Below are 144179 nucleotides of genomic sequence, written 5' to 3'. Positions count from 1 at the left end.
CCTGTTCGCCCTGTCTTAGGGATGGGCCGTGAATTCCCCGAGATACAGAGTGAGTCACTGAGAGACCGTGGAGCGGAATTTACTCATCCCCCAGGAATGGACCCTTGGAAGGCTCCAGAATGACTAGCCTCAAGTGTTCTGTCTCAGGCACAGGGCATTTTCCCCCCCGAACTATGTCTGCAGTCACTTCCTCTCTGGACACATCCTGTTTCTGGGAGCAGGCGACTTGCCAGGCAGATCACAGCCTCTGCTGCTGGGAGCAGACGGGCGGAGACATCCTTCCTCTAATTTCTAGCACCTAATCCCATCTTCCTTCCCAGTCAGAGATATCAATCAGCATCTCCGCTTTTCCCAGGTCCCTGCACGCCAGGAAGGGAGCATACAGAAGAGCGTGTTTCTATTGGCAACTCCAACTTACAAGAGGTGCTTAGAGACTACTGTTGATTCGCCACCAGCTTCTCAGGCACAGGTAATCGGGAAAGGATCTAGGGCAAGGATCCATCCATCCATTCACTCATTCATGCAATAAATATTTATGGAGCACCTACTGTGTGCCAAGCGCCATTCTAGATGCTGGGCTACGGAGGTAAACAGAACATAAAAATCAATGTCCTCCTAGCAGTTACGTTCCACTGGGAGGGACAGCTGATAAACAAGATAAAAAATTATGGCGTGTAAGATAATGATAAATGCTACGCAGAGAACACAAAGCTGGGAAAGCAAATACGAAACGCGGGGTATGGAGGGAAGTGTGAAAGGTTCAGCAAGGTGGCTGGGGAAGTCCTTGCTGGGAAAGGAAATCCTGAAAATAAGACTTGAAGGAGGCAAGGAAGCCAGCAGTAGGGGCAAAAGCATTGTAGGCAGCGGGGACAGCAAGTGCAAAGACCCTGAGGTAGCAGTGTGCCTGGACTTCTTGGGGAACAAGAGAAAAGCCAGTGTGGCTGGAGCAGAATAAGAAGAGGAGAGGCACAGGAGTGAGAGTCAGGCTAAAAGGAGACATTCCACGCTGTGAGTGGTAGCATGGACTTTGGTATTCACCCTGTGATACAGGAGAGTTTTAATAGCGAATGACCGGATCTCATTTATGTCCCAACAGGATTCCCTTAGGAAGCCGCATGGAGAGTAGCCTAAAGAAGGTAAGGACAGATGTGGAAGGTGGGAGACCACTGAGGAGGGGACCGCAATAGTCTAGGGGAGAGATAATGGTGGCCTAGACAGGTAGTGGCCAGGGGTGCGGTGAGCAGTGATTCCAGAATATTCTGAAGATAGAGCTCACAGGATGTGCTGATACACAGGATATGGGGTGTGAAAAAATACAAGGAAAAAAAAAAGATGACACCAATAGGGTTTTCAGCCCAAGTGAATGGAACAATGGAGCTGCTAGTGATTAAGAAAGGGAAACCTATAGGAGGGGCTGGCCCAGGGCAGATCAGGAGCTGGGTTTTGGCCATAGAGAGTTTGAGATGCCCATTAGACATCCATGTGTTGTCAAGTAGGCTTTGGAGACATGAGTCTGTGGTTCACAGTAGAGGTTCTGGCTAGAGATACAGATTTGGACTCATGCTTTTTCTTGTTTTTCTTCCTCCTCCTCCTCTTCCTCCTCCTCCTCCTCTTCTTCTTCTTCTTCTTCTTCTTCTTCTTCTTCTTCTTCTTCTTCGAGGGAGGGGAGGGGAGGGGCAGAGAGAGAGGGAGAGAGACAATCTTAAGCAGGCTCCATGCTCAGCGTGGAGCCTGACATGGGGCTTGATCCCACAACAGTGAGATCATGACCTGAGCTGAAATCAAGAGTTGGATGCTCAACCAACTGAGCCACACGGGTGCCCCTGGGCTCATGCTTTTAATGCTGGCACTGGTCAGCTTGGGTTTTATTTCATATGGTGAACGTTTAAAAAATGTTATCTTTGGGGTACTTGGGTAGCTCTGTCAGTCTTGGGGAGTGTGGACTCTGCTTAGGATTCTCTCCTCTCTCTCTCTCTCTCTGTCCCCCTCCCTCCCACCCCGCTCTCTCTCTCTCAAAAATCTATATAAACTTAAAAATATATAATCTTTAAAAATTTCTATTATAAATTTCTTTAAAGATATAGGTCAGATTATGTGATTTCTCTACTTTGAACCTTCAAATGATTTCCCTTTTCATTCAGATTAAAAAGCAAAGTTTGAAGACAGTTTGGGTATTCATCAAAGCAAAAGCTATGCCCGGTAATCCCACCCCTCAATATTTACTTAACTGAAATGCATACTCATGTGTTCTGAAAGACACACACACACACACAAAAAATCCTCATAGCAGTATTATTTGAAATAGCCCCCAATTGGAAGCAGTCCAAATGTTGATCAATGGTAGAATAGAAAGACACACTGTGGTATATGTATATGGTCAATACTACTCACTAATGAAGAAAATGAACCATGACCATCCATAGCTACATGGACAAATGCCCAAACATAACATTCAGCAAATAAAGCCAGACATCAAAGGTTAATACTGTATGATTCCATTTGCATGAAGTTTGAAACCAGGCAAAACGAATCCACGATAACAGAAGTTGAAATAATGGTTTTATCCTTGGGGGATAATGACAAAAGAGGCAGGAGAGAGGCTTTAGGGTTGCTGGCAATGTTCTACAGCTCAGGCAGGTTGGTGGTTTAAATGGGTGGGTCCAGGCGGTGAAAATTCACGGAGTTGTACATTTATGACTCGTGTACATTTCTCTACGCGTGTTGTAGTTCCATAAAAATCTTATACAAAGTCCTCAGCGAAAAGGCCTTACGTGATAATGGCACTCCCTCTGCCCCACCCCTATTTCTGGCTGCACCCCAACTTTGCTCACCCCACTCTTGTGACCCTTCTCTCATGGTTCACTGATACACCATTGTTGGTCTTTCCTTCCTTGAGGATTTTGTACTTACAGATCCATCTGTTCCCAGATATCCACGTAGCTTACTCCCTCACCTAATTCAAGTCTCTGCTGGAACTTCCTCTTATCAGAGAAATCTCGCCTGATAAACCTATGTGAAATAACATCCTCCACCACTCTTGTCCCCTTGCTCTTTTTAATCTTGTGCAAATATGTAACCACTGCTCTGCATATTATGTGTTTGTTTGCTCATTGATTTGTTGTCTGTCTCTATTACTAGAATCTAAGCTCCAAGAGAATCGGTACGTGGTTTACCGTCGTATCTTCAGTGCGTGAATTGGGGCCTGGCGCGTAGTAGGTGCTCGGTAAATATTTACTGGAGGGATGAATGCAATAGGCAGCAGTAAATAAGACAGACATTATTCCTGTTCTCATGGAGGAAAGAGTGGCTTAGATCTTTAAAAGGAGCATAAAGAGTCTAGCTAGCTCTGAGGTAGGAGTTGTGTTTCTTTGTACTTTTATAGGGTGTAGGACAGGGACTGACCTATAGCGTAAATTTTCCGCAAGTGGTTATTGCGGTCTTTAAAGCTACATTTCTGAGCTTAGAAATTTACCCTCTCAAAGAAAGAATGAAGACAATTAATTGAATGAATGAATGAATGAATGAATGAATGAATAGTTTTAGCCCCATCAATTTCCAAGCCATAGAAAAGAGACTGGATCCAAACCTACCAGCAAGTTCTTGAAATCAGGTGTGTGTGTGTGTGTGTGTGTGTGTGTGTGTGTGTGTGTGTAACTGCCAACACCATCACTTGATGAGAGCTCACTAAATTGTACCACATTTCCACATCTTGACAAGACCATCGGATTCTGAGCAGTAAGTCTAGGGCATCAGAGCTCCTGGTATGTGGAGACGGGATTTGCTTTGATGAGTAGGAGCAAGGCAGGGCAACAAGGGGCTCTAGATGAGAGCCAAAGGCAAGGCGCCTAAACAGGGGACCAAGGAGGACATGTCATTCGTTCTACAGAAAGTAGCGGCAGTGGGCGCCTGGGTGGCTCAGTCAGTTGAGCTTCGACCCTTGATTTTTTTTTTTATTTTTTTTAATGTTTATTTATTTTTGAGACAGAGACAGAGCATGAACGGGGGAGGGTCAGGGAGAGAGGGAGACACAGAATCCGAAGCAGGCTCCAGGCTCTGAGCTGTCAGCACAGAGCCCGACGTGGGGCTCGAACTCACGGACTGCGAGATCATGACCTGAGCCGAAGTCGGACGCTTAACCGACTGAGCCACCCAGGCACCCCACGACCCTTGATTTTGACTCAGGTCATGATCTCACAATTTTGTGAGTCCAAGTTCCATGTCGGGCTCTGTGCAGACTGTGTGGAGCCTGCTTGGGATTCTCCCTCTCTCTCCGCTCCTCCCCCTCCCCCGCTGTTGCTTTGTCTCTCTCAAAATAAAAAAAATAAACATTAAAAAAAAAAAAAGTAGCTGCGGGGCACCTGGATGGCTCAGTCGGTTGAGCGACTCTTGATTTTGGCTCAGGTCATGATCCCAGAGTCGTGGGATGGAGCCCCACATCGGGCTCTGCACTGAGCTTGCGCCTGCTTAAGATTCTCTCTACCTCTCTCTCTCCCTCTGCCCCCTTCCCCTGCTCATGCTCTCTCTCTCTCTCTTTGAGACAATTAAAAATTATTTTAAAAAATTAAAAAAAATTTTTTTTTAATTGAAAGAGAGAAAGAGAAAAAGAAGGAAAGAAGCCGCCCAAGGCGAGGCCTGGGCTGGTGTCCTAGCTGGGAGTTTCGCACTATTCATCCCTTTACCAGTGGCCATCTCTGCCCTGTTCTTCAAGTGATGTGAGCGTTTGGCCAAAGCCTGCATATTAGGCTGCACCTGTGGCTGCCCAGCTCTGAACCCGGGGTGCTGGTCTCTTGGGTGGACGAGAGAATCACAGGATTTACAGGGCTACAGGACTGGTAATAACCCTCCTTCTGCCTGTCGGGTCTTTTATCCCACCGGTTCACATACCTTTTCAAACAGTAATTAACCTCCCCACAGCCCCAAGTGGAAGCTGGGGATGTTAAACACAGTGTTCCTTGTTTCGTTGGGAGCAGAGGCCAGAGCACTTCTAAGTGTCTTGGCTGGAGGGCACACACGGTGAGTCAGCAGTGTCTCCCAGGAGGGGAGTCTGGAGTCCTGTCCACAAGTGACCTGTTTTACTTTAATCACCACCCCACCCAGAGCCTTCTGGTCGCTTCCTTCACAGCCCTGTGGTGTCTGTTACCACTCCTCAATCCGCAGACTCTCTCCCAAAAACGTGTCGGAATTTTTCAACCGTGAGATCTTTTTCTCCCCACCTCCTTTTTTTTTGTCTTTGTAGGTTCGTAATCTTTGCTATCATTTTAGTGAGGTCTCCTGAGGCACAGGAGAAAAACCCAGAGGGACAATCTGCCATTATTAAAAAGTAAATTGGAACATTATACTGATAGCACCACGTCGCAGAAAATCCGGAGGTAAAAAAGGTGGGGGAACTCTCTCGTCTCTCATGCCAACAAAACCATGTTATGATTCTGGTGTGCTGCTCATGTGATTCCTTGCTATGCATGTTTTCAGACTGTGGTCATGTTCTTGGTTTGCATAAAGTTTATATCCTTCCTTTTTCACTTAACTTTTGCATCAAAAGCATTTCCCCTGCATTTTGACATAATCTTTATAATCATTTCTTTAAAGGTTGTACACATGTCCATCAGGGAGATTTACAAGAATACACTTTAAGCAGAATACTATTGTCGGTCCCTGTTGCCAAATATTTAAGATGTTTCTGGTATTGATTCATACATGTAGTGGGGAGGGGCAATAAAGTGGGGTATCTACACCTAGTAGTTTTTTTTTTAACCAGAAAAAGCTATTATTTGAATGTTGTCAGTGAAATTTATCATAAGAGTGTATAAATTAATGGGAAAATATAGATAGTCTTTCAAAATAGTGTTGGGGATAACTGAGTGGCCATGTGAGGTGGGGAAGGGGAAAACTTGGATCCATTTCTTTAACTAGGATAAATTCCAAATGCACCAAATATTTAGATGTCAAGAAAGAAAGAAAGAAAGAAAGAAAGAAAGAAAGAAAGAAAGAAAGAAAGAAAGAAAGAAAGAAAAGAAAGGGAAAGAGAGAAAAGAAAAGAAAGAAACTATAAAAGTACTTGAAAAATCCATTGGAGAATTTTTTATTATTTCCTAAGTGGAAATTTTGTCCAAGAATGAAATGAAGTCTGGAATCCATAAAATAAAACATGGATAAATATGATTATATAAAACTCGAATTTCTTCAAGGCAGAGACCATTATACATGGAGTCAAAAGACAAATGACGAACTGGGAAATATATTTTTAATTCCACATATAGAAAGGATTAATTTCCCTAATATATTAAGAGTTCCCACAAACTGGTAAGGAAACCAGCCAATAATCTAGTGGAAAAATGGGCAAAGACTATGTGCAGACAATTCACAGAAAGGAAACACAAATCATTCTTAAATATATGAAAAAAAATGTTCACTTTCTTCCATTGGATGACCGATTCATAGAAAAACTACCTGGGTAATAACAGTCTTGATTTTTCAGTTTGGGAGAGACTGAAAGGGCAGTTCAGCTCAGTGACCAAGAGCCTGAATTTGGACTTAGGGAACCTGGGCTTGAGTGTCAGGTGTACTGTTCTTAGATGGGTTATTAAATTTCTACGGAGAGTGGATTGGTGATATCTACTAAAATTTAAAGTATGTTTACCCTTTAATTCATTAATTTATCATGAGCAATGATGCCCCTTTGTGATATTGTGATTTACAGTAAGAAATATACATTTGATCTTAGTTCAGGCACAGAGCTCCCTAAACCCTTGGAATTTCCTAAGTGGTGAGAGAGGGAAAGGTATCTTTTGTTATGTTAACAGGGTGACTTTTTGGACCGCACCTAAGAATGGGGGCTGGCTGCCCAGAGACCCAACTGTGTGATTAGAGGGTTAGAATGCTCAGTCCCACTGCAGGGGACCTCCTGCAGCAGAGCTGGAGACTGAGTTCAAGTACTAACGGCCAATGATTTAATTAGTCGTGCCTTTGTAACGAATCTTCCATAGGAACCCAAAAGGAGAGGGTCTGGAGAGCTTCTGGGTTGGTGAACACTTGGAGATTAGGGAGAGTGGTACACCTGGAGAGGGCATGAAAGCTCTGCCCACTTTCCCTATCCCCCTGCCCCACGCATCTCTGCTATCTGACTGTTCCTGAATTATATTCTTTTAAAATTAACTGGTGATCGGGGCACCTGGGTGGCTCAGTCGGTTGAGCATTCGACTTCGGCTCAGGTCATGATCTCACGGAAACTGGTGATCTAGTGAGTAAAATATTTCTCTGATCTCTGTGAGCCACTCTAGCAAATGAATGGAACCGAAGAAGGATGGGGTCATTGGGACCTCTGATCTATAGCCAGTGGGTCAGAAACACAGGTGTCAATGTGGACTTGGATGGCCTGTGAAAGTGGGAGGTAGTCTCTTGGGACCGAGCCCTGACCCTGTGGGCTCTCATGCTATCTCCAGGTAGATAGTATCAGAATTGAACTGAATTGTAGGGTATTCATTCAGCTGGTATCTAAGCATTGCTTGGTACTGTGGGGGGAAAACTCTCCTCTACACATTGGAATTTGGGTACAGAACCAGTTTACCCTTCTAAGGGTATTTTTGCTGCATGGTTGATTGATTAGCAAAAGATTGAAAACAACCTAATAAGGGATTGGTTAAATCAGTTATGATATATCCAAATTGTGCACTGATACAGATGGTAATCAAAACAAGGTGTGAAAAAAGATTACATATTATCAATTTCCATAATGTAATGCTGGCTTGTCTCTAATATCGTCCCTAAGCGGGGACAGGAATGGAGAATGCCTTTTCATGGTGTACCCCTTTGTATTTGTTGATTTCTTTAATTTAAAAAAATTTTTAATGTTTTTTTTTTTTGAGAGACAGAAACAGAGCGCGAACAGGGGAGGGGCAGAGAGAGAGGGAGACACAGAACGTGAAGCTGGCTCCAGGCTCTGAGCTGTCAGCACAGAGCCCAACGCGGGGCTCAAACCCACGAACCATGTGATCATGACCTGAGCTAATGCCGGAGGCTTAACCAACTAAGCCACCCTGGCGCCCCTGTATTTTTAGATTTTTGCGTGGAATTTATTTCCTCTTCACAGAAAAATAAACACCACTTACTTAAAAAAAATTGTCTTTAACATTTATTCACATTTGAGAGGCAGAGAGACAGAGCGCTAGTGGGGGAGGGGCAGAGAGAGAAAGAGAGAAGGAGATAGAATCCCAAGAAGGCTCCAGGCTGTGAGCTGTCGGCACAGAGTTCGACACAGGGCTCAAACCCACGAACCGTGAGATCATGACCTGAGTCAAAGTTGGACGCTTCACCGACTGAGCCACCCAAGGACCAAAAATACCATGTACTGTTTAAAAATTAAAACAGAAGCTGTCAGCAGCGGGGCTGATCTTTAGGAAGGCCTTTAGGAGTGTCTCCTTGTGGTTAGGTAGATATAAGGCAAAGGGCACCCCATACTCTGGAGGATTCCAGAATGTGGAATGTGAGGCAACTCCACCAAAAATCCTTAGAAGGTACAGCTCATAAGTTGTTGGGGAGGGGTGGGCAAATCTGTCCTTAATGAGGCTTAGTGGGATTAGAATCTCGCTGAGCTGCTCTTCACTGAGTTCATTTGAAGGACACGGGGGGCTGGAGGACGAACTCGCCAGGGTGGGCCACAGAGGTGCGGGGAGGCTGGTACCCAGACCTCTTGTGGAAATGAGCAAGGGTGGCCCGCCTGTACCAAGTGTCCAACAGCCCCCTTCCAACAGTGACCCTGCGGGAGAGCCACCCCAGCAACCGTGGCGGAGATGGGACCCTTTGGCGACCGATCGATTTTCTCTTGGGAAAAGACTCTTGGGAGAAAAGACAGCAACGTGTCTTCGGTCATTTCAATTTTAAAGAAGATAAGTTCTTATTTTTGTACCTGATGCTGGAGAAACACGACAAATTGGCTACGTTTAAATAATATCATGAACAGCAACTTCCTACTTGGGGCTTTCCCACCTTGCATATTATTTATTTATATTAGACATAATTTATTTGCTTAAATCAGATTCTGAGAAGCAGGGTTATGCAGTTAAAAGGTACGGACATTTTACGTATGACTTTGTCAAAGGGTTACATCCAGTTTACAGATTTCCAGCCATGTAAAAGACAATGAGTTATTCCACGTGAAAACTTCCACGTGAACGTTCGTCACCAGGGAAGAGTGGAAGCATTCCAAATGCCCACCAGATGATGAATGGATAGACAAAATGTGTTACGTCCCTAAGGTGGAATACTATTCAACAATGAAAAGGACTGAAGCCCTGACACGTGCTGCAACATGGATGAACTTTGGAAACATCATGTTAAGTGAAAGAAGCCAGTCACGGAAGACCGCATATTGTACATCCATTTATTTGAAATGCGCGCAAAAAGCAAATCTATAGAGGCAGAAAGCAGATTGGTGGCTGTCCCTGGCTGGGGGAGAAAAGGGTAGGACGTGCCTGCCAATGAGTGCAGTGTTTCTTTCTGAGGTGGTGAAAATGTTCTGAAATTAGATAATGATATGGTTGTACAACGCTGAATATGCTAGAACCCGCCGAATTGCCCACTAGAAAAGGATGGATTGTATGTGAATTATACCTCAACAAGGGCTATTATTATTATTTTTTAAAATAAGGACTATTATTTCAAAAAAGGCAATGGGTTCTCTGAAACCCTAATATGAGGTTGTTTCTTTGTTGTTATATTTTTCTGCTTTATATATGAGAAATATTTTAATATTTGAATAATTAAAACTTTTTTGGAAATAATATGTCTTTGTGAGCTGTATGTGCAAATAGTTTGCCCATTAACCTTTCGGGTGATTGGGGTTTTTTCTTGTGAATTTAAGTTATGTGCATAATAAAAAATATTAAAATTTCCTAATCACATTTGGGAACAGAGTACAGTCTGTTTCTTTTGCTCTTATGTTAATTTTTCATGGGAATGCATAACTGAAAAAAATAATTTTATAAGGTCCAATGCATAATTTTTTCCTTTTGTAATTACTTTTATTGTTTTGTTACTGGGAAGTTATTCTCTGAAGGAAATAATAAAAAAAATAATAGAAATAAAGTTGAATTGGCAAAAAATTAAAGGGCTGGGGCGCCTGGGTGGCTCAGTCGGTTAAGGTCAGGTCATGATCTCACGGTTTGTGGGTTTGAGCCCCAAATGGCGCTCCATGATGAGAGTGTGGAGCCTGCTTGGGATTCTCTCTCTCCCTCTCTGTCTGCCCCTCCCCTGTTTGCTTTCTATCCCTGTCTCTCTCAAAATAAAAAAAAAAATTTTTTTAATTTAAGGGCTGATTCTTTGAAACACCAAACTAATCTGGTTGTCTCATTAAGAAAAGCAAACAAACAAACAAACACCAACCCCCCCCCCCATAATAACCAGAGTTAGAAATGAGAACGAGAGTATAATATCAGATGGGAATAAACCCCTTAAAAATTAAAATATATCATGTTCAAGTCGATTCTAGTAAATCTCCAATTCTTGATGAAGTGAACATTTTTTCTAAGAAATATGAATTGCCAAAATTGATCCATGAAAAAATAATGTATCAGGGGCCCCTGGGTGGTTCAGTCAGTTAAATGATTGACTCTTAGCTCAGGTCTTGATCTCAGAGTCGTGAGTTCAAGCCCAACTTTGGGCTGTGTGCAGGTGTGAAGCCTACTTAAGAAAAAAACAAAGGAGTGTATCAGAATAAGCAAACAGGTATGGAAGAAATTGATTGTGTATGTCTTTGGGGAAAAATGTCGCTTCCAAGAAAATTTGAGTCCAGACAATTGCCAGTCTATCCTGTTAGCTTTTAGGAAAAGCAAGACTTGTGGGCATGTGGTGAGATCTTTTCAGGATTCCAAAACAAGATGGTACCCCAAAAGAGTTCATGGCCTTTGACTTCAAGATAATCCCAATTCTGCCTCTCATTCTAATCAGGTAAACAGGGATTTATGAGCAAGAGTACTTTTATAGCTCTAAATAGTGAAAAACTGGAAACAAAAATATTCCTCACTACGAAAATGGGCAATAGGGGTGCCTGGGTGGCTCAGTCGGTTGAGCGTCCGACTTCGGCTCAGGTCATGATCTCACGGCTTGTGAGTTTGAGCCCCACGTCAGGCTCTGTGCTGACGGCTCAGAGCCTGGAGCCTGCTTCTGCTTCTGTGTCTCCCTCTTTCTCTGCCCCAACCCACTCGCATTCTGTCTCTGTCTCTCTCAAAAATAAACATTAAAAAAAAAAAAGAAAGAAAATGGGCAATAAATCAATGATATTTACAGCACAAAATACTTTCTAGTCACCCAGTTTGTGTTCAAACAACATTTAATGATATGGAAACAGTCTCATGATAAGTGAAAAATCTAGATATAAAATTGATTTTACCATATAATCCCAACTTGTTTAAAACAATTTTTTACATTGATGCATAAAAACACAAGTTGGATAGAAATGTCAGTAGTTATTATATCTGAATATTTAAAATTTTCTCTGTTTGGGGCGCCTGGGTGACTCAGTCAGTTAAGCCTCCAACTCTTGATTTCGGCTTTGGTCATGATCTCATGGTTGGTGGAATCGGGCCCCGCATCCGGCTCTGTGCTGACAGTGTGGCGCCTACTTGAGATTCTCTCTCTCCCTCTCTTTCTGTCCCTCCTGTGCTTGTTCGTGCTCTCTCTCTCTCAAAATAAATAAACTTAAAAAAAAAAAAGATTTAAAATTTTCTGTTGGACTTTTCTTATTTTCCAAATTCTCTATATTAAACATGTATTACTTTTATAATCCAAAAAAGTGTTATTTAAAAGGCATAAATTTGTATAGAATAAGGAATAAAAGGAAATATACAAAAATAATAACAATGGTTATCTTTGGGTGGTAGATAATAAATTATTTTAGTTTCTGCTTTGTAATATTGACCATTTTCCATATTGCACAACAAGCAATGATTACTTTTATTATAAGCATTTTAAAAAACAGTCTCCATAGACTTGATAACTTGATAACATTTTTATTATATATTTTAAGTTTTTCATAATTATTTTTAAGTGGATGCTAAATATACACGGTAAATATATGCATATTATATTTTGTAATTTAGCTTCCCCTAGTATATTACGAACATTAAAAATTTTTTTTCTTAATGTTTATTTATTTTTGAGAGAGAGAGAGAGAGTGCAAGTGAGGGAGGGGCAGAGAGAGAAGGAGACACAGAATACAAAGCAGGCTTCAGGCTCTGAGCTGTCAGCACAGAGTTCTATATGGGGCTTGAACCCATGAACCATGAGATCATGACCTGAACTGAAGTCATGATGCTTAACTGACTGAGCCACCCAGGCGCCCCTGGACATTTTTTAAAGTAGACTTCACACCCAGCACAGAGCAGGCTTCAGGCTCTGAGCTGTCAACACAGAGCTCAATATGGGGCTTGAACTCATGACCCTGAGATCAAGACCTGAGCTAAGATCAAGAGTCAGACACTTAACTGACTGAGCCACCCAGGCTCCCTGTATTATGAACATCTTTAACATCCTTAAACATTAATCTAAAATATCATTTTTTAATGGCTCCATAATATGTTTTGTATTTAAGTTTATTTATTTTGAAAGACAGAGCATGTGAGCTGGGAGGGGCAGAGAGAGAGGGAGAGAGAGTGAGAGAGAGAATCCCAAGCAGGCTCCCCACTGCCAGTACAGAGCCTGATGTAGAGTTCAAACCCACCAACCGTGAGATCATGACCCGAGCCCAAGTCAAGAGCCAGACACTTAACCGACTGAGCCACCCAGGTGTCCCAGCATATTTTTTAAAGTTTATTTATTTATTGAGGAGAGAAAATGCGTGCACGCGCGTGCACACACACACACTTGCAAGTTGGGGAGGGGCAGAGAGAGAGAGAATCCTAAGCAGGCTCTGCACTCTCAGCCCAGAGCCCGATGGAGGGCTTGAACCTGCAAACCATGAGATCAGGACCTGAGCTGAGTTGGACCCAGGCACCTTGGCTGCATAATATTTTATTACAGTTTTTTTTTTATTTTTACCAGATTTAGATTAAAAATTTTTTTCCTAATTAAAACTGTACTTCAATAAACACTCTTACTCAACAGTCTTTCTCAGACAATCTCGCAGTTTTTGAGTTCTCTACAGTCTGCTGAATGAGGGCAGCCCAGCCTTGGAATTCTCTCCAGGGGAACAGGGCATTTATTCCCTCTCCAGATGGGCAGTCTGGACCAGTGTGACCTATGACATGAATGTGCATGTGAGTTGCCTGGGCATCTTTTTGAACGTCAGGTTCTGATTTAGTAGGTCTGGGTTGGCCCCGAGATCTTCAATGGGCTCCCTTGAAGTCTGTGCTTTGAGAAGCACTTCCATGGCCAGCATATCATTTGCCAATTCAAGTTTCAAAAAGCTTTCCTCCTGTCTCAAGTTCTGTCTCAATGGAATTCTAGTCCCAGCTACACCCTGCAAAACCACAGAGAACAAGATTAATTTACCTGAATGTGAAGGTTTTTCAGTTATTTTAAGGCAACTGATGAGTTCCTCTGAGTTTTCTTTCTCTGCTCTTCCAAATATTCCACATGGGCTATGACATAAAATCCCTCAGCAACTTGATTTCTGTCTCCCTTGTCCCTTTTACAGTGCAGCTCCCAGAACTGAAAGTATTGCTTATCGTCTAGGCTGATGGGCTGCAGGTAGAAGGGTACCATCATGACCTTCATCTCCAGTAGAATTCTGTTAGGAATTCAGCTAAGAGCCCATGTTACTGGAATGACTCATGCTGAGCCCATTGTCAGCTAAGAGCCTGAAGTCATTTCCACATGGACTGCTGTTGGTTCGCATCTTCATCAACTTTGACTTGAGCAATGGACTCTTTGAACCGAAGTAACCCAAGGGACTCTTGTTAAGCTTGGATTTTCTCGCCTGAATTTGGCATAGAGCTGTCCTCGTCTCAGAGAAAAGATGCTACGACCACAGGAAGGGGGCGGTGTTGAGTCAGGGATCCCACCACCATTTGGACCAATATAAAGGTGTCACTGATATTTGCAAATTACACCTTTTTCAGCTTTATTTTGGAATCTCGTTATTGACAATCAGACATTTCTGAAGAAAGAATCTATACTTTTATTTACTTATATAACAGTTAATGATCATGCAGAATTTTTTTTAATGTTTGTTTATTTTTGAGAGAGAGAGAGAGAGAGATAGCATGAGTGAGGAAGGGGCAGAGAGAGAGGGAGACACAGAACATGAAGCAGGTTCCAGACTCTGAGCTGTCAGCACAGAGCCTGATGCGGGGCTTGAACTCAAGCACCGTGAGATCATGACCTGAGCCGAAGTCAGATGCTCAACTGACTGAGCCACCCAGGCACCCCAGAAATTTTTATTTTTAGTTTATTGAAGTGAACTTTCTCCTGTGTAACCATTTCCTTTCCCCTTTCACATCCAATAGGGAGTGATATAATATGTGCTAGTATGATGCAATACTAATGATATATGTCATGATTTTAATAAATGCTGCTTTTTTTGTGGAAAATTTAGAAAACATTAAAGTTAAAGAAGAATATGAAAGTCCCATTTGATGGCATCATCTACTGGCATCCGTTGTTGACATTTCTTTCGTTCTTTTTTTTTTTTTTTTTTTTTTTTTCTTTTTAAGTAGGCTCCGTGCCTAGCATGGAGCCCAAGGCAGGGCTTAAATTCACATCCCTGAGATCAAGACCTGAGCCGAGGTCAAGAGCAGATGCTTAACCAACTGAGCCACTCAGGAGCCCCTCCTCCATTCTTTTTTATTTGCATATTTTTATCTTGCTAAAATCCAGTATTTTATTTTATTTTTTTAAAGATTTTTAAAAAAATTTTTAAGTAGTCTCTACACCCAACATGGGCTCGAACTTACATCCCCGAGATCAAGAGTTGCATCTCTACTGACTGAGCTAGTCAGGTGCCCCTAAAACCCAATATTTTAACTGTTTTATTACTGAGTAATAGATGTTCATTGTAGAAAAAAAAGTGGAAAATACAAATGTGTAAAAGAAGAAGAAATAGAAATTCCCATTATCTAGAAATAACCTCAAGTTACATTTTGATATGTTTCTTTTAAGATCTTTAAATCTGCATATAAATTACATTTTTTGTTAAGAAATGAAGTTACACATTAATAGTGTATTATAAATTTTTTCCACTTAATATATTAGAAGCATTTTCTATGTCAAAAATATACATATTATCAATACTTGATATTTACATATTACATATGCTATATATCTTATGTATAATGAATATATATCTACAATATAGTTTTAATGGATGTAATTTTATATATATCTTATCTTATATATCTTATGTATGTCTTATATATATATATCTTTTTTTTAAAAATTTTTTTTAACGTTTATTTATTTTTGGGACAGAGAGAGACAGAGCATGAACGGGGGAGGGGCAGAGAGAGAGGGAGACACAGAATCGGAAACAGGCTCCAGGCTCTGAGCCATCAGCCCAGAGCCCGACGCGGGGCTCGAACTCACGGACGGCGAGATCGTGACCTGGCTGAAGTCGGACGCTTAACCGACTGCGCCACCCAGGCACCCTTATATATCTTATGTATATCTTATGTATATCTTATCTTATATATCTTATGTATAATGAATATATATCTACAGTGTAGTTTTTAATGGATGTATAATTTATTTAACTTCTCCTCTATGGTTAGATAGTGAGAGTTAAAATTTTCTTGCTGGAATACAAACTTTTTATTCTAGTTTTTTTTAATGTTTATTTATTTTTGAGAGAGAGAGACACACACACACACAGAGTGCGAGCGGGTTAAGGGCAGAGAGAGAGGGAGACACAGAATCCGAAGCAGGCTCCAGGCCCCGAGCTGTCAGCACAGAGCCGGACACGGGGCTCGAACTCACAGACCGCAAAACCATGACCCGAGCTGAAGTCGGACGCTCAACTGACTGAGCCACCCAGGTGCCCCAAAACTTTTTATTCTAAATAGGATCACTGCATTAGATCAGGTGTTCTTAACCTCTCTGTTAATATGAACTTCTTGATGATGCCTACCTCAAGTTTTTAAACAGTTTTTAAACTTAACTTTATTACAAATACACATTTAAATGCATTAATATAGTTTACCTACTTGGTGTCTTTACCGACCCTTATGGCGTTCTATTAATTGAATATATTATAGATTGCTTAGCTATAATATAATCACAAATGGCACATTAGAAACTGCTGTTTTCAACAAGAAAATTAACAACGAACATTATGCAGTATAGTAGATAGCTTTAGTTTTCATTTTCTATATTTCTATCTGTATATTTTCTGTATTAATATCCATGAGCATTTTCTACCATTTTCTTTTTTTTTTAAGTTTATTTATTTTTGAGAGAGTGAAAGTGCAAGCAGGGGAGGGGCACAGAGAGAGAGAGAGAGAGAGAGAGAGAGAGAGAGAGACCCTAAGCAGTCTCTGGGCTAACAGCAAAGAGCCAGATGCAGGGCTTGAACTCATGAACCTTGAGATCATGACCTGAGCTGAAGTCAGTCACTTAACTGAACTACCCAGGTGCCCCGACCATTTTCTATATCCGTGTTTTTTCTCAAGCTTGTTAAAGTTGAGATCCCTCAAGCCAACAGATCTTCATTCAGTCCACTCAGCCGTGGGTTGGGCACCTCAGTTTACCCCGCGTTCTTTCTTGTGCCTCCCACATTATGAGGCAGAGAAGGAATTCCCTTTAGTCTTGACAGCTAAATCACTTTTCCGGGTTTCAGTTCTATGGCAAACTATTTTAGAGAACGTTCAGTGAACTTACTCTGTATGTTTTCACATTGTGAGGATTTACTCTGTAAGAATATTATTTCACCTGTATTTAGAGAAAGTTGCTTGCTTTGGCAATCTCTCTTTTGCTATGAGAATTCACATGAACCAAATTCCACTTTCAGAAATGCTGTGGGCCAAACTTCATGCTGTGTAAGTTCATATCTAAAGACTGTAAATTTCTGAATGGGTTCATAAGATGAAATAGAACTTACTTGTGCTCACTCCTTTCCTGAGAAATTAATTCCAGAATGTTTTAAATGCCTACAGTTATAGACTGAAGCTGCTAATGACAAAAAAAAAGACATCAGTGATTTCAGATGGGTTAGACCACACGTTTTAATAATTTTGCAAATAAGGAAGTTCTGACCTTGAGGGGAAACCCTCTTGGTCCTTCTAAAGATAACATAAGTCATTCTAAAGGATACACACACACACACACGCACACACACATATTAATTTTTTAATGTTTAATTTATTTTTGAGAGAGAGAGGAGAGCACGGAGGAGGGGCAGAGAGGGAGACACAGAATCTGAAGTGGGCTCCAGGCTCTGAGCTGTCAGCACAGAGCCTGACGCAGGGTTCAAACTCATGAACTGCGAGATCATGACCTAAGCCAAAGTCAGGGCTTAACTGGCTAGCCACCTAGGGGCCCATAAAGGATATTTTTCAAGACAGTAACTTAAAAATTAAGAATTCCACTCATTTCAAGTTTGACAGGATTCGGCATAATAAATATTTGAGACAGGAATGTTTATATTTATATTTAGTTTATATTTACTTTACCAGGATAGTAGAAAATATGGCTCTGGTTTCTTGAATGTTACATGGTATATGTGGTGGGGACACAAGTCGACTGGATATAATTTTGTGTTTGGGTTTAAATATTTGCTTTTCAGGTGCTTGCCTCATGTTGTCTTACCCCAGCCTCAATCCATTGACCATGGTGCTGCTTTTCTAACTTTCTGTACGAAAACTATGTTCCACCCCTAATATCATCTGTCAGCTGTGGTTAAGAGTCCTTATCCTCTGGGAGCCTAAGTCATGTTGGCCACGAACTAGGGCTAACTATTGAACACTCCCTGAACTACAAACATGGGAACGGGGCATAATACTGTTGCATGAGAACGTCATAGCTTCAATCTTTCTGGGGAATATGGAAACAAAATCCTTTTTCAGCTCAGTCCCTAATAAAAAAAGTAACTCGTCCTGAGAGGCTTTACGTATTTCCACTCTCCCTCCTGGGACTCTGAGCAGCTTCCATGTAAACAAGCCCAGGCCGGCCTGCTGGAGAAAAAGGTCAACTATCTTACCTGAGTTCGTTTTGGACTAACGAGACCCTAGCTGATCTGCCAGCTTATTGACAGCTGACCAAAGATGCTTGGGTGAGTCCAGCTGAGACCAGAAGCCCAGTCCAAATGGCCGACCCCTATAATGTTGAGTGAAGTAAGTTACTACGGTTTTACGCACTGACTTACGAGGTTGCTTCTTACACAGCAAAAGGCAAGTGGTACATACTACTAGAGGCCTGGTCACAGGTTGAATAACTGGCTCAATTTTTCTTGATTTTGGAGCAAACTCTGGAGCTATCCTGCTCTTCCCTGACATCCTCAGCTCTGCCACAGCACTTTAGTGTGGTGGCCGAGGTCTTGGGCATGTATTTGCAGACCTGGGTTTGCAATCAGTCTCTCCCACTCATTTGCTGTATGACCTTGGGCAAGTCACTTTCCTCTCTCTGAACTTTATTTTCTCACAGTGTGTAAAGCATGGAAAAGAATATCACCTAATAATATCACATGTGGTTGCTTGTCCAGTATCCATTCCTGCCCCCAGCCCCACCCCCACCCTGTACTTCCTTCCTAGCAGAACCCTGATTGCATGCAGGTATTTATGCATCCTCTGTATTGTTTTCTGCATTCTCTACATGGCTTAAATGAGGAGGTGATTCCTAATTAGTCTTAACTAATCTGGGAACTTCCATTCCTCTTGCCAATGCTTAGTTTAAAAGTGAGCATCTAAGCAAATTCTGACCAATGAGAAATGAGAAGGAAGATACTAGTGTGGAGGGACTTTTGGGAAATAGTTCTTCACTTTTTTCTCTCCTTAAGTTTATTTATTTACTTAAATCCCTACACCCAGCTTGGAGCTTGAACTCACAACCCAGAGATCAAGAGACACATTCTCTTCCGACTGAGCCAGCCAGGTATCCTTATTTCTTCACTTGTAAGAAGCAGGTGGAGGAAGAAATGATCTGTTTCTTCTCCTAAAGATGACTTGGTCTGGATAGGAGGCCTGGGACTGTAGTAGCCATCTTGTGGTCATGGAGGGAGTTACTTAAAAGCAAAGCCGAAACCCTGAGGGAGGCAGAGGCATAAGATAGGAAGAACCTGGGTCCTTGAACATATCACTAAACCACTGGAACTTCAACCATGGAATCACCCCAGTCTCAGAAATACTTGTTATATGAAATACAAATCCTTCGTATCATTTAAGTTTGTTTGAGGAGGGTTTTCTGTTCCTGGCTAACCAAAGCGTCCTAAGTGAGATAACCCTTAGCACACCCTCTTGCCCGTAGTAAGCCCTCCATAAATATTAGCTCTTCTTGTGATTGTACTGGCTTCTTTCCCTCAACTGTTAAATGGTTTCAGATTTTACAGATCTTGGACAAACACTTTACTGAATTCTACTGACCCTCTCGGGCACGGTACTGTTTGTTCTCTTTACTTATGGCTCCAGATCTAGAGCGGGGGTTGGCACCATGGTCAGTGAGCCAAGTCTAGCCCACTGCCCGCTTTTGTACCTTAAGCGGGCCTGTGTTCTGGAGTCAATTCTTCAATGATTATTCACACGGGGGCCTAGTTAATAACGCAGATTGCAGCTTTTACCCCAGAGATGCGGCTTCACTGGATGGATCAGTTAGGACTCTTACGGGCAAGCGACTGAAAACCTGACCCAAGCGACCTGATGGCTTCAGGATACAGGGTTCAAATGGGATCATCAGGATCAGATTCCATTCTCTCCATCTCTTGGCCCCTCTTCCTCTATGTTGACTCCAGTCTCAGTGTCTGCTATTGAGGGCCACAATATGGCCCAGTAGTGCCTATCCTTTCTAGTTCACGTCTAGTGGGAAAGAGGTAAAGTCTGCTTCAACATTTTCAGCAAAACTTTGGAGAATCACAGTGATTGATTTGACCTAAGTATTGAAAATGCTCTCTAGAAAGCAACAGATGATCCCTTTGTACACTTAGCATTTTATATGTCGGTTGTCTTCTCTCACTAGATTACAAGCTCTAAGAACAGTGCTCAGCACCTGGTATGTGCTTAGTCAATATAATTTTGAATGAATGAATATATAAGCGTATTTATTTAAAAGTTGGGATTGGGATCATTTCTCACCCATATTTTTGTTTTCTGCTTTTTAAAAGTACACACACACACACACCATGAGCATTCCTTTATGTTAGTAAAGCTGTTTGGGTTGGAGTCGAGAGGCAACAAGCAGTCATTGAAGGTTTTCAAGCAATGGTTGACATTGACCCATTGGCTTATGAGCCATGTTGATCTCATTCTGGCCCATATTCTCTGCATTACCCATAAAGACTGCATCATACAAATATTTCCACATCTCCTCCTCCTATCCCGCCCTTAGAGGATTGTGTTGTAGCTACTACAGTTCTTATTTTGAAGATGATTGGATCTGACTTTTTTTTTGAGCCTGCTCATGTTGCCCAGTTGTCCAAAGTAGTTGCAGTCAAGTGATGCGCCCGCTCCCTTTCCCCCGGGGTTGGGGCTGCTACCTCATCCCCAAAAGATGTATTGCTTCATGAGATCAGCTTACAGCAAACCATGCACAGATAACTTTTCAAACATTTAATTGTAATACTTCCATGCTTAAATCACCAAATTGGCTTTGGAAAATATGCAATCTCTTCAAATGACATTCTCTCTTAACTCAGAATTTACAATATAACAGGGCAGTCTGTATACTTAAGGCATTTGAAAATGGGTGCATAAAAATGGCCTTGATTTACAGGATTTTCTATTTTTTGAAAGCACTGTATTGTGAATGCAATAAATAATGAAAATCAGCTGTGCAATCTGCCTTTTTACCTGTATGGCACTTAATGTAATTGGGTGTACAGGGAACTTAGAAGTCATATTTATTTTCTACGGCTCCTATAATTAAGTAGCACAAGCTTAGCAGCTGAAAACAACAGAAATTCATTCTCTCACAGTTCCAGAATTAAGGTGTTAGCAAAGCTATGCTCTCTCTGAGACTCTGGGTAGAGTCCTTGCTTGCCTTTTCCTAGCTTCTAAAAAATGTTTTTCCTAATGTTTATTTATTTTTGAGAGAGAGAGAGAGAGAGAGAGAGAGAGAGAGAGATGGAGTGTGAGCAGGGGAGGGGCAGAGGGAGGGAGACACAGAATCTGAATCAGGCTCCAGGCCCTGAGCTGTCAGAGCCCAATGTGGGGCTCAAACTCATGGGTGGGAGATCATGACCTGAGCCAAAGTGGGATGCTTAACCAACTGAGCCACCCAGGTGTCCCACCTTTCCTAGCTTCTGGTGGTGACCAGCAATCCTTGGTATTCGTTCACTTGCAGCTACACACTCCAATCTCTGCCTTCGTTGTCACATGACCTTCTTTCCGTGTGTCTCTGGCTTCACATGGCATTTGCCTTGTCTTGTAAGGATAATAGTCGTATTGAATTAGGACCCGCCTGCATGGCCTCATCTTGATTACATCTTCAAATACCCTATTTCCAAATAATGTTATATTCACCGATACAGGGGATGGAGTTTAGGGCTTTGACCTATCTTTTGGGGAGAATAATCCAATCAATAACATGGATCATCTAGTCTACTTCTCTACTGAACATAGGAAGCTGCCATACAAGATCTGTCCCATCTTAAGACTTAGGTACACTGCATGATAGTCGATTGAAATCAAAACCAGATAGGCGGGGTAAGGGCAGGGAGAGGATCCTGGTACCAGATCTTCCCATTCTCACTAGGGTGAGGTAGTTGCTATTGAACTGACCTAGCTATAGAAATTGATTGGAGACTTGGGTGGGTAAGATAAACTCTAAAAAGCATAGCAGGGAAAGTCAGATGCCGGGCAGGGTGGTGGGGAGTCCAGATGGTGGTGAATATTCTGGAGGTAGATGAGTGGGATCGTCATCACCCTCTAGATTCACCACTGGTCAGTAGAAGTACAGAAAGAGTCACATTGGTGGTTTCAGATTTTCCACTAGTCATGGTTTAAAAAGTAAAAAGACTGGGTGCCTGGGTGGCTCAGTCGGTTGAGTGTCTGACTCTTGACTTCGGCTCAGGTCATGATCTCGTGGTTCATGAGTTTGAGCCCAGTTCCAGGCTCTGCAATGACAGCACGGAGCCTGCTTGGGATTCTCTCTCTGCCTCTTCCCTGCTGGTGCTGTTTCTCTCTGTCTCTGTCTCTCTCTCTCTCAAAATAAATAAATAAATCTTAAAAAATAAATAAAAAGTAAGAAGACATAGGCAAATTAATACTATATTTTGTTTTGCCCAATATATCCAAAATATTATTTTCAATGCCATGGATATAAAAATATTAAGACATCTTGCCTTCTTTTTTCCCCAGACTAAGTCTTCCAAACCCAGTGGGCATTTTATGTCTGCAGCACATCACTAGCCGTATTTCAGGAGCCTGATAGCCATATGTATCGGAGTGCTGTAGATTCTAAAAGCACTACCACTGAGTGGTAGGATCCTAAGCCACAGGCTGGGTTGTAGGTGAGACTCATTTCTGGGGAAGAACATTGGCAGGAGCAAGGCAGACAATCAAGGGTGTTTGGAGAAATGCACAGGACAGGCCTGAAGAGGAATAAGTGTTCCAAGTGAAGACAGAGTGAATGCAAGGGACAGAGACCCATTTAAACCTGCTTAAGTAGGGGTGGGATGGTTGTTCTGCATGGTGAGATTCCTTGGAAATGAATTGTAAGAAGTCACTCGTGGACCAGGAGTCCAGAGGGAATTCTGGTCAAATAATCACTCTCTTTGTCTCCCTCTTTGGGGTTATGAAACCTCATCCCCATTTTGGTTTGTCTGCTTTGTTAGTCTCTTTCTACTCACTGATTTCCTCATGTATTCATCTACTTGAACCTTAAAATGTCTTTCTCAGGTGCCAGCCCTACAACCTGTCAACCGAGCACCACACCACTAAGTCTCCCACTGTCCCCATTTCAAGTTCCAAGGTGATAAAATCGGACTGGCCTCTTGATCAGTCATCTCATAGCCAGGAAGCCAAGCTCACCTAGTATAAAGAGGGCCACCCAGGCTCATTCATGATATCAGGCAGTGGTTCTCAAAGTGGGTTCTCCCCACCAGCAGCATTAGAAATGCAAATTCATGGGCCCCACCCTAATTCGTTGAATTAGCATCTCTGGGGATGAGCGTAGAACACTATGTTAGAACAGTAGGTGAGGGCAGATTCCTTCAGGAAGGGATGTGGGTAGGGACTACCATCAAAGGCAAGAGCAAAGTCAGTGGCCTGGGGGGAATCCAGACCTGGAGAAACACAGGTCCCAGGTGTGACCTCAGTTTCCATCACTGGGAACGAGGTCTACTGGGAGGGGATCAGGGAAGGGGTCATAAAGAACAGCTTGGAACGTAACCTAATTCTAAACCATGTCAAGACAGGACTGCCCACAAGGGTTTTTAGTAAACCTAATTCTCAGTACCCAGGACAGGCAAAGGCAGAGAGGAAAAGAGTGGGGATGGGAGAGGGAGAGTCAGGTTAACAGCTATAAGTACATGGGAGTTCTGCTTAGCTGCTTTGTTAGTTAAAGCGAGAACTAGATACTACATTAGATTAAATTAAATGCATGATATTTTAACCATTAAAAAAAGTTGAATTTTAAGCAGTGGTAGAAACTGCTGAGTGCTTGACGTTTGCTTTTTCCATGGTGCATAAACTGTATTAAATTAAAAATTTACGCTACAAAAATAGCTTCAAAAAATGGCTTCACAGGGGTACCATTATTAACATAACCTTACCTCAGACAGATTTTTTATTACTGGAGACAACTCTTCTATGTAAAAAATATATTAATGGCGGGAGCAGAAGAAAAATACCAACTACAGATGGTAAGCATTTTCTTGCAAAGTCACATCAAATTTAACATTAGCCTTGGAAAACAGAAACATGTTTCAAACAAAAGGTTTTAAATATTCTTATGGCCATGTGTAGATTTTCACCTCCGGTCTAGGATTCCATCATAAAGAGTGCAACTTTAAGTGATTAAAATATGTAAATAAAAGAGCTTAAAATTTTTGCGCCAAAATGCTATCTAATGAGTTGCTGTTATAGTATTTTCACTGCAAGTTTCTAGTAAGTGGCATTTATGGAAAAAAGACTTATTTTATTAGTAGGAAATAGGTGGAGTTAGTAAACTTGAGACAGATGCCTAGAAGAATGATTTGATAAAAGGTACACAATTCTACCAAGAGCAAATTAGAAGTCATAAGGGAGTCAGATCGCTCTGAAAAGATTTTCTGCAATCCTCATTCCCATTACAGACATGTCTAGGTACAACTTATGTCGGAAGTGGATTTCTATTTTAGGAAGAAAGAAAAGGGTGAATTCCCTAAGAATTATTTTTCCTCCCTTTTTTCTCAAACTTATTATCTAAAAGTGTTGCCATGAGGAAGCAAAGCATGCTCCTAATGCTGAATGCTGAAATTTAATCTAATGAAAGTTTAGCTAAACAGTACGGTTTTATAGTGTTATTCTCATCTGACTCTTTTGTTTTACACGATGAGATTTAAACTTATACACCGGCAAGCCTAAACAGAGTCCTCCTCTGCGTATTAGGCATGTGTACACTTTTCTGCACTGTCACTTACATATCTGAACATACTGCTTTAAACTTCACAAAAGGTAGCTTCCCCAGCTCCCCCATCATTTTCTGAAATCCTAACTATTGCTTAATAATACAAAGCTACAAGCGATGTTAGTGGGTGGTTGGGAACGTAGCGTGTGCCATAAGAGTAAGGCAAATGTGTATTTATCTGTCAGTTTGCTAATTTTATTGCCATTGTCCATCCAGTCTTTCAAATTGTGATAGCAGCCATTGTTCAAATTCATTAGTGTAACTTCAGAGCTTCTGTAGTGCGAAGAAGCATTTCTCGAACTTGTTCACTGCTTTGCACATAGTAGGCACTTAGTATTTGAATTTGAATGAATTTCTAGTACCCTCCTTTGAATTTATTTTATTTTTTAATCATTTATTTATTTTTTAATTTACATCCAAGTTACTTGGCATATAGTGCAACAATATTTTCAGGAGTAGATTCCTTAATGCCCCTTACCCATTTAGTCCATCCCCCCTCCCAAAACTCCTCCAGCGACCCTCTGTTTGTTCTCTATATTTAAGAGTCTCTTAATGTTCATCTGTTTTGTATCTTAAAGTCCTCATATGAGTGAACTCATATGATATTTGTGTTTCTCTAATTTTGCTTAGCATAATGCCCTCTAGTTCCATCCACATAGTTGCAAATGGCAAGATTTCTTTCTTTTTGATTGCCGGGTAATGCTCCATTTTATATATATCACACATCTTCTTTATCCATCCATCTGTCGATGGACATTGTGTTCTTTCCATACTTTGGCTATTGTTGATAGTGCTGCTATAAACATAAGGGTGCATGTGTCCCTTCGAAACAGCATACCTCTATCCCTTGGGTAAATACCTAGTAGTGTAATTTCTGGGTCGTAGGGTGGTTCTGTTTTTAGTTTTTTGAGGAACCTCCCTCCTGTTTTCCAGAGTGGCTGCACCAGTTCGCATTCCCACCAACAGTGCAAAAGAGATCCTCTTTCTCCACATCCTCGCCAGCATCTGTTGTTGCCTGAGTTGTTCATGTTAGCCATTCTGACAGGTATGAAGTGGTATCTCACCTCCTTTGAATTTCTAGTCTAACTTGTAGAACTTTATATAATTTTTTGGATACTTTAATTGTAGGGCTGTAGCCAGACTGATGTGATGCTCTTGGAGGTACTTCATCTGGAGAATGGAGACATTACTAATAAATTAAAAGTAACAACCTGGGGCGCCTGGGTGGCTCCGTCGGTTGAGCGTCTGACTTCGGCTCAGGTCGTGATCTCACAGTTCCTGAGTTCGAGCCCCACGTCGGGCTCTGTGCTGACAGGTCAGAGCCTGGAGCCTGCTTCAGATTCTGTGTCTCTCTCTCTCTGCCCCATCCCCACTCATGCTCGGTCTCTGTCTTAAAAATAAATAAAACATTAAAAAAAAAGTAATGCCCCATCCCCACTCATGCTCTGTCTCTCTCTGTCTTAAAAATAAATAAAACATTAAAAAAGAAGTAATGACCTGACACTGAGTTAGCATTAAAATATATTAGACTTTACTAAATTTTAAAATTGCATTAATAACAACCTTAAGCAAAACTAACAAAGCGCATATAAAAATCTCCCATCTCCCCCAGTTATTCTTCGTTTTCATTGTCCTAGATACTTTTGCATGCATACAACCTTTTGTTCTGCTTTTAAACTTTATTTGTAAACTGTTCATTTCAAGCTATTATATGATTTTCATAATTACCATTTAAATGGCTGCTTAAAAATCGATGCGGATGATGTAATATCATTCATCAGGAGGCTGCTCATTCATTCCCCTTTTGTTATTAACTGAACTTTGCAAAGAACATCTTCTGTATTATTATATATCAAGACTAAATTCCCAAGAGTGCAATTACAGGGTCAAAGGGTAAGGTACACTCATTTCATTTTCTATTTTTCCTCCTGAGATAACGAAATACAGTACTGTATGAAAAGCTTTTCATACATTGCTCTCCAAGGTTTATCATGTTGATACTCCTTTCAAGCATTATTATCAATCTCCTATCCTTGCACTACAGCTGGAAAAAGAGCCAGAGCAAGCAGGTAACCTGATCCCGTTCACCAGGTGAGTCCTGGATGGAGGTGGCAACTACCGTACCAGGAGCAAAACATCCCAGGAGATTTGCATTAGCCCTCGGTACGAGAACAGTGTCTTTTTCCTCACCCCAGCGACGCTAAATTCCCGAGGGCAGCGGACTCGGTTCCAACCTTGCTCGCCTCAGTCTCTCTGAGCGTCCTGCACGCAGTAGGCGTCTAATAAATGCAATCTGCGGTGCACGGACAAAAGCTCTGCCTTAAGTAGGCAGGACACTAAGCCCCTCCCGGTGCCACAGAGCTCCGCGCCGCCACTTTGTTCTTTTGCCCTCTCTCCCCCCCAAGTTCTGTGTGGGACCCTCGGCTGCAGCGAGCACCGCCCCCCACCGCCAGAGAGCCCAGGCCCGCCCCGGCTCCGCGCCCCCGCGCCCCCGCGCCCCGGGCACCCTGCGCGCGCCCGCCCAGGCCCCGCCCCTCCGGCCCCGCCTCCCGTCTCCTCCCCGCCCCTCGGAGCCGACGAGTGGCGGCGGCGGCCCCAGGACCCGGCTCCCTCAGACAAGAGGGCGGGTGAAGGAGGAAGCGGCCGAGCCCCGAGTCTTGCTCCGGCGCCGCCGAGCACCGCCCGCCTCGGCCGAGCAGCGCCGTCGGCTCCTGGGCCTCGCCGAGCCGAGGGAAAGGCGGAGGCGGCTGCGTGCGGGCGGCGGGGGCGCGGGAGGAGGCGGCGCGGCCGGCCGCGGCTGCCGCTTTGTTGTGCGGCCCGGGCCGAGGAAGGAGAAGTGGGAGGAGGGGGGAGCTCGGCGTCCCGCTCCCTCCGCGGCTCATGGCGACGACGCTCGGCACATCCGGGACCCTCCGGCCGTGGCGGCCGCGGCGCCGGCTGCTCGGGCCCCAGCCCCGGCCGCTGTGGTGACTCCGCCGCGCCTCGCCGTCGCCCCCGCCCCGCCCGCCGGCCCCGGGCCCCGCGCCGCGGCCGCAGCCCCGCCGCCGCCGCCGCCGCCGCCCCCGCCGCCGGGGACATGTCTAACCCTGGGGGCCGGAGGAACGGGCCCGTCAAGCTGCGCCTGACAGGTGAGGGGGGTGGCGGGAGCCGGGCCGGGGCGGCCGTGGGGTGGGCGAACCGGCGGGGGGTGCCTGTGGCCTTGGGAAGGGCCAGGGTCGTGATCAGTGGTGAGTTGGGGGTCGGGGACGTGGGAAGGCCTAGTTCAGGGGGAGTAATGGCAAAACCACTCGCCCTTGTGGGGAAATTCTTGAAAAAACCGACGGTGTCTCGGGGGTCTTTTGTTGAGGGAGGGCTGCTCCGGTTGGAATCGCAGGCGGAGTGGAGGTCGGAAAGCCTTGGCCGAGGAGCACGACTCTCTCCCGGGCCTCGGGGAGCAACCCCTGGGTTGCTGCCCAGGTGGGGTCGTCGGGGGGATGAGGAGCTCCTGTGGCGGGGCTTATTGAATCCGGTCGCTGACTGCGCGCCGTAAACACTCCTTAAAGATGGAGCGCTTAACGGGAGGGTGTGTGTGTGTGTGTGTGTGTTCCCTGCTTGTTAACTTGTTCGCCCACTTATGCCCGCGTGCAAAACCTTCATTCTCTGCCGCCAGCCACAGCAGCTGGTGCCACACACCTGAAACGCACGACTCTGGGAAGGGTGGAGACCGAGGTGGATGATTTTCCGGTGCGTCCGCCTGATCGGACGACTCCGGCTCATTGTACACTCTGTGTTTTGGAAGTGTTTGATTGTAGGGTAGCATGTTTTGGGTTGTTCCTTGTAGGCCGCAGAACTTGTGTCTCACTTCTGACTCCAGACCTTCTTTGAAAACACACTTTTTTTTTTTTTTTTTTGGTGGACATTTCTAAGTATGTGCTCATACAGACTTGCAAGCGAAGTTTTCTCCCTCCCCACCTCCTCCCCTTCCCTTTTCTAAATGGAAAAGAATGTCTGGAGGGGTTGCTAGGTAGGAGGCTTCTCTCTTACAAAGTGTTTATGATTCCAAGTGCATTAAATCTTTGACATTACAGGTACACTTTGCTTACACAGTGCCGTTTTTGGTATTCTTACATGGTCGTGTCCCCCCATTTTAAGGACAAAATTATTTTTGATCTGAAAAGTGGAATTGAAATCAGTGTAATTATCCTGGTTTTACCATTCACTAAATTATCCACGTCGATGTTCGAATGTGTGGTGAGAAAGATGGTTTCTCTTAAAGGTCTGAGTGTGTGTGTGTGTCTTTGTGTAAGAATAAACTGTAATTATGTTTGCCTACAGTGGACGTAGAGATTTATATGGACTAATTTTGTAATTGAATGCTTGTGTGTCACATCCCAGTCCACTGGCTGAACTTTACAGATAAAAACTTGCAGTGAACTTGGTTTTTGAGAATTTAGCCTGACTGTAAATTGGCTGCAACTTAAAAAATATATTACTTTTATGACAGTGTTACTTTTCCTAGGGAAAATTGCAAAGAATCATTAACTGAGTTGCTCTTTAAAAAAAATTTTTTTTTAATGTTTACATTTGAGAGACAGAGACGGAGGGTGGGCAGAGAGAGGGAGACACCGAATCCGAAGCAGGCTCCAGGCTCTGAGCTGTCAGTACAGACCCCGACGCGGGGCTCGAACTCACAAACGGTGAGATCATGACCTGAGCCGAAGTCAGACACTTAACCAACTGTGCCACCCAGGCGCCCCTTCAGTGAGTGGTTCTTAATGGAAAACCTGGATTGGGGATTCCCGCCCCCCTCCATTTCCCCCATTCAGTTTCCTTGTTTTCTTATGAAACCTTTATTAGGGATCTTTGTTGCTTTAGAGTTTATCTACAGCTGTTCCTCTGTAGACTCAGTGCTGTGTCAGTGATCATGGGAAGAACCTGTGATTCCAGGTTTGCAGAAAGCATCGGAAATAGGCTGTTGGCCATTTACTTCCTTGCAGGCTATATGCATAATGAGAAAATGAGGGAGAAAACAGGTATTTTAATTTTTTAAAATGAGTTTGAGGTTTTACTGTGACTCAATAGATCTTAAAGTGTTTATCTGTGGTTTCCTTACAGCCTATGCTACATTATAAGAATTCGTGAGTTCACTTAGAAAAGATGACACTTCTTTTTTGCGGGGGAGAGGACACATTGGACTAAATTTGTAGAGTGATTTTGTATTTTTAGATTTTTCTGAGGAATATTAAATACACTGTGTCCCCTTGATTGTAAAAACAGTTGGAGGTACTCTCAATTTTTTAAAACCATTGGGAATTTGTCTCTGTCATATTTCAAGAAAAAACTGTTCAAATAATAAAAACATTGCCCTCTCCTTTTTGGTTACATTTGGTGGATTCTCTTCTGTTTTGCCAGGAAAGTTAACTTCTATTTTTTTTTCATTTTAGTCCATTTACAAATTAGATGGTATAGATTTTAACAAATAGATTTCAAGAGCTGGATTCAATTAGCAGCTTTTTAGGACATAAACATTAAAGGGTTAGATGGAAAAGATTGTTTTGACTGACTGGATAAATGACAGAGCTGTGTTTGATGTGCGTCCAGGAATTGGTCTGGAGCTGGTGCCCAACTTTTCAGTCCATCTTGAGAAGCCAAATAAAATATTTAACCTAGGCCTCGTTTTGTTTAAAAAAAAAAAAAAGTTGATTCTTTGTTAAGACCTTAAGAAATGTTTGGCATACCTTTAGACTAAGTGTTTAATAGTTTGTTTAGATCCGGGTTCCCTAATAGAGGAAGATCACTAAAAAAAATAAAAAAGGCACATCCCAGAGTGGATTTTTATTTGGTTTATAATACACTTGGGCTGTAAGATGCTTTAAAATTATTGTTCTTTGCTTTAAGTCAGTACCACACCAGTATTTTAAATTTATAGAGTGCCTTTGATTCCAAGGTGCTTTATGAACTGTACTTACTCAATTATATCTTTAACATAGAGCTGTCTCTTTCCTGAAAGGTGTAAACAATTTTTGCCTGATGACGTGCATGCGCACGCACGCGTACACATTCTCTCTCTCTCTCTCTCTCTCTCACACACACACACACACACACACACTGAAGAAGAAGAAATATTTGAATCACGAGATCTCTGCCCATGACAGATATTATACTTTCCCCATGTATTAGTCCTTAGCCCACAATCACCTAGTGAACTGTTTGGTATTTTTGGTGCTAAGAAGGTAGGGTTAATTGAATCCCACATTTGAGATTCCTCAGGCCATTGGTGGTTAAAATCTGATTTGGTTCATCAAGTTACTTCAGTTCTTATGACACATTAACACTTAATCATTAAAATGGGCTGTATGGTAAAGCTACCAATTTCAACTATTTCTATAGAAAATTGGTTAGAAACTGTAAAATTTGTATACATGATACTTATGAATATCTGATACAGGCTTTTCTTACAATGCTTTGGATAGAAAATATTATTTGTATTTAGTTACTATAAAAAATTTGGGGCAATTTTTTAGTATCATTGATGTTTTTGAGAACCAAAGACTCAAAAAAGCAGTTTAGTATAATTTCTAATATTTAAGTGTCTTAGATATGGAGAAATAACTGACTGACTTCTCCAGAACATATATTGCAAACCTTTCTGTAATTTAAATGTTTTTATATGCAGTTCCTCATGTTATTAATTTATAAAACCCTTGGAAGTAATAAGGTTAACCCTGTGTGTGTGTAGCTTGAGGAAAATCAACATTAAAAGTCTCAGTTTAGATATGCTGGTATCTTAGTATTGTTTTATTGTATATTTTATTGATTCAAGGCCTTAAAAATTACAACTTGAATTGTGTCTCACAGGTTTCTAATTAAGGGTGCTTGTAATTTGAATGTCCCCATTTTATTTTCTTGGTTTCTAAGGTAGCTTAAGCTCCTGACTTTTCTCTTAAGTTACCACTTCTAGTCTAACACTCAGACATGCAGTTGAACCTGTGTAGATGCCTCATGTAGTTTGGTTTGCATTGGTGAGTAAAGGGTGTGTATGTGTTTTAATCATGGATTCTGCTTTTTTTCTGTTGGTGGAACTGTAACTATCATAATATATACTAGCATGTCTTTTATTTAGCTTATTTATCATTTAGCATGTAACTCAATTTTCAAGGTAAATGAAGGGCCACACTTTAGGCACACAAGATTTCTACTGTGGCCATTTTTGATGTCTTTTAAAGATTTTGAAGATTTTCAAAAGTTGTAATATGTCCTACTTTTTTCATGTAGACCATATTTAACAGAACTTAATGTATTATTTATGATTTGGTATCATTATGAATATAAATTATGGTATTATAATGTGTAGTATGAGGATATCATCATGGTGTATACAGAGAACTGTTTGACCCTGGCTACATGGCATATGTTGTTTAACCCCATTCTTACTACTTTTTCTCTTTTTGCTCTCGTTTTTTTGTTTACTGTTACTTTCTCTGTTCTAAGAAGGCTAGACCCTTGAAATACACTGTTGTAATCAGCATTGTGTGTTTCTGTATGACTGACATATATTAAATGCTTATTAAGTGCCAGACATTGTATCAAGTTTATATCTTTTATCACTTTTAATTCTCCAAGAGGTAGCTCCAAGAGGTAGGAAAAAACTTGGAGAGGTTAAGTACATGTCAGAATCCCAAGTTGTCTCTCTAGAGAGCCTGTTACAAACGTCTAAGATTTTGTGTGGAAAAATAAAATATACATTCCATTTACTTGGAATTACCCTTGCCCTTGAGATTCTGGCTCATCTTTTAAGGTTCAACTCAAAGCTTACCCTTATCCCTAGAACTTTCCTTGACCTGAATTGGCCTTTCCTCTGTGACTAAGAGGCTCTTCCTCTAGTGTCAGACCCAGCTCACTGAAGGGCATTTGTTGTTTCTATGCTGTCAGCTCTGGGAAGCCAGAGTCTTTGTTTCGGCTTGGATTAAGGGTTTTTGGCATTTTATTGAATGAACACTGGAGGCGTAGAAATATTTCTCTGTCGTTCTATATGTGTTCTTTTTTTTTTTTAAATTTTTTTTTTTAACGTTTATTTATTTTTGAGACAGAGAGAGGCAGAGCATGAACGGGGGAGGGTCAGAGAGAGAGGGAGACACAGAATCGGAAGCAGGCTCCAGGCTCTGGGCCATCATCAGCCCAGAGCCTGACGCGGGGCTTGAACTCACGGACCGTGAGATCGTGACCTGAGCTGAAGTCAGACGCTTAACCGACTGAGCCACCCAAGGCGCCCCCCTATATGTGTTCTTTGTGGCTAATGCACTAGGTATGAGTGGCAAGAGTTGAGGCTATAGACAGGGACCAACCCATTTAGGAACTTGTTATATTTTGCCAAGAAGTTTTTTTTTTTGTTTTTTTTTTTTTTAAGGAGGAAGGATTGTAAGCTTTCATATCTTTGATGTTTAGAAACATTATTCTTGGGTGGTGCTTGGGTGGCTCAGGTCATGATCTCATGGTTTGTGAGTTCGAGCCCTGCATTGGGCTCGTGCTGACAGTGCAGAGCCTGCTTGGGATGCTCTCTGTCCTTCTCTCTCTGCCCCTCCCCCACTTGCACTATCTCTCTCTATCTCAAAATAATAAACTTTAGAAACATCAATCTTGAGGCAATGGGATGATGGGCTGGGATGGGAACTCTGAAGACTGCTTTTGGGATAACCAGTTAAGAGGATGCTACAAAACTGGTTCTTATTTTTTTCTTGTTCTAATTTTTGTTTCTGATTTTTTTTTTAAATTTTTTTTTAACGTTTATTTATTTTTTTGAGACAGAGACAGACAGAGCATGAACGGGGGAGGGTCAGAGAGAGGGAGACACAGAATCTGAAACAGGCTCCAGGCTCTGAGCTGTCAGCACAGAGCCCGACGCGGGGCTCGAACTCACAGACCGCAAGATCATGACCTAAGCCGAAGTCGGCCGCTTAACCAACTGAGCCACCCAGGCGCCCCTGTTTCTAAATTTTTATTACAGATTATTGCCCTAAACATCTTGGTGTAGATAACTTTTTTTTTAAGGATTATTTTTCTAGGATATTTCCATAGAAAGAGTGCTTTGCGTTAAAGAGTGTGAGTCTTTTGTAAGTTCTTGATAAATTTTTCCTCATGCTGCTTCCTGTAAGAATTGTGCCTGTTTAGGGAAGCAATGAATAAATAAACATACATTTTTATAATACTGTTGCAAGCATTGGCTCTTGTTTTTAAAATTTTTTGCTAATTTCATGGAATACAGTATTTAAACATTAACTTGTGAAGTTGAATATTTTCCTGTTTATTATATTTATTTTTGTTGACTTGTTTGGCCTTGTCCTACTTGTCTGTTAGGGCCTTCGAGTGTTTCTTAACGATCTGCCTGAGAATTAAAAAGATGTTAATTTGTTGTTATATTTGCTACAAACATTTTCCCCAGTCTGTTATTTGACTTTTAATTCTGGCCATTTTTGGACATGCACAAATTTGTTGTTTTACTTAGTAGTCAAATCTGTTCAACTTTTCTTTTGTTTTTCTTATTCTATTATTTGGAAGGCCTTTTCCGTTAAGAAGTTTAGTAAGTATTTAAGTACATTTTATTTTAGTGTTTCTAAAAAATGGTTTAGGAAGATATTCCTTCCCCCCACCCCCGCCCCCAGTTTCTGTTTAGTCATCTCATCATTATTTATTAACTAATTCTTCCTCTTCACAGTGATGTGCTTTTTAGTTATGTTAAATTAGTTATAATAGAGTCAGGTTATCTCTTGTTCACTGCCATACTCTTTTCATTATTATAGCTTTATAATTTAGTTTAATACACTCATTGTGATGGAATTTTTTTTTTTTTTTTGCTATTTTTACTTATTTGCTCTTCCACCTGAATATTAAACTTGTCAGGTTTAAGAAGAAATTTCCTTGGTGTTGTAATTAGAATTGCCTTGCTTTGGAGGGAAAAAGAGGCATTTAAGTGTACTTAATTTCCTTCCTAGGAGGACGCTATTATTTTACGTTTATTTAAGGTTTTGTCTGTATTGCTCAGGACAGTTCAGGTATTTTCTATGTTTGAATGTAATTCCAGCTAATTTATATTTGTGACATTTTCATTGTATTTTCTAATTTTAGTTATTATATTTAGGAACACAGCAATAGGTATTTTGCTTGATTGGAGCAATTTTGTTGCAAGCTAATCCTGTTAGTATTTCACTGAATGCTAGTTATCTGGGTATGAGTACTTGGCATTTTTTACAGCAAAATCTTTACATTTAAAACATTTCTTTTGAACTTTTCCACTAATGTATAATTAATTGAACAAAAAGAGGAATTTTATGTTTGTTTTAGAATAGCTTCTGAAGGCTTGAACTACTTTTTTTAAAGTAGGTTCCAGGCTGGGTGCAGGGCTGGAACTCACAACTCTGAGACCAAGACTTCAGTTGATAGCAAAAGTTGGATGTTTAACCGACTGAGCCACCCAGGCAGTCCTGGCCTACTTTTTTAAAAACCACATTTGATACACTAAGAAGTATTGATGTGTATCTTAAGTTTAACAGTTTGATTTCTTACTAAAAATTGACAGCAGACATAAAACTCAAGTTTTAAAATAAATCTTGGGGCTCCTGGTTGGCTCATTTGGACTCAACTCAAGGGTTGGTTGGTTGGTTGGACTCTTGATTTGGCTCAGGACGTGATCTCCCAGTTGGTGGGATTGAGCCCCCAGTCAGGCTCAGTACTGACAGTGTGAAGCCTGCTTGGGATTCTCTCTCCCTTTCTCTCTGCCCCTCCCTTGCTTGCACTCTCTCTTTCTCAAAATAAATAAACATTAAAACAAGACAAAAAATAAGTCTTGATGATAATGAATCTAATAGTACCTAAAATGTTAGGTAGGATTTAACTACATAGATTGCACAAAGGTTATTTTTCCCAGAAAGTTTCCTTATGCCCCTTCACAGCCAGTCTCCTCCTATCCCCAGTCCTTGACAACAACCACTTTACTTTCAGTCACTAGGGTTTTGCCTTTTCTAGAATTTTATGTCAGTGGAATCCTACAGTGTGTAGTCTTCTGGCCCAGACCACTTTCACTTACCATGGTGCTTTTGAGATCCATCCATCTTGTGTATCAGTTGTTTGTTTCTTCTTATTCCTGAGGAATGTTGCATTGTGCACGTATGGCTGATTTTGTTTGTCCATTCACAAATATCCACAGATATTTGTTCTTTCCAGTTTTTGGCCATTACAAATAAAGCTGCTGTGACCATTCTCTTTGCGTGAACATGTTTTAATTTCTCTCCAGTAAATGATTAGGGTCATTGGGTCATATGGTAAATATGTGTTTAACTTTTAAAAAAATCTGCTAAAGTGATTTTCAAAGTTGTGCCATTTCCAGCAGCAATGCGTTAGAGTTCCAGTCGCTCCCAATCCTAGCTAACACTTGAACACGTACTATTGTCATCTTTGGTTTTAGCCATTCTAATTGATGTGTAGAGAGATTTCACTGTAGCTATAATTTTAATTCCCTTATTGACCTGCAGGGTCCAGCATCTTTTCATGGACTTACTTGCCATCTGTTTATCTTTGGTGAATATCTCTTCAGATATTTTGCTCATAATTAAAAATTTTTTTTCATTAAGTTGTGAGATTTCTTTTTGTATTCTGGATACAAGTCCTTTATCAGATATGTGTTTTGTGAATATTTTCTTCTAATTTGGGGCTTTCCCCCAATAGTGTTTCAAAAAGCAGAAGTTTTGAATTTTGATTGAGCCCAGTTCATCAAGTTCTCATTTATGATTCATGCTTTTTATGTCCTAAGAAATTAAAAAAAATTTTTTTAATGTTTATTTTTGAGAGAGAGACAGAGACACAGAGCATGAGTGGCAGAGGGGCAGAGAGAGAGGGAGACACAGAATCCGAAGCAGGCTCCAGGCTCTGAGCCGTCAGCACAGGGCCTGACGCAGATCTCGAACCCATGAACTGCCAGATCATGACCTGAGCTGAAATCAAAGAGTCGGACGCTTAACTGACTGAGCCACCCAGGCACCTCATAAGAAATCTTTTCTTAATCCACAGTCCTAAAAGTTTTCTCCTATGTTTTCTTTATTATAATTTTAGCTTTTACATTTACCTCTGTGGCTTTTCTAAAGTTAATTTTTTAATATGATGTGAAAGGTAATGGTCAAGGTTTTTTTTCCCCCATATGGGTATCTGATTTTCCTGGTGGCACTATATGTTCACATACCTTTGTTTCTTCCATTGCGTTGTCCTGGCACCTTGGCTGAAAATCAGTTGACGATATATATGTAGATCTATTTCTGGACTCTGTTCTGTTTCTTTTAGCTGTAATTCTTTTGTTTTTTGTTTTTGTTTTTAATTTGAGAGGGGGAGGTGAGGGAGGGGAAGAGGGAAAGAGAGAATTCCAAGCAGGCTCCACGCTCAGCACAGAGCCCAGTGTGGGGCTTGATCCCACAACCCTGGGATGATGATCTGAGTCGAAATCAAGAGTGCAGCGCTCAACCGACTGAGCCACCCAAGCGTCCCACTTTTTGCTGTAATTTTATCCTTTCTAAGTTTATCATTTATGAGCCACACTTTCTTGATAACTATAGCTTTAAAATAAGTCTTCTGGTTTCAAACAATGATTAAAAAGTTTTTCATAGACATTTTGATAACAGGTTAATAAGCATAATTGAGTCCTTAATTTAGAATTTTATGATGCTTTGGAGCCATTATGTCATTTACTCAACCAACAAGTATTTATCAATTTCTTGACATTTGTAGGCATTGATTATTTTTATTACATAGTACCATGAATGGAGATGTAAGAAATCAGAATAAACTTAGATTAGGGTCTGTATTTTTCTCCTGAAAATTTCTGTTATGGACCTTTAAAAAATTTATTATTTTAGAGCTTGAGTGGCAAAGAGGAACAGAGGGAGAGAGAGAATCTTAAGCAGGCTCCATGTTCAGTGCAGAGCTTGACACAGGGCTCAATCCCATGACCCTGGCATCATGACCTCAGCCGAAATCAAGAGTTGGATGTTCAACTGACTGAGCCACCAAGGTGCCCCTAATTTATAACTGTTTTATTTCTTACTGATTGAAGTGAATTGCAACAAGTGTGAATTAACAAGGGATGCCTATTTATGAGTTGTCAGCCCCTTCAGATCATTTTTGGGGAAAAGTGGGATAAAAAGAATAAACATAAAGAATGGAGCAATAGAAAGGAAATGACATATTGTTACAAGTGTGTTGGGTTCTGGGTATTTTTCGGGTCGCATTGTATTATGAGCAAGTATTTTCTGCAAGACCAAGAAAGTTAATTTTATTAAAATCTAAGCCGACTTTTTTGTTTGACCATAATACATTCTTAGGAACTGTCACAAAACAGACATCCATAATGTAGATCTTATTTACTCTGTAAGATACACTTAGTAATTTTTGGGAGGCAGTTGGAATGTTATAGAAAGACTATGGAACTTGCAGGCAGAAAATTTAGGTTTAGATCCTAGTTAGGCCACTGATAAGCTTTATGCCTTTTATCACCTACTTTCTTGGTGCCTGTGCTTTTAGTTTTAAGGGCATGCTTAAAATGATAATATTACTTATTTTAAGATTCTCCTGGATGAGAAGTATGTGAAAAATACTGTTCAAGTTGTAAAGTATTAATGAATTTTGTCATTTTTGACCAAAGACTTTTAAAAATAAGTTAATCATCGGGTTCCTGGGTGGCTCAGTTGATTGGGTGTCCGACTTCGGCTTAGGTCATGATCTCACGGTTCCTGAGTTTGGGCCCCGCTGTTGTGCTCTGTGCTGATAGCTCAGAGTCTGGAGCCTGCTTCGGATTCTGTGTCTCCCTGTCACTCTGACCCTCCTCTGCTCATGCTCTGTTTCCCTCTCTCTTAAAAAGTAGATAAACATTAAAGTTAAAAATAAAAATGAATTAGTCATAACCAATTATACGCTGTTATCTGTAGGAGCAAGTACAACATTAATAAGGATTAATATAGGTTTCTATTCAATTGATATCATGTCTTATGGGCACAGATGTCTTGTATACCTTGGGGGTGCCCAGTATATCAAAGAAGTCATGTAGTTAGATTAGCCACTGTGTTATAACTTTTATCATTAACTCATATTGTGAACATTTAGGCAATTAACTGTGTTCTCTTCCCTCCCCTGTACCTATGGTGAAAAGTAGAAGAGCTTTGGAGAATAGTTTAAATAGTTCAGGGTTTTTGGAGGTGGCGGAACTGTGTGGATCCAAATCCAGCCTTTAATGACTTAATACATTTCCCTGTAGTTTGCTGGTACTTTCAAGAATGGCTTGTAGTTTCACCTCTTGTCAGTAGGTGGGGATATTTCGGCACAGGTAGATGTCAGGCTGAGTTAAGACCTATAAAACTGAAACCTAAAGTCCAAATGAATGTACTTGAAATAAATGGAGATGGAGAATTAGAATCTATCATAAGTGACACTGGCATATTTTAGGATAAACTTTATTTTATTTTTTAAAGTATTCTGAGAGAGAGCATGCACACAAAGGGGGTGGGAGGATGGGGCAGAGAGAAGAGAGAGAGAATCCCACGCTCCATGCTGTCAGTCAAGCTGTACTGGGGGCTCGATGTCACTAACCCTGAGATTGTCACCTGAGTGGAAATCAAGAGTTGGACACTTAACTGACTGAGCCACCCAGGTACCCCTAGGGTAAACTTTCTTATATAAACTGTATGCTACATGTGTTGTAGGAACAGATACAAAAATTCTTTTTGTTATATTAGAATTGCAAACAGTAGTTAATTCGGTTTTCATTTTTTGTGTGTGATCTTATGTCATCAGGCTTTAAATAAAACTATTTCCCTAGTGAACAAAGAAAACTTATTGATTGGTCCGATTATTCAGAGTCATATGAATTTAATACTATAAGGTTAAATTTTTTAAAAATTGAATTTTGGGAATTTTGTAAAGGAAGAAGTATGAGATTTTTTTTTTTAAAATTTAAGAAAAGTAAAATGGCATTTAATACATGTGATACATTCAAAATACCATGCCTAAAGTAGTACTTGATACATAGTATATCTTTAGTAAATATATGTGAATTAACGAATGATTGAGGAAATTGAAAAAAGCTTACATGGTCTGTAGGACCTCATTTGAAACAAATAATAGGATCTCTCTTTGTGATGTCATTGAATTAACTGACATTTATACCTTAGTAATTTTGACAAAAGTTACGAAGGACAAGAGGACTGAAGTATTCCTGCAAGTTAATATTTGACTTCATGAATAGAACTCTTTCATCATACTCTGCAAAATTTACTTTTTTTTTTTTTTTTTTTTTAAGATTTTAGGTAATCTCTACACCCAGTGTGGGGGTGGAACTTAATAACCCCGAGATCAGGAGTCACATGCTCTGCCAACTGAGCCAGCCAGGCGCCCCAAAATTTACTTCTTAACAAATATCAGTCTGATATTCACTGCAAAGAGATCTGTTTTTGTAGCATCACCTAAGAAAATTCATGTATATAACACGTCTGTCAATGTTAGGGAGATGATATTTTTTCAGAGCTCTATAGTTTTAAAGTGTTCTCATTTATGATCTAAGTACTATTCACATCCCAACTTTATAAGTATTCTGAAACAATGAAAGTGAAATGAGAACCTTTATCTGACGAAATTTTTTATTTTGAAAATTTTTTCTTAAATCTCATGAATAGTAATAGATTTTTGAGGAAACAATTGGTACAACTATTCCAGTTCTGTATAAATGAAGTTAGTTGAACCAAAAGTCCTTTGGAATGAAATATAAATCCTTTTAGAGGTGCCTGGCTGGCTCAGGCAGTGGAGCATGTGACTCTTGATCGTTAGGGTCATGAGTTTGAGCCCCAGATTGGGTGTAGAGCTTACTTAAAAAAGAAAGAAAAAAAGAAATACATTTTAGTTTTGTTACTTTCTATATTTTAGTTTTCTATTTTCTAGTTTTGAATTTTTCTTTTTTTATTTGAGGTAGATAAAAAAGCTTAGGTAGGAAACTAACCTTTTTAGTACTTTAAAATGGGATTGGTGATGATATTTCAAATTTTTTTCTGATTTCCAGTTTGGTTAACTCTTAAGTGTGTTTTCTCTAACTAGAAAGAGGATGTGGAATGTTGACAAAAATATTTACATATTCATTCAGGGAACATCTGTTGAGAGTTTTACATGTACCTAACATTGAGGTGTAGGTACTGGGATTTCAAGAAGAGATTTGGACCTTGATCTTGCTCTTGGGGAACTTGCATTATAAACAGAGACAAGCCTTGATGGATGAAGTAACCAGTTAGTGCTAGAGTTAGTGGTACACACAGTGAGGGTGAAATACAAGAATGAAGGCCTATGGATAATTTTAAGGGAGCTCAATTTTCAGATTCTAAAGTTGATCAGTCTTTAAAATTTTCTTCTACTTTACAGAAGAAAGGTACATCTTTTGGCCACCCCAAATAGTACATTGTCCTGTGGTGAGAAGCATTCCAGGGCATCAAAGAGACAAATCAGAGTACTGGTTGGGTTGTTGAGAAGGCAGTGACTCCAATGACTGATTAACATCTTTTCCCAAGTCAGGTACTCTAGTCCTTAATTTTAAACAAAATCAGAGGACTTGATCAAGTTATTAGCTAATCATTAAAAATAGTTTTCATAAAATATAGAAATGTCAAGTAAATGCCATTATTTTCCAGAAAGTTAAAAAAGTCATTATTGTGATTTTTTTTTGTCCTGTAACTCAAAGAATTAAAATAATTTGACAACATGGCTCTAATAAAACTCCTTTCATTCTCATCTGCTTATTTATGTGAATAAGTTTTCTTAGCACTGATAGTTATAAAAATGAAAAAATAGGAATAGAATATTTACAATAAATATTCACTCATAGGTATGTGAACTAATTGAAAATAAGAAAACCCCATCCATCTCATGAAGAGATGTATTTCTGCCTCTTTTCCTCCTCCTTTCCTCCCTTTTTTTTTTTTTTTTTTTTTTTGGACTAATTGGTTCTAATCAGGATGCAGGAGAGGTCTATGTATTGTTCGGTTGGTATGTCTCAAGTCTCTTTTACACTGTAACCCCCTCAGCCCCTCCCCCCACCCTGAACTCCTCACCCTTTCTTATGCTTTTCACATTTTCTCCTGTCTCCCAAATTTTTGACAGTGTTGTTTCCTTACTTTCCTTTCTTACTAGTCTTCCTGTCTAATCTACTCACCTGTTAAGACACAGCTGAAGCATTATCTCCTCTGAGAAGTCTTCCCAGACTTCCTCAGGTAGAGTTAGGTGCCCCTCTATCAGTTAGAGTCCTGATAGAAAATAGGTAACATTCTCACTATAGGTGAAAGTGAACATCATGAAGGGACCACTGACAAGAAATGGACAGGGTTACAGGAATACGACAAGGTGTAGTGCAGCACCTAGGGACTAGCACCATCTTTGGGCTAGCAAGGGCAAAGGAAGAGAGTAGTTACAGGAACCCAGAGAGACCCTCACTCTTGCTTCTTATTCACTGAACCCAGTTTGAAGCCAGGGGGCAAGGGAGCCTAGTTTGTGTAGTCCATAAAAGTCAGCCTCTTGGGACACTAAGTCCTAGGTGAAGGGTGGAGAACGATCTGGAGGAACAAATAGAGAACATCCAGTACACCCTTATTTATACTCCTACAACACTTTAGCACACTTCATTGTGCCATGTATCATACTGACTTAAAATTCCTTGGTTGTATTTATGTTTTCCTCATAGCACTGTGAGCTGCTTTGTAGCTATGAACTATTTCTTATTCTCATTTGCATACCTACAGTGCTCATTAGATATTTGTTAATTAAATGAGTAAAAGTTTAAAAAGAGCTGGATGAGATACATAAATTAAAAGGTCTGTCTCTCTTAGTGGTAATGTGTGACGATTCTTTAAAAGAGAGTAAGCCTAATAATTTTTGCATCATTTGGCAGTTTTGATGCTTCTGCAGTAATTGGCTCACTCATTTTAGTTGAAGAGAGGCCAGGGATTGATTTGGTCTGTTAATAAGTAGCTAAATTTAGAAGGATTACAATGCAAGACCCTGAGTTGGCTGCTTGGTGGCGTGGTAAGTATATTTATGCACTTTTCTTTTGCTATAGGAGAATCACGATGCAGGGCGAGAATCTGTAGAGGCTGTAAGGCTAATTATGTTGACTTTAGGAAGAATGTGCCTTACTAGACTTTCTATGGGTTATGACATAGCTTTTGCAAATAGAGCCGGGCTCTATCAGGAAAATCCTCCCTCATTGCTCACCAAACAAATTTTTCCCTCCCCCTAATTAGTTGAAGTAATTATCATATTTGCTATAAAGGCTTGTTAGAATTGCTGCATAAAAAATTACTGCAAGGGTACCTGGGTGGCTCAGTCGGCTAAGCATCCGACTTTGGCTCAGGTCATGATCTCACAGTTCTTGAGTTTGAGCCCCCATCGGGCTCTGTGCTGACAGCTCAGAGCATGGAGCCTGCTTCAGATTCTGTGTCTCCCTCCTCCAATCTCTCTTTTCTCTCTCTCTCTCAAGGATAAATAAACATTTAAAAAAATTGCTACAAAACTTAGAGGCCTAAAACACAAATAATACTTTTATTATCTCATGGTTTCTGGAGGTCAGGGGTTTGGGAAGGGTGGTTTTGGCTCAGAGTCTGTCATGTGTTTTATTCAGATGGTGTCTGAAGCTGGAATAGCTGGGGGTAGGCTGGGCATTTGTCTCTCTTCAGGTCATCGGAGAGCCTTTCCATTAGGCCTCTCTGCATAGGCTAGTTTATGGCAGCTCTAGGGCAATCACACTGCTGGCATGACAGGCTTAGGGCACCAGCAGTAGTCCTGAAAATAAGGTAAAGCTGCATCTTCTTTTCTGAAGTAGTCTAGGAAGTCCTTGCTGCATTTTATTGGTTACAAGCAAGTTGGTTCATTACAAGCTCCTCTAGATTCAAGGGGAAAGAACATAGACCTCATCTCTTGATGGAAAAAGGGTCCAAGAATTTGCAGCCATAAAAAATTGTCATAGGAGGCAGCTGTTCGCTATTTCTTTTTGTTTTGTGGGTTGGACTGCATACTCTTTGGTATCCTAATTTGCTAGATAGCATTTTTCAGCTTTTATAATTTATTTTATGTTCTGCCTTTGAAGTTTCCAGGAATTTTATTAGAGAACACTTAACAAGTGGCATACTCAACAGCTTCTAGAAGAGTTATGATAGTTTGTTATTAAAGTATATTGGGGTGCCTGACTGGCTCACTTGGTAGAGCATATGACTCATAATCTCAGGGTCCCATGTTGGGGGTAGAGATTACCAAAAAAAAAAATATGTGTGTATGTATGTGTGTGTGTATGTATCTATATACATACACATATATGTGTATGTATGTGTATATATATGTATATATGTATGTATATATGTACATATATATGTATGTGTATCTATATGTGTATCTATATGTATGTGTATCTATATGTATGTATCTATATGTATGTATATGTATCTATATGTGTGTATATATATGTGTGTGTGTATATATATGTGTGTATATATGTATGTATATCCATAAATTTTGGTAAAGCATAAAAAAGATAATGGAAACAAAAGCAGACTGGTAAAAAGAAAGAAGGCAGATACTGTTTGAAAAAAATTATGCAAATATACCAATTCTTTAATTCTCTGGAATGATTTTTATATTGAAAAAATTTTATAGTTCAGGGCTAAAAGTTAAATAATTTTAGTATTCTCCCATCAGATCCATGTTATTTTACTTTAACCTTTTTTAATCCATTCTCCACAGAGTAGCTTCATATGTTTAAAAAAAAAAAGTGAATTGGATAATTTTCCTCCCTTCAAATCCTCCAGTGGCTTTCCATTATGCTTTAAATGAAGTAGATAATTATTTGCATAAGATCCTGTACAATCCGGCCTCTGTTGACTGGTCTTTCCTTTGCTCATTATGTTATAATCACATTGATTTTGTTTTAATTTCTTGAAAAGGTCAGTCTCTTTCCCACCTCAAGGACTTTATATGTATTTTCTTTTGTGGGGGGAAGGAGGGATCTTTTTTTTTTTTTTAATGTTTATTTATTTTTGACAGAGCATGAGCGGGGGAGGGGCAGAGAGAGAGGGAGACACAGAATCTGAAACAGGCTCCAGGCTCTGAGCTGTCAGCACAGAGCCCGACGCGGGGCTTGAACTCAGGCTGTGAGATCATGACCTGAGCCGAAGTCGGATGCTCAACCGACTGAGCCACCCAGGCACACCTCTTTATCTTGTTGCTTATTATTATTTTTCTGTGTCATCCTAAAGAATTCCTAAGTATTCTGTCTAAAGTAGCTTCTACCCTCATTGTCTATTGCTATATCCTATTAACTTCAGAGGATTTAATAAATTCACTTTTATATTAATTTCTTTACATGATTATTGTCTTTTAAAGGTAAAAATACCTTTAATTTTAGACTAGTTTTAAAACTACAAAGATATGACAGTGTTCCTGTATATTCCATACCCAGTTTCCCCCGTTATTAACTAATCTTACATTAGTATGGTTCATTTATCACAATTAACCAATAATGATACATTATTATTTACTAAAATCCATACTTAAATTTTCTTATTTTTTCCTAATGTTGGTCACTGTCCTTTGTCTTTACTAGATTGGGAGCTCCTGCAGGCAGGGACTGTGTGTGTTTCATTCACCTAGTGTAATACTAAATAAACACTTGGGAGGTACTCTGTAAATATTTCTTGAAAGAATGACCGCTAGAAAGATGTCTTAGAGTTATAGTCTAATCTCTTTCCCATAGGTGAGTAACTTGCTTAGGGACATCATGTGTGTCTTCTCCAAGTTCCATGGCTAGTTGGCAGGGTGGCTTGTGATATCTAATCTGCTATATATAGAGGTGAGTTTACTATGAATCTCATGAAACTAGCGAAATTTGTGAGACTAATGAAGCTTAACTTTCAAGATTCTATCAGAGGGCCTGGGAGGGACCCTAGCAATGAGTTCACATGGTCACTTTAAAAAATCTTTAATTGCTGGGGTGCCCGGGTGGCTTAGTCGGTTAAGCGTCCAATTCTTGATTTTGGCTTAGGTTGTGATCTCACAGTTAGTGAGATCAATCCCTGTGTCAGACTCTGCGCTGTCAGTGTAGAGCCTGCTTGGGATTCTCTCTCTCCCTCTCTCTCTGTCCCTCCCCTGCTTGTTCTTTCCTTCTCTCAAAATAAATAAACACTAAAAAAATCTTTTTTTGGGATATATTATATACATGGACAAATGTAAAGATCATAAGTGCAGCTTAAGACTTCCTACAAACTTAACACACCTATATTACCAGCTCCCAGATCAAGAAACAGAACTTCTGTACATTATCACATAGTTATGAAGAATTTGCAAATGTAAGCTATCCTGAGCACAATCAATTAAGATTGCTGTCTCTTTTTTCACCGACTTCCCCTCTATCATACTTGTCCTCATGTTGGTGGCATTGGAATGGCTGTAGGCATTTAGGACATCTGGTGTGGGGGAAACTGACATTGGGGATACATTTAATTGGGTATCAGCAGGATTTATTTATTTGGTTCATAGTCTGTTCATGTATTGTCAAGGTATTGTTAGCCATCCCAGTATAGGGATAGTTTCTAGGAGTACTCTATGTTATGTTAACTCACCTGGCATTGTGACATAAATGTGCAGACTTAGGAATGGTACAGTAACATGAATGTGTCCCATGGTATCTGGCACCTGAAGTATGTGGGTTAGTGGAGGAAGAGCAAGGTTTGGTGCCAAAAGCCAATTGGTGAATATTCTTCCAAATCTTAAAGCTTTGTATGGAAAAGACTTAAGAGTTTTCCCAAGTTTGACCACCATCCTAAAAGTTTACATAACATTACCAATAATGGCCCTGTGCTAGAAGAAATTTTTCTAAGCTGTAAACAACAAGAAAAATAGGTCCAAGTACGCTAGAGGAAGGACTGAATTACTTTTTTGTTATCTCTGTAGAAGTGGCAGTATAAAACTCTTGAGGAAGTGTGATACTGGCACAAACATTGACAGGTCAATGCAATAGAATCGGGAGTCCAGAAGTAAACTCGTATACTTGTGGTCAGTTGATTTTTGACAAGGTTGCCGAGACCATTCAGTGGGGAAAGGTTAGTCTTTTCAACAAATGATGTTGGAAACAACTGGATGTGCACATGGAAAAGAATGAAGTTGAACTGCCACCTCACGCCAGGTGTAAAAATTAACTCAAAATGGGTTAATGTCCTAGTGTAACAGCTAAAACCATGAAAACTCTTAGATGGAAATATAATACCTTGGGTAGGAAATGATTTCTTAAATGACACCATAAAGCACAGGTAACCAAACTAGACAAAAACCCAACAAATTGGATCTCATTAAAGTTAAAACATTTGTGTCCTATTGGCAAGGATTCTCATACATTGTTGGTGGCAATTGAAAATGGTTCAGCCACTGTGGCCAAAAGTTTGGCCGTTCCTCCAAAAGTTAAACATAGAATTAACATTTGACACAGCAGTTCCATTCCTAGGTATATAACTAAGATAATTGAAAACCTAGGTTCACACAAAAATTTCATACCAACATTATTCATAATAGCCAAAATAGTTCAGTGGAAGCAACCCAAATGTCCATTAACTGATGAATACACAAAATGTAGTGTATCTATATGATGGAATATTATTCATCCATAAAAGGGAATGAAGTAGTAATGCATGCTACAGCATCAGTGAATCTCAAAAACATCCTGTGTGAAAGAAGCCAGACACAAAGGGTCACCTCTTCTATGATTCCAGTTGGCAAATCTGTAGAGACATGAGGTGGATTATTAGTGGGGTTGCTAGGTATGTAGTTTCTTTTTGTGGTGATGGGAATGTTCTGGAGTTAGATAATGGTGGTGGTTGTACAGCATTGGAAATATACTAAAACAAATTGAACTGCACAATTTAAAATGGCATATTTCATGTGATGTTTTATCTTAATAAAACAAAATGCAAACAATCTGTCATGGGAAGAAATAAAGAGTGCTGGAAAACTAGGAAAAGTATTATAGGGCTGTGTAATTAACAAAAATACTGTTGTTTTCTGTTTTTATGATGTGGTATTTGTCAGGTTGTTAAAATTATGATTTTCCCATTTTGAATTGACTGTTAGGTGTGAAAGCAAATTCTATATTCTTATTCTTCAAGTTGGGCCCCTCAAACTATAAACTCCAGGCTTCACAAAACCTGGATGCACCCTAGTATATATATTAGCATCAAATAAAAATCATTCAAGAGCTTTTGTCTTTTTACGCATGGGGGATTGAACAAACGTTGATTTCTGTTCTCTCCCAAAACCCCATTCCATGAGAGTAAGGGGATGAAAACAACGTACACTTAGAAGAGCAAAAAGAACAGAAGAGAAAAAAGCAAATACATGATGTGAAAAAAATTCAGGAAAATGGAAGGTGGTTGGAGTAGGTAATCTAGCTGAGAAAGTAGAATATATATAAAGTATCTGTAGTTGGATATACCAAATTTCTTGCAGTATTCCAACTAGTTCATATCTAGATCTGTAGAAGAGGCTCAGGAATTAGAGGCACTCTATCTCTGAGGCTGCAGGTGAGATGTAAGGCTGAAAATGGGAAATGGTTTAGTTTGTAGAAGGTTCTCAATGTACTTCATCCCAGGCAGCCAGGTGACTGTTCTTCCTCAGCCCTCATAAAAAGTTAGTCTTACTTTGTGGAGAAAGTTAACCAAACTGGCTGTTTTAGAAAATATTGGACAGCTCCAGAGAAAACACAAATACTGTACTAAGCCTCTTATTGAAATAGTTAGGTCACCCTGCCAGGCACCCTACAGTGAAAGTTCTCAGTTGCCAGTGGTGGGGGCGGGGTGGGGGGAGCCTCACCACTGAGTCCTTAAACTTTCAGTTTCACGTAAAGAATTAAAAATGGCACTGACTTCTCATGGGGAGCCTGGGTGGTTCAGTTGGTTGTGTCTGACTCTTTATTTTTAAGTTTATTTATTTTGAGAGAGGGAGGGAGAATAAGTAGGGGAGGAGCAGAAAGGGAGAGAGACAGAATCCCAAGCAGGGTCAGCGTGGAGCCCCATGTGGGGCTCAAACTCACAAACCACGAGATCGTGACCTGAGCTGAAATCAAAGTCGAACCCTGAACCGACTGAGCCACGCAGGCACCCCAAGTGTCTGACTCTTGATTTTGGCTCAGGTCCTGATGTCACCGTAGTGAAATTGAGCCCTGTGTCCAGCTCAGCTCTGGGCATGGAGCCTGCTTAAGATTCTGTCTCTCCCTCTCCTCCTCCCACTGCCCCCTTTCCTTCTTGCTTCCTCTCTCAAAAAAAAAAAAAAAAAAAAAAAAAAAAAAGCACTGACTTCTCAACAGCAGCATCAGAACTGAGAAAAGAGTTGAGCACTGCCTTCGGTATTCTGAGGGAAGCTGATTTGTAGCCTAGAACCCAACCATTTGTTCCATCAAGTATGAAGGCAGAGTAAAGGTATTTTGCATGCCAGATCTCAAAAAAATCGTGTCCACTTATCCCTTCTTAGCAAAGTACTGAAAGATATGTCTACCAAAATGAGGAAGCATACTATGAAAGAGGAATACATGGGTGATTGTATCCTTGTACACAAAGGGAAAGACAGAAGGAGGCAAAGTCCTAGGACAATAAACCTTAACGGTCCAGGGTAGGAGACTCTACCTTGAAATTTCATGCAACATCTTGTGTATTTTTTCTTGAGAGAGGGTATATATTGGGACTCTTGTTTATAAATGACCGAAAACCAAACTTGTGAAAATATTTTGGCCAACTATGAACATTATCACTTAAAAAATTTTTTTAATGTTTTATTTATTTTTGAGAGGGAGAGAGACAGCACAAGCAGGGAAGGGCAGAGAGAGAGAGGGAGGGAGGGAGGGAGGGAGGGAGGGAGGGAGACAGGGAGATAGAGACACAGAATCTAAAGCAGGTTCCAGGCTCTGAGCTGTTAGCACAGAGCCCGACGCGGGGCTGGTAGCTGTGAGATCATGACCTGAGCCGAAGTCAGACACTAACCAACTGATCTACTCAGGCGTTCCCAACATTATCATTTTTTTAGGATTTAGCAATTCTGTAGGTGAGAGAGATGGTATGCCTAAAAATTTTTGAGTTTGAAAGTCTTTTTTTATTAGGCAGGTTAATCACTTTTACTGTCAGAACTTTTTCCTTTTTCTCTGCTTTGGTCAATTACCTTATGGCTTTATTGCTAAAATACTTGCTAGTAGAAACACTCAAGTTTTAAAGCTGGCCGACAACCAAGTAATTACATTAACCTGGTATGTAGGTATTTAAGAAGTCTGTGGATTGGTTCCAGGTTAGTACTGTGAATCCGTTGAGTTGTATGTAAAATTGTATATGCGAACACTTTTTTTTTTTCTTCCTGGTATCAGGTCCAGTTTCATATTACTGAAAAAGTAGTTCAGGGAGGTTAAGTGACTTACAAAGCTATGGTCTCCTCACTCCTGTTCTGGTGTGCATTCCTGTTACATCATGCTGTCTGCAGAGTCCTGAGTTAGTGTAGTTTTTATTATATGATTGATTTTAAATTTCTTCAACAGTGTGTTTAACGATTAAGATGAACCTAAGAACTGATGTGGGTTTCTCTTCAGTGATACATTATGTTAAAACATCTGAAAGATTAAAAAAAAAATGTGACAACCTAAAATAGACATTTCAAATAGTCCTGAGCATTATGGAAAATAAAAATTTTTACACTTCTGTTTTGCAGAAAAATTCTGGAAACAGTCTTATAGGGTTAAAGTCTGCGTCTCACACACATTTTATAAATACGTATATTTTGGAATTGCTGAAGAATGAGTATTTAGGGACAACCTGGGTTCTTTGTCTACTGTATTGGAACTTTTTAGTAAAAAGGTAAATCTCCTTTTTTGCCCTAGTTAGTAATATCTTAATGACTGTTTCAGGATCTTGCATTCTTTAGTTTGCATAATCAGTCTGAATGCATTTTAGCATTGAAGCCTTAAGTAATCTAGGAAATTGGGTTGGACACACATTACATATTCCCAAGCTTTTGGTTAATTTTGGAGATCGAGTTTAAGGGCTAGTGTACCTTTCTGTACACCCCTTGAGCAACTACTGAGTTTAGTGTTGTATCTAGGCAGAAACATACTTGGTAAGGAACTTACTTTAAGTAATTTGTATCAAACATGTAAGGAGAGTTCAAAGCTTGTTTATTAAATAATAAAACCTGAGTTTAAGTCCATTAGGATGTATTTTAAAGGCTGAAATTGTCCGTTTTATAATATCATTTAAGAAAAATTGATTAAAAAATAATAGATATATTTTAGAAGTTTTGAAAATTACTGTAAAGTACTTGAAAAAGAAGACATTACCCAGGGATTACCTTATATTTTGGAATTATATTGAAACATTTTCTTTTGTTAATCATCTGTGGCCCATAAGTGTGCTTTAACAGGGAAATTACTTTAAAAATAGATTTATATTGATAGGCCAAGACATTCTTTGCCTTTTTCTCTATTTAACAGTTTTTACTTTCGCTATATAGTGAGATGGGAAAAGATCAGTTCCCTTGGGGTAGTAATTTAGCTTGAACTATGAAGTCTTGCTGCTTGTTCTGCTCTTGTGATTGATTTGAGGTGAGTTGTTACCTGGATTTTGTATATTTTGTACGTAATTATAAAAAATTTAAAAAATGAATGAGCTAAATGTATATGCATGGCAAATTTAGCTTGTACGAAGATTACACGGTGAAATTGTTAATTTCCTTCTGCTGCCTAGTTTCTTAATGTGTCTCCTCCAGATGTAATCAGTTACCAGTTTTATTGACTACTGCTGAAGTAGAGGATGCTTGTGGGTTTTGTCCCCTTTTCTTGTTAACCTGTTCTATTTCTTTTAATAGCCTCTTCTGTCCCATTCTCAATCCAAGTCATTCCAGTGTTTTAAGCCTGCTACTAGACTCAAGCTGTTCTAATCTTCAGGTAGAGAAGCATGAGCTAAAGCAAAGGATATAAAATGCCAAGTTATATGTATGGAGTAGGGTAGGGAGGGGGAGAAAAGAAACACCCGGGGTCAGATTGTACAGTGACTTAAATGATAGGCTAAGGAGTCTGGATTTTTTATCCAGTAGGTAGTCAGAAGTTAATAAACATTTCCAAACAAGGGAGAAATTTTGGATTTATAATTAATTCCCCATTCCTCCCAACCCTAACTGTCAAGCCCTGCCTTTTCTGGCAAGCCCTGCCTTTTCTGCTTTGAAATTTCTCTTGACCCATCCCTTCCTTTTCCATTCTTGCTCATTCCACTACCATAAGTCAGTCTTTATTACATCAGACTGAGATTGTTGCTGTAGTTAACAAATGGTTTTTCTGCTTTGAATCCTTGCAGTCCATTCTGGACATCACTCTCAGATTAATCTTACCGAGAGCTTCACTTTGATCATGTCTTTCTCCTCAGAAAGAAACTTTTAATATCTCCCTGTTGTTGACAGGGTAAGATCCAGACTTCGTCTGCCATTCAGGCCATTCCAAAAAATAACCCGGTCTACCCTTTTTAAAGCCTTCTCTTTTTCCCTTCATTTAACCTAGGTTTTAGAGAACTTGCAATGTTTCTTTTTACCCTCTCATATATCTTGCCCCCTCCATTTGAAATTTTTGTCTTTGTTTCTTTCCCCTGGCTTATCTCTTCTCTAGTCTCATCTTTGCTTATTAAAAATCATACCCATCCTTAGAGTTAAAATTATACCTCTTTTGCACAGCTTCTTCAGATAACTTAGAAGCTAGTTTGAGTTCTTTTCTCTGAAATCTCAGAATTCTTTGCTTGTGCTTAAGGCACTTGTTTAATGCTTTCTATTGTGCTTGTTTGTCTTAACTGTGCTTGTTTGCCTTGCTGGATGCTAGAACTTTATGGTGTTTATTTTCCACACACGGTGCCTTCATATACTTGGGTGCTTGATAAATACTTGTTTTGTTAATTGGATTTTCCTATTTTGGACTGACTTTTGTGCTGATGTGTTTTGGTAGTTCAGTTTAACACTAATTGTTTAGCACTAAACACAATTAGCACCTCTATCTAGTTTGATAGATGTTTAGTCATGGCTTCCCAACTAGAATATAAAATTCTTAAGGGCAGGAAATATGTCTAATCTGTACTTCCAGAATCCTTTCGTAGCATATGCATAATGTTCTTTGTCTTTTAAAAATAGGGCTGAGATGCTTCTGCCTGGCATGAAATATTTGGCAACTGATTATGGGACTTAGAGTTTTTTTAATTGAAAAAATTTTAAGACTGGTTTCTCAAAACACATTTTAAAAATATATTTGTATGACAAGTAAACACAAATATGGAATGTCTGTGGCATTAGGTTAGGTTATATTTTAAGGAAACAGGTTCATGTAGCCTTTTGTGGCTACACATACATACACAGTGTGGTGCCCTTTTCTATGTATATTTTGTAAATATAATCTATAATTTTCTATAATTTATGTTTGTGCAAATAATCAAAAACTTATGTACTTGTATAGGAGTTAATCTGTGACAAGAGTATCTTTTTTTTCTGTGTTTTGAATTTGAATTTGATGGGATGGTTGGTTTTATGACTACTTTTATTTTTTTTGTTGTTGACAGTTTGTCGTAATGTATCCTGTATTGCTACTTAGTAAATATATTATCTTTTTTTTTTTTTTTATCTTTGAGGAGGTATGTGTATATGAGAATTTATATACTAATGAGTTGAATAATGTGTATTCTTAGGTCTTTGTTTTTGCCTAGTGATTCTTTTTCTTAAAACCACAGAAAAATCAGTACCTTTCATGTAGGTACTGATTCATGACTATTAGGCCAGTCATCTTGGAGTTAGAACATAAATAAATTAAAAAACAACATAAATACATATGTACGTTTGACAAGGTTCTTGGATTGTGTGGCCGGCTGTCTGGTTTTGTAACAGACAAGTGTTAGTATGAAATAAAATTGCAAACATAGTCTGCTTTTGAAGTGGAATTGAGAAGTTTGTGTTCAATTTTCAAAAGCTTTAAAACTATTCAGAGAACAAAAAGAGAAACAATTTGGTACATATATAATTATTTAGAAAACTAATATTATATGTCAACTACACCCTAATAAAAAAAAAGTTTAGATAGGGGCGCCTGGGTGGCTCAGTCAGTTAAGCATGCGACTTTGGTTCAGGTCATCATCTCGCAGTTTGTAAGTTAGAGCCCCACATCAGCCTCTGTGCTGACAGCTTGGAGCCTGGAACCTGCTTCGGATCCTGTGTCTCCCTCTCTCTGCCAATCCCCCCTCTCATGCTCTGTCTCTTTCTCTTTCTCTTTCTTTCTCTCTCTCTCTGTCTCTCAAAAGTAAATAAACACTAAAAAAAAAAAAAATTAAAAAGTTTAGATTAAAAAATAATCTTGACCCATTGTTTTAAAAACCGCAAATATAGTCTCTATAATGCAAAATTTTGAAATCTAAATTATTAAAAAACCCAGAAAGTAGGAAATGTTCAATATTTTAATTTTCATTGTTTAATTATACATGTATACATGGTCACTAAAAATTTCAAACAATATAAAGGTGTATAGAGGTCTTAGAATCTTTCTTCCCTAGAGGTAACCACTGTTCATAGCTCATTGTATTTTTCTAGATTTGTTCTATGCATTTGACTTGCACACACTCACACGGTTTTTTTCTTAATAAAACATGGAAATGGAATCATACTGTACAGGTGTTCTATGACTTTTTCATTTACTTTGTCTTGAAGTTATTTTAACCATACTACAAATAGTGTAAAATACAATTCAGTGATTAAAAATAGAGGACTCTTGTCTTCTTTGCTGAATATTTAGGTTGTCTCTCTTCAGCTGTAATAAATAGTGGCCCAGTGAACATTTTTGTGTGTGCATCTTTTGGTTCATGTTTCAGTATGTTTACAGAATATATTTATAGAATTCCTGAGAAGGGTAACTGAATTTTGAATATTGTGAGATAGTGCAAAATTTCCCTCCAAATATTAATTTACATCCATGGCTATGCATATTTAAAAATAATCTGTTTCTTTATAACCCTGAAAAACATTGAGTTTTAACAGATCTTTATAATTGTTGCCAATTTGATGGGTTAAAATGTTACTATGATATTTAAGTTTAATTTCTTTGATTCTTAATGTGGTAATCATATTTTCATTTTTTTCCCATGTTTATTCATGTTTGAGAGAGAGCATGAGTCGTGGAGGGGCAGAAAGAGTGGGAGACACCAAATCCAAAGCAGGCTCCAGGCTCTGAGCTGTCAGCACAGAGCCCCATGTGGGGCTCAACCCATGAACTGAGAGATCATGACCTGAGCTGAAGTTGTTTAAAAAAATTTTTTTTAATGTTTATTTATTTTTGAGACAGAGAGGGACAGAGCATGAACAGGGGAGGGTCAGAGAGAGAGGGAGATACAGAATCTGAAACAGGCTCCGGGCTCCCAGCTGTCAGCACAGAGCCCGATGCGGGGCTCGAACTCACGGACTGTGAGATCATGACCTGGGCTGAAGTCGGACGCCCAACCGACTGAGCCACCCAGGCGCCCCTACCTGAGCTGAAGTTGGACGCTTATCCGAGTGAGCCACGCAGGCGCCCCCATATTTTCATATTTTTATCTGCCTTTTCCACTTCTGCAAATTCTGTTTATGTTGTTTTAACAATTTTTCTATTCTGAATTTTTTTTTTTTTTTTTAATTTTAGAGAGCGAGAGAGAGCATGAGCAGGGGAGAGGGATAAAAGGAGAGAGAATCTAAGAGAATCCGTGCTGAGCATGGAACCCAGTGTGGGGCTTGATTCCAGGTTCCTGGGATCATGAACCAAAATCAAGAGTCGTACACTCAACCAACTGAGCCACCCAGGCACCTGCCCCTATTCTGAATTTCCCTCCCTCCCTCCCTCCCTCCCTCCCTCCCTCCCTCCTTTATTTTATTTATTTATTTATTTATTTATTTATTTATTTATTTATTTAGAATACACGAGGGGCAGAGAGAGAGAATCCCAAGCAGGCTCCACACTGCCAGTGCAGAGCCTGATGCAGGGCTTGAACCCACAAAATATGAGATCATGACCTGAGCCAAAACCAAGAGTTAGATGCTTAACCAACTGAACTACCCAGGTGCCCCTGATTGATTGATAGAAGCTCTTTGTAGGTTTTGGATATTAATCCTTTGTTATACTCTATTTTGTTTTTGTTATACTCTATTTTTTTTCTGTCATTTCTTTTAAAATTTTATTGTAGGGGCGCCTGGGTGGCTCGGTCGGTTGGGCGTCCGACTTCGGCTCAGGCCATGATCTCACGGTCCGTGAGTTCAAGCCCCACGTCGGGCTCTGTGTTGACTGCTCAGAGCCTGGAGCCTGTTTCAGATTCTGTGTCTCCCTCTCTCTCTGCCCCTCCCCTGTTCACGCTCTGTCTCTCTCTGTCTCAAAAATAAATAAACGTTAAAAAAATAAAAAAATAATAAAAAAATTTTATTGTAACTTTTGCCGTGCAGAACCATAAATTAACCGTTTAAAAACAATTGTTGTGATGAGATTCACATTTAATATTGCATAAAGATCTAGTCTGGCATTATAAAATTGACATAATTACTATGCCAGATTAAGAAAAGGTTAATAAAAACTGATCATTGCTTCATTTTATTTTCTTGCGTTATATAACACGGACACTTAAAAATCATACTTCTAAGTATAAAGTTGCATTCAGGTCTCCTTTTGTTCCTAATTTTAAATAATGAGGATAACAATTTAAATGGTTGGATTATGTCCAGTGATACTAAAATGACTTTTAAAGGCAGTAGTTTCTGGATAGCTTTTTTTTAAACTTCTTTTTTTCCCACACGGGTGATTTCATTTAGAATTGATACATTTTTCTGAGAGGTAAAGAGTAGAAAATTTGTTTCCTGTGGAAAAAATGTGGAATTTTTGATCTCTTTGGACTGAAGCCTCTTTTTTCATGTTGTAATAAGCATGTAAATATGCTACTTGAACAAGAGATTGATTCTAAGCATATATAAAGAGAATTTGTGGTCTGTTCAACAAATTTGAGCATATTTTTTTGTGTGGGTACTCTGAAGGAAATTCTGTCCTAAATGATTAGTAAACTGATTCTAGTAATGTTTAACTCCTTTCAAAAATATGAAATAATCAAAGCTAGAAAATGACAAAAGATTTATCTTGACCAAGTAGGTTTTTTCCAAAAATGGAGGGTTAATTTAACTACAGCAGACATGTTAAGTGATCATTCCATTAACAGAATAAAATAGGAAAAGCATATTTTCATCATAATTGATCCAGGAACAGATTTTAACACCCACTTATGTTAAAAAATGCTTAGAAAACTAAGCCTAGATGAAATTTTCTTAACTTGATAATGGATTATTGTCTACCAAAATCTTAAAGGAAAAATCACACTGAATGATCAAATGGTAGAATTAGGATAAGGAGTGAGTTCAGAAAGTCCAGTATTACTGCTTTTATTCATCATTGTACTGGAAGTAATCGACAGTACTTACAAGGCAAGAACAAATACAGGAATTAGAAAGGAAGACCTAAAATCACAAATGGCATAAAAACCTAAGGCTGAAGACAATACTGTGGGATAATGACCACCGTATTTGAGGGTAGAATAAAGGACCCAACAAGAGTTGCACTGAACTGATTTGTAAATTTAAATGTGATAAACATATTTCTGCTACTGTATTTGATAGTTTGAAGTTTTTCATTTACTTTTAATCTTCAACGTTTGCCTCATTTTGGGAGTAAAGCACCAAGAAGTCTTTTTGTGTCTAGGATGTCGTTTTTAAGTGTTAAACAGAGCAAGCCGCAAATGATTTCTGAGATTACTTCAGGATGTCATTACACTTCTTGGCAAAAAAGCTTTACCTAGTGGTATTCACAGTAATTGGTGAATTTGCAGTTCTCAGTTGATTCTGAGGTAAATTATCCTCATTGCCTGTTACCATTCATTCATTCATTCATTCTGTTGCCTGCTTTGTCAAAATAAGGCCCTGAATGTGGTATTGCTGCTATATGGATGTATGGAAAGATGAACAAGGCAATCTCTCCCTTCTGGAGATCAGTTATAGCTTTAGTGACAAAAATTATGTCAACAGATGTTTCATTTGTTCATGTCCCAAATGATTCATTTGGTATATGTGCTATTTTTATATGAGGGATATATATCAAATATATTATGGGAAAACAGTGAAGTGATTGGGTCTGTTTTTGGACTTTTTATTCTGTTCCATCAGTCTGTCAATGCACCAATACTGATGTCTGTTTATCTGTTAGTGGTTTTAATTATAGAGGCTTTGTAGTTTGTTTCAGTATCTGGTAGGACTACTCTCCTTTCCTCCTATAGCTTTTCCTTTTCTGTGTTTTCCTAGCTGTTTTGTGGTATTTTTCTTTAAAAAAAAATTTTTTTTTAATGTTTTTGTTTTTGAGACAGAGACAGAGCATGAGCAGGGGAGGGGCAGAGAGAGAGGGAGACACAATCTGAAGCAGGCTCCAGGCTCTGAGCTGTCAGCACAGAGCCCGACATGGGGCTCGAACTCACGGACTGTGAGATCACGGCCCAAGCTGAAGTCGGATGCCCAATCGACTGAGCCACCCAGGTGCTCCTGTGGTATTTTTCACGTGTACTTAGGTATCCATTTTTCCAGTTCCAGAAAAAAATTGCCAGTATTTTTATTGGGATTTCATTAAATTCATAAATTAACTAGGGGCAGTATTTTAATGATGATGAGTGAAACATTCTAATCAATAATAAGGGATTTCATTTCATTGATTACATTTAATTGTTTTTCAGAGATGTTTGTAATGTTTCTACTTTATAAATGTCCGATTTTTTGCGGGAGGGTGGTCCTAATATATGATTAGTTTCTGTGATGGTTTTGTGTGTATGTGTGCTTAATATTACCTGTTTTCAGAGTATTATATGTAAAGTCTGTCAGAACATACAGTATTTGTATACTGTGCTTTTACCTATGTTCCTGCCTTTGTCTTCTTTGGAATTCTTTAAATACAATAAAATGCTCAGCACTTTTTTTTTTTTTTTTTTTTTTTAAGTTGCCTTAGTTACTTATTTCTTGCATGAAGCTCATCCTGTAGTTAGACTCCTCAGGAAGGGTCCATGGATAGAATATTTCTTGAGTTCTTGTACATTTGGAAAGAACTCTTTTTTAAGTCTTGATACTTGAAAGATTGTTTTGCTTGATGTGAAACCCTTGGCTTGCACTTTCTTTCCTGGATTTCTTGAAAATGCTTCTCCATAGTTGCCTTGCTATGGGTTGTTCTTGAGAAGTTGGATATCAACCTGTTTTCTTAGGAGTACTAATTTGATCTTGCCTGGAATCTCTGGGGATTTCTTTGTCTTTAAAGTCTATTTTACTAGGATAATGTGTCAGAGTTTATTGTTTGAGTCAGTTTTCCCAGATATACCATGGGCTGTTTTCAATATGTAGAAAACATATGTAGATTTGCTTTCTCTCATTTCTAGAAAGTTGTTTTGTACTGTGACTTTAAATACTAGCTCTAAAAATCTTTTATTTTGTTTTCCCTCTTTAGATTCCTAATTATATGTGTAGGTATTGACCTTCTTTGTCTCCTTTCCATTTCAGTCTCTTTATTTCTGCCTGCCTCCTTTTATCTCATTTTTGTTCTCTTGACTGTCTTCCTTTCTTCAGTGACCCTTACTAGCTTTTCATTTGATTTTGTTCTCCCATGGACGCTGTGTTATCCCCGCCCCCCTCCATTTCTGCAGTGGTCTTCTCATTTTTCAGTTTCTTTCCTGAGTTTGGTCAATTACTGTTGCCCTTCGCCTCTTCCTCCTCTTTCTTACTGTTTTCATCCTCTCCTTTTCTTTCTTTTTCTGTTCTTTGTTTTTGTACATCTCCAAACTCTTGTTTGAACATATTTAATTCAACTTGAAGTGTTATAGTTTTTTTTTTTTTTTCATTGTGTTTGGTTTTTTTTTGGGGGGGGCACAGTTTTCTGAAGTGTTTTATTTGCATTTTCTGTTTTTATAGTATGTATGGAGAATATAAAATTCTTCATAGCTTTTTTTGGGCTAATTTCTTGGTAGTTGTGTATGTTCTTAAGTTACCTCTAAATAAAGTATAGTATTGAGAGTTGTGTGCAGTGAGTGTTTTAAGCATACTATTAAAGCCTCAGAATTGTAGAGATGAGAATTTTACTGACACCCCTGATGCCACTAAATAATTGAAGTTTGAAATCATTCATGGCATGTGAACAGCAAATCAATGAAGGTGGTTGAGTCCTGGAATTTAGGCTTGCAGTACAGTGACTGTGACACATTTAATGGTTATTCTTCTGTTGCCTGGTAAATGTATGCTAAGGGGTTTATGTAAATGAATGTACTTACTATTTTTACCCAGCTAATGCAGACATTTCACTGGGATCAAATGATACTGTGTGTTGGGGGGGGGGGGTCAATGAAAAGATGTTTCTTGCCTCTGCTTCTGTTTTCATACTGCACTTACTCTTTAAAGTTGTTCTCTCTGATTTTAAGGGATTCTGATGAACTCCCAACACTGGTTATAGAGGAGTGAGGAGTCTCTTGTTAGGGATTCTACCTTTTATTGTAATAATAAATACCATGTATCTCTGTGGCCAAGTACAGGTTTCCCCTTCTTATCCAAAAGTAGAGCATTTTTGTATGAAACCTTTTATAAGCTGAAATATTGGATTAAAACAAAGAAACAGTTACCATTTTGTAAAATCGAAAATCCTCAGATTTCTCTTGGTTAGTGAAAACAGATAGTGATATAGTTCTGTTCTAAAAGTTTAGTGGGTAAAGCAAACTTTCAGATAGTGGAGGAAACTTGTATTAAATTCTTTACCTAAATTCTCTCATCTAATTCTCAAAGTAATCCTATGAAGTAGGTAGATACAAATATTATCAGTATATCATCATCAGAAAACACTGATGATGATTAAGTCATTTGTATAAGGGCTCAAAGCTAGTAAATGTGGGGGAGATAGAATTTGAATGCAGATGTGTTTTGCTCTCTTTAAGGTTTGTTTTATATAGTCTTCCTAAATCGTTTAGATCTCTTGGCAGGTCTGGAGGCCTTTGAGTAGTTTTTTTTCCCCTTCCCTAGGCAGTTTTTTGTCTCACTTGTCCCTCCAGCCAAAAAAAAAGGGGGTGGGGGTGGACACAGCCATGTTTGTAAGTTCATTTAGAACCAGGTTTTAGGTCAAATAGACTGAGCATTTTGAATTAAGAGAAGTTTTTCGTTTTTTTGTTTTGTTTTTTCCCTGCCCATGTCTCTTTCTACAGCTGGCGTAATCAGTTGGAGATTCATTTTGTTTAATTGGTGAACTATTCCCTGGGAGGGTTGATGTTACGAGTGTGTTGGGACACAGTGAGTTGTTAACCATGTGGTGTGGCTTACACAGGACACTTTGGCCATTTTACCTTTAGACTTATGAACTAATGGAGGGAATTTGTGATTAATATGTCAAAAGTTAATCAAGTCAAAACTTCTGGAGATTGAAATTTCCCTTTTTCCCCTTTTTAAAAAGAAAGTCTTAAAAGAACAGTGGAGTGATGGGTGGCTAATAGATGATCTGAGAGGCAGTATCTGATAGTGAAGCACAGGGTGACCATATGTTGATCTTCTCTAAACTTTCATTTTCTTCTGTAGAATGGGAATAGTGTTATTAATCCAGAGAATTTTTGAGCTAGTTCCTATGAAGTGCTTAGCACAGTGCCTGAGAAGATAGTAAGCACTCAGTGATTATTAGTTATTACGTGAGTACTTTCTATATTTGATAGAGTATATGAAAATGAATTCCAAAGTAGAATTTAGGATCTTGTCATATTTCACTGTTTATTTTGTTTTTATTTTTTTTATTTGGGGGTGGGGGTGGGCATTGGTTAAATGCCTTTTGTCTCATGAAAGAGTAGGTCAAGGAGCTGGTGTTTGAAGGAGAGCCATCAAGAAGTTTGTTGCTCATTTGTCAAGGCTGGTTAATTTTCCTTTTGGATTCTGAAACTTGGCCCTATCAAGTACCCTCTTACAATTATTTTAGAGTTTAAATATCCACATATGCCTGTCATATTAAAAATGCCTTTCTTGATGGGTATTGAGGAGGGCACCTTTTGGGATGAGCACTGGGTGTTGTATGGAAACCAATTTGACAATAAACTTCATATATTGAAAAAAAATGCCTTTCTTTAGCCCATTTCTTTTAATTTCTGTTTCTTCTTTTCAAGTTTGACTTTAGAGAAGAGCAGTCTACTCTTTCTATCCACGTATCACCTTTCATTACGTGCTAGTCCAGTCTTTGCTCAGCACTCTTCCAAAGCTGCTCTTGGTGAGGATACTGGTGACCTCATTGACAAAAACAAAAACAAATGGACTTCTGTTTTAGCTTTCTTGACCTCACAAATTAATTTAGGAATACCCTAGAGCTGGTGAAAATAGAGCCTCGGGGATGTTGAAGTTCTCTTTTGTCATGTACAAGGAAAGCTCTTAGCTGGAGCTTTCAAGAAGTTTGTAAAAGCAGTTTGTTCTTCATCGGTTCAGCTACTGAGAGGCAAACTCTGGGCAAATCCTCTGGTTTTCTGAGGACAGTTTAAAAAACCTATTTGGGGGGGCGCCTGGGTGGCGCAGTCGGTTAAGCGTCCGACTTCAGCCAGGTCACGATCTCGCGGTCCGTGAGTTCGAGCCCTGCGTCGGGCTCTGGGCTGATGGCTCAGAGCCTGGAGCCTGTTTCCGATTCTGTGTCTCCCTCTCTCTCTGCCCCTCGCCCGTTCATGCTCTGTCTCTCTCTGTCCCAAAAATAAATAAACCTTGAAAAAAAAATTAAAAAAAAAAAACACACCTATTTGGGGTACATTTGTTTGTGTTCTATTCTGGTTGGGCTGTCATTTGTTTTCTCTCCCATTGTGGTTGTCCTAGAGCCTTTAAATAGAAATTTTTAGGTCTGATAGTATTAGCACACAGTTCTCCTGCCTTACTGCTTACACCAACCTGTTGTACCAGTTTGGGTGTGGTGGTGGGAACTAACTCTTGTGTTTTGGCAGGTTAGCTCTCCGTGCTTGCGGACCTGCAGGTTCCCTTTCTTTTGTGGCATCTAATTTGAGTAGGATCATATAATTTTAGAAATTCCCAATTGACTGATAATCTCGCAAGTGAAGTGGTTTTCTGCTTGATGCAGGCATGACTTTGGAAGCCTCTTGTAAAAAAAACAAAATCTTCTAGGATCTTGGGTAACCACTTAATCTACATTAGCTTTATATTTCACAACCTAGGGGCAGAAAAAGCAGATGATTATTTCCTCCAGTCACCTCAAGTGGTTAGTCTTTCCTGTCATTCTTTGTCTCCTTTCGTAAAACCACCCTGTTCACTGAGTTCAGATTTATAGCTAATCTTCATACATATGAGAGCATTTCTGGGTTCAAACTACATATAGTTGAAATGCAACTAGTTTCATGTCTCTCACCTTGAAGCTTGTTTAAAATATTAAATAGCTCCTTCCAGGAATCTTTTGTGATTTCTCAGGTCATTCTTCTAAACCGAACTAACACTTAGGGTTATTGTCTTTATAGGTTTTATCGACGTCTTCTGGGTCTAAGCCTTTACTTTCTCCACCAGGAGCCTATGTTTTTGGATAAGTATTTTTCTTGCAGTCAGGTCACCAGATTAATTTCCTGTAGACTGTAGGTCAAAACTGTCGTCTCAAGGCAGCCTTGTTTGGTGGGTGTTCTAGGCTCTTCCTGTATGAGGTTTCTGACTAGGCTTTCTTTGGTTCTGAATAGTTTACCTGTTTATTATCATGATTGTTTTTCCTGGCCTCTGTTCTCTTACTTCTGTTTTTCTGTTTGCTTTCTGTCTCCTATTGCTATGTTGTTTTTAAAATTCTGTTAATGTTGCTGTTCTTCTTAGCCTCATATTCTTAAAATTTGTCGTTCTCTCTAGCCTTTCTTCTGCTGTATTACTAAAAAGTCTTCTTTAAGATTCTGACTTAGGACATCAGTCCCAGTCTCCCAAGATTCTTTCTCAGGACATCACTTGGTTCCTCTGGAAATTTTGTCTTTTTAGAAACTTGTGGCTTAACACTGATCTGGTTGTCTCTTTAATTCTGGTGCAATGAAATTGCTCTAACTTGTCTTAAGGATTCTTAAATACTCTTTACAGTTTATAATCATGTTTTGCGGAAGGATAAAGTTGCCACAGTAGAGGAGGGGAGCTATTTTCTCTTTAGATTTTATCCATAAGTAAACAGCAAAATGTGGTAGAAAGGGTATGGATCTTGAAGTAACAAAATTTTGGATTTTAAGTCTTCCTTTTCCGGTTGGTATTTTTGAAGCTGTAAGTCTTTTTTTCCTCACCAATAGAATTATATCCACCTCCTAAGATTGTTGTAGAACTAAAAAGGACAGCTCTTATAAAAGATGATACCTAGAAGATAGTATCTATATAAAAAGTTTTTTTTTTCCCCTTAAGGAGTGGACTTCAGTTGTCTAACCTTATTGTGGTAATCATTTTGCAATATGTATATGTACCAAATCATCAGTTGTGTACCTCAAACTTACACAATGTTATGGGTCAACTGTATATTAATAAAGCTGGGGCAGGGGAAGAAATGGACCTCTTAGACCATTAAAGTAGTGAAATCCAACATCCTGAGAACACCATTCATTCAGTAAAAAAATATTTATTGGGTGTTTGATCTGTGTCAGACACTGTGGTAGGAGAAGAGGTTTAACATCTTTGTTTCTAAGGTAGCTTACTGTGTGTATTTCAGTATATTTTGGTAAATGCTATGATAGAGATAAACACAGTACCATGAGGAGACTGAGAAAGGAAAATCAAACTGGGCCAGAAACTCAGTAGGTGTGAAGGATCACTTTCTGCTGGGAAATGATGATTGTGCTCAATTTTTAAGGATTATTAGGATTTAGCTAGGTATATAAGCTGGGTAGTAGTGAAGGAGTATAGTGAGATTAGGCTTGAGAAGATGGTGTTCAGGAGTCAAATTATAAAGTACCATGTGTGCTAAGGTGTTTTGGCAAGTCATTGAAGGATTTTAAGCAAGTGAATGTTACAGTCTGAGTTATTTTAGACATTTTGCTATGGAAGGTGTATGGATGATGGGTAAAGGCTAATTTCCAAGCTTCCTTGATGACTGTGTGGATTGGTTGATGCTGTTAAACTTGAGGAGGAGAGGGAAAGATAAAATTTGATAGTTGGGGAGAACCCTAGACATCATTACTAAAGACAAAAATAAAGACTATTAGAGATCAAAAATTGAGCATTGAATTAAGAACTTTTATTGCTAAACAGGGAACCTGATCTAGCACAGAGTCTAGGGGGGCTCTGGAAGACAGCATTTGAGGAGCGAGAAATGGAGATCTTTTAAAGTGAAAGACTATGAGGTATCTCTGTTTCATACTAGGAAAGCAAAATGCTGTTGATAGGCTGGTGACATAGCTTTGCTGGTCAGAGAAGCCATAGACTGGCCAGAAGGGGTCTGTGTATGTGTCTTGAGTATTTATGGATGTGCCCATCTTGAGATTATGGTGTATAGCCAGCGGCCAATGCATAGGCTAACCTGCAAACATATGTTTTGACCATACAAGGAACTAAATCTAGTTAAACTCAGTCTCACTATGCTAAGAGAACACAACGACCACTTGGTATTTGATGTAAATCACCAGAAAAATATTGGAACAATCATTTTTTAAAAAGAACCAATCATTCTATGTTTTGTTCCAGTATCTTGTTTAGAAGTTGTTGTATGTGCAGCCATCAGCTTGATCTGTGGTTCTGGGGCAAGTTGTGTGTTGCTTGGAGTCGTCTGCTTCTGAAATTATTTTAGTAAATCCACTGGTTTGGACTGGTAGCTTGTTTTCACTATGACACATAAACATACACATCAGCACCTTGAAGCTTGACTGTAGTTGCTGTTGACAGGAGGACTTGAAATGGACCTTTTAGGTGAGGTCCTTTACAGAGGAAAGGGAACTTCTATTTCTTGGGGATAAGACTGAGTAACTCAGGTTACCCTCCTCAAAACTCTCAGTATAGTTTCACACAGTTTTTAGCTATATTTGCGTATAAGGGTATAGAATAAGTTTTTAGTGGATTTGGGGCCCAGTGGTGTTGGGCATATTGTAATGATTTCATAGGGGAGAAAGTCTATGTGGGTAATTAGTGCTAGTGGCAAAACTTTAGGAAGAATGAAGCGTTTCTGAAACTTGCGGGATCATATGAACAGTGGAGTTTCTAAGTTAAGAGAAATATATTAGAGTTTCTGTTTAACTCCTTTAGTGAAATGAATTCCTTGATCATTTGATAGGAAGGTAGGGATTCCCTGCATTTCATTAAACAGTGAACCTGCTTCAGTGCCTACATGTTCAGTGGTAACAGAGTATCTTGCATGGGGAATGCCTTTGTCATTTTTAAGGTAAGTTGTTCCACAAACAGTATTAAATCAGAATTGACAAAAGGGGTATCTGTAGGTTCAGAGGTGGGCATAATTAATTTTAAAGTTAATGCTAAGCAATCATGTAGTTCCCCTTTATTTGAGGAGGAATTGATACTGTAAGAGTAGGTTTTGAACAGAGTTGAAAAGTGTTACACAAAGTGAACAAGAAAGGATTTCATAAGAGGTAAGGTGGTTGATGGAAATGTTGACTCTTGCTCAGAAGTAACAAGAGGGGTGCCTGGGTGGCTCAGTCAGTTAAGTGTCTGACTCCTGATTTACCTCAGGTCATGATCTCACGGTTTGTGGGATCGAGCCCCATGTCAGGTTCTGTGCTGACAGTATGGAGCCTGCTTGGGATTTTCCCTCTGCCTCTCTGTCTGCCCCTCCCTCACACGTGTGAACTCACTTTCTCAAAACAAATAAGCTTAACAACAACAAAAAGTTTTAAGTAGCTCTTGGGACCCATCGAATGAGTAGAGAAAGTGCTACCAAATGCAAACAGGGATGGTATGTCTTAGCAAGATAAGCAATAGGCTTCTGGCGTGAACAGTGCTGTTAGGTTACTTATGGAAGGAATTGAGGAAAGTGAGGTGTTTTGTTAAGAGTTACTGGGGATTCTAAGGATCACGGTTCCATTGATGCCCTGAAATCTTGAACAAATCTTTAGTCTTTTCCATTAGTTTTTTGAAGGAGCAATAGGGGAGTATTATGAAAGGCAATACATCTTTGCTCTAATAAAGGCTCAATATGAGATTTATTCTTGATAATCACTTCAGGTTTAAATATTGGGAGTAACTGAGGGACGGACCCCTGGGTGGCTCAGTCGGTTAAGCATGTGACATTGGCTTAAGTTATGATCTGTTCACGAGTTTGAGCCCCACATCGGGCTCTGTGCTGACAGCTCGGAGCCTGGAGCCTGCTTCTGAGTCTTTGTCTCCCTCTCTCTCTGCCCCTTCCCCACTCACTCTGTGTCTGTCTGTGCTCTCTCAAAAATAAATAAACTTTAAAAAAAAAAAATTTGGAGTAACTGGGGCAGAGTTTTGTAAAGATCAGTTTGCACTCTTACTGGAGTCAGCACCATGTATTCTACCTGTGTCAGTAAAAATTTTTAGCCCAAAGAGTACAGGTATCTAACAATGGGTTAGGAGAGGCCACTAGGCACAAGACAACAAGGGTGTCTGGGGCTGCTATGATTTGGTTTTGTGCACTTGTCATCTGGGATCTCTAAACATATGCCTTCTGTAGAGCATTTAATTTGATAAGAACATGCCTCACCCTAGCAAATTATACAGAGTAGAGGTCACACTAATGGAGACTCAGAAGATAAGACAGTTATTGGTGATAACTATTATTATTATTATTACTATTATTCTTTTAGTACAGTGAGGAAGAGTAGAAATGAATTTAAGGTAGAAACAGAAGACCCTATACCTACTAGGAATTTGTAGGTCTGTTCTTGGACAGAAAATGGTTTTCATCTTGTCTGGTAACAGCAGAGAATGTAATAGAGTATTATTGAGATTCTCAGAGGCATGTTTGTACTGTATGTCTAACTTGGATTGTTGGACTCCTTTCTTGGCTTTTAAGGGACACTCAGTTGTCTAGTACCTGAACTCTTTATAGATTCAGCATCTCCCTTGGGACAGTTCTTAATCTGCCATAGGAGGGAGTATTGGACTTTAAGTAAGTTGTTTACACTGAAGGGACGTGTTGGCTTCCCCTACCCTTTTCATTATTTTGTAGTTCTTTGATAATAATTTGTTGTAATTATTTACAGATTATTAAATCTGTTTGCCAATCTGGTTATTTTTAGTTTTAATCTGTTAAAGAGCTGAAAAGACCTTGTGGTGGTCTGGTGGTCTATATCAAAATATTTCCTAAAATTCCTAAAACCTTCTGTTTATGATGATTTTGCTTGCAATTTTAGATTTTGGTCCAATCTACTTTGGTAAAAAAGGCTTCTGGGATGGCCAGAAGTACTTTTCTGTGTCTTTAACTTTCTTTAAATGTTCTTCTGACTTGGGATATCTGATCTGCATTAGGATCCTACCTTGTTTTTTCGAATTATCTCTGACATTCTGTTGGGGGAAATTAGTAGTCTGTATAAGCTTGTGAAGTTCTGGAAGGCTAGGGAACATAAGTGTCTAAAAGTATTCTAAATTCCTGAGAAAACCTTTGGTTCTCAGTGGGTTTGGGGATTCCCTCAGGGACTACAGTTCAGAAATAACAGCATGACCTTCTTTTGAAGAGTGATAAGTCCTTAGTGGAAATTGCACATTGTCTATGCCTCACTATATGAGTGCTCAGCAACAAGGGAGGAGGCAGGACCATCATGTTTAAGGGAGGAAGATATTAGGGAAACCCATGGTGATAAATGGAGAAAAGTATGAGGTTTTCATCTGAAGAATCAGAACATTAACGTTTTAGAAGATGGAATAAAGGCCGAGCTTTACAGGCAGGAAGTTAGGCACAGAGAATAAGCTGCTTTTTCCTTTGCTTTTTCCAGGCAATCCTTCAGGGAAGTTAGTTATGAGCTATTGAAACAGTAAGATGTCTTGGTGTACCAGTTTAAAAAGGTAGACCTATTGTCTTGGGGGTTTTACCTCCTTTGGTTCTAAGGCATTTGCAGAAGTGTAAGTCTTTATTGAAATCATAAGTTCCCCAAAGTGGCTGCTGCCATTATAAACTATCCATGGTGTAATTATGCCATATTATTAGAAACGCACATGAACTTAGACTATAGTGAGTGTACATGTACTTGATTCTTTGAGCTGACAGTCCCTACAACAAATACGAAAAAGGAGATTCCTTTACCATTTGGTAGACAAAAGTATATACAGAGTGTTTAGGCAGTTGGGAGGGAGCCAGTATTCTAGTACCTGTAGTCCTTGAACCTGGCCCAAACCATGAGTTTTCTGAAGAATCTTAGACGAGACACAGGTGGACTGACAATAGAACATATACAGGACACATCCCCTCTCTTTGTGTCACTCAAGAAAGAGACCATATTTCCTCTCCATCTGTATCCATGAGAAACCAGATGGCTCTGAGCCAGAATAAACAGAAACTTGTGGGACAGAATAGAACAAACTCAGAACTGAAATCAGCTGAATCACTCTCAGAAGGTGTCAGAAACTTGCTAATTCCAGGGCTCAATAGGTTCTTAAGTGTCAGTAGTCTGTCAGCTTCACTCGGTAGCTCAATCATATCTCTGTGGGACCTTCAAACTGTTAAAGCATAGCGACTCTTAGAGACCAAAGACCGAGCACTATATGAAAAAGCTTTATTGCCAAGCGTGGAACCTAATCCAGCCCAGGGTTAAAGCAGGCTTTCAAGGATGAGGTTCAAGGCAGGAGAAATGGGGTAGCCAAATTTAAATCCAAAAGATCATGAGTTATCTTTCGTACTCGAAAAGTCAAATCTGTGGGGCACCTGGGTGGCTCAGTTGGTTAAGCATCTGACTCTTGATCTCAGCTCAGGTCTTGATCTCAGAGCTGTGAGTTCAAGTCCTGAGTTGGGCTCCACGCTGGGTGTGAAGCCTACTTAAAAAGAAATAAAATAAAAAGAGCCAAATCTTTTTTTTTTTTCAATATATGAAATTTATTGTCAAATTGGTTTCCATACAACACCCAGTGCTCATCCCAAAAGGTGCCCTCCTCAATGCCCATCACCCACCCTCCCCTCCCTCCCACCCCCCATCAACCCTCAGTTTGTTCTCAGTTTTTAAGAGTCTCTTATGCTTTGGCTCTCTCCCACTCTAACCTCTTTTTTTTTTTCCTTCCCCTCCTCCATGGGTTTCTGTTAAGTTTCTCAGGATCCACATAAGAGTGAACACATATGGTATCTGTCTTTCTCTGTATGGCTTATTTCACTTAGCATCACACTTTCCAGTTCCATCCACGTTGCTACAAAGGGCCATATTTCGTTCTTTCTCATTGCCATGTAGTACTCCATTGTGTATATAAACCACAATTTCTTTATCCATTCATCAGTTGATGGACATTTAGGCTAAAAAGAGCCAAATCTTTGTTGTTGATTGCAGGTGACATCTGGGTTTATTGGTTGGTAAACGCTGACTGGCTGGAGATTGTCTGTAGCATATGTGTGGTACAGAATTTTGTCTAGCTGCCTCTGTTTTGTACTTCATATGTGTGAGTTAGGAATATGTCACCCATCTGCATCACTGGTATCAGGCTAGGTGGCTAGGACAGGGTTTATCAAGACTTTAGTAGTTTTTTGGACATGAGAGGGTAGGTATTAGGAGAGAGGTCTGGGTGTGGTTCTATAGCTGTATACTTTGCAGTGTGGTCTAGTACAGAAAAATACCAGCTTTCATGGGTCTTAATCTGTTCTTAACTCCTCTAGTAGTGTTCTTATTATCTGTTGATGTTCAGTAAACCACTCCAAAACTTAGTGGCTTAAAACAGTGACATTTATTTTACTTGAGAAACTGCAGTTTGTACAAGGGGTGGCAGGCTCAGTTTGTCTGTCTCCCACTCAGCATCAGCTGGGTGGCTTAAAGGCTGGGACCTAATGTTATCTTAAGATTCACTAATATTCACTGGCAGTTCAGCGGGCTGTCAGCTGGGGCCTTAGCTGGGATTCTCAGCTGAAGTTCCTACAAGTGGCCTCTTTATGTGGCCTTGGTCAGTTCCACGGTGAGTACTCAGAGAACCAAATGACTTCCAAATATGATACGTTGGGGAATAGGTTTCAACATACCCAATTTTGGAAGGAGACAAACTTTCAGTCTATAGCATACTTATTTTTCAACTATATCAAAATTATGTACTCTGATTTCCATAAAAGAAAACTTTACTAAAAATAAAACAACATTATTTGAGATTTTCTAAATGTGGAAATAGAGGTTTATGAACTACAAATAATGAAACAGTATAGCTCTTCATTTTTTACAGATTTTATTATAGGGCCTGTCACATTTTAGTTGCTATGATAGATACTCTTGAGGATACAAAGACCTAATAACCTTTTGAAACAAAAAGCCTAAATATTCTGCCCTTGCAGGATTTATCCTGTCTATCCATAATGATATTTAGATCATTATGTAAAAGTGATATGCATCTGAATTTTTCCAGTGGCCCAGAGAGCTTTCAGAGAATGAGTTTTCTCGGGGTGCCTCAGTGGCTCAGTCGTTGACTTTCCAAGTCTTGATTTGGGCTCAGGTTGTGCTCTTGGGGTTCGTGGGATCAAGCTCCACATTGGGCTTTGTGCTGACAGCACCGAGCCTGCTTGGGATTGTCTCTCTCTCTCTCTCTCCTCCTCTCTCTGCCCCTCCCCTGTCCCACCTCTCTCTCTCTTTTCCTCTCAAAATAAACTTAAACAAGCCATCACAAATTAGTGCATATTGTAGTTATGTAATAGATATAAAGTTGCTTTGTAGAATCATCATCCCATTGTAATCTTGGCTTATTTTTGCATGTGTTTGAATAGGCTATGAGAACATGTCTTCACCTTATAATCAAACCATGTAAACATGAGACAGTATATGCTTATGCTTTTTCGTTTCTACATACTACATTTGTTTATAAATCTATAAAAATTTGTATATTACTTAAAAAGATTTATAGGGCTGCCTGGGTGGCTCAGTCGGTTAAGCATCTGACTTCAGCTCAAGTCATGATTTTGTGGTTTGTGGGTTTGAGCCCTGCATTGGGCTCTGTGCTGACAGCTCAAAGTCTGGAGCCTGATTCAGATTCTGTTTCTCCCTCTCTCTCTGCCCCACCCCCACCTCCCCATGCTCTGTCTCTCTTTCTCTCTCTCTCTCAAAAATAAACATTAAAAAAATTTAAAAAATTTTACAAAAAGATATTGGTAGGTTTCAGATGCTTTATTTTATATACATACTGAGTGTTTGAGGGGGCATTGTATATAAACAAGTAACAGTAGATTTTTGGCACTTTCACTGTCAGTAATTTTTCTTCTGCCAGTGTTGGTAAGGATTTAGCATTATGCCTTTCATTTAAACTCTACTTAGTCAAAAATGATCATTTGAATAGAACTTGGAGAGGGTGATGTAAATGGCAGTATGCCATTATAGAAAGAATCTAGGAAATGTGATGGATTAGTCATTTGCGCTGAAAATTTTACTGGGAAATACTTAAACTTTTGGCTTGCAGTGCAGTGAGAGGGAGAAGTGGAAAAAGGAAGCCTTTTGTTTATTGTAAAACAATGCAGTGAATTAGCCATAGTGATGTTAGAATAAGAGTCTAAACATGACGCATCTAGGCAAATTTCATCAGATGGCAACTTATGTTGTGACTCGATCCTGAGCCCCCTGTAGGGCTTCAGAATTTGTAAGACCTCAGTATTTGTAGAGGTTATTGAAGGCATACTCTGCACAATTTTCTAGGCTCTGGGGATGCAGTGGAGATCAAACCTCATGGAGTTTAATGTTCTAGTGGGGAAAGACTTTAGGAACTGAAGGGTTAATCGAACTGTTCACGTTTGGAAAATGTGAATCTTTATGGATATTTAAAATTGGTAATTCCCAGGGGATCCTGGAGAAGTGACTGATTCTAGGGCAGGGGCGGAGAACACACAAGATGAACCTGGAGCATTTTCTAGTGTCAGAAAGTATGCAAGTGTGCGCGCTCTTCCCACAGTGATGCACGTTTGTCAAAGGAACACAGGAACCAACTGCAAGAACTCCCAGTGGCCAAAGCTGGGACAGTTTGAGCAACAAACTGAAGTAATACTGGATTATAACCCAGAGTATAAAATAAATATTTATGAGTCCGTACTGGTATAAATAAATGGTTGAATAAATAGATAAATGGAGAAGGATGGACAAATCTCCCATGCAGAATTCCAAATAATTTATGTGGACAGTCCACTGTTAAGGAGTGGGAAAATAACTCCCTGGCTCTTTAGAAAAAAAAAATTTTTTTTAATGTTTATTCATTTTAGAGAGACCAAAACAATGCGTGAGCTGGGGGGAGGGGGGGCAGAGAGAGAGAGAGATACAGGATCCAAAGCAGGCTCCAGGCTCCAGGCTCCAAGCTGTCAGCACAGAGCCCGATGTGGGGCTCGAACCCATGAACTGCAAGATCATGACCTGAGCTGAAGTTGGAAGCTTAACCGACTGAGCCACCCAGGTGCCCCAATAACTGCCTGGTTCTTAAATCAGGGGGATAGCACATAGTGACTTCCTTCCAAAGAGCACAGTATGGAAAGGAGGTTAAAAGAGTACCTTTAGAGTAGAGAAACGCTACAAACACTGCTTCAGTCAGGTCAAGGTTAGTATCAACAGTGTTAAGTCACATTGATACTATATGCCCTTGATGTGATATTATGAGAATGCACCTTTACCATTGTGGTCTTCTTCCCAATGACCCATAACCCAGAATAATCATGAGAAATCAGACAGATTCTTTCTACAAAATACCTGATGAATAGTCCTCTAAACTGTCAAGGTCATGAATAATAAGCCTGAGAAATAATAACAAAGTCTGAGAAACTGCTGTAGCCACAGGAGCCTAAGGAGACATGATGACTAAATGTAATATGACTTCCTCAATGGGATCTTGGCACAGATAAGACAGTATGTGAAAACTAAGGAAATCTGAATAAAGTATGAACTGTAGTTAATAATAATGTATATTGATTCATTAAATTGTGATCCATGTACCATACTAATGTAAGATGTTATGAGTAATGGGATAATGGGTGTGAGGTATATGGGAACACTGTACTATCTTTGTAACTTTTCTGTAAGTCTAAAATTATCTTAAAATAAGTTTATTAAAATTAGTAATTACCTATCAACCCAGGAAATAAGCTCATTTACTAGATGACAGGTAGGGCAAGCCGTAGCTCTTAGTTGTAGTTTACTTTTCTGTGGATATTAGAACATAACTCACAAACTTGCAAGGATCAAGCAAGAGACTCTGTGGAAGTTTTGGGGAGCACATTATAACATATTCTAGAAAGGGGCACCTGGGGAGGCTTGGTTGGTTGAGCGTCTGACTTTGGCTCAGGTCATGGTCTCGCAATCCGGGGGTTTGAGCCCTGCATCCAGCTCCGTGCTGACAGTTCAGAGCCAGGGGCCTGCTTCAGATTCTGTGTCTCCCTCACTCTCTGCCCCTCCCCTGCTCGCTTGGTCTCTCTCTATTCTCTCTTTCTCTTTCTCTCTCTCAAAAATAAATGAATGTTAAAAAACAATTAAAAAAAGAATTAAAAAATACTCTAGATGTATTACTTAAATGTGAACATTGAAAATGGAAATAGGCAGAGTGATCTGTATATGATACCAGATATAATCTGGCAACTACTTTAGATGTGCAGTGGTCAGGGACAGGGAGAGATAAAAGAGACATTTGCTTTCTGGATTATTGGAAGCATGTGGTACAATTCACAGAACTAGGAAGGTCAAAAAGAAGAAGAGCTGGTTCAGTAGGAAAGCTGTTTGATTCAATTTTGAATAAATACAATTTTCAGTGCTGGTGAGATATTCAAGTGGGTATGTGGGGTAGGCAATTGAAATGTGGGTTTGGAGCTTGGGAGAAGAGTGAGGCTAGACATATACCTTGAGACTCACTTATCGATACATACTGAAAGCTTAAGTACAGAAACTTAGTTATAGACTGAATGTATCCTCCCAAATTTTATATGTTGAAGGCCTAATTCCCAATTTGATGGTATTTGAAAGTGGGGTCTTTAGGAGGTAATTAAGTCATGAGAGTAGAGCCCTCATGATTGGGATTAGTGCCCTTATAAGAAGAGACTCAACAGAGAAGATACCTCTCTTGGCCATCTGATGATAAAGCAAGAAGGTGTCTTCCTGTCTGTAGAATAGGAAGATGGCTCTCACCAGACATCACATCTGTTGGCACCTTGATTTTGGACTTCCTGGCCTGTGGAATTGTACAAAATAGATGTTATTTTAAGCCACCCAGTGTATGGGATTTGTTATAGCAACCTGAACTAAGAAAAAATTTTTTAATGTTTATTTATTTTTGAGAGAGACAGAGACAGAATGCGAGTGGTTAGGGGCAGAGAGAGAGGGAGACACAGAATCGGAAGCAGGCTCTAGGCTCTGAGCTCTTAGCACAGAGCCCGACGCGGGGCTTGAACTCACGAGCTGTGAGATCATGACCTGAGCCGAAGTCCGATGCTCAACCGACTGAGCCACCCAGGCACCCCACTTGCACTTAAATTTTAAAAAGTTTATTTGTACACCCTAATCTTGTTTCAGTTTTATTCGGTTAAAATACACTTCTTTGGAAAATTCTTTTGACCAAAATCTTCATATGTTTGAAATTACAAGAAAAACTGTTTTAGTTGTTTGAGCCGCCTTGGTGGCTCAGTCAGCTAAGTGCCCAACCCTTGGTTTCGACTCAGGCCATAATCTCATGGTTTGTGAGTTCGAGCCCCACGTCCAGCTCTGGGCTGACGGTGTGAAGCCTGCCTGGGATTCTCTCTCTGCCCTTCCCCCATCTCAAAAATAAAGAAAATAAATAAAGTTGTTTGGTATGAGTGAGCTGGAAAGGTTGCCTTTAATTGGTTAACTTGAGAACCCATTTTGCCTTTGGTGAAATATTTAAATGCTGACAGTTTGGTTTTTTTAAGCAAGAATACTTACCTTGTTATAGTAGAACCTTTATCTTTTAATAAATCTAATACACTAGTTTAATGAACTACCTGCCAGGTACTAAGTATATTACGGTAAACTTAGTGGCCCAGTTTGTTTTGTAACATGCATAAAACAAACTGCCTAAAATTCCTGGATTAAATGGCAGTGTGGCAAGATATTTAGTTAAAAGCAGGTCTAATATGACTGTATAGGTAAACTGTTACATATCTGTTGAAAGAAGGAAATTGCTCATTTTTTTGGAGAAGGCCCTTTTGCATCCTAAGTTTCTGTTGACCATTTTGTGAACTTGGATCACACCAGTAATTGCTTTAACCAGCGTTAAGTTCCCTTATAAAGGAAGAAGTAACCTGGGAGACTGTTTCATTTTATATATGATGGTTAAGAGACTGGATTCTGTAATTAGTCTGTTTGAGTTGGAATCTCAACTCTAGTACTTACACTGTAATCTCTGGCAAGTCTTTATGCCTGAATCTCCATTTCTTCATTTCTAAAATGTAGGTAATAATACCACTTTCTTCACAGAATAGTTGGCATATACTCGCACAGTAAATATTCAGTAATAAATATTCAGTAAGTGTCAGCTAATCTTTTTATATTCCTTGCTAAAATTATATTTTATTAAATGTATTTGTAAATTGACTTTTAGTGTTTTCAAGAAATATTTTCTTGTCAATAAATATATTTACATAATTTTAATGGATGTGTAATAATATTTCAGCATGCTGTTTGTCATCTTTAACTGTTTCATTTTTGTTATGTGCATAGGGTTGTAGCTGACATTTTTGCTCATTGCAGCATTTTGTAATAATGCTCTTGAATGTGAATCTTTGTTAGTGCTCCTGTTTAAAGCAATAAGTAGAATACGTACATGGAAAAATTTGTTTATGAGTTTTCTAAAGAGCTTAAATTGCCTTTTCATTCCATGTGTAGGAGTTGGGGTAGAGGTTGTTTCTTGGAGCAGGAAAATCTAAATTGCTGTCATGTGCTAGCCATCAGGAAGGGTGCGTATTAGTAGATATTTTTACAGTACTAGGCCGTCTTGTTGGTATATGTATAGGATTGTTATCCTGAACTTCAGTTTTAATTTACAATGATAATATAAGTTCAAGGAAAAAAACCAGAGAAATCTACTCTGTTCAAAAATAGTACAACTTTTGAGTTGCAGGAACAGTATTATAAAATCTGTTTTCGTGGGGCGACAGAAGACGGGATGTCTGAGTGGTTTTTTCTTTCTCTCAAGCAGTTTCATTCCAGTCGGCAGTGTAATTGGAATGCAACTCTAATCTGGAGGAGGAAGGGGAATTTTTGGCAAGAAGATACTGAACAGTTGGGAGTTTTACTCAGATTAAGCATAGACAGCCATTCATTATGAGTACAACTCAGTAAGAACAGCAATAGCATTCTGTTTCTACAGCTGGGATTTACTCTGATATTACTACATGGTGTGTTGCATATAGATAACTCCTATCCAACCGTAAAAAAAAATATTGATTTAAACAGTAATATTTACTGCATCTGCACTTCTGCAAATGGTTTTCTCCAGTCACTGCCTCAAATCAAATATACTAAAGGAGATTTTTCAAAATTTAAAGTCATTTCTTGAGAAAACAACAAAAAAAAGGGCATTGATGGGGAACTTTGGGTGGCTTAGTCGGTTAAGTGTCCGACTTCAGCTCAGGTCATGATTTCACAGTCTGAGTTTGAGCCCCGTGTCGGGCTCTGTGCTGACAGTTCAGGGCCTGGAGCCTGCTTCGGGTTCTGTGTCCCCCTCTCTCTCTGCTCCTCCCCCGCTCAGGCTCTGTCTTTCAAAAATGAGTAAATGAGGGGTGTCTGGGTGGCTCAGTCGGTTGAGCGTCCGACTTCGGCTCAGGTCATGATCTCGCGATCTGTGAGTTCGAGCCCCGCGTCGGGCTCTGTGCTGACAATTCAGAGCCTGGAGCCTGCTTCGGATTCTGTGTCTCCCTCTCTCTCTGCCCCTCCTATGCTCATGCTCTGTCTCTCTCTCTCTGTCAAAAATAAACATTAAAAATAAGTAAATGTTAAAATTAAAGGAGGGGGGCGGGCATTGGTGGCATGATATTGGAATTATATCTGACCTGCAAGCTCTGAGAGCAGAGTACTGGGTCTTATTTATCTTTGTATCTGCAGAATCTATCATAACACTTGGCACAAAGTAGGTGCTTAGGAAATATTGAAAGAGTGAATGATATAGGAAGTGCTACCTTCTTATTAAGCATCTCAAGATGATCACATCTGCTTCCCTGTGAAATAGGACCAGGACACCAACAAGGCTCATCTTAGTTTATTTTGAACACCTCCTCTACCGATTTAAAACCATTTATCTGCAGAAGAGGTGAGCAGAATAGAACAGGCTAGGTTTTAGGTGTGTAGTCTTAAGAATGAGAAATGCTGTGAAGGAATTTGAGAAGGGTAATAACGTGATCAAAGTAGTCTAGTGAAATTAATCTAGTGCAAATCTACAGGTTGAGTGAGACATGGTCCCCAGTGGATTCTGGAGTAACGGTACTATGCTTATATAATGCCACATTTGTAGTTAGCATTAATCAAAATTAATACATGACTGCTAAATATCTGGAGTCCCGTATAATGTTTTTAGTACAGAAATCAGCGAAAATTCATTGAACTACGTAGTTAAGATTTCTTCACTTTCCTATATGTATTACTTCAATGGAAAGCTTACTAAACATTGAGAGATACTGAAATATTGATAACTGTCTAGGAGAAAGTCTGTACTCCTTAGCCTTTGTTCCAGGCCTTCCCAGCTTATAAGTTGTCTCTCTTGCCAGTCCCTTCCTGTAACTTAGTCTAGCATTTCTCAACATTATTTTTATCTCTCTTCCTGTAATGATTGTTTAGAAAACAAAAATAAGATTTCCTTCATAGTGGTACCCCTCCCTCCCTAGCTGCAGGATTCCCAGTCTTGGCTCAACTTTCTATAGTTTATGCTTCACAATAGGATAGGTTTACAAATACAAATTCATATCAATATAATTATGAAATTATGTTACAAACATAAAATTACATTATAATATTGTATGTACATTTCCCAGGAGATTCTGATACATACCTCCTTGGTTGAGATTTTGTTATGGTGACAGAGAGGAGTCTGTCTTGTTGAAATTCACCAAGTCATTGAGCATTTACTGAGCTCTCATAATTGGTACTGAAGATGGAAAGAGCAATAGGCTGTGGTTCTAGTACCCAGAATACATTCCCAAGAAAAAGAACAGTACAGAAAAGGCTTCTAGCTGTGAAACTTATTTATTTATGCAAATAGCTAAAATTACCAAATCTCAAATCATGTTTAACAGTCTCTCTTTTAAAACTTGCAAATGAGAGTTTTTGCTTTTAGAGTATAAAAACAGTTGAAGCAAAAACTGGCTGATGCTTTTGAGGTCTAGTGTTAAAGTTAGCAATCTGACCAATCTTGATATTTATGTTTTAAGTTAATCTTGTTTCTTCTGGAACCCTGGTACTTGCTTCCTAGTCTCTGGATTACTAAAATTCAATTTATCTTTATAAACTTTGAATCTGATTTTAAAGTTATTCTTTCGTGGGGTGCCTGGGTGGCTTAGTCGGTTAAGCATCCGACTCTTGGTTTCCTCTCAGGTCATGATCTCACTGGTTGTGAAATCGAGCCCCGTGTCTGACTCTGTGCTGACAGCGGGAGACCTGCTTGGGATTCTCTCTCTCCCTTTGCTTCTCTCCCTCGTGCACTCTCACTCTTTCTCAAATAAGTAAACTTAAAAAAATAAATAAATAAAGGTTTTTTTTTTTTATTTTTTGAATGTTTATTAAAAAAAATTTTTTTTTAACATTTATTTATCATTGAGAGACAGACACAGAGCATGAGCAGGGAAGGGGTAGAGAGAGGGGGAGACACAGAATCTGAAGTAGGCTCCAGGCTCTGAGCTATCAGCACGGAGCCCGATGCTGGGCTTGAACTCAAAATCTGTGAGATCATGACCTGAGCTGAAGTCAGTCGCCTAACCAGCTGAGCCACCCAGGTGCCCCTAATGTTTATTTATTTTTGAAGGAGAGACAGAGCGTGAGCGGGGGAAGGGCAGAGAGAGAGAGGGAGACACAGAATCCAAAGCAGGTTCCAGGCTCTGAGCTGTCAGCACAGAGCCTGATGCGGAGCTTGAACTCATGAACTGTGAGATCATGACCTCAGCCAAAGTTGGTTGCTGAACCGACTGAGCCACCCAGGTGCGCCCTGTGCCAAAAAAAAAAAAAAAAAAAGTTAAAAAAAAATTATATTTTTTATTTTTCAGTTGACCTTTGAAACTTATATTAACATTATCTTGATGATTTTTAAAAGAAAATTTGTCAAATATGATCTGACTACTTTGTTTTAAATAAAAGGAAACGATAAAAATAAAATTTCATAAGTTAAAATTATTACTTGAGGATTAATTTATCTGTCACATAAAAAGTCCTCCTTTCAATGAAATTTTAGATTATTTTGGAGTCTGTTTCATTCATCCAGTAAATTTATTGAGCACCCATCAAATAACTGGTGCAATGTGTGCTTGTGCACCATTGAGGCAGACCTGATTTATGCTGTATGGTGTTTACCACCCCCATAGTTACAAGTGGTATTCTAAACTTAAGCATTTATAATGAAGTGTGATGAGTGCATGTTATAAGTGGGGGATTCTGCGAAAATACACATGGGTGGAGGGTTGAGAGAAATATGTTCTAAAAGGTTTCCTTTCCCTTTTGAGATGATTAGGTGAAGAAGCCTGGGAAAAATGTTTCAGGCAGAGGGAATGGCATATGACTCTCTGGGTGAGGGATGGAGTTTGTTTGAGAAAGTGAAAGTTTAGTGTGGTTGGATCTTGGACTTAGGTTAGAGAGGAGGGGTGGTAATGAAAGATAAGATCAGAGAGGTAAGCAGGAGCCAGGGCCTGAAGGGCATTGTAAACCAATATAAAGTGTGGGCCCAAGAACCTTGGGACTGTTTTGAAGATGGAGGTCAACTACCTCCAGAGTGGTAGGTTGGGTGTGATATCCAGAGCACAGATGGAAGGATAGTTTTGAGGAATTTTTGAAGGGTATTTTGGAGTGTTATTAGGAGGATGGGACATGTATGAAAGGCCTTAATTGTATTTTTAAAATTTGGGTCCATTGCAAAGAACTGGTGGAGGCTTGAGGCAGGGGACTGATAGGGAGGCTGGTTTTAGTGGCCTAGACTAGTTCATGGTGGCCTGGACAAGGGTGGTGGCACTGGTAATAGAAGTGGACAGATGAAGGATATTTCAGAGGCGGAATTGATTAGAATTGGTATCTGCCAGGAGATGGGGAGAGGGAGGAGTAGTGAAGGTTGCTATGGAGGTTTCTGACTGGAGCAGTGGAGTTAAAAGCAAGGATGTTTATTGAAAGAAAGTAAACTGGAAGAGCAGTTTTTGGGGAGGGAGAGATGGTGATTTTATTTTGGGGGCATATTTAATTTGTGTGGACCTGAAGTTCAGGAGAGAGTTAAGTTTGGGTCTTAATATTTAGGTGTCACTAAAATGGTAAAGGTCAGGGAGAATGCCTGAAATGTGGCTCTTCAAATTTATTTATTTTTATTTTTTATTAAAATTTTTTTAATGTTTATTTTTGAGAGCATGAGTGGGGGAGGGGCAGGCAGGGAGGGAGACAGAATCCAAAGCAGGCTCCAGGCTCAGAGCCCGACACAGGGCTCGAATTCATGGACCATGAGATCGTGACCTGAGCTGAAGTTGGACATCCAACCGACTGAACCGCACAGATGCCCCTTCAAATTTATTTTTTAGAGAGGTGAAAGAGCTTTGTTAGCCTGTTAAGCTACGAATTTTCTACTAGGAAAAATGTGGGTTCTTCCCCCAGAAAAATACACATACATATAACAGTTTACATATATTCCAAGGTTTGCAGAGATGGGCATCTGTGCTTCTCAGGTTATAGAGTAGAAGAGGATCCAGGGCAAAAATCCTGAAGAACCTCAACTTCCGTGGGTGGAATATAGGAAAACGATATGGCAAAGAGGATTTAGAATGTATTCTATGCCTGGTATAAAACCAGGTGAAATGTGGTATTAAACAGAAACCAAAAGAAAAGCGGGGTTCCAGAAGAGGGAGTGATGGCAAATCTCCTCAGGTGTCAAGTGTGATAAAGAATGAAAGATGTCCATTGGATGGATTTAGTAATTAATGTCCCCTGGGCTTTGGAGAAGCCACGTAGTGGAAATGGTGACAGAGGAAGCCAGATTGTTAATGAATTGAGGCATTAGTGGGAAGTGAAGAAGTTGAGTTAGTCTAAATTTACTTTGTAGAGAGTTTTTATCATGAATGGGTGTTGCACTTTGTCAAATGCTTTTTCTGCATCTATTGAGATGATCGTATGGTTTTAATCCTTTCTCTTGTTAATGTGATTGATCCCATTGACTGATTTGTGAATATTGAACTGCCCCTTGCATCCCTGGAATAAATCCCACCTGATTATGGTGAATGATTTTTTTTTTCAATGTATTGTTGGGTTGGGTTTGAATATTTTGTTGAGGAGTTTTGCATCTATATTCATCAGAGATCCTGCCCTATAGTGTTGTTCTTCCTTTTTTTTTTTAATTTTTATAGTGTCTTTATCTGGTTTTGGTTTTAAGATAATGCCAGCCTAATAGAATGAATTTGGGAGCTTTTCTTCTTCTGTTTTTTAGAGTAGTTTGAAAAGAATAGGTATTAACTCTTCTTTAAATGTCTGGAATTCACAGTGAAACCTGGACTTCTGTTTGTTGGGAACTTTTTGATTATTGATTCAATTTTGTTAGTACTTCATCTGTTGAGATATCTATTTCTTCCTGAGTCATATTTGGAGTTTCTTTGTTTCTAGGAATTTATTTATTTCTTCTAGATTGTCCAATTTGTTGGCATAAAATTTTTCCATAATATTCTCTTAGAATCCTTTGTATTTCTGTGGCATTCATTGCTATTTCTCCTCCATCATTTCTGATTCTATTTATTTGAGTCCTCTCTCTTTCTTTTTTTTTTTAATGTTTATATATTTTTGAGACAGAGAAACAGAGCATGAACGGGGGAGGGGCAGAGAGCGAGGGAGACACAGAATCTGAAGCAGGCTCCAGGCTCCGAGCTGTCAGCACAGAGTCCGACGCGGGGCTCGAACCCATGGACCGTTAAGATCATGACCTGAGCCGAAGTCGGACACTTAACCGACTGAGCCACCCAGGTGCCCCGAGTCCTCTCTCTTTCTTGATGAATCTGGTTAAAGTTTTATCCAGATAAAATAAAATACTGTTTGTTTTTTGTTTTTCAAAGAACCAGCTACTGGTTTCATTGATCTTTTCTATTGTTTTTTTCAGTCTCTTTTTCATTGATTTCTGCTTTAAACTTTATTATTTCCTTTTTACAGACTTTGGGCTTTGTTCTTCTTTTTGTAGCTCCTTTACATATAAAGTTAGGTTGTTTACTTTTCTTGTTTCTTGAGGTAAGCCTGTTTTGCTATAAACTTCCCTGTTAGAACAGCTTTTGCTGCATCTCAAAGATTTTGGACCATTGTGTTTTCACTTTTATTTGTCTCCATATATTTTTTTATTTCCTCTTTGATTTCTGGATTGACCCATTCATCGTTTAGTAGCATGTTACTTAGCCTCCCTATGTTTGTGTTCTTTCCAGATTATTTCTTGTGATTGATGTCTATTGCTGTGGTAGGAAAAATGCGTATGATTTCAGTCATTTTGAATTTATTGAGACTTGTTTTGTGGCCTAACCTCTGGTCTATCCTGGAGAAAGTTCCATGTGCACTTGAAAAGAATGTGTATTTTGTTGTTTTTGGATGGAATGTTCTGTGTGTATTTGTTAGGTCTGTCTGGTCCTGAGGCGGGGGTGGGAGAAGTTAAGAGCTTTTCCTCTAAGATCAGAAATAAGACAAGGGTGTCCACTTTTGCCACTTCTACTCAAAATAGTACTGGAAGTCCTAGTTGCTGCAATCAGACAAGAAAAAGAAATAAAAGGAATCCAAACTGGTAAGGAAAAAGTAAAACCTTGACTTTGACTATTTGTAGATACCATGATAGCTATATATATAAAACCCTAGAGACTCACCAAAAAACTAGTAGAACTAATAAATGAATGCAGTGAAGTTGTAGGATACAAAATCAATATACAGAAATCTGTTGCGTTTTTATAATTTTGTTTTACTGTTTATTTACTTTTGAGGAGGTGGGGAATGCGTGTGAGCAGGGGAGGGGCAGAGAAAGAGGGAGACAGAAGATCCAAAGTAGGCTCTGTGCTGACAGCAGAGAGCCTGATTCTGGGCTTGAACTCATGAACCTGCGAAATCATGACCTGAGTGAAAGTTGGATGCTTAATTGACTGAGCCACCTGGGCGCCCCTTAAGTAGTTACATTGAAGGAGAAGGAGGATGGTGTCTGGAGAGTATGTTTAAATGTTGATGAGGCCATAAGTAGAGGAGATGGGAGAACAGGTCCCTGAGAAAATGGTGATTTGGATATAAGATCTAGAACACAGGGGGAAGGACAGTGTGAGACAGGAGGGTGGATATTATAAGCAGAAGGAAGACAAAACGAATGAGTATCAAAACATAACTTTGTAGGGTTAGCAATAAGAAGTTGGAGAATTCGCATATATTTTTGGTTTCTCTAAAGTAGGATGTGAAATCAGTTCACTTCTGGAATCATAGGACGGTGGTTTTAAAAAAAGTCATTACCTCAGCAGTACTGAAGATTAGAATTTGGATTCATATATGTGTTGTAAATGTATTGATCCTGAGTATTCTGTACGGTTTATGTGGTGATAATGAAGGTTAGAGAGAAGTTCTTCTAAATCCATTTAGTGATTTGGTACTCTCAGTTACGGCTCTTAGTTTTCATATTTGAGTTTCTATGTTTTTAAAAATAAAACTGTTTCTAAGACAGGGCCTAAATGACTCTGACTACTAAATCACTATCTTGTACTTACTTAATAATTTTACTCATTTACCAATGGCATCTCTCTCTTTTTTTTTTTTTTAAGTTACTTATTTTGAGAGAGAGAGAGAGAGAGACAATTGGGAGGGGCAGAGAGAGAGAGTCTCAAGCAGGCTCTGCTTGACAGTGCAGAGCCAGACGCAGAGCTTGAACTCATGAACCATGAGATGATGACCTGAGCTGGAATCAAAAGTCGGATGCTTAAACCAACCACTAAACCACCCAGGTCCCCGGCATCTGTCTTTAAAATAATTTTTATTTAACTTTTTTAAAAAGTTTATTTATTTTGAGAGAGAGAGAGAACGAGAGCACATGCAAGCAGGGGAGGGGCAGAGAGCGAGGGAGAAAGAATCCCGAGCTGACTCCGTGCTGTCAGCACAGAGCCCATGAACCATGAGATCATAACCTGAGCCGAGATCAAGAGTTGGAGTCTTAACGAACTGAGCCACCCAGGCTTCCCTTTATTTGAACTTTTAGAGTGATTAGTTATATATAGACTTATTCCCAAGGTTTGTTATGTTAAATAACACTAAACTTCCAGACCATTTCAACCGAGTAGAAGTGGGTAGAAATTAACCAAATATTACATGTATAGATATTTTATAAGTTATAAACCATACAGAAATTGATGTTTTCCCTTCACTTTTAACAAGTTTGAATTAAACAAGTTAAGCTTATAACTCTATATAAGCAATAATTTTTTAAAGTGACATGTAACCACAAACTATAAAATTCACCCCTTTAGAATGTGCAGTTCAATGGTTTAAAAAAAATTTTTTTTTAATGTTTATTATCTTGAGAGAGAGAAACACAGAGTGCGAGCAGGGGAGGGGCAGAGAGAGAGAGAGAGACAGAGAATCCGAAGCAGGCTCCAGGCTCTGAGCTGTCAGCACAGGGCCAGACGCAGGGCTCGAACCCATGGACCACGAGATCACCTGAACCGGAGCCACCCAGGCACCTCCAATTCAGTGGTTTTAATATATTCGTAACGTTGTGCATGCATCCATCACCTTACGAGTAATAATTTCATGCAGGGTAATCCAGAGAATGTGGCTTTGGGATATCTACTCAGTGTATTAACTTTTAATTTTTGGTAGATACAGTAATCTGTCTTGTCATTGAGTGATGATTTAGAAGAAGGTAATTTATCTCTCCTATAAAATTTCTGTGGAGTTAGGTGGAGACTAAATAACAATGTTATTTTTTTAAAAATCTCATCTAAATCAAGAAAGCTTTATTTTATTTATGATCTTCAGTATAAAATTATTTCATTAAAAAATGTATATGTCAACCTGAGTTTGCTTATTTTTTTCTTGGAACTATTTTCCCCTTTTCACTGAGCTGCTCTGAGATAAATCTTGATGGAAGATTGATTGGAAGTTGGTCCTTATTAGAATACCAGATTTATAAATTTTCTGGCTGTCAGCTGTTATGAGTGATCATTGCTAAAGTTGGAACCACTGGTTCAGCTGTCTTTTGCTAGTCTTTAATAAAAGCTTGTGATCATATTTCAAACCTTGCTATAATGTTTATCATTCACTGGTACTTTCAGTGTTTTAAAATGAACGTTTTGACAGTGCAGTCTTACTATTTTAATTCTTTCCATGTATTTTTTGTTTCCTTTACAGTACTCTGTGCAAAAAACTTGGTGAAAAAGGATTTTTTCCGTAAGTAAATTAACTTTAAATCTTGTATGTTGTGTGTAGACTTTTTGGATAACTTTTTCAGAATTGTCTGGCTTTAGTGATTTCTCTATTCAGAAATATACTTCATACTATTTTACGAATGCTTTGGTTTGGACCCTTTTGGCAATACTTTTTTTTTTAAGAGGACTTTGTGCCTTTTTAGCCTTTGTTCCTTTCCTTTTATCCACCCCTCTCACATAGTTGTGTGAAATGTATATGTGTATATGTGTGTATATGAGACGTGTAAAGAATATCGAGGGTGTGCATACTACTAGGTTTCTAGAAAGGGTGGAGATTATTTTGTAAACACTTTTTCTTTTCTAACATTTTATAGGAAATTTTATTCAGGCATTCACCATACCTTGGAAAGTAGAGAAGTTATTCAGCCTGCTTAGAATTTCCAGAGTGTAGGAAAGAAATCTCTGCCACATTCAATCATAGATGCTCTTATGTCTCGGCCTCTAAAGCAGACATTTGGTTCCCCTATTTGCAGTCTCTTTGCCAATAAGTTGTCAAATTTTTTTGTGGCTTTATTTAGGATTACGTTTTGTGAAGGAGGATTGGGAAGAACCCCTCACGTGTGTTTAAAATCTTTACCCTGTAATATCATACTTCACAATAGCTTTAAGGTATTGAGTAAAAAAAATAAAATAAATATATATAAATAAGTAATTGAGTCAAAATGATGTAATTTTTAGTAAAGAACTCGAAGCCAACAAAGTTTTATATGTAATATATTTGAAGTTATAAATTGAGAAGATTCATTAGATTTTCATTTTTTATTTTATTAAAAATTTTTATTTTAGAGCATGTGCACACTCACAAGCAGGAGAGAGGGGCAGAAAGAGAGAGAGAGAGAATCTTAAGCAGGCTCCACACTCAGTGTGGAGTGATCCCATGACCCTGAGATCATGACCTGAGCCAAAATCAAGTGTCGGACACTTAACCGAATGAGCCACCCAGGTGCCCCAAGAAGATTCATTAGATTTTAAAATTCAAGTTCTACCAGCCCCCAGAAACTAGGTATGAGTGCTAATTTAATATGATATTACTTAATTTTCAGGGGTTTCATTAAAAGAAATAGTAAGCTCTTGATGCATTTTAAAATCATGCTTCATTCATCTCACTTGAAATTTTCTTCTAAGATATCTAGAGTAGAACCAGAATTAAAGCTTATAAAATAACATAAAACTGTATAATTAGAAATTTTTCTGGTTTCTGTGCTTATATGGGAAAGCAGTTAAATAGGATGCTGTGGGACATAGTTAAGAAAGTTTTAAGCAGTCTCCAATATATGTACCAGGTGCTGTCTACCGTACTGCGTATCACAGCAGGAGAGGCCAGTGGCCTCTCTCCGCTGCCACCAAATTCTGTCTTCACAGGCTTTTTCTGAACGACCTACTTCATCCCTGTCACTAATAACCAGTGTATACTCTTTTTTTTTTTTTTTTTTTAACCATTCTTAAGGTTGATTTGAGGTAGGATTAGTAGGACTGTGAAGTGGCAAATAGGATTGGATAGGTAGGTGACAAGGAGAAAAGGGAGACAAGTGAGGCATGCACTCTTTTATAGCTCCTTCTGCGTCCTCCAAGATGTCTGCTTTGGTTTTACGGATAAAATCTAACATTTTGTCTCCCAGCCTTCCTTCCCAAGTTCTTTTCTTTCCTCCAGAGTCCTAAGACACAGTTTCTCCAGTATAATATCCAGATCTACTTGTGTGAGTTTTCCTAGGAAATCTAGAAGAATCTTACTTTGATTTTTGGTAAACCTTGGAGAGCCAGTTAATATCAGTTATACGATCTTTATCTGCCCTTAAGTTGTAGGTGGGAAAAAAAGAAAGAAAGGACTCTTTCTCTCTTTCGTTAGCGTAGGAGTAAAAATTGATAAAAGTTTTCTTAAGAGTTGTGAGTTTGCTTCTAGGGATAAGGAAATTAGGGGAAACTATATGATTATCTTGAAAACCTAGAATGGAAGAAACATTTGATGGCTCTGGAAAGGGAAATTGGAAAGCCAATCTTGAGGCCTTCAGAAGGCACTCAGCCAGGGATGGGCTATCACCTGGGTTCACAGTGGGAATGGCCTCTGCTGACAAACTTAAGTTTGTCATTGATCTGTTTGTAAGTTGAGGTGGCCCACATTAATTCCAGAGAAAAAATGGTAGTACTTCCTAAATCTCTTCATGAAATTTGAGAGTGTGTTTATTGTCAGAATGCAGTTATCATTGATATCAAAATGTAGTGTTTGCTTGTAATGCAGTTTAAATCATGTTGAATGAGAAAAGTAAACTTTAATATCAAGCATGACTATAGGCTGATGAAACATATGTGTGTGTATATATTTAATTATAGGAAAAAATACACTGCCAAGTGCTGTCTTGTAATTTGTGTATTAGAGATAATACTCTTTATTCTGGGTATCTACCCTTGCTGAGAAAAAATTTGCTAACTCACTTTTTGGAATTGTTTTCAAGCTTATTTGCTTTAAAAAATAAATTATTTCCCCCTCTCCCCAAAATTTTAGAAGGAAAACTTTCTAAACGTATAAGAACATGGAAAAGTTTTATAGTGAATATCCACCATCTAGATTCTACCATTAACATGATCCTGTATCTGTCTTTATCCATTATCTGTTTCTTAAAGAATGTTTTCATTAGTATAATTTTTTTCTCTTTTATGCAACATTTGTTTATTTAAGTTTATTTATTTTGAAAAAGAGTGAGAAAGAGAACAAGTTGGGAGGGGCAAAAAAGGGGTGGGGGACAGAGGATCCGAAGCGGGTGGCACAGAGTCTGAGGTGGGGCTCAGACTCACGAACTGTGCAATCATGACCTGAGCCGAAGTCACATGCTTAACTGACTGAGCCGCCCAGGTGCCCCTCTTTTATGTAACATTTAAATAAAAGATTTATGTGTAAGATACTGTGTTGAGTCACTATATTTAGGGGCCAAATTGAAGTTACTCAGAACCACGGTGATTGGTGAATGTTCTTTTTCTTCCCCCAATCAAAACTAAAGCTTTATTTTCTCCAGAAAGTAACACACTTTTAAGTTGAAATTTTTGTTTCATTGTTATTTGCAGCTCAAGTGCATTTGTATAGCGAGGAAGTCTTCAGCTTTAGCTATTTTTGTATGACTCAGAAATGATGGGGATGATTGAGAAATTTTTAAAAATACAGAAAATACCTTAGCCACTTGATATTTACCACTAGAAGCCTCACTAACTTCAGAAAACTTGATAGCTTTTGATCACATCACAGTAACTTGGCTCTCAAGGTAAATTTTTGTGGACTAATAGAAACAGGTAAGTTGAAATATAGGTACTTTTTTTTGTTAGGGCATAGAGCTTGTGTTTTGTATTATTTAACAGAAAAGAAACATAGGAGGTTGGGACTCAGAATTTCATAGTTAATTAAGGACTTGGAAACCATGCCTAGTGTGTTTGTGTGGAAAAGTTGTTCCCCTTAGTCCTTAATTCTTTAAACAACATCCTAAAAGGAAAGCTTGAAATGTGATTTTTGTTTTTGCTTACAAACATACATTTGTATGTTTGCTGAGATAGTAGAATCAAAAGAAAAAGAATAGATTCTTGAAAATACTTAATGTTATTGAAGGTAGTGGGAAAAATATTCTTCCATTAAACACATTTAAAAATGGTGGGTATTACTGAAATAATATGAATAGCAGTAAACTTCAAGAATATAGTTAAATACATCAATACCCTAACTTCCAAGTATCTTCTTAAATGCTTAACACTCTTAAAATTTGGTCCTCTCTTATTTGAAGTTGACAGATCACAGAATCATAGGATTGGGGAACTGACGATGTGATTTATGCCTGACCTCGAATCTTGGCACATTGGTATCTTGACTTAAAAAAAAAAAAATTAGCATAGATATCAAGGTGCAGAATTTCTCCAATTATCAGCCCATACCAACATTTTGTTCTAGTATTTTCTTTGTTTTAAAAAAAATTTTTTTTAACGTTTATTTATTATTGAGAGACAGAGAAACAGAGCATGAGCATAGGAGGGGTGGAGAGAAGGAGAGACACAGAATCTTAAGCAGGCTCCAGGCTCTGAGCTGTCAGCACAGAGCCCGACACGGGGCTCGAACTCACAAACCGCGAGATCGTGACCTGAACTGAAGTTGGGCGCTTAACCGATTGAGCCACCCAGGCGCCCCGTTCTAGTATTTTCAACTGTCCATAGGAGATCTATGCTATCCCAAAATGTCATTTTTGTCTCATTAAAACTTTATTTAGTTCTACCTTCTAACTTTTTTTTTTTCTCCAAAAGAACCACTGTTTTCATTGTTACTTAGGCCTGAAAACTATAGTATCATCTTTGACCCTAGTTTCTTATAAACTTGTATTAGATCTTTCAGAGTAGTTTATTACTTCACTGTCCTTTCCCTTTTCCTGTGACTTGCCTAGTTCAGAGTCTGCTCATCTTACTGTTCGTTTATCCTACTGTGTGAAACTTATGACCGCTTCCTAGATAGTCTCTGTACCAGTCTTCCCTTCTCCCAGTCCACCCTGAATACCGCTAATAGAAAAATATGACACCCTATTATCTACCTCAGTCACTTTCTGATTTCTAAGCCTCTCTTACCCACAGCATTTACTTTTAACATTGTAGCACAAATGATTTGGTTAGATTCCTCACAACCCTTCAGATGCGGTCATACCTTTCTTGGTGATCTTCCTGTTTGTCCTTTAAAGCCCAATGAGTCCCATCCCCTCAAAAAAAAAAAAAAGCGCCTTGATTTACTGTTCAAACTCCCCAACAGTTCTGTTTTTCTGAACTCTTACTTGTACTCACTGTTGAACTGCATGGTACGTGAGAGGTATACTATAGTATAGTAGTTGAGAGCATGAAATTGAGAACCAGATTTTATGTGCATGGGTTTAAAATCTAAACGTTAGACCCTGGCTCTCTCACGTACTATTGTTTGTCCTTGGATTAGTTAATTAACCCCTTTGTGCCTCAGTTTCCTCATTAGTAGGGTAGAGACTATAGTAACATTTACCCCATTGGATTATTGTGAGGAATAAGAGATTTAATATATGTAAAGCATTTAGAATAGTGCCTGACATAGTGTTAAAAGTATTTTCTTTAGAATCTATACGAACATTTGTTTATTCTCTGGTTTCCCTCTCCCCCAAGGCATTCTTAACATTTTAAGGCAGGGTATTTAATTTTTTGATTCAGTTTTTCATCACTCATGGTAGTTATTCAGGAAAACTTTTTGGCTAATTTGATTTCTCTGTAGCCCATATTCTTGTGTGAAAGCCTGTAAGAAGCTCTTTCTTTAAAAATGCTACTAAGGAGGACCTTGGGAAGGCCCTAAGAGAACCAGAACTGTTTTAAGCTTCCTGGGGTCAAAGGGCTGGTAAAGATGTATAAACACTTCCCTATTATGAGGTAACCTCTAGGCTTTGGTAGTTTAAGCTGAGAATGTTTTGAGATAGCAACAAGAAAAACGTAGCTTTTGGTATTTAATGTAGAATTAACTTTAATCTTCGTTCAAAATGGACCACTTTTCATTTATAGCTAAATGTTACACTTTTTATAAAGAATGGGATAATCTTTTGTAGCAAATAGTAAGTTTTATACAATTAATCTTCTATTTTCCACGTCACATTATTCTTTAATTAAAAAAAAATTCTTCCCCTTTTTCCACAGGACTTCCTGATCCATTTGCTAAGGTGGTGGTTGATGGATCTGGGCAATGCCATTCTACAGATACTGTGAAGAATACACTTGATCCAAAGTGGAATCAGCATTATGACCTGTAGGTTTAAATGATTCATTTGAAATGAAACATAGAATCAATATTATTTGATATAGTATTTGAAAAGAATCACTGAAAATGATCAGAGTTTGATCTGTGGTATAATTTGGTCTTCACAGAGGGGCACAGAACCTAGTGGGAAGGTACTGTGACTTATTGATAGCTGGTTTTGGAAGATGAAATGCTCTTAGTAAGCCTATGGAGAATAAAACGTATATGCAGTATAGAGCAACCCCATCCCATCTTCTTTCGGTTAAATAAAGGTATTAATTTACTTTAGGTCAATTATGAGTATAAAACCAGAAATCGTAATTGGAGTGCACTCATAGACATTCTTTGTGCTTTTATAGGGATGGTTTCTTTTTTTCAAATTTTAATCACAGTGCTATATGCACCATTCTAAAAAGTGCATAATACTGTAAGGCTTTTTTTTTTTTTAATATTTATTTTTATTTTTGAGAGAGACAGAGAGAGGGTGAAAACAGGGGAGGGGTAGAGAGAGAGGGAGACCCAGAATCCGAAGCAGGCTCCAGGCTCTGAGCTGTCAGTGCACAGCACAACGTGGGGCTCGAACCCACAAACAGTGGGATCATGAGGTGAGCCCAAGTCAGACGCTTAACCGACTAAGCCACTGGGGTGCCCCAATGTTGTAAGGCTTGTAATGGGAAACTGCAGTTTGCCGCCCCATCCTTATTCCTGATTCCCATTCTCAAGGTAACTAGAGTTACTTTGATTGTTTAGTCCGGTATTTTCTTCTCTTTCTAGATCTCATGCTTACTTTATACATCTGTCTGTATATGGGGTGGGGGGGGGGGAGATGCAGAGATTTAGTGTATGCATAGTTTTAGGTGCTATTTTTACATTTCTTACCATAGAAGAAGATTTAGCTTTTACAACTGATCTCTCTCATCCCTGTTCCTACAGCACCCACGTGGCCCTTCCTTTCTCCGAGCCCTCCATTTGAACCTTTTTGGTTAAATCATTGTTCTGTATTTACATTATGATCATGTAACTATTCATAACTGAGTCGCATGGTGTGCAGTGATTACATTTCCTCTCTTGATAAATTTTGTTTTTCTGGAATTAACTATCTTATTTTGCCATTTGTTTAGTTTTCTATCTGTCTCATTAATTCCTAGACTCTCCTACAGGACTGGACATTTCTGCATATATTCAACCGCATGAGCTATTCTGTTGGCTTTGTTTCCTTGTTGGAGATTTCCCTCCTGAAACCTTTGGCCTCTTCCTCCACGCTGGTCTGGTGGTCTAAGCTGGTCTAGGACCTGCTGCACAACTGTCCAGGAACCTCCTTTATCATTATGTTGGGAATTTCCTTTGTCTTTTCTGGGATCAGTGATTTCCCATTTGTTGTTATTCCCTGTTTCGATGAAGTCTGTCTTTCATGGTCATCTTGAGAAAGAGTACAAAGATAGGGAAAATTTCTTTGAGATCTTGTCTGAAAATGTACTTTGTCTTTCTCAATGGATAGTTTGATTAAAACCTTCTAGGTAAGACACATTTCTCTCCAAATTGTGAATATATGCTCCATTGTTGTCTAGGTCTAGATCAGCACTTGAACAGAAATATAATGTGAGCCACAAATGGAAGCTTGTCTGTAATTTTAAATTTTGTAATAGCCACATTTAAAAAAGTTAATAGAGACACCTGGGTGGCCCAGTTGGTTAAGTGTTCAACTCTTGATTTTGGCTCAGGTCATGGTCTCACAGTTCACAAGTTCGAGCCCCACATCAGGCTCTGTGCTGACAGTGCAGAGCCTGCTTGGGATTCTCTCTCTCTCTCCCTCTCTCTGCCCCTCCCCCACTGTCTCTGTCTCTCTCAAAATAAATAAAAGTTAATAAAAAAGATTAAGCCTAATAAACATGTTTAATTTAGTATATCTGAAATATTCTCATTTCAACATGTAATCAAGATAAAATAATTATGGTCTTTTTTTCTTATAAATAAATGCATAGGTTAAAAAAATAAACATTTCTCAGCTAAGTCTGAGATCTTAGGGGTTTGTTTGCACTTACAGAGTGCCTCAATTTGGACTAGACTTAAGTACTCAATAGCTCCATGTGACTGGTGACTGCCCTTTTGAATAGTGCAGTTTCAGAGTATCATTAATGGCATCCTGATTTTGGTCTTTCTTGATTATTGTTTTCCATTGGAAGATTTCAGGGTATTCTCTTTATGCCGCATAATAAATTTTTTGATGATGGACTTGGTATATATGTTACATAGTGCTTGGTACTTATTGGGACCTTTTAATCTGGATAAACTCTTTTTAAAAAAATTAAAAAGTTTTTAATTCCAGGATAGTTTTTTTATTTTTAAATTAAAAAAATATTTTTAATGTTTATTTATTTTTAAGAGAGAGAACAAGTGGGGGAGGGGCAGAGAGAGAGGGAGACACAGAATCTGAAGCAGCCTTCAGAATCTGAGCTGTCAGCACAGGGCCCTACGTGGGGCTCGAACCCACGAACCGTGAGATCATGACCTGGGCTGAAGTTGGATGCTTAACGAACTGAGCTACCCAGGCGCCCCTAATTCCAGTATAGTTAACATACAGTGTTCTATTAGTTTCAGGTATACAGTACAGTGATTCAGCTTCCATTTATTACTCAGTGTTCATCAAGATAAATGTACTCTTGGGGCTCCTTGGTGGCTAAGTTGGTTGAGCAGCTGACTTGATTTCAGCTTGGGTAATGATCCCCAGGGTCATGGAATTGAGCCCTGCGTTGGGCTCCACACTGAGCGTGGAGCCTGCTTGGGATTCTCCCTTGCTGTCTCCCCTGTGCCCCTCTTCCTGCTCATGCTCTCTCTAAAAAAATAATAATAAATAAAAAATAAATATACTTTTAATCCCCTTCACTTTTTTCACCTGTCCCCCCATCCACTTCCCCTCTGGTAATCATTTGTGTGTTCTCTATAGTTAAGAGTTTGTTTTTTGGTTTGTCTCTCTCTCTCTCTCTCTCTCTCTCTCCTTTTTTTTTTTCCTTTGTTCGTTTGTTTTATTTCTTAAATTCCACATATGAGTAAAATCATTTGGTATTTGTCTTTCTCTGTCTTATTTTGTAACATTATACTCTCTAGAGCCATCCATGTTGTTGCAAATGGCAAGATTTCATTCTTTCTTATGGCTGAATAATATTCCATTCTTTATCCATTCATATCTTTATGGACACGGGCTGTTTCCATAATTTGGCTTTTGCAAATACTGCTGCAATAGACATGGGGGTGCATACATCCCTTGGATGTTTTCATATTCTTTGGGTAAATACCCAGTAGTGTGACTACTGGATTGTAGGGTAGTTCTATTTGTAAGAACCTTCATATTGTCTTCCACAGTGGCTGCACCACTTTGCACTCCCACCAACAGTGCATGAGGGTTCTTTTTTCTCCATATCCTCGCCAACACTTACTATTTCTTGAATTTTTGATTTTAGACATTCTGATAGGTGTTAGGTAATATCTCATTGTGGTTTTGATACACATTTACTTGACGATGAGTGAGTTTTCATGTGTCTCTTGGCCATTTATATATCTTTGGAGAAATGTCTGTTCATATCTTCTGCGCATTTTTATTTTTTAATTATTTTTAAAAAATATTTATTTATTTTTGAGAGCGTGAGAGAGAGCAAGCATTTGCGAGTGAGGGAAGGGCAGAAATAGAGGGGGACAGAGGATCCAAAGTGGGCTTCGTGCTGACAGCAGAACTCAAAAACCATGAGATCATAATCTGAGCTGAAGTCGAACGCTTAACCGACTGAACCACCCAGGCATACCTCTTCTGTGCATTTTTAAATTGGATTGTTTGTGGTTTTTTTGATGTTGAGTTGTGTAAGTTCTTTATATTTTAGATACTAACCCTTTACTGGGTATGTCATGTGCAAGTATCTTCTCCCATTCAGTAGGTTGTCTTTTATTTTTGTCTGTTGTTTCCTTTTCTGTGCAGAAGCTTTTTATTTTGATGTAGTCCCAGTAGTTTATTTTTCTTTTGTTTCCCTTGTCACAGGAGACATGTCTAGAAAGATGTTGTTATGGCTGATGTCAGAGAAATAACTGCCTGTGCCTCTTCTAGATACTGAAACTCTTTAGTTATGAGGAAATTTTGCCTTTTTTATTTGTTTTTTTAAAGATTTTATTTTTAATCTCTGCACCCATTGTGGGGCTCAAATTTACAACCCCAAGATCAAGAGTCGCATGCTGCACTGACTGAGCTAGCCAGGTGCCCCTGTCTTTATTTATTATAGGTGATTTCTTCTCCATTTTCTATTTTCTTTCCTGGAACTCCTGTTACTTGGATGTTACCCCTTCTGAATTGATTATCATTTAGTTGTCCTGTCTCTTTTCTCTCATATTGTATCTCCAGTAGAATATTTTTGTTTCAGTAAAAAATTAAAAACTATGATGAACTATCTGGGCTGTTTCCCCTACTTAGTTTTCCAACATTCTTTTTATTGTGATTTCTGCTCTCATATTTTTAGCTTGCAAGATCACTTTGCTTACTGACTATCTGTTTTTCGTAATTTCGTCTTATTTCTTGGATGCAAGAGAAGTGAGTTTTGTTGCTTGTATTGCCTCTCTTTTGTCAAGGTTCCTTTTTTTTTTTCTGTTAGTTTGATTTGGGTTTCTGTTTTTTTATATTTAAGGGGAGGCACTTCCATGTTGATTAGAAATTCTGTGCCCATGGGTAGAGGTAGTCCGCTTGCTAGGGTAATCAGGTGTGGCTGTGACATATTCATTGCACAGAATTCTGCTGTTTCCTGCCCAGGGCTATATATTCTTGGATGCTAGTGTTCTTGGAGCTGAAGAGCGTAAGAATGCTAGGAGGTCCCTCTATTGACTGTAGTAACCTCTTCTTAGTATCCATGCTTTTATAATGGACTTTTACCTTCTCCCTCAGCTGTGCCTGGTGTCCCTGAGTAGAGAACTTTTCAGAGAGTAAAGCGTACATCTCCTGCTGGGGTTGAGGATGACCTGGGTCAAGGAGGGGATTCAGGAGGGTTTTCCATTCCTTTTCAGTAATTTCACCAGTCCTTCTGTTTTAGCCCCACCGTCGCTGTTAGAGTATCTTGGGCTAATAAGTCGGAAATATTTCAGGGATGGGGTGGCAGTAATAGTCTCGTTTCTTATCTGTTGCTCCCTGCAGGTGTAGGTGTCCGTTTTCTCCAGGTTGCTAATTCTGTTACTATATGTTTTCTATACCTCTACCATTTTGTCAGCATATCTCATGTTATAAACATGTTAACTGCCCTGATATCCTGACCTTTAAGTCTTTGGTCTTTTAAGCTTTTTGAGCTTTCTACTTCACTCTTCATCAATTTCAGTTTTTCTTCAAAATGTTCCACTTGCCTTACCTACAAAAATGAATTTTACATCTCCCATCAAACGTTTATGCCTGACACCTCACTTACTTACTTCTAGACAATTAGTTCTAACCCACCCCCCTAGCAGAGTACCCAGCTCAGCCTAGACTCTGGACAGTTATTTAAATTTGACCTTCTAAACCACATGTGAACAAACATGTTTCTCCTAAAACATTGAGATACTGAGAGGCAGTTCAGAATAAGGCTTTTTTGTGTGCCCCTCAGTGCTATGGCTCAGTGACTCCAAGTTATTAGGCAAATAAATAGGAACTAAAAAAGTAGGCAATAGAGAGAAGTGAGACTACCTGGCTTCCCACCCCCCAGCCCCCCACTTATTTGTGTGATCATTAGCTCAGTGTTTAACCCCTCGTGTGTCAGTTTCCATTGGTGACAGCAACAATAATGCCTACTTTAGACGACTGATAGGAAGATGCAGTGAGATAACCCCTGCAAAGTGCTTAGACTAGTACCTCACAGGTAATCCTCAAATGTCAGACGCTTTTAGTAAATATGTTAGGTCGCACCTTTTTTATTACTTGATTTGACCTGTGGTGATTTTGAAATCCCAACTGTAATAAGCTACTGTCTGTGTAACTGACTCAGCTTTTGAGTTCTTAATCAGATTGTTTTAAGCCGTCTCTTTAAGCTTCAGTCACATTTAAATTCAGCCAGAGACCCAGGTATAACAGTGCATAAGACGTAGTCTCACAAGCTTTCAGCTAAGTGGTGTATAGACACAAGTGAATAGGAAATTATAAACAGTATGATAAGAATATGGGGAAGTATAGGTGCCCTGGAAATATACAGAACTTTTTTATATGATTTTAGGAGTTAAGGACAGCTTCCTAGAAAAGTGGCATTTAGGCTTAGACCTTATATGGGAGTTAATTTGAAAAAGGAAACGGGGGATGGCTCTAAGCAAAAGTAGTCTGTGTGAAGACCCAGAGGTGAAAGAGAACATGACTCTGAAAACAGTTGGAGGGGCAGCATTAGGGAGTTCATGTCAGGTAAGGGGAGTTCGGCATAGGACAAGCAAAGAGAGGCAAGTAGGAACCAGCTCATGAAGGTCCTTGAAAGCCTACTAATAAGTTTGAATGCTCTCCTTAAAGCAGTGGAGAGCAATGAAAAAAGGTCTTAAGTGGGGAAATGCTATCATCAGGTTTATATCCAAGAGCAGACACTTAGGCGGTAACTGTGGAGAAGGGCTTTGAGGGAGACAAAGATGGCAAGGAGACTAGTTCCTACACTGTGGAGTGTGGGGCGACCTGATCGGGTGGGGAAAGCATGGATATAGGCAGAACAAAGGAGGTAGTGAATCCACTGGATACGCTGCAGGGGAGCAGGGGGCAGGATAGCAAAGGAAATACTGTCTGCCAGGAGGCAGCGGTGGGGGGCTCTAATTACGGGGAGGGAGTGTGGGAGTATAGGAACATACGGAATTTTCCTTTTTTGGTACCTGTGCCTGACCCTAGCCCATTGGTCGGCTGGGGTCTGTGGATATTTTGAGGTGGGTCTCTTCATGAGCCTTTGCATGCAGCTGGGTGGTCACTGTGGCCGGCCCCTCTTACCTTAGGTTCCCATTGCTCAAGCTTGTTGCCTAAAAGGGGCCCCTGTTTTCCCCCCTGACAGGTCGACAATCACAAATCTTTGGCATTTGGGCGGAGGGCTCATCTTCAGTATCTGCTTCATGCTAGACCTAGGGGAGGGGTGTCCCTACCTAAACCTGTCAGTCTGTCAGGGGTTCTGTGCAGTTATAGACCAGAGCATGGTATTATATTAACGTGCTGATCAGCGAGATTCCCTGGTGGCCAGGTCCATGGGATTTAGGGGGAGGGGACTCTCTGATGGTATGGGCTGGAATTCTTGTTGGACCATCATTAGTATGTGGAATTGTTGGGTCCAGCAAATAGAAATGATGACCTCATGTTAGAAAAGTGGTAATGTGAATGTAGACATTCTAAATATTTGATTATGGCCTTAAAACTAAAAAAAAAAAATTGTGTCACACTATATACACTGAAATCACACTATTTTTTGTGCTCTGCTGGGTTTGGGTCACAGGCTGTGTTTGCTGACCCCTGCCTTACACGCCTTGCTTCTACAGTCCTCAACACAGCAGCTAGAGTGATGTTGTTAAAACATATGTCAAATCTTGTTACTCCTTTGCTGCACGTCTCCCATTGGCTTCCTGCGTTACTTGGAGAGAAGGCCAGAGTTCACACCATGGCTGACAAGGCCCTTTATGATTTGTGCCTGATTGGTTAGAGCAGGCTAACTGATGGAATAGGCAAACCCAAATTGTCAGTGGCTTCATACAAGAGCAATGTATTTTGTATAAAAGTTCATTTGGCAGGGAGGTGATTTCACTGTCTCACAGTCATTCCAGGACACAATTGACAGACGTTCCTCTGTTTTCAGTGTACGTTCTCAAGGTCTCTCTGGGCCTTGACAGCATAAGGGTGCTTATGCCAGTGGTGGGCTATTCTAAGGCATGGGGATCAATACTTTATCATGCTGGGGAATCAGGCTTGGGGAACCGATTTAATGTGATTTTGTTTTAATGCTTGATCTGGGGTGCTGTAGCTGTTTAACAATTGATTCTGGTTGTAGAATTTTGATATACCATGCAGTAGGTACTTGCCAGGTTAGGCCTGTTAGGTCTCTTTGAAAATTGGTGCATGCATGTTGGATGTTTTCAACCAGTTTTCCCATTTGTAAGCAACAGAAATGAAATTCAAATTGGCTTAATTTTTAAAGAGGGAATGGATTAGCTTGCATAATTAAAAGTCCAGTAGGGATAGGCATGCTTTATGCACAGCTGGATCTAAGTGTGGTTTCCCTGTTTCACATTGAAAAGTTTTAGTTCTCACTTCAGTGGTTTTGGCTTTTTTACGTACTAGGTGAATTTTTCTGATATTACTGCTTTACTGAATGACACTTGAAGATCAAGGTTGCTGGACCAAAAATTTGACCACTTAGAGGCAATGAAATATAGTTAGGATTCTACTGATATAATTATGTTATTTTATTATATTTTTGCATGGGATGGCACCATGTGAACAATTGGCTGTGGTAGAGCTCTTAACGTACTTGCAGGTATACGCACAGACAAGTGTAGTAACGCTTTCCCCTGCTCTGCTTGTCTGCAGGCAGTGAAGTGAAATCTGCAAGAGTCCTGCTCGCTCAAGGCCTGCATACAGGAAAGAAGCAGGGGAAAAGCGTTACAATCAGCTTTTGTTCTACAGCATTTTAAAACCCACCAGGTATGTCAGATTTTTGGTCTGTCAGCCTTGACAATGCCCCTTGAAAACTGAGTACTCGAAATGATAGGCCATGTCATTGAAATGTTTTTTAAATGTGACTGTGATAAAAGCTCTTGTAAGATTTTTGTTCTTGGAAAGAAGTATCAGAAACCTGTAGTGTTATTTGACACTAGCTGCTAAAGTAGTTTTTTTACTACCACATTGTTAGCCAGTCTGAGAGTGGCAGATGTGATGAAGGATATATTAAAAATTCTTTATAGATTTTTACTTACAAGATTTAAAAAAAATTTAAAGTCAATCTTGTGGGATTGATTGAACTCAAAACATATTTTGCATTATCTAACCATACTCTGAAACATTTGTGACTTTAGACTACAAAAGCAAAAGAAAAAATTTTACATTCACTACTTGTAGGTGCCAAGTTACTCATTCAGTTATGTTGTTTTTTAGGTATATTGGAAAGTCTGATTCAGTTACGATCAGTGTATGGAATCACAAGAAGATCCATAAAAAACAAGGTGCTGGATTTCTTGGTTGTGTTCGACTTCTTTCCAATGCCATCAACCGCCTCAAAGACACTGGTTGTGAGTAGATACGAGTGTTTTTTAAAATATAAAAATATAGGGCACACACATTAGGCTCTGTGCTGACAGCTCAGAGCCTGGAGCCTGCTTCAGATTCTGTGTCTCCCTCTCTCTCTGCCCCTCCCCTGCTCGTGCTCTGTCTCACTCAAAAATAAATAAACATTAAAAAAAAATTTTTTTTTAAATATAGGACACTTACATGGCTCAGGTCATGATCTCCTTGTTCGTGAGTTCAATTTCCATATCAGGTAGCTTGAACCCCACTTGGTGTGAGCATGAGCCCTGCTTCAGGTAAAAAAACATGAGCCCTGCTTTCGGTGAGCCCCACCTCTCTCTCTCTCCCTCTCTCCCTCCCTCCCTCCCTCTCTCTGCCCCTTGTGAGATTCTCTCTCTCTGCCCCTCGCTCACTTGTGTCCCCCCTCAAAAAAAAATATGTATGTGTATGTTTGTTTTTGCACGGGGTGGACAGGGATCCAAAAATTTAACTTCCTATGTATGTTTGAAACATTGGTAAAAATTCTTGTTTAAATTTATTTTATGGACTTTATAAAAAGAATGAAACATTTAAAGTAGTGAGACTTGAACTGAATCAGAGCTGATACTTAGTGTACAGTGAGTTTATAAGTGTTAGGAAATGTTTGATATCCAAGAGTAAAAAGAAGGGTGTCAAAGTGTTGTATATGCCTTTTTAACATTTCTTAGCACCCTTCTCTGGTTTTGGTGGATTAATGAGGTAAAATGAGTTTTATTTAGGTGACTGGAGTGTTTAAGGTGGCAATTAAAGGAGAATTATTAGTGAATAAGAATGATATATAAAACTAAAAAAAGTTAAAAGTTCTAGAAAGGTAAGACGTTGATTGTAAGACAGCTGTGTTAACTGCTTAATTATAGCTTAGTTTTATACTAGCCTGGGCATTTAGAAGATCAGACCAAGGTTAAGACATTAGAAATGATTTTAGTATTGGATTGGCAGTAACCAGGTGACAAAACATCTTTTTGGAAGGTCTTTCTTTTGGGACATAGCTGAAGATAACTTTTTTGACAAAATTTTTTGTTGTTTTTACAGAATTCTTTTTCATATAATGTAAAAAATATTGCTAGTCATTCATTGTCATGGGATTTTAGTCCAGATACCTCTGCTAAACAGAAATTCACATGGAATCTAGCTAAAGAAATTAATAAATAAAGAGTAAATTTTTCTTGGAGTATTAGATACATTAAGAGACAATCCCTTTTACTGTAGTATGATACCACAGTCCAGATATATAAGTATTGATCTGTTAAGAAGAAAAAGGGAGAAAATTGGGCCAGAAGCTCTGAGTCAGGGGAATTTAAAGGCACTTGAGAATTTCTTGTATTTCTGAGTTGACAAGGTGGCTGACCCAAAAGGAAATAGAGGACACTGGGATGGGAAGAGGTCTAGTATATAAAAATGAACTGTTTTATTACCCAACCCAGCAGGCAAACTGAAGACTTACAGGCCACATGGATGACCTTATCTTTGGTTCAGTTTAGCCAGCATTTATCAAACCTTTAATGTGCCAGGTACTGTTCAAATCCATGGTGGATGTAAAGGTGAAAAGGGGCATGGATCCTGTCCTCTGAGAAACCAGGGCAAAAGCCTGCTGGCCTGTGCTGGCAGAGGGAGCAGGACACACTGGAAGGACTGAACAAGAGAAGAGGAATTGCCTTGCAGAAGTCTACTGTACAGTTGATTTGGTAGTGTCCATTTATTTTGCAAGGGGAAAAAGTTTCTCTTTTTGGCTGGATAAATCTGGTGGGACACAGATTTTTCTTTGTGCTGCCTGTGGATGTTTCATTGCATTTATTGCCTTGACCTTTTTGATGTGCAATAATACTTAATTTATCAAATGTTTATTGAGCACACTGTACAGCATTCTGCCAGTTAGGAGCAGAGAATTCAAAGACTAATTAATGTATGGTCTCTTCCTTTTTATCAATTCATGACTTCTTTGAATAGATGGCATGCATATATATATATATATATATATATATATATATATATATATATATATATATAGTTGTAAAAGAACTCAGTTTTAAGTGCTATAATCAAAGTAAAAGCAGCGTGCTGTGGGTGACACTCTTCCTTCCTGTAACTGGCCAGGTCAGTGTTATGTCTGCTCTATTGATGAGGCATGAAAGAATAAATGAGTTGCTCCTAAATGAGTTAGTAGAACTGACTCAAACCCTTATCTTACAGTTTATACTTGGCTTCTTATTAATATTTACTTTATGTGTATGGAGGTCATTTGAAATGGTTAGATAAAAAATAACAGTGATAATAACTCACATTTATTGAACACTTATATATGCCAGGTACCTAAGAGTTTTACATAATTACCTGATTTGATCCTTCAAAAATACGAGGTGTAGGTACTACGTGAGAAAATCAAGACTCAGGGATAAATTGCTTAAGGACAATAGCTATTAAGTGACAAGCCAAGACTCAAGACAAGTGTCTGAAATCTTTGGAGAAAAAGTAATTGCATGTTGGCAATGTATATACACCAGTGACTTAGAGTTTTTGAAATCCAAATTTATCAAAACTGTTGTTAAGACATTTGTACCAATTATATATACAGTTAGAGATTTTAAATGTTTGTTTCATCTTTAAAATGTTATTTAAATTACAGGCCTGGTTGCCATTGGATTATGGAAATTTACCATCACTCTATAGATGTTAGAAGCTCTGATACCAGCTTATTTTTTAATTGCTTTTTTTGTTGATTTCAAATAGATCAGAGGTTGGATCTATGCAAACTTGGGCCAAATGACAACGATACGGTTAGAGGACAGATAGTAGGTAAGTGTGGAAATTTAAAGTTATGGGAAATTTTGGCATCATTCAGACTGACCTAAACTCTGTGTATCTTTTAAATCCAAGTACACTAACTATAGCTTCATTGTATTGGCTTAAATTAAATGAGTCACATAAAATATTTCAAATAGTGGATCCAGGTTCCTGGCTACCTTAATTTAAAAAATTATTTAAAAAAAACCCTTCAAACTATGAATAATATAAAAAAAAATAGAGGCTCCTAATGTAAAGAACTATTGATCCCTTAGGCATTCATTTAAAGTATGCGAATATATGGTAGCACACTAAGATAAACTTTTACAGATGATCTGAAAGTTTTCTAAAAATAATCCTTAAACTGGTTTTTGATAAGAATATTCGATTGAACTTTGTTTAATGCTTTACAGTTTTATAATAATTGTGCTAATTGGAAAAAAAAATGAAGGATAGTATAGCACTGATTGAAAAAGGGGAGAAGCTATTACTTTACTCATAAGGTCTGTCTTGAATTGATTCAGAGGAAGGGCTTAAAGGTAAAATTTTCTGAGACCTAAGAATTGATGGATTGAGCTTTGATCAAGATACGTAGTGTGATAGGGGTGCCTGAGTAGCTCAGTCAGTTAAGCGTCCAACTTTGGCTCAGGTCAGATCTCACAGCTCTTGGGTTCGAGCCCTGCGTCAGGCTCTCAGAGCTTGGAGCCGGCTCAGGATTCTGTCTCCCTCTCCCCCCCACCCCGACCCCCGCTTGTGTTCTTTCTCTTTCAAAAATAAACATTAAAAAAAAAAAAAAAGATACATCATGTGGTAGGACAGTGAGATGGACTCCTTTGAGGCTTCTTAAAAACAATAAAATGCAAGTGGGATCCCACCACTTCACTACAGAGCAGAATTTAGGATAAGTTGATCGCATTATGAACCTGTCAGAGGTTTCAGTTACTGAAGTTACTTTTGAAGGGCATTTTCCCAGGAAATGAATTGGGTTCATAGTTCGTGAATTGCCAGAGTAGCGACCTAACAAAGCCCTGTTGTAGTTACCACAGGGAAGTATCTACACTGCAGCCTTATTGAGAATTCCTGTCATTCTTAGATTGAGAAGGGAGTAAAAAAAACCTCAAAAATAAATGCTGGCATATAAAACTTTAAGAACAATCACATTTAATTTGATTTCGCATGTCATATAATATTTGCCAACTAATGTCCAGTAGTAACAAAATAGTTTGACTAGGTGTAAATTGGCATTTATAAAAACAATCAGCTTTCCTTTGTCAGACATTAGAAATATATCTATGGAGTATACTGTATAAAAAAGGAATGTTTTACTTTAAAATGTGTGCATGTGTAGTTAAATTTGAAGCTTTTGTATGAATTTAGTTTTCATAGTAGAGATGAGTTGGACTCACACATTATGCTTCATGATCCTGCCATTTAAAAACAGAATGAGTTCCAGTTCTTGCTGAATTAGACCTTTGCAAATAATTATAGGGGTACCTGGGTGGCTCGTCTGTTAAGTATCCAACTCTTGATTTTGGCTCAGGTCATGATCTCATGGTTTGTGAGTTTAAGCCCTGTGTTGGGCTCTGTGCTGACAGTACAGTCTGCTTGGGATTCTCTCTCTCCCTCTCTCTCAGCCCCTCCCCTGCTCATGCTCTCTCTCTCCCCCTCTCAAAATAAACATTAAAAAAATAATTATACATATTCATAACACTTTTTGAGAAATGAAGAAAAGTATGCTAGAATACTAATTTTAAAAAATATATATCCCTTTCTAGTAATTTTATATACTTTTATGTGTGTATATTTTTTATGGTTTTGGTTCATGGTTTGGTTTATGGTTTTGGTTTTGGTTCAGTGAATGTAAAATTTTTGTTTTCCTTCACTTACTGTAACCATTATTAGTGTTCAAGGGGTGAATTATATCAATATATCAAAACTTGATTATTGGACGATTAAGTCATTTTTTTGCTATTATAACATTGAAAGTTGTAAGCATTTTTGGACACTTAGCTTTATCCTTTTCTTGGACTATTACCTTAGGAAAAGATATCCCAGAGGTGCCTGGGTGGCTCACTCTGTTGAGCGTCCGACTTTGGCTCAGGTCATGATCTCACAGCCAGTGAGTTCAGGTCCCGCATCGGGCTCTGTGCTGACAGCTGAGAGCCTGGAGCCTGCTTTGGAGTCTGTGTTTCCCTCTCTGCCCCTCTCCTGTTCATTATCTGTGTTTCAAAAAATAAAATGTTAAAAAAAAAATCTACCAAATTGAGATGACTGATTCAAGTTTATAAATCTTTTCCCTGTTACGTTTAAAACTGTTACTCTGTTCTACCCATGTCTTGTGAAGTTTTTCTTTTTTTGTTATAATATAAAAATAGAGAAGATAAGGAACACCCATAATATGCCATCATTGTTATTAGCTTGATGTATATACCTTTTCTGTTTTTTTTAAATGAGATTATACTGTGCAGAATTTTAAATAACCTGTTTTAATCTGTCCTAAACATCTTTCGTTGTTGCTGTTGTTGTTCATAGATTTATTTCTAAAGCATTTTTGAAAGAGTGGGTTTTTTTTAATGTTTTTAAAATTTATATATTTTTTTATTTTGAGAGAGAGTGCAAGCTGGAGGGTGGGGGGCAGAGAGAAGAGAGAGAATTCCAAGCAGGCTCTGCACTGTCAGCTTAGAGCCTGATGCGGGGCTTGATTCCGTGAACAATGAGATCATGACCTGAGCAAAAATCAAGAGCCTGAGACACTTAACTGACTGAGCCACCTAGGTCCCCCATTTCTATAGCATTTTTAATGTTGTATAGTAGTCCATGGTGGGCAAATAATTAATGTAGCCAGTCGATGATTGCTGTTTATTTAGATTGTTTCTGATGTTTTAGTGCTAATGAACAGCGCTCTTATAAACATAGTACTTCTATGACTCCTTATATCGCTAAAATTAGACCATTTAAAAACACAAACCTAGAAATTGCTTAGGTGTCTTGTAATATAGCATTCTGGAGCTGAAACTCATGAAATCCTTAATTTTGAGCCTTAATATTATTCTAAACAATGCTAATGAGAAAATACATCGTTTTTACAGTGATTATATATTGGTAAGCATTTCAGTTAGCTTTTCTGTATAAAAACTGGTTAATGTTTTCTAGTACAACTTTCATATAACATTTTGCTTATATTCACTGAAGAGAGGTGTATTACCATGTTGTCATCTATAAATGATACTCATATAAAGGAGTGATGTGTTGAACTTTCTGATTTTTCAAAAGTTTTACAGAACTGGATGATTTTAGAATTTTGAGATCCTTCCTAGAATGAAGGGTCTTAAAATATCATACTTTATGTAGTAACTATTTAGGAAGTTAGGTTATAGTTGGGGTACCGGGTGGCTCAGTCAGTTAAGCATCTGACTTCGGCTCAGGTCATGATCTCACAGTTCATGAGTTCGAGCCCCACATTGGGCTCTGCGCTGATGGTGCAGAGCCTGCTTGGGATTCCCTCCCCTCGCCCTTCCCCCCGCCCCTCTTTCTCTCTCTCTCTCTGCCCCTCCCACCCCCTTGTATGAGTGCTCTTTCTTTTTCTCTCTCTCAGAAGAAATAGACGTTAAAAAAAAAAAAAAAGTTTGGTTATAGTCAAATTTGCCTGTTCCTTTCTATCTTTGAGGAGAATTACCAAAAATAGAATTAAAGAATATTAAAGCAGCAAGGAAGGACTTCAGGCTTATCAGTTAGCCTAGCTTCCTCATTATTTAGATTGGGATTATGTAAACTTTTAGGATTTTAAGTGTTTTGTTCAAGGTCACAGTGCTAAACTAGGTATTAGAGCCTGGTCTAGAGTTTACGTCTCTTGCTTCCAAATTTATAGTGGTAGTTTTACACCACACTAGATCCTGATGTAGGGTTTTGACTTATGGAATCTAAGTGTTGCCCTGTTGCCAGAATCTGGTGTGTTTTGTTAAGTATTTTAAAGATGGGTCAAGAATTAAACCCAAATTGATACGAACTTTTCCAGTTCTTTTGTATGTGAATATACCTTTAATGCCTCTCTTAAGTATAGTAGGAGGCTTGCATTGCCCCATTACAATGGGCAGAAAGGATTTAGACTCCCCTCCATGAACATGATAAAGCATAGAAGATCATAAAATTCTAATATCACTCCTAAAGGGAAACATCTCATGGAAAAAGAAAATATAGAATTTATTAGAAGCTAAAGAATCCATTCTAAAGTATTAAGATAAGCCAGATGTCTTTAAAGATACATATTTTAAATTGTAGAAAATCTTTCTAGTAATTATTCTTAGTAATTTTTTTGTTGTGTTATAGTAAGCCTTCAGTCCAGAGACCGGATAGGCACAGGAGGACAAGTTGTGGACTGCAGTCGTTTATTTGATAATGATTTACCAGATGGGTAAGCTGAAATCATTAGAGAAATGTGTTGATAATGTCCTTCAAATAATGACAAATAAGTTGACATTTATTGTATACTTTAGAAATTTGCTGATCAGTTCCAGAATCTAGATTTTCCTTGTACTTGGAAAATTAGCAAGGGACTTTGTCAAGTCAAATTTATAAAATAAACCATGAATTAAATGTGTTACATTTATTTTTTAAGAGTTTTGACTAGGAGACCATCAAATTTCTTGACAGATATCTCTGTCTTGTAAATACTATGTATTTAAAAGAACAACTTTTTTGCATGATTAAATTATTCAAAACAGGGCATATAAATGCTGAATCTGAGACATAACTCCATTTAGAGGGATGGAATAGAGATTTGTGGAGTAAAAATGACAAAAACATAGGAACATTTGTTGAGTATGTGTGTGTCAGATACTGTTGTAAGCATTTTATGTCAGACATTAGATCGTTTAACTCACAGGCTTGTGATTCTGGAATTAGACCATCCGGATTCCAGTCCTTCCTCTTCTGTTTACAAGCTTTATGGATTTAATCAGTTCATTTAACTTCTGTGAGCATTGGTTTATATTTACTTCTAGAAGAGGATGGTGATAATAGTGTATATGCCATAAATTGTGAGGATTAAATGAGATCATTCGTGTAAAGCACTTAGCACAATGTTTGCATATAGTAAGTGCTTAATATATAGTAATATATTTTATATTATAAATATATATAATATTAAGATAATATATATAAATGATCAGCTACTGTTATTACTTCTGCCACTACCCTCATGTTACCTCATTCATTCCACAGATTAAATGTTACCCTCATTCATTCCACAGATTAAAAACACTGGGTCAGAGAAGTTAAGTAAACTTGCCTTAAAGGCCACATAGTGGATGGTAGACTGGAACACAGACTTATTTAAGCCTTGATTCCACATCTCATGCTTTTGATCACTGCTTTCTCTGTTTGATACTAGTGCTGACACTTTCTGACTTCATTTTTAACTTGAATGAGGTGTAGTTTACGTACAATGAATTATTTCAAGTATATAATTGGTTGAGTTTTGACTTCAATTATTTTTGATACGGAATTTTACATCCAAGTCAGGGTATTTGCTCACTTTGTTTAAATTCTTAAAAATTGCCATAATTTAATTCTATTTATACCTCACTTTAGCTCCTTGATCTATATGTTAACTTTTGTGGATGTGATGCAGATTTTGGTAATTTTGAAGGGGAAGTTTGGGACAAAATAACTAAACAGTGTTAAGAGATTACAACAATGCAAGGCTTATTTTTCTAAGCTTTTGGTTCTTTATCGTACTTTTTTCCCATTTGTTTTTATGATGTATCCTTTAAAAACTTGGTGTACATTTTATAATACAGTCGTACATATGTATAATTTATAAATTAATTGATAAATAATACTCCAGTACTGTATTCTGATTGTAATCACAGGAAAAGACCTCTTAGCATTTCTTTATTTCCTGGTTTTTATGGCCTCTAAACCTCTGCTTGGGTTTTGGTGGAAGTATTAATATTATTACATTTCTGTGGTCATTTGCCCTTTTTTTTATTGTTGTTACATACATTAAAAAGTTATTGAGGAGGAAGTACCAATCTTTTTAAAAAACTAATTTGGGTAGGCTAAATGTTACAAAAAGCTTTTATATGCTTTAATGTTAGATTTAATTTTAAAAATTAGATGTGATTTTTATTTTTAGTATGGCATTTTTTTTTTTTTTTTTTTTGGCCACTAAATTCTGAAGAAATAGTGTAATTTAGTTGAGCCTTAATGACATTATTGAAAAATTCTGAGTTTGGCTGATGGAGAATGTTAGGCACACCTCAGTGTAAATATTGTAGAAGTTTCAGAATTCCAGAAGGTACAGTGTACATTTTAAAAATAAGTTGAAAAACATTCCTGTATTCTGTGTAATGATTTTCAGTTTGTCATTCCTGATTTATAACAGCAGATGTCTTCCTGGCTCAGTTATTGCCTTAAAAACATTCTGTATCCACCTTCTTATTAATGCCTTATCAATTTTTATTTAAGCTGGGAAGAAAGGCGAACTGCCTCTGGAAGAATCCAGTATCTAAACCACATAACAAGAACTACACAGTGGGAACGCCCAACACGGTAAGAACATACAAATATCTTTCCCTGGTTGTGCTGTTTGCCTTCCTGAAGTTGTCACTTTCTGTTTATCTGTCAGTCTTACCAGATTTCCTTTCTTGGTTTATACTGCTCAAGATCAGTAGATCTTACAGCGAGTGCCATTATTATTTTTTTTTTTAATTTTTTAACGTTTATTTATTTTTGAGAGAGAGACAGAGTGTGAGCAGGGGAGGGGCAGAGAGAGAGGGAGACGTAGAATCTGAAGCACGCTCCAGGCTCTGAGCTGTCAGCACAGAGCCTGACGTGGGGCTTGAACCCACAAACTGTGAGATCATGACCTGAGCTGAAGTCAGACGCTTCACCGACTGAGCCCCCTGGGCACCCCTAGCAAGTGCCATTATTATTTTCAAAAAGTAATTTTCGATGAAGGTTGTTTAGCAAGTCATCCTGTTATTGCAGCTCTAGGGCCTGTGAAGGTAATTAGTAAGTATTGATTAAATAAGTTAACTGAATAAATTGAGAAGCCATCTCATTTCTGGGACTGTTAAAATTTTTTTTGAGTCTGTTATTGAATGGCTGTAAGAGAATATATATACCGGATCTTCATTTGTTCAGTCAGGTAGGGGTACGATTATATCATTATATTACATCTAGTAAGGTCTGTGATCAAGATAAGAATGCAGATGCTCTGAGACCATATGGAGGGCCCCTTAACTTAGAGCGGGGAGCAAGGGGATGGTAGAAATTGCAAAGGAAAACTCTGAAGGAGGGGAATTTCTGAACTAAATCCTGAAGAATGTTCGAATTTTACCAGGTGAGGGGAAGGCGGTGAAGAGTGTTCAGAATGGTGGTAACCGTGATCATTCAGTTCACCAAATGGTTATGTGCCAGGCACTGTGCTCATCATTTGCTCTGTTAACAGGGAACGAGGCCGAACAGCCTTCATGGAGCTTAATGTGTAGAGACATGAGGGAGTAAGAGAATTTTTGGAAATTCCAAGAAAGTACTTTTTAAAGTAACTGATAATGAATAGGATAAGTGGCTGAATTTCCTTTTTTGCTTTAAAAGTCAGAACAGAGTTTATTTGCCACTTCTAGTGAGTGTTTGCTTAGCCCTCCACCCCCTTTTCCTAAGCAGGTCTGGCACCAGACATAGATCATCAAATGGTTCTCTAAGTTATACCCACTTTTATTTATTGGGGATTAATTGCCGAACTCATTAAATCACAGTTTTCCCTATTAAAATATGATTCTCAGGTAAAAGCTTAGCTCACGTTGGCATTTTAAAAGATACTTGAGAGTTGTATTTCTAGTATTAAACTGCCAAGGATTTTACTGAAGTCCAAGAACCTTTTTATTGTATCTGAGTGTAAATGAATGTGTACCTGTGTCAGTGCTTTAGTGAAGTCCATTTCCTTTTAACTTCTTTAACTGATGAAATTCACTTTAATTTCCACCAGTATAAAGTTGATTGTGGTTGTAAATGTTAGTTTAAAAATTAACTCTTGGGGCACCTGGCTGGCTTAGTTGGTTAAGTGTCTGCCTTTGGCTCAGGTCATGATCTCACGGTTTGTGGGTTCGAGCCCTGTGTCAGGGTCTGTGCTGACAGCTCAGAGCCTGGAGCCTGTTTCAGGTTCTGTGTCTCCCTCCCTCTCTGCCCCTCTCCTGCTCGTGCTGTCTATCAAAAATAAATAAACATTAAAAAAAATTAACTCTTGATTATCCTCTTACATTTTGGACTACCTACCAGTATACTGGAAGTTCTTTGAAGAGTCACATCATCATCTTTATTCATTGTGTGTGTGTGTGTGTGTGTGTGTGTGTGTGTGTGTGTGTATGCCAAGCACTGTTCCAGGTACAGAGGATATATATAGTGGGAAATGAACCAGGCAGACTTTCTTCTCTCAGTAAATATTCTAGTAAGGGAAAACAAGGGTACAGATTAAAAAAAAAAGTGTCAAATAATTGCTATGCTGAGAAACTAGGGTGATGTCCTTACCAAATGCCTGGGTGACTACTTTAGGATTGAAGGTCAGGAAAGACCTCTCAGACATTTAAGCTTAAGCTATGATTTGAATGACAAGGAGGAGCCTGTCTGGCCTAGGGAGAATAAGAGAAAAAAGTTTTTGAGGTGGGAGGAAGAGCTCCTTTCCAGTACTAAAGGTAAACTGGTCTTGGCAAGTTCAGGGAACAGGAAGAATGTCCAGAAGTGGAGTGAGAGAAAGGTGGGAAGTCAGATCTGAGAGGCAGGCCGAGGCTAAGTCAGGTAATGCTTTGTAAACTAGTACTCACATCTGTAAATATATGTGGATTTTGTATACAGTGTAATTAAAATCAGTATAAAATGATTTCAATAAATAACTGACCGTCTGCTTTATCATATGAGTTTGTACTTAGAGGTGTCAGGTTTACTTTGATTCAGAGTTCTTGAAATCATTCTATTTGCATTGATCACTCCATTTCCTTGTGATTGTCCCTGCAGTACATACGTCGTCTAGAGAACTCTACTTTCGATATCGCACTTGAGTAACTTTTTTTTCCTCTGTTACTTTTCAATAGACCAGCATCTGAATATTCTAGTCCCGGCAGACCTCTTAGCTGCTTTGTTGATGAGAACACTCCAATTAGTGGAACAAATGGTGCAACGTGTGGACAGTCTTCGGATCCCAGACTGGCCGAGAGGAGAGTCCGGTCACAACGACATAGAAATTACATGAGCAGGACACATTTACATACTCCTCCAGACCTACCAGAAGGCTATGGTATGACTAGCAGAGGAAAAAATAAAGTGTGATTTACTGATTTCAGCTTGCTAAGAAAGCCAGAAAATCAGCCGTAAAGAAGTTATTAATCTGGGTTTAGGGATTCGGCATGAAAATAAATGTGTAAACCCTCCCAATCTGAAAAGTCTTTGAAGTGGTAGCGGTCGGCCCGCCTAGCAGTTTGACTTGGGCTAGTCATTTAACCTCAACCCTTTGGCACTTATTTTATAAAGACATGAGGTGAGTGACACCTCTCCTGGTCACAAAGCTATTGCTAAGAGTACACGGAACCATGTGAGATTACTTTGCCAATAGGCACGATGTAAAGGTAAAATGGTAGAGTTATCGATGATGATAATCTGAAGGCAGACCCACAGTGTAATTTTCTAGACCTGCATATTTAGAAGTGACTTCAAAAGCATATTTCTGACAGTATCTGTATATTTGTGTTGTCTATAATTTTGGATCATCTGAATGATTTGGTTTCGTGTTGTAAATGACTTAGTCACTTCTATGTTTGTATAAAATTATTATAATCTTATAATTTCCCAAATTGTAGAATTTCACATGGAAGATGACTTGAATCTTCTAGTTGAATACAGAACTTTCTAAATTAGTTACAACTTGTGAATGCTCTTGTAGATACTATGAACTTGTCTTTTCCTTTCTTGCTCAAAGTTAACCAAAGGAATTACATCCTCGCCCTCTCAACTGCCTGCAGATAAACCATTCTGGGCTGATGGTGACACCTAATGACCAACATTGGGAATCGCCTGATCTAACTTGTATTTTCTTTTTCCTCTACAGTATGTTGTAAACTGTTCTGCAAATGCAGAATTCTAGCTTTATTTTTTAAAAATATTTTAACTCTTTAGTTAAAAAAACCCAATTTGTCCATCAATTGTGCTGTGCTGCACAGTTTAATGACCCAGGTAGCACAGTGATGAGAGCATGGACTTGGGAGACAGACCTGGGTTTATATCCTGGCTTTGCCACATGTTAGTTGTGTGACACTGGGCACATTAATTTCTCTGAGCCTCAATTTATCTTCCACAGAATGGGGAAATTGATAGTCCCAACCATGTAGGTTCGTTGCAAGAGAGGAGGGGTGATTTCATGTGAAGTGCCTGACACAAGGTCCAGCATAGGAAGCACTTAGTAAACTCTGGCTGTTATTAATGTTCAGACCCTAGAATAAAGTATCTTCTGTCATTTCTCTGTAATTGAGATTATAAGGCAAGCTGTTTGGAGTGGGGTGGTTATATTTTTATTTTACTTGTGTGATTTGAATTAAAAACAAATTTTGTACACCTGAAACCTAGGAGTAAAGTGGGCGCCAGGGCTGAAGTTTTTGCAGCTGTCATCTATCACCAATTTTAGACATTTTTATGTTTATAATTTTAAGAAGCATAAACTTTACATTGATTGACTTTATTGTAGGCTTATAAACAAAGGCATACTGATAAATATTTGTAGTTTCACCATTTCATATGTTAGAATTTTTCATTAGATTTTGTTTAAAGACAAGTGGTTCTGTTGCTTAAAAACACAAATAGACTAAAAACCACTGTTGAAGAAACTCTTCAGCAGATACCTCCTCTTTGCCCTGACTTCCTTATTCTCTTCCCGAGAGCTCGGAGTTCATTTCGCCTTTGACCTTTTTCTCCCCAGAATGCATGCCTGTTCTTTTAGTCCTTCTTTTTCCAGCTTGCTTATTTTTGTATCTTTGTCTGTTTTTGACTATAGAGTGTCTCTCCTAGTGGAGTATTCCATCTTTTTGCCTTTGTTTGAGTCTAAATAGAGTCTTGAGAATATACCTCTCTCAAGAAAAGAAAATACATAAGTTTTGGTATAAAATTAGGAATAATAAACAACTATTACCAGCCTGCAAACCCTTTGAAAGCTTTTGCAAGTCCTGTCAGCATCTCCCACAGTTGGTTAGCCTCTTCCTCTGAGCTTTCTTTTGTTCCCCTCAGGCTCCACTTTAAGAAAAATAAAAGATCATTTCTCATGTTTGTTTTGTATAAATATTGGTACGGTGACAATCTTGTTTTCTGTTTTCCATAGCAACATGTTTAGTATTTGAGCCACGTTGTAAATTTGTTGGCTTTTAGTTAGCTGGCCTCTGGCTCTCATCACCATTTATAAGGTTGTTTTCCAGGAGAAGATGTATTGAGTTGAGAAAAAAAATGATTTATAAAGCACTTTTTTTTTTTTTTTTGGTAATATAGTAAATTGGTAATTTGGAGAATTTATTAATATCATTCTAGTATCTATAGCTGTCTTTGATTTGGACTTTCTGAATATGTTTTTATTATTAGTGTTTCTTAATTTTACAGAGCAGAGGACAACACAGCAAGGTCAGGTGTATTTCTTACATACTCAGACCGGTGTGAGCACGTGGCATGATCCAAGAGTGCCTAGGTAAGAATATATCCAAACACTCTTCACACCACTGGATCCCTGTTTTACCTGGGATTTCTTTGATTATTTAATTTTCAATTTAAAATGGTTTATGTAAAAGGCTGTTTGTGACAGTCGTTTCAGGTAACATTTAGTGGAAAGCCTTTCCTGTTTCTCTGGAGTCCCACCCCAGTGCCCTGCCCCTAACCAGCCCCCAGTCCTTCTACCCTCTCACGCTGAAAAAAAAATCAGGGTGAAAACATGGGTCTTTGTGAGTTTGAAAATTGACCTGGAGAATAACATAAACCTTAAAATTATACACCCCCCTCCTTTTTTTTTTAAAGGGTAGCAAATTGATATTTTTATTTCTGGTTACGCTTTTTAAATTTATTTTTTCATTTTTTTAACATGTTTGTTTATGTTTGAGAGAGAGACACAGCACGAGTGGGGGAGGGGCAGAGAGGGAGAGAGAGACACAGAATCCAAAGCAGGCAGGCTCTGAGCTGTCAGCACAGAGCCTTATGTGGGGCTCAAACTCATGAACTGAGAGATCACGACCTGAGCTGAAGTCAGATGCTTAACCTGCTGAGCCACCCAGGTGACCCTGGTTAGGCTTTTTAAAAAAAGGTTTATTTAATTTAACCTAATATGAGAATATTCAGTGTTCTCTTATGTATTCCTTAATCAACTTTTGTTTTAATGTATAAAGGAAATAACCTAAATTATATTAAAAAAATTTTTTTTAATGTTTATTTTTGAGAGAGAGGCAGAGTATGAATTGGGGAGGGGCAGAGAGAGAGAGAAACAGAATCCAAAGCAATCTCCAGGCTCTGAACTGTCAGCACAGAGCCTGATGCAGGACTGGGACTCATGAACCATGAGATCATGACCTGAGCCAAAATTGGACGCTTAACTGACTGAACCACCCAGGTGCCCCTTATTTATTTATTTACTTAAAACCTTTGTCCCTTTTTTTTCTCTCTTTTTTTTTTTTTTGGTATCAATTGGTACTATCGTGATTTTTCTTTTTTAATCTGTTAATATGACCGATTACATGGATAAGTTTTCAAATATTGAACCATTCTTGCACCCTTGAAATAAACCTCACTTGGTCATGGTGTCTCATGAATTAAATTTCTTTTAAATACCAGAACTTGGACATTTAAACTGTAGGCATTGTTGAATGCATTTACTAACCAAAATGTGAGCTATCTTTTAACTAAGAAGATGGAATGACACACAAATCAATTTAGTAATTTCACATAACTTTTGATATATCTTAGTATCAAATAATAAGTTTTCAAACACTATTTAGCTCTCAAAGGAGCTATTATTTTCTAATGAACAGATGCAAAGTGTCAGGTAGTTCAGCTGAAACTGCAAAAAAGTTGAGTTCTAAATTCTAAATCAGCTTGATAAGCTGCGCATACACTTTTGTGAGATGAAGATATTTTATATTTTAAGTGCAGCATTCCCCTCCTCCCAAAAAAAGACCTATGAAGGGGTCAGGAGATCTTTTTCTGCCTAAAGCTTGTACTCAGAGCTCTACTTGTCAAGCAGTCATGTATTTGAATCAAAAACAGATGTGACAAGCTGATGTTGGATTGCTTTGATACTCTGTATTTACAGTTGACCCTTGAACAATGCAGGGGTTAGGGGCACCGACCACCCGCACAGTTGAAAATCTGTGTGTGACTTCTGACTCTCCCAAAACTTTGCTAATAGCCCACTGTTGACTATAAGCCTTAACGATAGATTAACACATATTTTGTGTGCTATTTAAAGTAAGCTACAGAAAAAATGTTAAGGAAATCATAGGGAAGGGAAAACACTTTATAGTAAGTACTGTACTATAAAAAATCTGCATATGAGTGGAGCTGCACACTGTAAACCTGTATTATTCAACGGTTAACTGGTATTTATAAATGAAGCTATTCTAATGTAAATGTTTTACTTTGTGATACAGCTTAATTAGCATCTTTCAAGGTGGCAACCAAGGAATGTGTTTTATCATTAATTATTCTATCAAGGTTGTCATTTCTGTGTCTTGATGATAAAAACTGTTTAAAAAAATAGTGGGGAAGAAATTTTTGTTTTGTTAATAAGCTCACTGAAAAGAAATCCAAGGGCCTAACTTTGAGAAACAAGAGTTTTGTTACGTAACTTATGAAAAGAAGTGTTTTGGAGTGTGTGTATACAATTGTAGGTCAATAATGAGCTTTTCTATAAAGTTATTTAAAATCATTGGCGGGAAATGTATAGAAGAAAAATGATTGTTTTTTTTTTAACTAAATTATTTATAGTGAGAAAGTTGATCTTTTGAGTTATCTGTTGAAAGAAAAGTGTGGAAGCTGGCATCAGAAGTTGAGAGAGATTTTGTTACCAGTGTTGGTAATGTTTCTCATTCCTAAGGAAACGTCAGTTTTTCATTAACGAGTAAAGGGTTTCTATAAAGGTTTGAGAATATTTTGAGTATTGAATAATGACTTTATAAAATAGTGCTCTGGGTTATTTTTCTTTAGTTTCTGTGTTCTAAATTGTTAACCCTAAAAATGTGTATCATGTCTTTTGGAGGATCCTTTAAGTAAATATGCCTTTTGTGTGGAGAATCTTGTATCAAAGCAGATTATTATTATTTAGGTCGATTATTTAGGTTATATTAAAAAACCTGTTCAAAGACATTTATAAAGTAGTATAACTCAGACACTTTTATTTAAAGGTACCCAGTAAACTTAGATTTATCTGAGAAGTCCCATTTCATCATCTTTGGCGTTTCCCTTTAACGCAGTGATGAATGCCTTGTTGTTCATTACTCTGCACACGATGTAGTCTTGCAGTCCAGATCGGTATTTTTATGGCTGCATAACATTCCATTTTTCTTGAATCATCTCCCGATTGGACATAAAGATTGCTCCCAGTTAGCCTCCTTTTCTTTCAATCCATTCTTTAGAGCTCTTCCACGTATGACTATGAATTTATAAAATTCTGAATAAAATGATTATATAATTTTCACTTTATGTCATTTGGTTTTATAAACCAAATTCTGCATTATATCAAAAGAATTATTCATTCTTTGATTTTAGTAATCACTTTTCATTTCTAAAAATTGTTAAAAAAAATCCATGTGTTTAATTGTTCCTTTTATAAGTTTATTTTTTTTTTGAGAGAGAGAGTGTGTGGGAGAGGGACAGAGAGAGAGAGAGAGAGAGAGAGAGAGAGAGAGAGAATCCTAAGCAGGCCCTGTGCTGTTAGCATGGAGCCCGACACGGGGCTCAATCTCACGAATGTGAGATTATGACCTGAGTGGGAATCTAGTCGGATGCTTAACTGACAGCCGCCCAGTCGCCCCACCCAATTTTATAAAATTATTACTAAACGTTGCATAGCCTAGCCATTCTGTTTGATGTAATTTTGTGGTTTATCGTTCCCACTCACTCTTAATCATCATGTCTTCTTTCAGGAGTATATGGTGCTCTTGGTGAGTTTGTTTGATCTTAAGTGGTTGGAGGTCTGTGGACCTAAAGTGGGAAATGAGGAAGTTTTCCTGGACTCATTTCATCTTCCTTTTGAGTTCTCAGTGTAGTAGGGAAGTTCCAGATTTCCTTTTCCAAACTTGCTGCTGGCCTGGGGCTGAATTTCCCAGTTAACTACTCTCTGACAGCCCCGCCCCCAGCTGATGGCACCAGCTCCAGCTCGTCACTTTTTTTTTTTTTTTTTTTTTTTTAATTTGAGGAGGATCCTTGAAACTTTTCCTCCTCTTTGGAGACTGGAGTTGTTTTTTTTCTAAGCTTCAGTTTGTAGCAGAAGAGTCTCTTGGAGCACCTGTAAGCACAAGTCAGATCACTGTTGCCATAAATCTATGGGTGCTTATGTGTGTCTGCCATTATGTTTCACCATGACCAAGAAGAGGTTATTTCAGGAAAAATCTTTTTCTAGTTTAAAACACGATTTTGATGAGATTTATCAGTATAATTATCTGTTACAGTTTAAGTTTACATTAGACACGTTTTTATCTTATTCTTTAAGGTCCTGTGAATCTTTGTTTACATACAGTAGTATTTTAAGAATGTGCGATACAGTAACAATGGTCTTTGATTCATTAAAAGCCTTTCTGCTTTTTCTTACTGTATCAGTAAGCATTAGAGCATTCTTCCCTGGGTGTCTTAAACAGGTTCTTCATTCACTAGCTTTGTAGCTTTCAAAATTCCCAGTGGAGCAGCTTTCCCTTAAAATATACACTGTGATTATTTTCAGGATCTGTAAATTAAATAACATTTCCAGTTTTGCTTTGTTAGAAATGAATATGGAATAAACATTTATTTATACAAATTTGATGGTTCAATAAAGAAAAATAATTGAAGGGAGAGTTCAGAGAACATTTCATTCCTTATGTCACTGACATTTGTAAAACAATATTTTGTCAGACTAGTATTGAAGTACAGTTTATGTTGGCAAATGTTGCGATTGCTTTTATATTAATTTGAAATCTGTATTACATTAAGGCCCAGGAATGAACTTACTAAAAATGGAGGCTATGTGATAAGTTCCTGAGCCATTTATGAATTGGGTTTTGAATATGCAAGTTTGTTAAACCATTGGGAATTAAAGATTCTAGTTGGACATCTCAGGTTTCTGGAACAATACGTTTTCTCAGACTTCATGGAATTGTTCTGTGTCATTTACACTTGCTTGGCTCAGTAGGCCCAGCAATGAGGTATTTTTTATTTTATATTTGTTTTTGCAGGGATCTTAGCAACATCAATTGTGAAGAGCTTGGTCCATTGCCTCCTGGATGGGAGATCCGTAATACTGCAACAGGCAGAGTTTATTTCGTTGACCATAACAACAGAACAACACAATTTACAGATCCTCGGCTCTCTGCTAACTTGCATTTAGTTTTAAAGTAAGTTTCTGAAACAATACATGTTAAAATGCAAGCCTGAACAAGAGAAGACTGAAAATGCTTTTTGTAATGTGATAGAATATTGCTCTCTCCGGTTGTAAGTTACTTTTGTTGGACAAAATTTTGAGACTATGACAAGTTCTACTCTGATACAGAAACATTTTAAGCCCACTGTACCTAAGTAGCCCACTGCACTTAAGTAGGAACCTGTTCTGAAGCATTAAGGAAAGGGTGTGTATCAAAGGTGCTTATAGCACACTTGAAGAGACAGGATGCTTTCTAGGGGTGATGTTTTCTATCTTTCCCCTGAGTACATCCGACGTAGCTCCAGGATAGCTGGATCCATCCCAGGGGTTTTTTATGTTTTTTTGTTAAAAATTTTTTAAAAGCTTATTTATTTTAAGAGAAAGAGAGCATGCCACGAGCAGGGAAGGGGTAGAGAGAGGGAGAGAGAGAGAATCCCAAGCAGGCTCTGCACTGTCAGTGTGGAGCCTGACATGGGGCTTGAACCCACAAACCCTCAGATCACGACCTGAGCTGAAGTCAAGAGTCAGCTGCTTAACCTGATGAGCCACCCAGGCGCCCCCATCCCAGGTATTTTTTTTAATCACCCTTATTGAAATGTAATCGACATACAATAAACTGCGTATTTAAAGTGTTCCATTTAAGTTTTGACATATTACATGCCTACGAAACCATCACCACAATGTAGATTGTGAACATATCTATCACCCCCCAAAATTCCCTCTTGCTTCTTAAGTCGTCCTCCTGTACGGCTGCCATAACAAAATACCGCACACTGGGTGGTTTAAAACAACAGAAATGGGTTCTCCCACAGTCTGGAGGCCAGAAGTGTAGGATCAAGTTGTCCTCAGGGCTGGTCCCCTGTGGAGGCTCTGAAGAAGAATCTGTTCAGTGACTCTCTCCTAGCTTCTGGTGGTTGCTGGAAAAACTTGCTGTTCCTTGGCTTGTAGACACATCATCTCCATCTTTGTCTTCGTCTTCACGTGGCCTCTTGTGATCTGTTTCCACACACAAAACCTCTGACTCCAAACGGGTTTTTCCCTCAAACCTATCAGTTCTCCAGATCTCTGGACACCAGCTGGGTATACGATGAGTGAATTCAGTTCTGACACTACCTGTGGTTGGCGCCAGACCCCACAGGTTAAGCCTCAGTCTCACAAGACCGTTCCCGCTTCAGACGCCAATCCCAAGTCCAAGGACTTCTCTGGTTCTTATTGACCCGCTGTAAATCGGGGAGTTCTCATGACTTCGTTCTGGGGTTCAGTAATTTGCTAGAATGGTTGGCAGAACTCCTGGAGATACTTTATGTACCATTACCAGTTTATTATAAAGGATACAACTCGGAACCACCAAATGGAAGGGGTGCATAGGGCAAGGTGTGGTGCTGGGGGAGCCAAGAGCTTCCAGGCCTTCTCTGGGTGCTTCGTCCTCCCAGTGCCTCAGTGCATTCACCAACCTGGGAGCTCTCTGCACACTGTCATTTAGGGGGTTTTATGGACATGTCATCACCTATGTGTGATCAGTTATTAACTCAGTCTCCAGCTCTCTCCTCTCCTCAAAGGTTGGGAGGATGAGGCTGAAAATTCCAGGCTTCTAATCAAGCTTTGATTTTTCTAGTGACCAGCACCCATTCTGAAGATATCTAGGGCCCCACTATAAGAGTCACCTCATTAAAACAAAAAATGCCCCTGGGGCGCCTGAGTGGCTCAGTTAAGCATCCGACTTCAGCTCAGGTCATGATCTCGCAGTTTGTGGGTTCGAGCCTGGAGCCTGCTTCAGATTCTGTGTCTCTCTCTCTCTGTCTTTCTCTCTGCCCCTCCCCTGCTTGTGCTCGCTCGCTCTCTCTTGCTCACTCGCTCTCTCAAAAATGAATAAACGTTAAAAACAAAACAAAACAACAAACCAAAATTACCCAGGAAATTGTAAGGGATTTAGGAGCTGTGTGTCAAACTGGAGGCAAAGACCACATATTAGAACAAAGGACACTCCTGTCATCTCTGCCACACCGGAAACTGAAAGGATTTTAGGAGTTGCATGTCAGGAACCAGGAATGCCAAAGTACATTTCTTATTCCACACCTTTTTGTGTGTCTGGATCCAAATTTCCCTCTTTTTATAAGGATACCACTTGATTGCATTTAGGGCCACCCTGATGCAGTATGACCTCCTCTTAGTACATCTGCAGAGACTCTATATCTAGATAAGGTCACATTCACAGGCATCAAGGGTCGGACTTCAACACATCTTTTTGGACACAGTTCAGTCCACAACACACCCCATCTTCACCTAATCTCTGGTCTACTTTCTGTCACTATATATTAGTATGCATTTTCTAGAGTGTTAGATAAATGGATTCCTGCAGTATGTAGTCTGTTTTGTTTCTTTTACCCAGCATAATTATTTGAGATTCATCTCTGATGTGCGTATAATTTATTTTCATTGCTAGATGGTATTCCATTGTATGGATATACCACAATTTATTTACCTCTTTCCTATTGATATTTGGATTATTCCCTCTTTTTGGTTATGACAAAACTATTATGGACATTTATGTGTAAGTCTTTGTATGGACATATGCTCTTCTCTAAGATAAATGAGCGCCTAGGAGTAGAACGGCTACATCATACGGTTTACGTTTAACTTAAAAGAAATGGCAGGTTGTTTTTCAGAGCTATTGTACCATTTGCCATTCCCTCCTGCAGCGGGTGAGGCTTGTAGTTGCTCTGTGTCCTTGCTAACATTTGGTGTGGTTCACCTTACCACTTGTAGATGTGTGGTGGCGCCCCCTCGTGGTTGTAATTTGCATTTCTCTAGTAACTAATGTGCTTATTTGCCGTCTTTGTATCTTATTTGGTGAAATAGTTTGCCTCCTCTTTAAAAGAATTGAGTAGTTCATTAATTTTTTGAGTGTTTTGTGTTCTTTAGATACTTTAGAGTGCCAAAATACCAGATAAGTGCTTTGGAAAGATTTTCTTCTAGTCCATGACTTGTCTTTTCATTATCTGAACAGTATCTTTTGAAATTAAAAAAAATTTTTTTTAATAGTTATTTTTGAGAGAGGGAGAGCAAGAATGTGATTTGGGGAGGGGCAGAGAGAGGGGATAGAGGATCCGAAGCGGTCTCTGTGCTGACAGCAGAGAGCCCATTGCGGGGCTCGAACCCATGAGGTCATGACCTGAGCCAAAGTCATCCGACTTAACTGAGTTGGCACCCTTCTTTTGAAATTTTGATGAAGTTCAGTTTATCCATTTGTTCTTTTATGGATTGTACTTCTGTTGTCATATCTGAGAAAACTTAGCCTAACATAGGTCATGAAAATTTTCTTCTGTGTTTCAAAAGTTTTATGGCTTTCAGTTTTACATGGAGGTCTGATTGATTTTGAATTTAATTTTTGTATGTGGTATGAGGTATACCCAAGTTTGTGGGTTTTTTTGTTTTGTTTCGTTTTTGGCATAGGATTAATACAGTTATTTAGGGAGTATCTTTAATATTCTGTTTTGCTTTTGTTTATATGTGTGTGTAAAAAACACCTTTCATGTTTATGAGAGTAGTAAATAGTGATTTGTGATTTTCATCAAAGCTGCATTTTCTTCGGGTAGGTACATGTTTTAGGAATACAATTTGGCCTGGTACATAAGAACCACTGTTTGTAAAAAAACCAAAAATCGTTTCGGGTGATTTATTAGAAACCTTAAAGTTAATTTTGTTTGTTTTATTATGACTACCATTGCCCTTTACCTTTAAGTTAGGAGATGATGCTCCTATCTGTTGTGTGTAAAGTTAAACTCCAGGATGATTCAGTGCCTGCATGGATATCCATAGTGAATTATCAGACTTTTTATTTCCTGACAGCTTATTGGAATAAAGTAGTTCATTATATCATAAGGTTCTTTAAAAAAAAGTTCTTAGGTGTAACTTAGAATACTTTTGCCGGGAGAATAAAAATATCTCTAGGTAATGTGTGCCTTTTTTGAAAGTATTCTATTTCTGCTCTACTTGGGAGATTATTTTCTCGTATTTGTAGTAAACCATGTATGTGCACACTTAGAAGTCACTTTAGTACAACAGTGTGAATGTACTTAATGCCACTGACTATATTAAAAAGAGGTTAATACAATAAATTTTATGTGTTGTATATTTTACCACAATAAAAAGAAAGAGTAGTCCCTTTGTAAAGCGTTTAGACTTGCTTGTAATGTGCTCATTTCTCTGTGCCAGTAACTTACACGTAACTTTCCACATTCTTGTGGTCTAGACTTAGCACGTATAGGAAAGGGGACTCCTGCCAAACTGCCAGCTCCAACTGTTTGTCTCTCTCAGAGAGACAGACTCGAGATAACAGGCACAGCGTTTGGCATACGCCTGAATTTTAAAATGGCTGATGGTAAAGTATGCAGAAAAAAATGGAGATGGCATTTGAGAAATTTGTTCTTAGCAGCTGTACAAAGCTGGATGGGTAAAACTCCATTATCCAATGCCACAAGTGTGTGTGGATTCTGAGACATAAACTTCGGAGCTCGTGTATTGTCATCACAAATGTCAAGCAAAGAATAGCGTAAGGACTGAAAATCGTACAGGCAGACTTGCTTTATAGGATGATGTTCTTTTAAATGTATAACCGCAGTCTCTTTCATTTCAAATAGTCACATTTCTGTTTCCTTTTAGTCGGCAGAACCAGTTGAAAGACCAACAGCAACAGCAGGTGGTATCGTTATGTCCCGATGATGCAGAGTGTCTGACAGTCCCACGGTACAAGCGAGACCTGGTTCAGAAGTTAAAAATTTTGCGGCAAGAACTTTCCCAACAACAGCCTCAGGCTGGTCATTGCCGCATTGAGGTTTCCAGGGAAGAGATTTTTGAGGTAAATGGACAAGTCTTATTGTAAAACAGAGAAAAATTACAGTGTTTCACTCTGTTTTCTAAGAATGCTTTCTGGAACTCCTATCTCTCAAGAATGGGAGAGTTTTTACTAATTTCTGTTTTCATTGTAGGGAATAAAGACAATAATATCAGAGATTTAGTATATAAGATAAACATTTAAATGGGATGAAGAGGGTGAAATATTCCAGTTGGTTCAGCTTAGTCTCTGCGTTGCAAATACTTGTTAATAAATTTTAGTATATGTATTTTTAAAGTAAGCTCTACACCCAGTATGGGGCAAACTCACAACCCCGAGATCAAGAGTCGCATGCTCATACCAACTGAGCCAGCCCAGGTGCCCTTGCCCTGTTGATGGACTTTAAAAGACCGCAAATGGTATCCATCCCTTACCTTCTAATTCTTCCAAAAGATGAGGGACTCTTAAGTCAAAAAAGTCATTTTAATTATTTTTGGACTGCTTCCTTAATTTATTGAAAATCTTTCTTTCTAGTGTATTCTTTTATCTTTGGACTTGATAGCCCTAGAGGTCCAGGGTAGAGGTTTCCCACTCAGGATTTGGGAGCAAAAGATGTTTGGGGATTTGATAACCCTCTTCCTAAAGGATGAACTTTTTTCTTTTGACTTTTTTTTTTTTTTAATTTTTCTTTTTGACATTTTTATTGTATTTGAGAGAGACTGAGCATGTGTGGGGGAGGGGCAGAGAGAGAAGGAGACACAGAATCTGAAGCAGGTTCCAGGCTCTGAGCTGTTAGCACAGAGCCCGACGATGTTTGAACTCACAAACAGTGAGGTCAGTGACCTGAGCTGAAGTTGGACACTTAAGTGACTGAGCCACCCAGGTGCCCCTGAACTTTTTTCTATTGGAACAGTTCTGACCTTATTTGCAAGTCAGTCATTTGTATTTTAAAATAATATGAAGATGCTGGCTTAATGAAGGTCACATTAATGACTCGTCTTGTTCTTTTGAGCTTTCTTTTTCTCATCTTTACTTTCTGTTGGTACCTATGACCTAAAATTAGGTCAACCAATTTTTAAAAATTTGGTACTTTTATGAAAAATTTTTTTTAATGTTTATTTTTGAGAGAGAGAGAGAGAGAGAGAGAGACAGCATGAGTGGGGGAGGGACAGAGAGAGGGAGACACAGAATCCGAAGCAGGCTCCAGGTTGTCAGCACAGAGCCTGATGTGGGGCTCAGATTCACGACACGAGATCATGATCTAAGCTGAAGTTGGACACGCAACCAACTGAGCCACCCAGGCGCCCCAATCAAATTCTGTTTTTAATGTGAGTGTAGTAAACCACACTCAGATATCACCTCATGCCAGTCAGAGTGGCAAAAATGAACAAATCAGGAGACGATAGATGCTGGCGAGGATGTGGAGAAACGGGAACCCTCTTGCACTGTTGGTGGGAATGCAAATTGGTGCAGCCGCTCTGGAAAACAGTGTGGAGGTTCCTCAAAAAATTAAAAATAGACCTACCCTGTGACCCAGCAGTAGTACTGCTAGGAATTTACCCAAGGGATACAGGAGTACTGATGCCTAGGGGCACTTGTACCCCAATGTTTATAGCAGCGCTCTCAACAATAGCCAAATTATGGAAAGAGCCTAAATGTCCATCAACTGATGAATGGATAAAGAAATTGTGGTTTATATAAAGCTAATATTTATGATACATACACAATGGAATACTATGTGGCAATGAGAAAGAATGAAATATGGCCTTTTGTAGCAACATGGATGGAACTAGAGAGTGTTATGCTAAGTGAAATAAGTCATACAGGGAAAGACAGATACCATATGTTTTCACTCTTATGTGGATCCTGAGAAACTTAACAGAAACCCAGGGGGGAGGGGAAGGAAAAAAAAAAAAGGTTAGATTGGGAGAGAGCCAAAGCATAAGAGACTCTTAAAAACTGAGAACAAACTGAGGGTTGATGGGGGGTGGGAGGGAGGAGAGGGTGGGTGATGGCTATTGAAGAGGGCATCTTTTGGGATGAGCACTGGGTGTTGTATGGAAACCAATTTGGCAATAAATTTCGTATATTGAAAAAAAATAAATAAAAGAAACTGATTGTCAGAATGAAACGCAAAAAGAAAATAATGTAAGTGTAGTGATTGCTGTGGTTTGTAGAACTTAAGTATGGAGTTTTGCCCTTAGGCTTTTAATATATTTGTCAAATGAATTAATTTCAATAGTATTAAGCTATATCCATCTTGTTTTTAGGAGTTCCATGAGATTTCAAACACTTAGAGCTTATCTGTTGGATTATGGAACACATTTCATCTTATTTTAATAAATGTACCTTTTGTCCGTAGAATGCGAGGGAGAGTTTAACAAGTTAAAAGCACCTAGTAACGATAGTTTATTAAAATTTTTTCAGGAATCATATCGGCAGGTCATGAAAATGAGACCAAAAGATCTGTGGAAGCGATTAATGATAAAATTTCGTGGAGAAGAAGGCCTTGACTATGGAGGGGTTGCCAGGTAAAGACTTGCTCCTGAGCAAATGACATATAGTTACATTTATAAGTTTAAGATACTTCCTCTGGTGAACCTTCTCACTGATAATTTATTTTCTGGTGTAACATTCCCAAATGTTTGCAATGCCGACGATATCCTAATAGATGTATTCATGCTGAGGTTGGGATAGTAGAGCCGCCACAGGGGTAACTGAGAACTCCCTGATGGCTCGTATAGCCCAGTGAGACTTTCTCTGAAAACTGGCTGCAGCTGTACATGGGCCATGTTAGGACCTGCGGGCTCTGTATTTTCTCTCTCTCCTTCAGTACATGTTATTCCCTCTGCTTTCCATTGTTAGGAGCCATGTTGAGATTTTAATGACATATATTCTGAACTGAATGCTGTTTTCCTTGGCTTCCATTGCCATGCTTTTTGACCTTGTTAAAGTAATGTTTGCGTGTGCATGTAAGTACATGTAAAAATGTGTGAACATACGTGTATATCGTAAGTGGTCTTTAAAATGTTTCCATACAGGGGCGCCTGGGTGACTCAATCAGTTGAGCATCTGACTTTGGCTCAGGTCATGATCTCACGGTTTGTGAGTTCAAGCCCCTCATTGGGCCCTGTGCTGACAGCTCTGAGCCTGGAGCCTACTTCAGATTCTGTGTCTCCCTCTCTCTCTGTCCCTCCACTGCTCGCACTCTTGTCTCTCTCTCTCTCAAAAATAAACAAACATTAAAAAAATGTTTTTTTAATGTTTCCATACAGAAGCTAATATTTATGATACATTCATACATATATTTTTTTTACAGGTGTGAAAATTCACTTTATGTAAATGTGGCAGAAACATCATAACTTCTGTACTGAAACATCCTAGGGACCATCATGATAATTTGCTTCCCCCAATCTAAATGTAGCCTAAATTAAATTTGCGTTTCCACCAAGTCCCATAATTGTTACTTAGCATTACTTGTTTTTACCTGTAGTTTTGTTCTGTGGCCTTTTTACCTATAAATGGGATAGTTTGTTTAGTTTAGATTTGTAGAGTTGATCACGTGGACATCATACTTAGGACTTGCTAGTTTCTGTGGAATTCTTAGGAGTTACTCATCACTAGATTTGAATGCTTGTCGAGACAGCTTGTTAATTATCTGTTGATAGACTCTAAATGCTGTAATTCTGTGTAAAGTCAAATAAATAGTTGGTTTTTTGTTGTTCATTTCTGAACCTCACTACTGTCAGGGTTTGGGCAGACTGCATGGGATGTGACAGTGAACTGCTTCGTTCTGATCTTTATTGCATAGTAGAACCCCAGAGTAGCTGGAATCTGCTTATATGTGTGTTCTAAATACTTGGTAAAACAAAAATTTGGGTTAATCCATAAAAAAACATAGAAGACATTTCAGGTAAGTGTTAGGTGTGGGGGTAAGCTTGCTTATATGGAGACCGCTTTTTTTTTTTATCTTTAGAATTTTTTGAGTATTACATAAATGGTGGTGATTTGATTTAGACTCCATCACTTACAGAACTTTGAGACATTTTTCTTTACTTGCAAATCGTGTTTCACTACATTTCCTAAAAACATATTACTCAGTCTGTTTAATTCATGATATCGGAACATATTTAAATACCTTTCCTAGTGGAAGAATGACAGGAATTGAGACTAGAACTACATCTTTTCAAGTCCTAGACTAGTGATTTTGTTTCTCCAAGATGAATAACAAGTTATCTTTCATACTTTGAAAAAATAAAGAATTTAATGAGTTTAAGGTGATAGTACTTGTCCATTACATGCCTTTTAAAACACCAATGTACACTTGAAACAAATGAGTAGTGTGGAGCCCACCCCCCCCCACCCTCCCCAGCCCCCCAGATGCAGGCTTGCCTTGTGTTCCTACCTGTACCAAATGCCTTGCAGTCTCTGACCACTTATACTTTTATTGTGGTATATTTTAAAGTTCACACAAAAAAGATGATGAAATGGGATCATTTCCTTACTAAACAATACCAACAACAAAACACACCCTTGTCCAAAAGAGAGTAAATTAATGCTTTGTTATGTATCAGTATAAACCAGTATAAATCTGCCATGATAGGAATGGACCAGGATAGTATAGATCACATGGATGTTTTGAAACAAAACCATATTCTTCTCTTCGTTTTGTATTTATCCTGGATTAGAAACGTATTTAGTAATTAAAAGTTAACAGACCACTAGGCTGCAGCGTCTAATGAGTAATTGGCACTTCTGAATAATACTTGCCCTCTCTGATACTGAAATGTCATAAAATTGCCCAAAATTGAGTGAGAAGTGATTTCAGTTTAACAAAACAAGAGTCTTCATTTGCTTTTTGGGGCATGATAGATTTTTCCAGTGTCATTTTATATAACTGGTTAGTGTTTTATGTGCTTTTATTTAAAAATTTCCTTGCTAAAATGATGAATTAATAGCATATCTTAATCAAAACATTCATTAACAAAAAGTTTCCTGTGTTCCATCTTGCTTTCTAGGGAGTGGTTATATCTGTTGTCACATGAAATGTTGAATCCTTACTATGGCCTCTTCCAGTACTCAAGAGATGATATCTATACATTGCAGATCAATCCTGATTCTGCAGTCAATCCGGTAAGATTGGTGGTTATGACGATGTGAATTAACCTGTGACCTGCAGTGCTTTTGATGTTGAAATGTCAGTGTGGTTTATGATGAAGGGTCACTGTCCTTGTCCTAGTCGCAAGCTTGGACTTAGCAAGTTCTGTTGTAGAAGATTTTCTCAAGTAAATGATCACTGGTGTGTGCAGTAATTTGTGCTTTGGGATGTTTGCTGCATCGTTGTTTATAGTAGTGCTAACTGGAAGCAGCGTCATTGTCCGTAAGAGAGGGGTTGGGTAGATGATCACATGACGCAGAATTACGGTAATGGTTTAAGAGGAATGGTTCTGGAATTAGATGTGAGATCGTATCCTGGTCCTATACTAGCTTTGTGATTAAGGCTCCATTTTATCATTGCTAATAATAATAATCTTAGTTTGAAGTTCAGAGAAGGGTTGTGACAATTAAACGGGACCCTGCACATTAGGTATTGAGCATAGCGCTGTACGTTGTTAACCCTGTTACATACTGCTGAGCACTCAACAATAGTTCGTAGCTCTTATTAATTTGTTATCGTTCCATAGAATGGCATATTATATAGCCACTAAAATGACACTATGGGACAATAGTTAATGACCTATAAAGATGGTATTCATGATATACTAAGTGAAAAGAAGGTTACAGAACAGTATGATACAATTTTGGTAGATATGTGGGTGTATGAACGTTGAAAAGCTCTGTAGTATCATACTGACGGAGGTTATTTCTGGGTATGAGATTATGGGTGATTTTTTGTTTTTGCTTGTCAGTATTTTCTAAATGTTTTCTTTTAAAGAGAAACAAAAGCTATTTTTAAGCTAAAAGGGAGGTTTAAAGAGGAGCTTAAGGGGCACCTGGGTGACTCCTGATTTCAGCTCAGGTCATGATCTCACAGTTGTGAGATTGAGCCCCGTGTCAAGGCTCCATGGTGGGCGTGGAGGCTGCTTAAGATTCTCTACCTCCCTCTCCCTCTGCCCCTCTCCTGCTTGCGCTCACTTGCTCTCAAAAAAAAATTTTTTTAAAGAGCTTAAAGATTACTTACTAGCTGGAGAAGTAAAAAGAGTTGAAAATGCAAATATCCAACTAACAGTTTATCATGATAGACAAATACATCCAAACATGCTAGATTCATTGCAGGGAGCCCCTTATAAAGTTGGGAAGATTTTAGGTGAAGGTTGTGCCTGGGGAGCCCATTACGCCAGTGTAATTAGTGCTTGTGTTTGTGAGGTGTTTACCATGTGTTAGGACAGAGCCAGGATTGTAAAGGGCTCAGCAGGTAAGATAGGAGAGGAAGACGATGCATCTGTTGAGTGGTTTCATGAAGCGACAGTGGGAGTGTAGTTTGGACTTCATTTCTAAAGGTAATTTTTACAAAGTGACTGTACTCTCTGGGAGAAGCATCGTCCCTGGTGTAATATTTTAGCAATGGAGAGGATCTTGAACGTGTGCTATAGAAACTCTCCCTGATGATTATTAACCTTTGATATGATAGCCTACTCCATATAAATAAGTTGTAGAATGTATAAACTGTTACTTATAAAAAAGATGAATGTTGTGTATTTAATTTTTATTAAAAATTCCTTGTGTAGTGTCTAACTTGAATATTTATATGTAAACTTCTCTCAATTTCAGGAACATTTATCCTATTTCCACTTTGTTGGACGAATAATGGGAATGGCCGTGTTTCATGGACATTACATTGATGGTGGCTTCACATTGCCTTTTTATAAACAGTTGCTCGGGAAGTCCATTACTTTGGATGACATGGAGTTAGTTGATCCAGATCTTCACAACAGTTTGGTGTGGATTCTGTATGTATTGAGTCTTGTGTCCGCTCCTTATAGATAGAATGTGAGCCTTACAGATAACTGTTTCAAAATGGATGTACTGTTTTTTAAAAAAATTTTTAACGTTTATTTTTGAGAGAGATCGAGTGCAAGTGGGGGAGGGGCAGAGAGCGAGGGAGACACAGAATCCGAAACAGGCTCCAGCCTCTGAGCTGTCAGCATGGAGCCAGACGTGGGGCTCGAACCCACAAGCTGTGAGATCATGACCTGAGCCGAAGTCAGGCGCTTAACCAACTGAGCCACCCAGGCGCCCCATCAAAATGGATGTACTTAAAAAAAAATTTTTTTAAATGATGCACAGAAAATATTGAGAGAGATCATCTGAGTCTTAGGACCACGTAAGACTTTCCCTCTTTCTGTTGCTTTCCTGTGTGTTTCAAATCCCTAAAAGTTAATGTTACTACTTTAAAAAGGAAAAAAAAAGGTAGTATATTCTGTTTTAAAAATTACCACATGTAATGATTTTCTTGACATGATACAAGTTCTGTTCCAGTCCCGCACGTGAGAGAAGAGTAAATTCCTGCTGAAGTAGTGATTGTTGAAGCCATACTTTAAAAAAGGGATCTGTAAGAATGAGTTCTGTTTTGTCAGAATATTTATTTATGAATATACATGGGCCATACTTACTTTAACAAATACATGAGTAGCTTTCTCTTGGGATACTCAGGCATTTGGTTGCTCAGGAATACCCGGATTCAAATAAGGCTTCTTACCTAAAAGCTAAACATAACGTAAGTTTTCCCTGTTTGTAAAGTCCAGCTTTGGGCAGGGCTCTTTGTCCTTACTCAGGAAGTAAAACATTTCCTGTGTTGATGAAGGTTAAAGCTCTTTGACTTCTGTGCGCAAGAACTGGGAGGTATGGTAGCATAAGTACTAGCAAAAGGAATCTGATCTTGTACTTGTTATGTTCTAAAACAGTCTCATTTTATCTGCCTCCCCAGTTAAGAGATCGGAAGGATCTGTATTTTAGATTTTCCAGTTAAATCTCTTCTTCTCTTTTTCCTTTCTAGTGAGAATGATATTACAGGTGTTTTGGACCATACCTTCTGTGTCGAACATAATGCATATGGTGAAATTATTCAGCATGAACTTAAACCAAATGGCAAGAGTATCTCTGTTACTGAAGAAAATAAAAAAGAATATGTCAGGTAAACACTTTTATATTTTCAAGCCTAAGAATTGTTTTAATGCTCTTGAACGGCTGTACGGAGAAACACTGAAGTATTTAGGTAGCGTTACTTACTGCTACAAAATAGGCCTCTGCAGAATTTAGTGTCTTCAAAACAACCACCATTTATTTTTTCTCACAATTCAGTGGGTCAGTAATAAGGATAGAGAACAACAGCGACAGCATTTTGCTCCTCCCTGTGGTGTCAGCTGGGGCTCACGTCGAGATGGCCTCTTTTTTCACATCTCTGATGCCTCAGCTAGGATGGCTCAAATGGCTGGGGACTGGCTGGAATGGCCACTGGGTCACCCTCTGGGGTCTACTTCTCACTGTAGGCTGGGCCTCCCTGGTTACCTCCAAGTGGTGCCTGAGAACCACCCCCCCCCCATCTTTTTAAAAAAATGTTTTTTTTTTTTAACGGCGAGAGCGTGAGCAGGGGCGGGGCAAAGAGAGAGAGTGCCAGGCAGGCTCCATGCTCGGTGTGGCGCTCTATGCAAGGCCCGATCTCATGACCTGAGTCGAAATCAAGAGTCAGGTGCTCAACCAACTCAGCCACCCAGGTGGCTTCTTAATGCTCCCCATGGCTTCTCTCTTCCCAGCGAGATAACCAGACTTCTTACGGGGTGGCTGGTTTCCCGGAGCACAAGAGCAGAAGTTGTCAGATCTCTTTAAGGCCTGAGCCTGGAACTGGCCAGATCACCTCTGCTGTGTTCTTTCTGTTAAAGCGAGTCACAGGCCAGTGCAGGCTCGTGTGGAAGAGGGGCGGTGTAGAGGCAGGAACACCAAGAGGGACGGTGCATGCAGCTAGTTGTCATGTAGCTGCCGCAGCCGGCTGACAGTACTTCTGGGCTGTGACACCAGCCCTTGTCCTGTTTAGAAGTAAGCACATTGTGAGTTTAAGGGAGGAGTATGAGAAAATACTCTTCAAATTTTACATAATCACCGGATGATTTAGGAATTTAGAAGTTGGGTTAGATCATTTGGCCTGTGGTAACTAAAGTTCTTCTAAACATAAAACCGTGGTAATCAAATATGGGAGTTTGAGCTCTATTTTACCACATGTACACAAGAGATGTCTCTAAGTCTCATTGGCTTAAATTTTCCTGGTTGACACATGAGGCCCAACAGTCTGTTGGAATAGCTTTTTTTTGGAAAGCGATTTGATAACAGCTACCAAAGTGAAAATGCATCCTCGTTAGTATGGTGGTGAGTAACCTTGCTTGTCAAAATGAAAATGCATCTGCCTTTCAACCAGCAGCCCTGTTTTTAGGAATCAAGTCTATGGAAACACGTTAAAGAAATAAATTTCAGGATGTTCAATTAAATATTACTTGTGAAAACAACTGAAAACTGGTGGAATGTTTTTAGGTGGGAATGATTAAATACATACATTCAACAGAATACTATATGGATATGTAGAAGAAAGAGACTGATATTTAGAAGAAGGAGACTTAACTGACTGGCGTCTAGCTCTTGATTTCGGCCCAGGTCATGGTCTCACGGTTCAGGAGTTCAAGCAGGGCATCGGGCTCTACGCTGACAGCGCGGAGCCTGCTTGGGTTTCTGTCTCCCTCGCTCTTTGCCCCTCCCCCACTTGCTCTCTAATCTTTCTCTCAAAATAAATACAAATAAATAGACTGTAGAAGATGTCAGATTTAAAAAGCAAGTTTTAGGGGCGCCTGGCTGGCTCATTGGGAAGAGAATGTGATTCTTGATCTTGGGGTCATGAATTCAAGCCCCACAATGGGTGTAGAGATTACTGAAACAACAACAACAACAAAACACTTTTTTTTTTTTTTAAGCAAGTTTTATAAGAATTCTATGGGGGGAAAAAGTCTGTGTTGTTTTATAATTATTCGGAAGATGTCCAGGAAGACTGAATACCAGGTCAAATGTTTGCCTGGGGTAAGGGGGTGCAGGTGCCAGGCCTGGAAGTAGAGAGGGAGGAGAGGGTAATAGAACGGGCTTTCAGTGTTGACTCTTTGTTCACATTTAATGTTTGATTTTTCCTTACATAGAAAATAAGCATGTATTATGTTTCTAAATTGGAAAAGAAAAGAATGGATGGGAATTTCCTGAATTTCAGTAATGTGTCACTTTAGGGTCCTAGACCCCATTTGCCAAGACTCTGTCATGCTTTCAGCACGCTGTCCTATCTCTTACCCGATACAGTTTTGGGAGAAAAAAAAAAGTTACAGAGAAAGGCTTTTTATGGAGGTGTCATTTTGCCGTCCTCTTAAACAGACAAAAAGGCGATCCGCCAAAGGGTCTCATGTGAAGTAACTGATTACTGAAAGTAGAGAATCGTTTCTCCAAGCCAGGAGGAAATGTTGACATATTTGGCAGGGGAATAGTTCTGAGATTTTTGAGATGGAGAAGTTTTCCTGGGTAGACAGATTTTTTTTTAAAAAAGGCCATTCAGTTATAAGTCCAAGTAAAAAATATAAGTGAAGCTATACATTAGGTATAGTTTGGTGTACTTTTAAAATTTTATTTATTGTACTTTTTATTTTATTTATGTACTTATTTAATTTAGTTACATCTTCCAGTTTTTATAAAGCCTCCAGGGAACAAGGAGTGCGTAATCAGAAAGTGCACACTGTTGGCTTTTACTGTTGTCATTTTGTATCGATAGGAGGAGTCTCTCTACCTCCTGTCCCCGAGCCAACACCCCCAAAATAGAAGCAAAACACCCAGCACACGCAGATGACATTTTCAAGTGAAACTAGAAAAATAATCAGTTTTGGTTGCACGGGCTGTTTTTTTTTTTTTCTGGTTGGTGGCATGCATGCTAGAATTCAGAGAGAAGTTTTGTCAAGATTTTAACTCCAGACCCATCGAATCTCTAGCCGCCTTGCCATTGACCTGCCCTCTCTGTGATCTGCAGAGTTGCTTTGTTAGCAGAAGGTTTCCAACTTTTAACTTACAGTGAACTGCCTCACAGCGCGGCCTCCAGCACGCTTGGGAATCTGAAATTCCTTTAGACTCTGGACTAAATTCTTAATGCCAGGTGCTTGTGATGTGCAAGATTGCTGAAGTAGAGATTCGTAATAGTTACTCAGTCTGAATATATGGATCATGTGAAACCCCCGCCCAATGTTTACAGGCTCTACGTGAACTGGAGATTTTTACGAGGCATTGAGGCACAGTTCCTGGCTCTGCAGAAAGGATTTAATGAAGTAATTCCACAGCATCTGCTGAAGACATTCGATGAGAAGGAGTTAGAGGTCAGTGTACTAATGTCATGACATCATTTAGCGTAACAAGGAAAGTTTGGGGATTTTCTGTTAACTTCGTTTTAGAGGAAAGTCGTATTGCTGGTGCTTTTGAAGCTTCACGGTGCGCTGCTATGAGAATTGGTATTCACGGGAAAAGTCTTTCCTGCTTTGGAATTGCTACAAATAAGCCATCTCTCTTACACTGTGAACATTCTTAACTTATTTGGCCATATTATCCTTTCTCATTTTCAACCGATTTCATGTCTTAGGTGTACATTCTTCTAATGTTGTTTTCTCTTCCCTAATTAAGTGGCTGTTGATTTAATTAAATAAAACTTCATTACTTCGTCTCTACCATATTGCAGTTTATTTGAATTAGAAGCCAAGTCTCAATTGGTTGACACTAACTTTTGCGAGAAAGCATTTGATAGTCGAGACCATAGAGGCAGTAGTTAAAACACTGAGGAGAAACTGCATCTAAACATCTTTCCTCTCTTTGGGAATATTCATTACTAACAGTAGCAGTAATAAACAGTTAACTGATTTGTTTTTGTTTTTGTTTTCTTTAAAGCTGGCCCTTAAAGCACCTGTAGTCTGGTTTTATAATTAAGACCTTTAACCAAATACATCTGAATTTCCACTGAACTACTTTGAGAAAACAATGAGGTTTTATTCTTCCCGGGGCATATTTTAATTAGTGGCTAGGGATAGCATAAATATTTGAAATCTACAAATAAATGTAAAACCTGATTTTATTCATTAACTTCAGTGTGCTTTCTAAACTATAAATCTTTTAACAGACCTGTTAGCAAATCTCAAAAGATTGGTTTGATTCAGTATCATCCCCATTCCTTTCATGATTGAGCTATTCCTTAGGGAAATGGCCAGTAGGAAGTGGTCAGGAAGAGGAAGAAAACATAGCAGGAATGGCAGCAAAGTTGAAATACAGTCCATTTTTATCTGTTCATACAACAGATGAGGAGTTTGGCCTTATAATTACCATTCCTCTGAAGAAAAGAATTTAGGAAATATTTTTTGTGATATAAATAACTTCTGTAATCCTACTTGGATCACCACCTCCCTGTTGAGTGTGGCTATGATTCAGTAATCTTTCTAGAACCCTATGAAAGCTTTGGTGGAGGTTTTATTCAGTAGGCCTAAGGTTTATTACATACTTTCTACTGCTAATGAAATTAAAAATTTTTTATTAAAGGGTGTGTATGTATGTGTATATATATGTATATATGCATGTATGTGATATGGGATTAGAACTAATTATAAAATATAGGATGTGCAGCTCACATTATGCTTTACATTGTACCCTATCATCTTTCACTTTTCTAAACACATTGTTGAGGTGAGTTAGTCTTGGGTTCTAAGGATATGTGCGTATTGATAGTATCAGAGTGATTTGGATACGGCTCATCTGTGCTGACCCTACATCAGGATGTCAGGCAGAGCTCTCTGTCAGTGCAGTCATGTATTTCGTACTTTGATACAACTTGAAGATGATCAGGACTGCTTATTCAACACCATTTCTTGAGTTCCTGAGCGAGCAGTACGGTTCTTTCACAGGATGTAGCGGAGCAGAGGAAACCGCTGGCCGAGGGAGGTGAACCGAATTGTCCAAATCCCCAAGCGAATAAGTGTTAAAACCCATAGTAGTATGATGCAGGTATTAAGGAAGGCACATGCAGACCGTATTTACTCTTTGAGTCTAGTTTCTGTCCATTAAACAGAATTTAGAATTCTGTGGGAATTCGGAACTTTGATCTTGTCATGTTTGTGAGCGTGGTGGTTCTCAGACCCTGGGGACAGACCTGCAGTAAGTAGGGACCCAGGGAGCTTTTTAAGTCCAGATCCCTCCTGTCGCCCCAGGCTCCCAGAATCTGAACATCTGAACGTAGGCCCTGATGGTGTGTGTATGTTGAAAAGCTTTCCAGACGATTATGATGTGTACCCTTGATGATAAAGAACCGCCATATGAGAGCCAGCACTACAGATCGAAAGTTCTGTTTTGAGGAATTTTTGGCTTGACTTGGATTTCCATTGGCTCATTATTTGTGCAATATTTTAACAGCTCATTATTTGTGGACTTGGAAAGATAGATGTTAATGACTGGAAGGTAAACACCCGGTTAAAACACTGCACGCCAGACAGCAATGTCGTCAAGTGGTTCTGGAAAGCTGTGGAGTTCTTTGATGAAGAGCGAAGAGCACGGTTACTTCAGTTTGTGACAGGATCATCTAGAGTGCCTCTGCAGGGCTTCAAGGCTTTACAAGGTAGAAAAGCCAGAAGAAACACGCGATATGGTGTCCGAGGATTGGGGGAGGGCGTCGATATTTGGGTCCCGTAGTTTACAAGCCATGGGCTTATAAACAGATCTCTTCATTCTGCCTTGTAGCTATAGCTCTCGTATCTTGATACCTTCTCCGTCCTTTCCTTTGTTCCCTCCCAAGAGCCTCTGCTGCCAGGGTTCTCTGTGGTTGTAGTGAGTGCCGCACGCTAGAGACCATATGTGACGATGCTTGCCTTTTCTTTTCGGGTCACCCTGCCCTTAACTCATATCGCACATTCCTGTGGGGAAAGCCCGTCCCCTTCCACCTTCACACCTCAACCCTGCAAAACCTACACCCACTTGGGATGCCTCTTCCCTCTACTTTTTTCTTCTTTTAATAGAAAGAGGCAGCATGAGTTGTGGAAGCTGTTTGGCCAGAGCACTTCCATTATTGCATGGCATCAGACCATTCATTTACAAACCTATTCCACCTGTAAGAATTGTTTTCCATGGAATAGCGGTTTCGTTTGGGGGAGAGTTGGTAATGTTGCTAATGACAGTGGAGCTTCACGCGGGGGCGGCTGCTTCCTTTACCTCCGAAGCTGCTGGCGGTGACTGAGGACGCACACAGCAAGACTGATGCATAATTCAGCAGTGTTGGCCTCAGTACACCTGTCAGAAGTCCATGGGGAAAGCGCACTTGGAGTTGTGCTCACATTCCCCATTTGGAGAGCTCTCATTAGCCGACTACCCAGATGCGTAAAGTGAAGCTGTATTTCTGCATACCCGTTGATGGGGTGTCTTCCGTTAACTGAGATTTATTCCATAGGCTGCTAATCTTTTGTTCTCAGCCAAGTTTGAGGCATGAAACCTGAATTTGTATTTAGGTTGTCATCTTTTTGAGAGTGTGTGTGTGTGTGTGTGTGTGTGTGTATTTGATCTTGGATTTGTCCATTTACTTTTCCTCTCATGCTTTTGGCACATTGATTTTTTTTAGAAGATAGAAGTTGGTGAAGGATTTCCATCCTGGACTGTTTGTCAAATGAAATGCTAGCATATTAAGGAATCCAGTGTTTTCCAAGGTCATTTCCAGCTTTCAAAACCCAGGTTCTTTGCCTGCTGCCCTTGGCAGCTTATGTGGAGTCACCAGTATCCCCATCCATAGGCCCTGCGGTTTACGTACCAGTTTTCTTCCGAGATTTTGGAGACCAGTGCAGGCAGGTGCGGTGACGTGACCCACATTTACTTGTTTTGCAGGTGCTGCTGGCCCACGACTCTTCACCATACACCAGATCGATGCCTGCACCAACAACCTGCCAAAGGCCCACACGTGGTAAGCTATTTTTGAAGCTTTCCCATCCTTCCATGTATGTGTGTGTTAGTTTTAAACCGATGTTTCATTTTCTGTTCTTATTACTAAAAGGACCTCTAAAAGGAATGATAAGCAGTTTTTAAGTGATTTAAGATTATTCAGAAATTGGTAGGAAAACCCAAAAGTGGCAGTTTCTACTTTAGAGAAATACAGCCTTTTTTTGTAATTTTCTGCGTGTCACAAAAAGTGATATGACCGTATTAGTACACACTTAGGAGGCCAGTTTGCTGACTTTGAATAAACTGCGTTATATCTGATGTGCTTATTTCTAGCTTCAATCGAATAGACATTCCGCCCTATGAAAGCTATGAAAAGTTATACGAAAAGCTGCTAACGGCCATCGAAGAGACATGTGGGTTTGCTGTGGAATGATGAACTTCACGGATTTACCCCGGACTCTATTTATACCCTGACCGACAGCCTCCTTTCAGCAAAGTTGCCCGGAATGCTGAAATACAGGAAAATGCCCCACCCCCCCTAAAAAAAAAAAAAATGTTTAGGACACTGTGAGGGGAAAGGACAATTTTGAAATTCCTTTTCAAGGAAAAAAGAGGTCTTTATGCTTTGCCATGAGGCCACACTCAGCTGCTATTTAAAATTAATATCTTGAACCTAAAGAATGCTGACTTTTCCTACATTTCCAGAGTTAGGCAGTATTCTACACTTAAAGACTACTACTATTTTTATAAAAAGGTAATCTATTCAGATCGCTCCACAGATTTCAAGTCTCTCAAACATCAAGACAACTCCAGCAGTCGGTACACATCACATTTCATTTGGATCGAATACATGATTTTGAACAGTTCCTGTACTTGCTCTTTGTAAAAAGAAATAAAATTATTTTGAACGATTCTACCTTTGTAAACAATTGGCTAAAGGAATCATTATCTTAAAAAAAAAAAGCCATTTACACGTTTAATTACATTTTTCTATAGCAAAGCATTATATTTTAAAAGCATTATATGTTTCAACCTAGCCTAAGCAAGTCTTTTGTATTTTTTTCAAGCACGAATTTCCTGGAATACAGCTACATAATTTTGGTTGTCAGATTCCTAATGCAACCATTTAGTCTAAACTTACTAGCTTATTTGATACAGTCAGATGCATTCAGGGCTCCTTGTTTTTAAGAGACTTTAAAAAAACCCTAATTTTTTATCTTGAATCAATATGATCAGGTATTTTGGATTTACTTTTCATCTTAAATGGAAATACTGCATTTTTATTGCTCCTCAGATCATGTAGATGGGATGGGATTTTCATTCTTTTGCTGGGTCAGCTTATCTTTAATACAGATGCTGTTTCTGTAAACCAAAGTCTCCTATAACAAGTGCACCTAATTTATATTATATTTGAATTACGGTCTGAGTTTCTATCAAGTAAACCATCCAGAATCTTTGTTTAGCTGCTCATGATGTTTTAATCAGCTAAAATTACGAAAAAGGAAAAATTTTATACAGCAAGCTTAGAAAATCCTGTTTTTACCTAATAAAGTGGGCATGGGATGGGGCAGGGGGTAGGATTACTGAAGCAATAGTGATTCTGGATCTCTGGTATAAATTACTTTAGAACCGGAGAGTTCACTTGGGAGGTGAGGGAATCCCAGTTCCCTGGGTGTTGATCAGCATCTGATTTTGAAATCTCCAGATTCGGCTTTCAAGGTGTGTGACCCAGAAGGCAGCCAAAGTTCTGGAGTGAGGGATTGAAAAAATCTGAAGTCATGGATGAATTTTTAAATTCAGCTATCAGAAATCTGCACTATATATATACATGTCTTACATTGATGTGAAGCAAGGGCAAATTTTAACAAGAGAGCTCTGTTTAAATTTTGCAGCTTAATGATCAAGTGATAGGTCCTTTGCGTTCTTTCGTTTGATGGATTGGTTTTCAGTCTGTGTCCAGGAGCCAAGGGGTTCCCGCGAGGTGCATCAGAAGTACTGGCTTAAGACAGGAGGGACAGAGAGGGCGAGGAAGGCCTCGTTGGTCTTTGGGCAGGAGCCGCCAGCTCCCCACCCCTACCCCCTTTCCCCAGAGCAGCCCCCACTTTGTCTCTTTTGTGTATTGGGATTCCAAGTAAGCTTTCATGGGGTGGGAGGCTGGGGAGGGGTTAAAGGAAGTGGAAATTTTGCCGTTTAAAACAAAAAAAGCTGAGAACTACTTGTGTGGTTTCTAAGTATTTGAATCCATTTCATTCAGCCAGATCGGACTGCTGCGTGCAGGTTAGTCCTAGTCATAACTGTGCGGGGGTAACGTGTTTACGCGGACCTTTTCCTTCCCAGACACTTGGTGTTTCCCCGCTGCGTTGTTCGTAGTACCTGAGAACATCTTGAAATGTACAGAAGAGGTTTCTGAGCTATCGGATGGTCAGTGTTCAGCTCTCACAATAGTACCTTACTGGTTGCAGGTCTGTCTGTCTCATATTAAAGCGCTAGTGCAGCATGATTGTGCCCACTCTTCTAATCTTCTAAAAAGTAAGTACGCGACGAACGCTTTAGAGAAATCTTGACTGACGGATGCAGTGATAAATGCTACTGTCATAATGGACAATAAAGCAGGCTCATACCATCACTTCTGAGTGCCTTTTTAACTTTATAATAATGACTTAATAGAGCTTTAAAAGAAATCTACCCTAACGGTCTATGGTATCACCAACATAATTTATAAAGACACGACTTAGATTTCATTTTCAAAATGAGGTTACCTGATTTCTTCCAAATAGGTGCTAAGCAAACCAAACCCCCCAATGTGTCATTGAATCTTGGACTTGCATCTCATGTTTAATGTGAATATTTATTTCCACATATCCCTCTTAGCTGGGCTTTTTCCCAATCTCTTCCTCTGGCCGTGCTATTTCCGGTATGGGAGGTCACCTTTCCGTAACCCTGCCTTTCCATCATGAATGCTTAAGTATGAACTTTTGAGCGCTCATGTGCAGTACAGAGGTGAGTTTTGTTGCAAAGGGTCTTCTTGATTTTTTTAAATAGTGCTGTGTATAGTGTACATTTTGTTTTGCACATAGTTTGTTGCCCTGATTGGGTTTTATTTTTATCGTCTTTTTTTTTTTTTTTTTTTTTTAACCCCCCTACAGTTCAGAGCACAGATTTTCTTTCGTTTTAAATCCAAGGTAATTTGCTTTCTTTTACAACACTAAGTCTGCTTTGACCTTCCAGTGCATTGAACTGGTGGCACTGTTGGGAGTTAGAGATTGTTCCGGTCGTCATTACGGTTTGATAGAGCAGCCCTTTTCTGCCTGTTCAGCTGCAGCACACGGCCGACAGGTGCCATTTGTGGTATCGAACGTTCTTACGTGAGGGTGACGATTGTACCAAGCGCTGAGTTGTTTTGTTTCTAGATGTAATTAGTCCACTTAATGTAATATTCTTCCTTCTCTCAAACTGACTTTAAAAACAAAGTTT

General features: G+C 38.9%; 1 protein-coding gene across 2 annotated transcripts; it reads left to right on the top strand.

Annotated features, from left to right (window-relative positions):
• Positions 1-27673: 27673 nt before the first annotated feature.
• On the top strand, positions 27674-141618 carry SMURF2 (SMAD specific E3 ubiquitin protein ligase 2). 2 transcript variants are annotated; one of them, XM_027047904.2, is made up of 19 exons: positions 27674-27806; positions 86406-86444; positions 92144-92252; positions 101338-101471; positions 104233-104298; positions 108613-108697; positions 110755-110838; positions 113376-113578; positions 115918-116002; positions 120726-120884; positions 125573-125768; positions 128172-128275; positions 130763-130877; positions 132516-132694; positions 133741-133878; positions 137005-137125; positions 139197-139398; positions 140652-140727; positions 141039-141618. In XM_027047904.2, the coding sequence occupies exons 1-19, from the start codon at positions 27755-27757 to the stop codon at positions 141136-141138; spliced, it is 2247 nt and encodes a 748-aa protein (XP_026903705.1). In that variant the 5' UTR covers positions 27674-27754; the 3' UTR covers positions 141139-141618. The 2 variants fall into 2 exon arrangements, with proteins under 2 accessions (XP_026903705.1, XP_026903707.1); XM_027047906.2 differs by lacking the exon at positions 139197-139398.
• Positions 141619-144179: the final 2561 nt, after the last annotated feature.

The sequence above is a fragment of the Acinonyx jubatus genome, chromosome E1 (genome assembly GCF_027475565.1).
Source record: "Acinonyx jubatus isolate Ajub_Pintada_27869175 chromosome E1, VMU_Ajub_asm_v1.0, whole genome shotgun sequence".
NCBI lineage: Eukaryota > Metazoa > Chordata > Mammalia > Carnivora > Felidae > Acinonyx > Acinonyx jubatus.
This window is presented reverse-complemented; position numbering and strand designations above follow the sequence as displayed.

What these genes read in the sequence shown, in the direction of transcription:
- SMURF2 (XM_027047904.2), top strand. Translation starts at nt 27,755, where the DNA reads ATGTCTAACCCTGGGGGCCGGAGGAACGGGCCCGTCAAGCTGCGCCTG. An exon ending in GACTATGGAGGGGTTGCCAG is followed by an intron (nt 128,276 to 130,762) that starts GTAAAGACTTGC and finishes CTTGCTTTCTAG; the next exon opens with GGAGTGGTTATATCTGTTGT. An exon ending in GGGCTTCAAGGCTTTACAAG is followed by an intron (nt 139,399 to 140,651) that starts GTAGAAAAGCCA and finishes CTTGTTTTGCAG; the next exon opens with GTGCTGCTGGCCCACGACTC.